General features: G+C 49.1%; 5 non-coding genes and 66 pseudogenes across 5 annotated transcripts; 43 read left to right on the top strand and 28 right to left on the bottom strand.

Annotated features, from left to right (window-relative positions):
- Window positions 1-28,886: 28,886 nt before the first annotated feature.
- Window positions 28,887-29,005, top strand: LOC143998505 (5S ribosomal RNA; annotated as a pseudogene).
- Window positions 29,006-29,533: 528 nt separating this feature from the next.
- Window positions 29,534-29,652, top strand: LOC143998922 (5S ribosomal RNA; annotated as a pseudogene).
- A 7,880-nt stretch (window positions 29,653-37,532) lies between these two features.
- On the top strand, window positions 37,533-37,651 carry LOC143999975 (5S ribosomal RNA; annotated as a pseudogene).
- A 109-nt stretch (window positions 37,652-37,760) lies between these two features.
- LOC143999908 (5S ribosomal RNA) lies at window positions 37,761-37,879 on the top strand (annotated as a pseudogene).
- A 107-nt stretch (window positions 37,880-37,986) lies between these two features.
- LOC143998495 (5S ribosomal RNA) lies at window positions 37,987-38,105 on the top strand (annotated as a pseudogene).
- Window positions 38,106-38,214: 109 nt separating this feature from the next.
- Window positions 38,215-38,333, top strand: LOC143999847 (5S ribosomal RNA; annotated as a pseudogene).
- A 110-nt stretch (window positions 38,334-38,443) lies between these two features.
- Window positions 38,444-38,562, top strand: LOC143999676 (5S ribosomal RNA; annotated as a pseudogene).
- Window positions 38,563-38,672: 110 nt separating this feature from the next.
- On the top strand, window positions 38,673-38,791 carry LOC144000100 (5S ribosomal RNA; annotated as a pseudogene).
- Window positions 38,792-38,899: 108 nt separating this feature from the next.
- Window positions 38,900-39,018, top strand: LOC144000084 (5S ribosomal RNA; annotated as a pseudogene).
- Window positions 39,019-39,121: 103 nt separating this feature from the next.
- On the top strand, window positions 39,122-39,240 carry LOC143999874 (5S ribosomal RNA; annotated as a pseudogene).
- A 110-nt stretch (window positions 39,241-39,350) lies between these two features.
- LOC143999704 (5S ribosomal RNA) lies at window positions 39,351-39,469 on the top strand (annotated as a pseudogene).
- Window positions 39,470-39,577: 108 nt separating this feature from the next.
- LOC143999677 (5S ribosomal RNA) lies at window positions 39,578-39,696 on the top strand (annotated as a pseudogene).
- A 331-nt stretch (window positions 39,697-40,027) lies between these two features.
- LOC143999985 (5S ribosomal RNA) lies at window positions 40,028-40,146 on the top strand (annotated as a pseudogene).
- A 6,624-nt stretch (window positions 40,147-46,770) lies between these two features.
- On the top strand, window positions 46,771-46,889 carry LOC143999940 (5S ribosomal RNA; annotated as a pseudogene).
- A 107-nt stretch (window positions 46,890-46,996) lies between these two features.
- Window positions 46,997-47,115, top strand: LOC143999893 (5S ribosomal RNA; annotated as a pseudogene).
- Window positions 47,116-47,222: 107 nt separating this feature from the next.
- Window positions 47,223-47,341, top strand: LOC143999690 (5S ribosomal RNA; annotated as a pseudogene).
- Window positions 47,342-47,448: 107 nt separating this feature from the next.
- Window positions 47,449-47,567, top strand: LOC143998468 (5S ribosomal RNA; annotated as a pseudogene).
- Window positions 47,568-47,672: 105 nt separating this feature from the next.
- LOC143998496 (5S ribosomal RNA) lies at window positions 47,673-47,791 on the top strand (annotated as a pseudogene).
- Window positions 47,792-48,459: 668 nt separating this feature from the next.
- LOC143999678 (5S ribosomal RNA) lies at window positions 48,460-48,578 on the top strand (annotated as a pseudogene).
- A 331-nt stretch (window positions 48,579-48,909) lies between these two features.
- LOC143999986 (5S ribosomal RNA) lies at window positions 48,910-49,028 on the top strand (annotated as a pseudogene).
- A 1,443-nt stretch (window positions 49,029-50,471) lies between these two features.
- On the top strand, window positions 50,472-50,590 carry LOC143999941 (5S ribosomal RNA; annotated as a pseudogene).
- Window positions 50,591-50,697: 107 nt separating this feature from the next.
- Window positions 50,698-50,816, top strand: LOC143999895 (5S ribosomal RNA; annotated as a pseudogene).
- A 107-nt stretch (window positions 50,817-50,923) lies between these two features.
- LOC143999691 (5S ribosomal RNA) lies at window positions 50,924-51,042 on the top strand (annotated as a pseudogene).
- A 107-nt stretch (window positions 51,043-51,149) lies between these two features.
- On the top strand, window positions 51,150-51,268 carry LOC143998469 (5S ribosomal RNA; annotated as a pseudogene).
- A 105-nt stretch (window positions 51,269-51,373) lies between these two features.
- LOC143998497 (5S ribosomal RNA) lies at window positions 51,374-51,492 on the top strand (annotated as a pseudogene).
- A 1,296-nt stretch (window positions 51,493-52,788) lies between these two features.
- On the bottom strand, window positions 52,789-52,907 carry LOC143999703 (5S ribosomal RNA; annotated as a pseudogene).
- A 107-nt stretch (window positions 52,908-53,014) lies between these two features.
- Window positions 53,015-53,133, bottom strand: LOC143999890 (5S ribosomal RNA; annotated as a pseudogene).
- A 107-nt stretch (window positions 53,134-53,240) lies between these two features.
- Window positions 53,241-53,359, bottom strand: LOC143999243 (5S ribosomal RNA; annotated as a pseudogene).
- Window positions 53,360-53,419: 60 nt separating this feature from the next.
- Window positions 53,420-53,538, bottom strand: LOC143998660 (5S ribosomal RNA; annotated as a pseudogene).
- Window positions 53,539-53,646: 108 nt separating this feature from the next.
- Window positions 53,647-53,765, bottom strand: LOC143999692 (5S ribosomal RNA; annotated as a pseudogene).
- Window positions 53,766-62,484: 8,719 nt separating this feature from the next.
- LOC144000092 (5S ribosomal RNA) lies at window positions 62,485-62,603 on the top strand (annotated as a pseudogene).
- A 719-nt stretch (window positions 62,604-63,322) lies between these two features.
- Window positions 63,323-63,441, bottom strand: LOC144000054 (5S ribosomal RNA; annotated as a pseudogene).
- A 314-nt stretch (window positions 63,442-63,755) lies between these two features.
- On the bottom strand, window positions 63,756-63,874 carry LOC143999884 (5S ribosomal RNA; annotated as a pseudogene).
- Window positions 63,875-63,982: 108 nt separating this feature from the next.
- Window positions 63,983-64,101, bottom strand: LOC143998663 (5S ribosomal RNA; annotated as a pseudogene).
- Window positions 64,102-76,001: 11,900 nt separating this feature from the next.
- Window positions 76,002-76,120, bottom strand: LOC143999899 (5S ribosomal RNA; annotated as a pseudogene).
- A 334-nt stretch (window positions 76,121-76,454) lies between these two features.
- Window positions 76,455-76,573, bottom strand: LOC143999903 (5S ribosomal RNA; annotated as a pseudogene).
- A 226-nt stretch (window positions 76,574-76,799) lies between these two features.
- On the bottom strand, window positions 76,800-76,918 carry LOC143999500 (5S ribosomal RNA; annotated as a pseudogene).
- Window positions 76,919-77,025: 107 nt separating this feature from the next.
- On the bottom strand, window positions 77,026-77,144 carry LOC143998507 (5S ribosomal RNA; annotated as a pseudogene).
- A 319-nt stretch (window positions 77,145-77,463) lies between these two features.
- On the bottom strand, window positions 77,464-77,582 carry LOC143999889 (5S ribosomal RNA; annotated as a pseudogene).
- A 108-nt stretch (window positions 77,583-77,690) lies between these two features.
- Window positions 77,691-77,809, bottom strand: LOC143999911 (5S ribosomal RNA; annotated as a pseudogene).
- A 108-nt stretch (window positions 77,810-77,917) lies between these two features.
- LOC143999926 (5S ribosomal RNA) lies at window positions 77,918-78,036 on the bottom strand (annotated as a pseudogene).
- Window positions 78,037-78,144: 108 nt separating this feature from the next.
- LOC143998624 (5S ribosomal RNA) lies at window positions 78,145-78,264 on the bottom strand (annotated as a pseudogene).
- Window positions 78,265-79,044: 780 nt separating this feature from the next.
- Window positions 79,045-79,163, bottom strand: LOC144000062 (5S ribosomal RNA; annotated as a pseudogene).
- A 107-nt stretch (window positions 79,164-79,270) lies between these two features.
- Window positions 79,271-79,389, bottom strand: LOC143999712 (5S ribosomal RNA; annotated as a pseudogene).
- An 883-nt stretch (window positions 79,390-80,272) lies between these two features.
- LOC144000116 (5S ribosomal RNA) lies at window positions 80,273-80,391 on the top strand (annotated as a pseudogene).
- Window positions 80,392-84,008: 3,617 nt separating this feature from the next.
- On the bottom strand, window positions 84,009-84,127 carry LOC144000110 (5S ribosomal RNA; annotated as a pseudogene).
- Window positions 84,128-84,464: 337 nt separating this feature from the next.
- Window positions 84,465-84,583, bottom strand: LOC143999701 (5S ribosomal RNA; annotated as a pseudogene).
- Window positions 84,584-90,420: 5,837 nt separating this feature from the next.
- On the top strand, window positions 90,421-90,539 carry LOC143998603 (5S ribosomal RNA; annotated as a pseudogene).
- Window positions 90,540-90,645: 106 nt separating this feature from the next.
- Window positions 90,646-90,764, top strand: LOC143999660 (5S ribosomal RNA). Its single transcript, XR_013278121.1, has one exon. It is a non-coding gene; the product is annotated as a 5S ribosomal RNA (ribosomal RNA).
- A 108-nt stretch (window positions 90,765-90,872) lies between these two features.
- LOC144000113 (5S ribosomal RNA) lies at window positions 90,873-90,991 on the top strand (annotated as a pseudogene).
- Window positions 90,992-91,540: 549 nt separating this feature from the next.
- Window positions 91,541-91,659, top strand: LOC143998688 (5S ribosomal RNA; annotated as a pseudogene).
- Window positions 91,660-91,768: 109 nt separating this feature from the next.
- LOC143999666 (5S ribosomal RNA) lies at window positions 91,769-91,887 on the top strand (annotated as a pseudogene).
- Window positions 91,888-91,995: 108 nt separating this feature from the next.
- Window positions 91,996-92,114, top strand: LOC144000042 (5S ribosomal RNA; annotated as a pseudogene).
- A 3,564-nt stretch (window positions 92,115-95,678) lies between these two features.
- Window positions 95,679-95,797, top strand: LOC143999552 (5S ribosomal RNA; annotated as a pseudogene).
- Window positions 95,798-96,128: 331 nt separating this feature from the next.
- Window positions 96,129-96,237, top strand: LOC143998881 (5S ribosomal RNA; annotated as a pseudogene).
- Window positions 96,238-96,344: 107 nt separating this feature from the next.
- LOC143998661 (5S ribosomal RNA) lies at window positions 96,345-96,463 on the top strand (annotated as a pseudogene).
- Window positions 96,464-96,800: 337 nt separating this feature from the next.
- On the top strand, window positions 96,801-96,919 carry LOC144000117 (5S ribosomal RNA; annotated as a pseudogene).
- A 108-nt stretch (window positions 96,920-97,027) lies between these two features.
- Window positions 97,028-97,146, top strand: LOC143999658 (5S ribosomal RNA). Its single transcript, XR_013278119.1, has one exon. It is a non-coding gene; the product is annotated as a 5S ribosomal RNA (ribosomal RNA).
- Window positions 97,147-97,252: 106 nt separating this feature from the next.
- On the top strand, window positions 97,253-97,371 carry LOC143998504 (5S ribosomal RNA; annotated as a pseudogene).
- Window positions 97,372-97,480: 109 nt separating this feature from the next.
- LOC144000096 (5S ribosomal RNA) lies at window positions 97,481-97,599 on the top strand (annotated as a pseudogene).
- Window positions 97,600-97,706: 107 nt separating this feature from the next.
- Window positions 97,707-97,825, top strand: LOC143999977 (5S ribosomal RNA; annotated as a pseudogene).
- A 108-nt stretch (window positions 97,826-97,933) lies between these two features.
- On the top strand, window positions 97,934-98,052 carry LOC144000059 (5S ribosomal RNA; annotated as a pseudogene).
- A 291-nt stretch (window positions 98,053-98,343) lies between these two features.
- On the top strand, window positions 98,344-98,462 carry LOC144000088 (5S ribosomal RNA; annotated as a pseudogene).
- Window positions 98,463-100,579: 2,117 nt separating this feature from the next.
- LOC143999875 (5S ribosomal RNA) lies at window positions 100,580-100,698 on the bottom strand (annotated as a pseudogene).
- A 106-nt stretch (window positions 100,699-100,804) lies between these two features.
- LOC143999652 (5S ribosomal RNA) lies at window positions 100,805-100,923 on the bottom strand. The gene has a single exon (XR_013278113.1). It is a non-coding gene; the product is annotated as a 5S ribosomal RNA (ribosomal RNA).
- A 109-nt stretch (window positions 100,924-101,032) lies between these two features.
- Window positions 101,033-101,151, bottom strand: LOC143998689 (5S ribosomal RNA; annotated as a pseudogene).
- A 108-nt stretch (window positions 101,152-101,259) lies between these two features.
- On the bottom strand, window positions 101,260-101,377 carry LOC143999071 (5S ribosomal RNA; annotated as a pseudogene).
- Window positions 101,378-101,713: 336 nt separating this feature from the next.
- Window positions 101,714-101,832, bottom strand: LOC143999654 (5S ribosomal RNA). Its single transcript, XR_013278115.1, has one exon. It is a non-coding gene; the product is annotated as a 5S ribosomal RNA (ribosomal RNA).
- A 306-nt stretch (window positions 101,833-102,138) lies between these two features.
- Window positions 102,139-102,256, bottom strand: LOC143999072 (5S ribosomal RNA; annotated as a pseudogene).
- Window positions 102,257-102,592: 336 nt separating this feature from the next.
- Window positions 102,593-102,711, bottom strand: LOC143999655 (5S ribosomal RNA). Its single transcript, XR_013278116.1, has one exon. It is a non-coding gene; the product is annotated as a 5S ribosomal RNA (ribosomal RNA).
- Window positions 102,712-103,017: 306 nt separating this feature from the next.
- Window positions 103,018-103,136, bottom strand: LOC144000114 (5S ribosomal RNA; annotated as a pseudogene).
- Window positions 103,137-139,730: the final 36,594 nt, after the last annotated feature.

The raw sequence follows: 139,730 nt of genomic DNA on the forward strand, positions 1-139,730 counted from the left end.
CCCAGCATTTTCTGTCACAGCGTTCGGTCCAGCATTTTCTGTCACAACGTTCTATCTAGCTTTCCTGTCATAGCGTTCTGTCCAGATTTCGGTCATAGCATTTAGTCCAGCTTTCTGTCATAGCGTTCGGTTCAGTATTTCCGTCATAGCGTTCGGTCCAGTATTTCCGTCATAGCGTTCGGTCCAGTATTTCCGTCATAGTGTTTTGCCCCTGGGTTCCTGTCATAGCATTCTGCCCGGCATGTCTGTCATAGCGTTTCTGCCCCAGGTTATCTGTCAGAGCGTTTCCGCCCCAGGTTATCTGTCATAGCGTTTCCGCCCCAGGTTATCTGTCATAGCGTTCCCGGCCCAGGTTATCTGTCATAGCGTTCCCGGCCCAGGTTATCTGTCATAGCGTTCCCGGCCCAGGTTATCTGTCATAGCGTTCCCGGCCCAGGTTATCTGTCATAGCGTTCCCGGCCCAGGTTATCTGTCATAGCGTTCCCGGCCCAGGTTATCTGTCATAGCGTTCCCGGCCCAGGTTATCTGCCATAGCGTTCCCGCTTCAGGTATTCTGTCAGTGTTCTGCCCCTGGATTTCTGTCTTTGTGTTCTGCCAGCATGTCACTCATCGTTCTACCCAGGTTAACTTTCAGCATTCCTGTCATGGCATTGTCGTGACATTTTTTCTGTCAGTATTTCTGTCATAGCGTTTCTGCCCAGCGTTTCTGTCATGGTGTTCCAACCTCTGTGTTTGGCCTCAGAGTTCTCAGAAGGGCGTTGTTCACTTATGACATACTCTGGTAGGTTTTTCTGCATTGATTGTCATGTCTCATCGCATCTGTGTTCATGTTTGTACCGGGGTCAGTTAGCTAGGGCTCGCACATCGTGATCTGTCACGTCTACAGATCCATACGGGCTGAGGTTTCGTTTGTTAATTGATTATTGTCCACAGTCTTCTCGCCCGTATACCATACGTCATACGATGCATGTTTCATTCACCACATCTTTACGACTACCCACCACGGCCTGTGGGTACACTAGCCCTTAGTTTCCAGTCAATTACCTGTATCTGCGCTGCAGGTTACTCGGGCTCACTTGCCACTCACACAAGGGGGGGGGGGGGGGGGAGAGGGGGTTCTGTCGTCAGGTTCATGTACGCGCAGTGGTCTGGACATTTCTGCTCATGTTTCATAGGTAGACAGAGGGGCGTTGTTGTTCTCATGTCTGATTGTCTGTCATTTGTCTAGTTTGTGTTTTAGGTTGGGCATCCATACCAATATCGACCGTGCTTGCACTCACTTCCTTCAGTTCGGCCATGGTTGGGGGGGTGCTAGCGGATTGGTGCCGATATCGTTTCGCCATTGGGTTCACCCTTGGGTCAGAAGCAGTCGTCTATTTTCTTCAGTTGATGTCCTGTTGAGGCCCTGGTTACCGCCCAGGGATGTGTAGTCAGGGTGTGTCTTAGCCACGGTCCTTGGGTGGTGGGTTTTATATTTTTGGGCGACGTCATCATGATTCTGGATTCCACTCACAGCTCCGAGCTTGTGTTTAGGAGGTTGCCTGGAGTACTGCTCAGGGACATCGGTCCAGTCATCTTGCTGATCCCCGGTCTGTTCCAGGGGGGGGCTTCAGTCACGTGGGCATGGCTGTAACATGCCATGGGACTTATTTCTCTGGGTTGGAGTCTGACTCTCCTTCCTCGGTTAAGGATTTGGTCTTGGTTGTTAGGTCTCAGGCTGAAGCATGACCTGTTTGCATCCGGTGGGACCAGTCTGTCTTGGTGTCTCCATGTTGATGATGCTCATTGCCATGGCACCTACTCCATCACATCCATCGGGCAGCCAGGTTTCCTCTCATATCACTGGTATTTTTGGCACTCACCCTCTCACTTCCTCTTATCAGGTATGGGAAGGGGTGTTTCACGGTGCTTCTTCTGGTGTCTGTTGTAGGGGTTCTTCGGGTCAGCCCTTGCTCTCTTTTCCCCACGTATCCTCTCATTCATAGCAGTTCATTCTCATGTCCGGGTTACCTTGGGCATCAGGCTCATCCTATCCTTCACGGGACGTTCAATTGGGTTTGCGTAGCTTGCAGGCTCTAAGGAGGTTCCTTCTCATCTCCAGGTCAGGAGTCGGTGGGTTCTACTCTCACAGCGGATACTTACCAGTTACTTACAGTTGGCGTTTGGGCATACGTCATTTATGGATGGGATCTTTACCTTCCCTCTCGTACCTAAACTTGTGTCTTTTTGCCCTCTTTTCAGGCATACTGACCATCCAGGCCATGGCACACCTCAGGCCTTGTTTCTTAAGTAATATTACATTTCCCACTTGAAGACTCCGATTACAAATGTGTGGGGGGACAAAGGGGAACATATGTGGGGACACAGAGGAACATATATGTGGGAGGGGAACATATGTGTGGGAGGGGGACAGAGGGGAACATATGTGTGGGAGGGGGACAGAGGGGAACATATATGTGTGTGGGAGGGGGACAGAGGGGAACATATATGTGTGTGGGAGGGGGACAGAGGGGAACATATATGTGTGTGGGAGGGGGACAGAGGGGAACATATATGTGTGTGGGAGGGGGACAGAGGGGTACATATATGTGTGTGGGAGGGGGACAGAGGGGTACATATATGTGTGTGGGAGGGGGACAGAGGGGAACATATATGTGTGTGGGAGGGGGACAGAGGGGAGCATATGTGTGGGGGGACAGAGGGAACATATGTGTGTGGGAGGGGGACAGAGGGGAACATATGTGTGTGGGAGGGGGACAGAGGGGAGCATATATGTGTGTGGGAGGGGGACAGAGGGGAACATATGTGGGGACAGAGGGGAGCATATATATGTGTGTGGGAGGGGGACAGAGGGGAACATATGTGTGGGAGGGGAAAAGAGGGGACCCCCATTATGAGGGGTTGCCAACAAACCTGACCCAACTTCCCTGATCTGTACACCCACTGATCCCATTATGAGGGGTTCCCAAAATCCCTGTGCTAAGATCCCAGGTCTGTACACAACCCTCTGCCCATTATGAGGGGGTTCCCATGAGCCCTGTGCTGAGATTCCCAGGTCTGTAAACCAGCTGGGCCCATTATGAGGGGTTCTCCCCAAACACATTCTGAGTTCCCGGGTCTGTAAACCCACTCATCCCATTATGAAGTGTTCCCACCAACCATGTGCTGAGTTCCCAGGTCTGCACACCTGCAGGGCATATTATGAGGCATTCCAACAATCCCTGTGCTGAGTTCCCAGGTCTGCACACCCACTCTGCCCATTATGAGGGGTTCTCAACAAACCTGACCCAAATTCCCTGATCTGTACACCCAATGATCCCATTATGAGGGGTTCCCAAAATTTCTGAGCCGAGTTCACGGATCTGTACACCACCTTTGCCCATTATGAGGGGTTCCCACCAGCCCTGTGTTGAGATTCCCAGGTCTGTAAACCTGTTGGGCCCATTATGAGGCATTCCAACAATCCCTGTGCTGAGTTCCCAGGTCTGTACACCCACTCTGTCCATTATGAGGGGTTCCCACTAAACCTGACCCAAGTTCCCAGGTCTATACACACACTGATCCCATTATGAGGGGTTCCCAAAATCCCTGTGCCGAGATTACAGGTATGTACACCACCTATGCCCATTAGGAGGGGTTACCATGAGCCCTGTGCTGAGATTCCCAGGTCTGTACACCTGCTGGGCCCATTATGAGGCATTCAAACAATCCCTGTGCTGAGTTCCCAGGTCTGTACACCCACTCTGCCCATTATGAGGGATTCCCACCAAACCTGACCCAAGATCCCCGATCTGTACACCCACTGATCTCATTATGAGGGGTTCCCAAAATCCCTGTGCAGAGTTCACGCCTCTGTACACCACCTTTGCCCATTATGAGGGGGTTCCCATGAGCCCTGTGTTGAGATTCCCAGGTCTGTACACCTGATGGGCCCATTATGAGGGGTTCCCCCCAAACATGTGCTGAGTTCCCGGGTCTGTAAACTCACTCATCCCATTATGATGCGTTCCCACCAACCATGTGCTGAGGTCCCAGATCTGTACACCTGCTGGGCCCATTATGAGGCATTCCAACAATCCCTGTGCCGAGTTCCCAGGTCTGTACACCCACTCTGCCCATTATGAGGGTTTACCAAACCTGTCCCAAGTTCCCTGGTCTGTACACCCACTGATCCCATTATGAGTGGTTCCCAAAAACCCTGAGCCGAGTTCATGGGTCTGTACACCACCTCTGCCCATTATGAGGGGGTTTCCATGAGCCCTGTGCTGAGATTCCCAGGACTGAAAACCTGCTGGGCCCATTATGAGGCATTCCAACAATACCTGTGCTGAGTTCCCAGGTCTGTACACCCACTCTGTCTATTATGATGGGTTCCCACCAAACCTGTCCCAAGTTCCCTGGTCTGTAAACCCACTGATCCCATAATGAGGGGTTCCCAAAATCCCTGTGCTGAGTTCATGGGTCTGTACACCACCTATACCCATTATGAGGGGGTTCCCACCAGCCCTGTGCTGAAGTTCCCAGGTCTGTAAACCTGTTGGGCCCATTATGAGGCATTCCAACAATCCCTGTGTTGAGTTCCAAGGTTTGTACACCCACTCTGTCCATTATGAGGGGTTCCAACTAAACCTGACCCAAGTTCCCAGGTCTTTACACCCACTGATCCCATTATGAGGGGTTTCCAAAATCCCTGTGCCGAGTTCACGGATCTGTACACCACCTCTACCCATTATAAGGGGTTCCCATGAGCCCTGTGCTGAGATTACCAGGTCTGTAAATTGTGTGGGCCCATTACGAGGCATTCCAACAATCCCTGTGCTGAGTTCCCAGGTCTGCACACCCACTCTGTCCATTATGAGGGGTTCCCACCAAACCTGTCCCAAGTTCCCTGGTCTGTACACTCATTGATCTCATTATGAGGGGTTCCCAAAATCCCTGTGCCGAGTTCACGGATCTGTACACCACCTCTACCCATTATGAGGGGTTCCCATGAGCCCTGTGCTGAGATTACCCAGGACTGTAAACCTGCTGGGCTCAATATGAGGCATTCCAACAATCCCTGTGCTGAGTTACCAGGTCTGTACACCCACTCTGCCCATTATGAGGGGTTCCCACCAAATCTATGTCAAGTTTCCAGGTCTGTACACCAGCTCTGCCCATTAGGAGGGGTTCCCATGAGCCCTGTGCTGAGATTCCCAGGTCTGTAAACCTGCTGGGCCCATTATGAGGCATTCCAACAGTCCCTGTGCTGAGTTCCCAGGTCTGTACACCCACTCTGCCCATTACGAGGGGGTTTCCATGAGCCCTATGCTGAGATTCCCAAGTCTGTACACCTGCTGGGCCCATTATGAGGGGTTCCCCCCAAACACGTGCTGAGTTCCCGGGTCTGTAAACCCACTCATCCTATTATGAGACGTTCCCACCAACCATGTGCTGAGTTCCCAGGTCTGTACACCCACTCTGCCAATTATGATGGGATCCCACCAAACCTGTCCCAAGTTCCCTGGTCTGTAAACCCACTAATCCCATTATGAGGGATTCCCAAAATACCTGAGCCGAGTTCACGGATCTGTACACCGCCTCAGCCCATTATGAGGCGTTCCCACAAACCATGTGCTGAGGTCCCAGATCTGTACACCTGCTGGGCTCATTATGAGGCATTCCAACAATCCCTAGGCCGAGTCCCCAGTTCTGTACACCCATTCTTCCTATTATGAGGGGTTCCCACCAAATCTATGCCAAATTTCCAGGTATATACACCAGCTCTGCCCATTAAAAGGGATTCCCAGAAGCCCTGTGCTGAGTTCCCAGTTTTCTACACTGACAGATCCCATTAGGAGTGGTTCCTATCATTCCTCTGCCAAGTTTCTGGATCTGTCCACCCACTCATCCCATTGTGACGGGTTCCCACCAGCCCTGTGCCGAGTTCCCAGGTCTGTACACCTGCTGGGCCCATTATGAGGCATTCCAGCAATTCTTGTGCTGAGTTCCCAGGTCTGCACACCCACTCTGTCCATTTTGAGGGGTTTCCACCAAACCTGTCCCAAGTCCCCTGGTCTGTACACTCACTGATCCCATTATGAAGGGTTCCCAAAATCCCTGTGCCGAGTTTACGGGTCTGTACACCACCTTTGCCCATTATGAGGGGGTTCCCACCGGCCCTGGGCTGAGTTTCCCAGGTCTGTAAACCTGCTCGGCTCAATATGAGGCATTCCAACAATCCCTGTGCTGAGTTCCCAGGTCTGTACACCCTCTCTGCCCACCCTCTCTGCCCTTTATGAGGGGGTTCCCATGAGCCCTATGCTGAGATTCCCAGGTCTGTACACCTGCTGGGCCCATTATAAGGCATTCCAACAATCCCTGTGCTAAGTTCCCAGGTCTGCACACCCACTCTGTCCATTATGAGGGGTTCCCAACAAACCTGACCCAACTTCTCTGATCTGTACACCCACTGATGAGGGGTTCCCAAAATCCCTGGGCCGAGTCCACCGGTCTGTACACCATGTTTGCCCATTATGAGGGGGTTCCCAGGAGCCATGTGCTGATATTCCCATGTCTGTAAACCTGCTGGGCTCAATATGAAGCATTCCAACAATACCTGTGCTGAGTTCCCGGGTCTGTACACCACCTCTGCCCATTATGAGGGGATTTCCATGAGCCCTGTGCTGAGATTCCCAGGTCTGTAAACCTGCTGAGGCATTCCAACAATCCCTTTGCTGAGATCCCAGGTCTTTACACCCACCCTATCCATTATGAGGGGTTAATTTTGTTTATTGAAAATCTTACAAACAACAACTTATATACAATAAAACCATAATAAATAAATAAAACATATTTACAAAATAATTAAATATAATTATACCAACCAGAAAGAACAAGAACAAAATAAACGGTGCAAAACAAATTGCGCATTACATAATCCCTATGGGAGAGCCAGACTAAGGAACATCCCCGTCACCATGCATGTAGCCTTTTATCAAAATTGTATTGGATCTGAAAATCTAGGGGAGTGAAAGAAGAATACAAAGAAAGCCGCACACCCCGAGATCAACAGGCAGCAGCTACAGAGCCCTGATTTTCCTCCATGCCTTTATCCAGGCCTCCTGCTGCCACCTGTCTTTCTCAAGACCCCGAATCTTCCCAACCTCACCCAGAATGTTCTGCATCACCACTTCCACAGGGAGGATTTTACTCTGTAAGGATACCTGACACTGTGCACTCCACGTGAAATAACGGACTACTAAACTAACTAAAAAAAGTGTTTCCAAATCATAATCCCGACGAGTCTGAAAAGCCCCATACACCCACTCTGCATAACTCATATGGGGGAGAAAGGGTATACTCAGAGCCCTCCCCACCCTCTTGTACACCTCTATATTAAAAGGGCACTGAAGTAGAAAGTCATCCATGGACTCCACCACTCCTCTCGGGCAGCCCCGATCACTCATGGAAAGAAACTTCAAGTTGCCCTTCACATATAGATTTCTATGAAAGGCAAGCCAAGCCTGATCCCTAAACTTCATTGGGATTCTCTCCAAATTATTCAACCACAAACCCACCCCCAAAACCAGGCTTGGGCAATCCCTCAAGGCCAGTGGCTCGCAAAAAACAGAGCTCATGATCCGCTTTTCAAGAAGTTTCCTTGGAAGAGATCTGACTTCTCCTGCTGTTACTTGCCACTGCCGAAGTATTTTCAAACACGGGCAACATAAGCCGTGAGCTTATCATGCTTGACCCTCAGGCTTTTCACTGACCCACCATTTTCCCAGTCTCGCAGAAAGGGCCTAAACCAGGACTGGAAAATACCAACCCACCCAGGCGGTCTCTCTGCCAACATGTTACCAAGATTGTACTTCACAAACATCAGAGAGAAAAATACTACAGGGTTGATCATCCCTAGACCACCCTCCCGCCTAGAAAGGTAAGTCACATTCCTTTTGACAAGGTTTATTCTGTTCCCCCATAACAGCTGGAAGAAACAAGTATAGACCCTGGTATAGAGAGAAGCTGGCAAAACGCAAACAAAACTGACATAGAAAAATCGGAATCAGGTAAGTCTTGATCAGATCAACCTTTTCCCTCAAGGAAAGCTGCCAACCTTTCCAGCTTGCCACCTTGGCATCGGCATTCTCCAGCCTGTTCACCCAATTTGCATGACCATAGTAACCTGGGCCAAATTCAATGCCTAGAACTCAAATTTTTTGTTGGGGCTCCGGGAAGTCATCCGGGAGAACAAAGCTCTCACCTTCCACGCCCATCCAGAAAGCTTCACACTTGTCCTGGTTGACCTTTGAACCTGATGCCTCTGAATACTGCGTTATCACTGAGACCACCTCCTGCGCCTCCCCAGTCCCAGAGACAAAAACAGAAACATCATCAGCATAGGCCACAACTTTCAAAGGAGGCTCACCAGCGATGCCCATAGGTACCCCACACAATGGCCCATTCTCTAGCTTTCTAATGAAGGGGTCAATTGCAAATGCATATAACAGAGGACTCAATGGGTACCCCTGATGCACACCCGAGCCGACCACAAAGGGTTGCCCGACCCAACCATTAACCAGAGGAAAGCTTTAAGCCCCTTTGTACAAAATCTTGAGCCAATCAATGAAACCCCCCTCCAGGCCATATCTGCCAAGAAGGAGCCATAAGTACTCATGATTAAACCTATCAAAGGCCTTAGCCTGATCCAATGTCAGCAAAAATTTACCCCAACCAGCAGCCCTACAACGCTCCAAGGCCTCCCGGACAGCTAACACTGCTGAGAAAGTGCTTCTACCTTGGACCGAACAGTGCTGGTGGTGGGATAACAAACTGCCTGTCACTGGTGATAATCGCCAGAAAAAAATCTTTGCCAGTATCTTTCTATCGACATTAAGAAGGCTAATGGGGCGCCAATTCTCAATCATCGAAGGATATTTACCCTTTGACAGAAGGATCACTGCAGATTGCCTCATGGAGGGAGGGAGAGAACCCTCATACAAACAGCTATTAAAAACCTCCGCAAGGTAGGGAGCCAGGATCGTCTTAAAACATTTATAAAATTCAGCTGTCAACCCATCTGGCCCTGGCGTTTTCTTGATGGCCAGTTTATCAATAGCCTAGACTACCTCATCTGCAGTGATTTCATCTGTCAAATTCATCAAAGGAACATTACTTTCCAGTCCTGGTGTAGAGTCCAAAAAACCCAACATCCTTGTCCGATCAAGGTTCCTTCCTCCCAGGAGATCGGCATAGTATGACCTGACCACCTCCAGGATCCCTGACCTAGACTTTGTCAGAGAGCCCGTACTGTCCTTCAGGCCATTGACCGTCTTAACTGCTACGCTCTGTTTACAGTTCTGGTAAGGGTCAGGCGAATGGTATTTCCCGTAATCCCTCTCCTGAACCAAAGAGGCGTGCCGGTCATATTCATGTCTCCTAAGGAGGAGCTTCACCTCAGAGATCGTCCCAGAATCTCCTCCATTCGAAACAAGGCGGACAAGTTTCCTCCGCACACACTGGTAGGTGATATACTTATCTTGCTGCTTCTTTCTTCCTATGGCCTTGAAAAGCCTAAAGCCGCGTACACACGGGCGGACTGTCTGGCCAACTTAGGCCGCGTACACACGGGCAGACTGTTCGCCCAACCTTGTCCGCTGAACAGTGTTTGGGCGGACAGTCCGCTCGTGTGTGGGCTTTCAGCGGACAGTTTCAGCGGACAGTTGGACGGACAAAGTCTTTCGGAAATTCCGAAAAACTGTCCGCTGAAACTGTGTTTGAGCGAACAGTCCGCCCGTGTGTGGGCCTGTCCGCTGTACTTTCGAAATGAGCGGACTGTTCCCGCTCGGAAAGTCCGCCCATTTCGAGCGCGTGTACAGGTAGGCGGGGCCCGCGAAGGAGACGTCGCGGGCTCCGCCGCCTGGAATGGGCTTAAAGGGGAACCCCAACGCCGAAAAAAATCGGCGTGGGGGTTTCCCCAAAGTCCACAGCAGACCCTTGTCCGAGCACGCTACCCGGCCGGCCAGGAAAGGGGGGCGAGCGAGCGCGCCCCCCCTCCTGAGCCGTACCAGGCCGCGTGCCCTCAACATGGGGGGTGCCTTGGGGAAGGGGGGGGGCCGCGCGACAGAAGACCGGGCCACCGCCTGTAAAAGAGCTACAAGAAGGCGCGGTGGCCCGGCAGAAGAACCGAAGGCGGCGACAGAAGAACGGAAGACGGCGACAGAAGACCGGGCCACCGGACCAGGCGCGGTGGCCCGGCAGAAGAACCGAAGTCGGGAGAAGAGGCCGGCGGCGGGGAGGAAGAAAGCCGGACTCCTCCGCTAGTAAAAGAGCTACACACACATAGCGGAGGAGTCCGGCGAGAAGACCCCCGAAGACGGAAGACCCCCGGAGCTGTGCAATAAAATATTTTTTCCCTGTGTTGTGTTTTTTTTTGTACTTTATTTCACAGGTGAATGGGTAGGGGTACATTGTACCCCATACTCATTCACATAGGGTGGGGGGCCGGTATCCGGGGGCCCCCTTCTTAAAGGGGGCTCCCGGATTCCCATAAGCCCCCCGCCCGCAGACCCCGACAACCAACGGCCAGGGTTGTCGGGAAGAGGCCCTTGTCCTCATCAACATGGGGACAAGGTGCCTTGGGGTGGGGGGGCCGCGCGGCCCCCCCTTCCCCAAGGCACCCCCCCATGTTGAGGGCACGCGGCCTGGTACGGCTCAGGAGGGGGGGCGCGCTCGCTCGCCCCCCTTTCCTGGCCGGCCGGGTAGCGTGCTCGGACAAGGGTCTGGTGTGGACTTTGGGGGAACCCCCACGCCGATTTTTTTCGGCGTTGGGGTTCCCCTTTAAGCCCATTCCAGGCGGCGGAGCCCGCGAAGTATCCTTCGCGGGCCCCGCCTACCTGTACACACGCTCGAAATGGGCGGATTTGCCTCCTCCTTACGTGGGCGAGTCCGTTCATTTCAAAAGTTGAGCGAACTGTTTGCCCAACCTTGTTCGTCAAACAGTCCGCTCGTGTGTGGGCAAGTCCGCTCATGCAAAGTTTGCCGAAACTGTTTGACGAACAAGGTTGGGCAAACAGTCCGCGCGTGTGTACGCGGCCTTAGTCCGTCGAAACACATTTCAGCGGACAGTCCGCTCGTGTGTGGGCTTCAGCAGACTTTTTCAGCGTGCAGTCTGACGGACTAAGTATTTCGGAATTTCTGTAATATTGTCCGTCGTACTTTGGTTTCAGCGGACAATCCGCTTGTGAGTAGGCTAGTTCGACGGACTAAGTATGGCGCATGCTCAGAAAGGATTTACACGGCGAAAGGTTGCATTGCTGTGTATTGGACTTCCTATTTCTAGTCCCGTCGTACGTGCTGTACACGTCATCGCGCAAGCTTTCGACGGACTGTTTGTGCATCCGTGTGTGGTCAAGTCCGTTCTTTCGAAAGTAGGACGGACTGTCCGTCGGATTGTCTGACGGACTAAGTTGGCCATACAGTCCGCCCGTGTGTACGCGGCTTAACAGTCCGCTGTTTTACAAGCTCCCACCATTCTGACTTGCTGTTGCAAAAGTCTAGGATCGTTACCTGTGCTTGAAAAAAATCCTCAAAGGAGTGTCTTACTCTCTTGTCTTCCAGGAGGGCTGAATTCAATCTCCAGATACCCCTCCCACTAGGTGGCATGTCTGAGGCATTCGGAGTCACAGATAAAATACAGTGGTCAGAAAACTCCACTGCCCGACACACAGGTGCCGAAAAAGCAGAGTCTCCCTTTAAAAAAACCCATCTATCCTACTCTGACTACTACCTCTCTGAAAAGTGAACCCCGTGCTGTCTGGGCAACGCTTAATGTGCACATCTACCAGACCTGCTTCCCTAACTATGGCATTGAGAAAAAGGGTGTCATAGCCCAGCTTATCTCTGAAACCTCTCCTGTCTTTAGACCTAGTAATGGTGTTAAAATCACCTCCAAAGATAACCTGCTGGGCCGTAAAAAGAAAAGGGTTAATCTTTGTAAAGAGGCATTTCCTGTCCCACTTTGTCTGGGGACCATAGATGTTAATCAGGCGCAAGTCCTGCCCCCCTACAGAGACGTCCAAGACCATGCATCTCCCAATCTCTACCTCAATTACCCGCCGGCATGCTACCATACCAGAAAAAAGGACTGCAACCCCGCTGTAAGGCTCGGCCGCAAGAGACCAAAATGAGGGACCACGTCTCCACTCCTTCTTTGCCAGATGTATATCGGCCAGACTACTCAGATGGGTCTCTTGTAAAAACAAAATGTCAGCATCAAACTCGCTGAGCAAAAATAGGCCATATGACGAGCGCTTACTGATCTTAAGCTGGCAACATTAATGGTTGCCACTTTTATCGGAGTGGGAACTGCCATTAGGGTAATTGAGGCAGACGTTTCTTAGCCTGACTACTCCCTCTCCCTGGAGAACCAGCACGCTTTGTTGCGCCCTGGCACTCATCATCCATGGAGGACGCTGAACTGAACGAGTCCCAATCATCATCATCATCGTCGTCCGACAGGACCTTAAACTTATTTTCCAAAGGCAAAACTTTAGGATTGAAGGGAACTGAACCCCTTTTTTTCCTTCTTTTGCCCCTCCTCCTCCTATCCTCCAACCACTCCATATCATCCTTGGATAAACCACAACCAGCCTCCCCACACCTATCCTCCCCTTTAACCCCCTCCCCCCCACTCTCCCTTCCCTTATCTACCACCAGGCCAACCTCCCCACTATTTTCCCCACTTTTCTGCACCACACGGTCTGCAATAGAAACCCTGCAGCGTCGGGGGAGGGGGACTGCCACCACACCTGACGCACCAGCCTCAGCACCTCCCATTATGAGGCATTCCAACGATCCCTGTGTGGAGTTCCCAGGTCTGTACACCCACTCTGCCCATTATGAGGGGTTCCCACAAAATCTATGCCAAATTTCCAGGTCTGTACACCAGCTCTGCCCATTAGGAGGGGTTCCCAGGAGCCCTGTGCTGAGATTCCCAGGTCTGTAAACCCTGCTGGGCCCGTTATGAGGCATTCCAACAATCCCGTTGCTGAGATCCCAGGTCTGTACACCCACTCTATCCATTATGAGGGGTTCCCACCAAAACTGTCCCAAGTTCCCTGGTCTGTAAACCCACTGATCCCATTATGAGGGGTTCCCAAAATCCCAGTGCCAAGTTCACGGGTCTGTAAACCACCTCTGCCCATTATGAGGCGTTACCACAAACCATGTGCTGAGGTCCCAGGTCTGTACACCTGCTGGGCCCATTATGAGGCATTCCAACAATCCCTATGCGGAATTCCCAGGTCTGCCCATTATGAGGGGTTTCTAACAAACCTGACCCAACTTCCCTGATCTGTACACCCACTGATTCCATTATGAGGGGTTCCCAAAATCCCTGTGCCAAGTTCCCGGGTCTGTACACCACCCTCTGCCCATTATGAGGGGGTTCCCATGAGCCCTGTGCTGAGATTCCCGGGTCTGTAAACCTGCTGGGCCCATTATGAGGGGTTCTCCCCAAAACACATGCTGAGTTCCCGGGTCTGTAAACCCACTCAACCCATTATGAAGCGTTCCCACCAACCATGTGCTGAGTTCCCAGGTCTGTACACCTGCTGGGCCCATTATGAGGCATTCCAACAATCCTTGTGGTGAGTTCCCAGGTCTGTACACCCACTCTGCCCATTATGAGGGGATCCCACCAAACCTGTCCCAAGTTCCCTGGTCTGTAAACCCACTGATCCCATTATAAAGGGTTCCCAAAATCCCTGTGCCGAGTTCACGGGTCTGTACACCACCTCTGCCCATTATGAGGGGATTTCCATGATCCCTGTGCTGAGATTCCCAGGTCTGTAACCTGCTGGGCCCATTATGAGGCATTCCAACAATCCCTTTGCTGAGTTCCCAGGTCTGTACACCCACCCTGCCCATTAGGAGGGGGTTCCCATGAGCCCTATGCTGAGAATCCCAGGTCTGTAAACCTGCTGGGCCCATTATGAGGCATTCCAACAATCCCTGTGCTCAGTTCCCGGGTCTGTACACCCACTCTGTCTATTATGAGGGGTTCCCACCAAACCTGTCCCAAGTTCCCTGGTCTGTAAACCCACTGATCCCATAATGAGGGGTTCCTAAATGCCTGTGCTGAGTTCACGGGTCCTTACACCACCTCTGCCCATTATGAGGGGTTCCCACCAGCCCTGTGCTGAGATTCCCAGGTCTGTACACCTGCTGGGCCCATTATGTGGGGTTCCCCCCAAACACGTGCTGTGTTCCCGGGTCTGTAAACCCACTTATCCCATTATGAGGCGTTCCCACCAGCCCTTTGCATAGTTCCCAGGTCTGTACATCTGCTGGGCCCATTATGAGGCATTCCAGCAATCCCTGCGCCGAGTTCCCAGGTCTGTACACCCACTCTGCCCATTATGAGGGGTTCCCAGGAGCCCTGTGCTGAGTTCCATGTTTTCTACACTGACAGATCCCATTATGAGTGGTTCCCATCATTCCTGTGCCGAGTTTCTGGGTTTGTCCACCCACTCATCCCATTATGACGGGTTCCCACCAGCCCTGTGCCGAGTTCCCAGGTCTGTACATCTGCTGGGCCCATTATGAGGCATTCCAACAGTCCATGCGCCTAGTTCCCAGGTCTGTACACCCACTCTGCCCATTAGGAGGGGTTCCCAGGAGCCCTGTGCTAAGTTCCCAGATTTCTACACTGACAGATCCCATTATTCCTGTGTCGAGTTTCTGGGTTTGTCCACCCACTCATCCCATTATGACGGGTTCCCACCAGCCCTGTGCCGAGTTCCCAGGTCTGTAAAACTGCTGATACCATTATGAGGGGTTCCCCAAAATCCCTGTGCCAAGTTCACGGGTCTGTACACCACCTCTGCCCATTATGAGGGGTTCCCATGAGCCATGTGCTGATATTCCCAGGTCTGTACACCTGCTGGGCTCATTATGAGGGGTTCCCCCCAAACACCTGCTGAGTTCCCAGGGTCTGGAAACACACTCATCCCATTATGAGGCGTTCCCACAAACCATGTGCTGAGGTCCCAGGTTTGTACACCTGCTGGGCCCATTATGAGGCATTCCAACAATCCCTATGCTGAGTTCCCAGTTCTGTACACCCACTCTGCCCATTATGAGGGGTTCCCACCTAACCTGTGCCGAGTTCCCATGTCTATACACCAGCTCTGCCTATTATGAGGGGTTCCCACCAAATCTATGCCAAGTTTCCAGGTATATACACCAGCTCTGCCCATTAGGAGGGGTTCCCAAAATCCCTTTGCCGAGTTCACAGGTCTGTACACCACCTCTGCCCATTATGAGGGAGTTCCCATGAGCCCTGTGCTGAGATTCCCAGGTCTGTAAACCTGCTGGGCCCATTATGAGGCATCCCAACAATCCCTGTGCTGAGTTCCTGGGTCTGTACACCCACTTTGTCTATTATGATGGGCTCCTACCAAACCTGTCCCAAGTTCTCTGGTCTATAAACCCACTGACCCCATTATGAGGGGTTCCCAAAATACCTGAGCCGAGTTCATGGATCTGTACACCACCTCTGCCCATTATGAGGGGTTCCCATGAACCCTGTGCTGAGATTCCCAGGACTGTAAACCTGCTGGGCCCATTATGAGGCATTCCAGCAATCTCTGTGCCGAGTTCCCAGGTCTGTACACCCACCCTGCCCATTATGAGGGGGTTCCACCTAACCTGTGCCGAGTTCCGATGTCTGAACACCAGCTCTGTCCATTATGAGGCGTTCCCACCAAACCTGACCCAAGTTCCCTGATCTGTACACCCACTGATCCCATTATGAGGGGATCCCAAAATCCCTTTGCCGAGTTCATGGCTCTGTACACCACCTCTGCCCATTATGAGGGGTTCCCATGAGCCCTGTGCTGAGATTCCCAGGACTGTAAACCTGCTGGGCCCATTATGAGGCATTCCAACAATCCCTGTGCTGAGTTCTCAGGTCTGTAAACCCACTCTGCCCATTATGATGGGCTCCTACCAAACCTGTCCCAAGTTCTCTGGTCTATAAACCCACTGACCCCATTATGAGGGGTTCCCAAAATACCTGAGCCGAGTTCATGGATCTGTACACCACCTCTGCCCATTATGAGGGGTTCCCATGAACCCTGTGCTGAGATTCCCAGGACTGTAAACCTGCTGGGCCCATTATGAGGCATTCCAGCAATCTCTGTGCCGAGTTCCCAGGTCTGTACACCCACCCTGCCCATTATGAGGGGGTTCCACCTAACCTGTGCCGAGTTCCGATGTCTGAACACCAGCTCTGTCCATTATGAGGCGTTCCCACCAAACCTGACCCAAGTTCCCTGATCTGTACACCCACTGATCCCATTATGAGGGGATCCCAAAATCCCTTTGCCGAGTTCATGGCTCTGTACACCACCTCTGCCCATTATGAGGGGTTCCCATGAGCCCTGTGCTGAGATTCCCAGGACTGTAAACCTGCTGGGCCCATTATGAGGCATTCCAACAATCCCTGTGCTGAGTTCTCAGGTCTGTAAACCCACTCTGCCCATTATGATGGGTTCCCACCAAACATGTCCCAAGTTCCCTGGTCTATAAACCCACTGATCCCATTATGAGGGGTTCCCAAAATCCCTGTGCCGAGTAGGGATGGCCGAACGGTTCACCCGGCGGTCGGTTCGCGGCGAATTTCGGCTGTTCGCGATTCACCCGATCGGTGGACTATTGTCGCTGTTCGCCCGGCGGACTTACATGTTTACTGTGTAAAAGAACTTTGACCTATGATGACACATCCATCATGGGGTACAGGACAGCCAATTGAGACATTACAGCACATGGACAATTGGACATTCCCCCTAACTTATAAATAGACCCGATCCGGTGGCCATTTTACATTCTTTCTACTGTCACTATAGGGAGAGGTTGCTGTGTGGAGCAGGGAGACACTGCAGTGACCCAAATCACTAGCTATTAGGACTAGTGATGGACGAACTTCCGACGGGACATTTTGTGAACGCGGACCGCGAACACGGCCGATAGTTCGCAAACCGTGACTTCAATGGGAGGCGAACTTTGCAAACCTACAGGTCAAATTTTCAGCCACAAAATAATTAATAGATGTGCAAACATAGTCCCACCACATGGCCAATGACATAATACATGTATGAGGTGAATCTGGGATCGACAACTACAAGCATTCTTTTTTTATATGGGAAATTGTTGTGACAATTCAGGACCGTGGAGCGCATGAAGGCAATGGAGGAGAGGGAAGGTCAGGGTAGGCAAAGAAGAGGGTGCAGGAGATGATCACCAGCAGCGTGACATACAGCAATGACACCTGCACCATGATAGAGTCATCTGACACCAGCACCGTGATAGAGAGCACTGACATCAGCAGCGTGACATACAGCAATGACACCTGCACCGTGACATAAAGCACTAACACCAGCACCGTGATATACAGCACTGACAGCAGCACCGTGATAGAGAGCACTGACATCAGCAGCGTGACATACAGCAATGACACCTGCACCGTGATAGAGTGATCTGACAACAGCACAGTGATAGTGCTTTATGTCACGCTGCTGATGTCAGTGCTCTCTAACACCAGCACCGTGATATACAGCACTGACATCAGCACCGTGATATACAGCACTGACACCTGCACCGTAAGCAGCCCCAGGAGGAAGTCAGTATAGCACAGGGATGGTGGGAGCCCCTCATAATGAGCATAGCACAGGGATGGTGGGAGCCCCTCATAATGAGCATAGCACAGGGATGGTGGGAGCCCCTTATAATATGCACAGCAGAGTTACAGCCCCAGGAGGAAGTCAGCCCCGGTAGAAATATGACACCGCTCAACCTCTTCAAAGAGGATGGTACAGGCATATAGTACGGTGTGCTTTTTTTGGACAAGGAAGTGAGCCAAATGAAGAAAGAAGGTCTGTGTGCTCGATTAAAAAAATTGTTTATAGACATATACATGGTCTACTGGTCACATGTGTTGAATTCCTCCGAGATCCATGCCTCATTCATTTTTAGAAATGTGAGGTAGTTAACACTGTCGTGAGCTAGGCGAGTACGCTTATCGGTCACGATCCCCCCTGCTGAGCTGAACGTCCTTTCGGAAAGGACACTGGACGAGGGGCAAGCCATTGAAGCCAACAGTTCGATTGCAAATTGGGCAAGCTCTGGCCAGAGGTCAAGCCCGCCCACCCAGTAGTCCAGGGGTTCATCACTCCTCAGAGCGTCCACATCGGCCATTAACCCGATGTAGTCGGACACCTGACGGTCTAGGCGTTCCCTGATGCTTGATCCGGATGACACCTGTCGATGGGTCGGCTGAAAGAATGACCTCATATCCGAAGTCACCAACACATCTTCAAACCGGCCTCTTCTTGCAGGCGCTGTTGGATTGGTATACGCAACTCCTTCTCTGGGAGTGGGAATTGCTCCTCTGCCAGCGCACGCAAAAGCAGAATGCAGCATTTCTCGAAGCAAGGCCTGGAAGCGCTCCATTCTGCCAGCCGTCTGTGACGGCGGTAACATTTCCGCCATTTTGTGTTTGTACCGGGGGTCTAAGTACGTTGCCACCCAGTACTGGTCCTTGGCCCTTATGCTTTTTATACGGGGGTCCCTATTAAAACACTGGAGCATGAAGGCCCCCATTTGCACTAAACTGGAAGCAGTGTGGTGGCCTGGCTCCTGCTCATCATCCAGGATAATGTAGTCCTCTTCATTCTCCTCTCCCCATCCACGCACAACAACAGGGATCCCAGAAAGGTTTAAAGCATGCTCTTTTTGCTCCTCCTCATCCGCCCCGGCACCATCCTCCTCTGACTCCTTTTCAGACTCCTGTTGTTCACTTGTCTCAGATAGAGTAGCCCCCACTGGGAATTCATCCAGCATTGCGACTTCCTCATCTTCCCGCTCCTGCTCCTCCACAGCTTGATCAATGACACGATGCAATGCACGCTCCATAAAGAAGGCATAAGGTACCATGTCACTGATGGCGCCATGGCTGCGACTGACCAGTTTGGTGATCTCCTCAAATGGCTGCAGAAGTCTGCATGCGTCGCGCATGAGCAGCCACTGGCGCGGTGAAAAAACTAAGCTCCCGGAACCTGTTCTGCCGCAGAGTTCATACATGTAGACGTTAACTGCACGTTTCTGCTGGAGCAGCCTATCAAGCATATAGAAGGTTGAGTTCCATCGCGTCGGGCAATCGCAAATAAGACGTCTGACCGGCAGATTGTGTCGCCGCTGAATGTCAGCAAGGCGAGCCATGGCCGTGTAAGATCTTCTGAAATGGGCCGAGATTTTCCTTGACTGCCGCAAGATGTCCTGGACCCCAGGGTATTTGACAAGGAATCGCTGCACGACCAAGTTTAAGACGTGTGCCATGCATGGCACGTTTGTGATTTTGCCCTGATTCAATGCGCTAAGCAGATTGGCACCGTTGTCTCACACCACTTTGCCAACTGTCAAATTGAGCGGTGTTAGCCACTGATCTGCCTGTGAACGCAAAGCTGAAAGGAGTGCCGGGCCAGTGTGGCTCTTGGCTTCCAAGCACAACAGACGCAGCACGGCATGGCAACGTCTCACCTGGCATGTCGAATAGGTTCTGGGGAGCTTGGGTGGCGCAGCGGAAGAGACGCTAGCAGCGGAAAAGGAGGAGTCAGCCGAGGAGGAGAGGGAGGAGGATGGAGTAGGAGGAGGAGGAGAAGGGCAAGGCCTGCATGCAATCCGTGGCGGTAAAACCAAATCTACACGGGTGCCATGGGTTACATGCTTGACGGCCGTCAGAAGGTTCACCCAGTGGGCAGTAAAAGTGATATACCTTCCCTGCCCGTGTTTGCTAGACCACGTGTCTGTGGTCAGATGTATCTTGGCACCGACACTGTGTGCCAGAGATACATTCACTTGCTGCTGAACATGGCCATATAGCTCTGGGATGCCATCCTGAGAAATACTTCCTTCCTGGGACCTTCCATTATGGTGTTCCAATGGCCACAAATTTGTGAAAGGCCTCCGAGTCCACCAGTTTATATGGCAGTAGTTGGCGGGCTATGAGTTCTGACAAGCCAGCCGTCAACCGTTGGGCAAGGGGGTTATCCGGCGTCATAATTTTTTTACGCTCGAACATTAGGCCCACGGAAGCCTGCCTTTTTGCAGAAAAACGTGAGCTTGGCGTGATGGAAGGTGGAGTGGAGGACAATTGTGAGGGGAGAGGAGAAGAAGAAGTAGAAGACGAGGTTGGACGGTGAGAGCCTGGAGTGTGGCTTTGTGTGTTCCGTTGCTCCCACTGGGCTCGGTGATGGCTGCTCATGTGCCTTCTTAAGGCGGTCGTCCCTAGGTGAGTGTTGGGCTTACCGCGACTAATGCGTTGACTGCAAAGATTGCAGATGGCAACGCTATTGTCAGCAGCGGACACGTTAAAAAAAAACCACACTGCGGAGCCATGTACCGGTGTCCTGGGAGCGCCAGATGTGACCGTACATGGTCGATGACTCGCTCCTGATACATTTGCAGTCTGCTTTGTCCCTCCTGTGCAATGTAAGTTATTCCTGCTTCTCCTCCCTATCTGCTGGTCCATATCTCCCTCTGAACTCCCCACTTCCTCTCTTGTGGGCACCCACGTGACATCACTAGACACGTCATCACTGACGTCACCTTCCCCACCGCTATAAGTAGAGATCTTGGAGTAGGCAGCAACACTTTAGACCAACCTCCTCCTTGGGCTGATCTGGGTACTGTCGTCAGACTGCTGAGTAGCAGTTGTTGCTACCTCCTCTTCCTGATCCAATACCAAGAGTGGCTGCGCATCAGAAATGTCTTGATATGGATCAGAAAATAATTCCTGTCACTCAAGCGGAAGGTATGTGGTGGTGGTGGTGGTGTTGGTGGTAGTGTCTTTGGGGGTGCACATAGCAGAGAGTGAAGAAGAGGGTGCAGATCGAGAGGATGAGGAGGGTTCAGAAGAGTAAGGCTGAGTGAGCCACTCAACCAAGTCTGGTACGTCCTTTAAAGTAATTGAACGCACCTTCTGCAACTTCCCACTCTGGCTCAAGCCTGTTGCTCCTGCCCTACCCCTACCACCCCTGCGCGGAAGGGCCTGCCTCTTCCTCTGCCTGTCATTTTTTAAATGACCCTGTGACAAAACTCTCAGTCCCTATACTGATAAAGGACTGCTGCAGTATAGGGCAGCGGTCAGCAGTAGTGCACCTCAACCCTATGTATTGTGGACCTATACCAGTCCTTACGGAATAGCAGACTGTACCTCACTCAACCCTATGTACTGTAGCACCCTAGACCAAGTTACCAGTCCTTATAAGGACCTTTGTGGAACAAGTAGGTTGTGTGTGACTGATTAGCAGACTGTACGTCAGTCCCTATACTGATGAAGGACTTCTGCAGTATAGGGCAGCAGTCAGCAGTAGTGCACCTCAACCCTATGTATTGTGGACCTATACCAGTCCTTACGGAATAGCAGACTGTACCTCACTCAACCCTATGTACTGTAGCACCCTAGACCAAGTTACCAGTCCTTATAAGGATTTTTGTGGAACAAGTAGGTTGTGACTGATTAGCAGACTGTACGTCAGTCCCTATGCTGATGAAGGACTGCTGCAGTATAGGGCAGCGGTCAGCAGTAGTGCACCTCAACCCTATGTATTGTGGACCTATACCAGTCCTTACGAAATAGCAGACTGTACTTCACTCAATCCTATGTACTGTAGCACCCTAGACCAAGTTACCAGTCCTTATAAGGACCTTTGTGGAACAAGTAGGTTGTGACTGATTAGCAGACTGTACGTCAGTCCCTATACTGATGAAGGACTGCTGCAGTATAGGGCAGCGGTCAGCAGTAGTGCACCTCAACCCTATGTATTGTGGACCTATACCAGTCCTTACAGAATAGCAGACTGTACCTCACTCAACCCTATGTACTGTAGCACCCTAGACCAAGTTACCAGTCCTTATAAGGACCTTTGTGGAACAAGTAGGTTGTGACTGATTAGCAGACTGTACGTCAGTCCCTATACTGATGAAGGACTGCTGCAGTATAGGGCAGCGGTCAGCAGTAGTGCACCTCAACCCTATGTATTGTGGACCTATACCAGTCCTTACGAAATAGCAGACTGTACCTCACTCAACCCTATGTACTGTAGCACCCTAGACCAAGTTACCAGTCCTTATAAGGACCTTTGTGGAACAAGTAGGTTGTGACTGATTAGCAGACTGTACGTCAGTCCCTATACTGATGAAGGACTGCTGCAATATAGGACAGCGGTCAGCAGTAGTGCACCTAAACCCTATGTATTGTGGACCTATACCAGTCCTTACGGAATAGCAGACTGTACCTCACTCAACCCTATGTACTGTAGCACCCTAGACCAAGTTACCAGTCCTTATAAGGACCTTTGTGGAACAAGTAGGTTGTGACTGATTAGCAGACTATACGTCAGTCCCTATACTGATGAAGGACTGCTGCAGTATAGGGCAGCGGTCAGCAGTAGTGCACCTCAACCCTATGTATTGTGGACCTATACCAGTCCTTATGGAATAGCAGACTGTACCTCACTCAACCCTATGTACTGTAGCACCCTAGACCAAGTTACCAGTCCTTATAAGGACCTTTGTGGAACAAGTAGGTTGTGACTAATTAGCAGACTGTACGTCAGTCCCTATACTGATGAAGGACTGCTGCAGTATAGGGCAGCGGTCAGCAGTAGTGCACCTCAACCCTATGTATTGTGGACCTATACCAGTCCTTATGGAATAGCAGACTGTACCTCATTCAACCCTATGTACTGTAGCACCCTAGACCAAGTTACCAGTCCTTATAAGGACCTTTGTGGAACAAGTAGGTTGTGAATGATTAGCAGACTGTACGTCAGTCCCTATACTGATGAAGGACTGCTGCAGTATAGGGCAGCGGTCAGCAGTAGTGCACCTCAACCCTATGTATTGTGGACCTATACCAGTCCTTACGGAATAGCAGACTGTACCTCACTCAACCCTATGTACTGCAGCACCCTAGACCAAGTTACCAGTCCTTATAAGGACCTTTGTGGAACAAGTAGGTTGTGAATGATTAGCAGATTGCAGCAGAAGGGCAGCAGTCAAGTATAATATTCTTTCTATATTTGGAAGAAAGAATATTATACGTGTACAAGCCTATTACCATACCAGTCCTGAAAAGAACCTTTGTGGACGTAATAGTAACAGCTACTGATTAAACTGACCCTCCCTGCCTCACACACAGCTTCCTGCCTGTCCCTATATAAACTGACAAAACAGAGGCTGCTGGAACAATAACTTGAATAGCACTTTTGTGGACCTAATAGTAACAGCTAATGATTAAACTGACTGTCCCTGCTGCACACAGCGTCCTGTCCCTTTCTCTACACTGACAAAAGACACTCAGGCTGCTGCAACAATCACTAGCACAGCACTGCCTCAAACCTATATCCTGAACTACACCTAACACCTATACCAGTCCTGAAAAGAACTTTTGTGTACCAAATAGCTAGCGATTTGGGTCACTGCAATCTCTCTCTGCTCCACACAGCAATCTCTCCCTATAGTGACAGAAGAAAGAATGTAAAATGGCCGCCGGATCGGGTCTATTTATAAGTTAGGGGGAATGTCCAAGTGTCCATGTGCTGTAATGTCTCAATTGGCTGTCCTGTACCCCAAGATGGATGTGTCATCATAGGTCAAAGTTCTTTTACACAGTAAACACGAAAGTCCGCTGGGCGAACGGCGGCAATAGTCCGCCGATCGGGTGGACCGCGAACAGCCGAAATTCGCCGCGAAAAATTACCGCCGGGCCAACCATTCGGTCATCACTAATTTTGATCACAAAAGTCCTTTTAAGGACTGGTATGGTATAGGTGTAGTTCAGGATATAGGTTTGAGGCACTGCTAATCAAGTCATTGTTGCAGCAGATTGTCTTTTGTCAGTGCAGATAGGGACAGACAGGACGCTGTGTGTAGCAGAGAGGGACAGTCAGTTTAATCATTAGCTGTCACTATTAGGTCCACAAAAGTCCTTTTCAGGACTGGTATGGTGTAGTACAGGATATAGCTTTGAGTGCACTGCTATTCAAGTGATTGTTGCAGCAGCCTGTGTTTTGTCAGTGTACAGAGGGACAGACAGGACGCTGTGTGTAGCAGTAAGGGACAGTCAGTTTAATCATTAGCTGTTACTATTAGGTCCACAAAGGTCCTTTTCAGGACTGGTATGGTAATAGGGTTGTACACGTCTAATATTCTTTCTTCCAAATATAGAAAGAATATTATACTTGACTGCTGCCCTTATGCTGCAGCAGTCTTTTATCAGTATAGGGAATGAGGTACAGTCTGCTAATTACAACCTACTAGTTCCACAAAGGTCCTTATAAGGACTGGTAAGGTATAGCGTACTACAGTATATAGGGTTGAGTGAGGTACAGTCTGCTAAACCTTAAGGACTGGTATAGGTCCACAATATATAGGGTTGAGGTGCACTACTGCTGACTGCTGCCCTATTCTGCAGCAGTCCTTTATGAGTATAGGGACTGAGGTACAGTCTGCTAATCACAACCTACTAGTTCCACAAAGGTCCTTATAAGGACTGGTAAGGTATAGCGTGCTATAGTATATAGGGTTGAGTGAGGTATAGTCTGCTAATCCTTAAGGACTGGTATAGGTCCACAATATATAGGGTTGAGGTGCACTACTGCTGACTGCTGCCCTATTCTGCAGCAGTCCTTTATCTATTTATAGGCAATTGCTTTGGGCACCCTCAACTCTCTTGACAAACACCAGGATCGTCACCTTGGGAAACAAGGGGAAAAAAAAGTCAACGGCAAAAAAAAAAATATTTACGGCACCTGGTAATCCCAGGCGGTCTCCCATCCAGGTACGAATCAGGCCCAATGCTGCTTAGCCTCCGAGATAAGATGAGATTTGTTGCTTTCAGGGTGATGTTGCTGTAGGCAATCTCTTTGCGCACGCTCAACCCTCTTGACAATTGCCAAAATGGTCACCTTGGGAAACAAGGGAAAAAACAAGTCAACGCCAAAAAAAAGAAAAAAAAAGAAGCCTGTAGCACTGGGTATTCCCAGGCTGTCTCCCATTCAGGTAGTAAACAGACTCGACCCTGCTTAGCCTCCGAGATTAGACGCTTTCAGGGTGATGTGGAAATAGGCAATCACTTTGGCAACCCTCTTGACAAACGCCAAGATGGTCACCTTGGGAAAAAAGGGAAAAAAATTGGTCAATGCCCAAAAAAAAAAGAAGCCAATGGTGTCCCATCTAGGTACTAACCAGGCCCGACCCTGCTTAGGCTCGGAGATCAGACGAGATCGGTTGCTTTCAGGGTGATGTGGCCATAGGCAATCTCTTTGGGCACCCTCAACCCTCTTGACAAAAGCCAAGATGGTCACTTTGGGAAACAAGAGAAAAAAAAAAAAACAAGTCAACGCTAAAAAAAACCCCCAAAAAAACAAAAAAGAAGCAGCCTGTGGCACTGGGTATTCCCAGGTGGTCTCCCACCCAGGTACTAACCAGGCCCGACCCTGCCTAGCCTTTGAGATGAGGCGCTTTCAGGGTTATGTGCCCATAGGCAATCTTTTTGGGCAGCCTCAGCCCTCTTGACAAAAGCCAAGATGGTCACCTTGGAAAACAAGGGAAACCTTGGCACCCCAGATTTTTGGAACTATATTTCCATTTGAGCATGATGCTCAACTACACTGCAGAGTGCATGAGCATCACAGGAAATGTAATTCCAAAACATCTGGGTTGCCAATGTTCACCATCACTGTCCTAGGGCAAGGATAGATGAAGATTCGCACTATGCGGTCTTCCAGAGAGGCCTGCGGCTCTTACCTTGTCCATCCCTGCACCACGCTGATCTACTCACTGTCTGTCCTTGCTCCTTCCCTCTGCGTCTCCGGCATGGATGCTTTCACTGCCTTCTGAGTCAGAATCCTTCCAAGCCAGCTTTCCTGAGCCCCTGGCCTGAGCTACCACCCCTTCCCAGCAGGGGTTTCCTCAAGGGCCACCAACAGCCTCTCCTCAGCACTGCCTCTCCATCTTCCACCCAACTCCCCTGCTGGTATGGCCCATGTCTATTTATGGGGTTGTCTCAGTCCTTTGCCAACCCACTTCTGGGGACCCCATAAACATTCATGTCAGCCCTTCCTAACCCCTACCTTCTAGTTCTAGAAGATTCTTCAACCTTCTAGACACCATGGGGAGGCACCAGAGAGCTGCCAAGAGGAGTCATCCAGCCCTGGCCTCTAGTAACCCAGACCCAATTTAATGATTCAGGTTATTCCTGGCCAGAAATATGCTTTTTTTCTACTCTCACACTAGAGGGTGCTATACTCTCCTCCCTCTTAAAAGTAGCCGTGTCCCCATCGTCTAGAAAAACAAAAACTTGGTCCGGCACCCAGGAGCAAGGGCATCCCATAAGCAAAAATGGGAAGGGGAAAAAGGGAATACAGCTGGAAAAGGGCTTTGTACAAATAAATATGTGGTATCAAAACAAGATGATTTATATATTTTCTTTCACAAACAGAAACCATATACATAATGTGTACATCCTGACTACAGGTCCCTGTAGCTAGAAAGATCTGTCAATGTCAACATATGTACATTAGGGATGAGCTTGGTGTGTATTTGACTCGAACACCGGCTGTTCGCCCGTTTGGTGAAGCCAGAACTCTGTGGGTCGTCCGTGCCAAATTCGTGTGGCGCTCACGGCACACAATGCACTGCGCCATCGCAGTGCATTGCTGGCTCATGATTGGCCAAGCATGCACTGTGACCCCACATGCTTGGCCAATCACAGCGCCAGCAACGAGGAGAGCCATGATTGGCCACAGGCAAGATGCATGTGGCCAATCATAGCTCAGGCTGTGTAGTACACGCCCCACACTATATAAGGCTGCCAGCGCGGCGGCCTTGTGTAGTGTGTTGGTGTCTGCAGGAGTTAGTGGGTGTTCTCTGTGTACCTTCAAATGCAGTATACACCGTCCATTATCCACCTATTTAGCATTATTGCTCTTCTGTAATTGAGCTATCAGCCATCTGCAGGAGTTTCTGGGTGTTGTCTGTGTGCCCTGAGTGCATTATACACCATTATCCACCTATATAGCTATATTGCTCTTCTGTAATTAGGCTATCAGCCATCTGCAGGAGTTTCTCTGTGTTGTCTGTGTGCCCTGAGCGCAGTATACACCTTTATCCACCTATTTTGCTCTTCTCTAATTGAGCCATCTGCCATCTGCAGGAGTTAGTTGGTGTTGTGTGCCTCCAGCACAGCACAGTATACACCGGTATCTACCCTTTAATTCCTGTTGTTCTATAATAAAGGCATATGCAGGAGTTAGTGGGTGTTGTGTGCCTCCAGCACAATATACCCTACCCAATTGCTGGTTTTCCCATCTCCCTTCAGGCCATTACCATGTCTGGAAGGCCAAAAAGGAGAGGCAGACAGGCACGAGCCGATAAAAGAGGGCAAGCAGGCTCTGTGTCTAGAGACAACAGTGCTGGTCGTGGATGCGGTGCATCGTCATCAGCATGTGGCCATGGGACACGCTTGTCCTTATTTTTGGCAGCTGGATGTGTTGAGCCGCATCATGACGAAGACTTGGTAGAGTGGATGACCAAGTCCTCTTCATCCTCCCCATCCTCTCTCACCCAGGCTCAGGGTACTAGCAAAGCAGCTGCCAACACATCCTCTTCCCTCGTCTCAATGTCATCATCAGTGACTCCTTCCCTAGACCCACCATGTCCTCCTGAGGAGTCCCCGGAACTCTTTGAGCACAGTGCTGGGTACATGCTTCAGGAGGATGCCCAGGCTCTGATGATGATACTCAGCTAGAGGAAGGCAGTAGCGTGAGCGCAGAGAGAGGGGATGCTCAAGAAGGACAGCAATCTAGCAGTCATGTTCCACAAGCTGCAGCATACTGCCAGGTTTGCTCCAGCGATGAAGAGGTAGGGGATGATGAGGGCACTGACTCCACGTGGGTGCCTGGTAGGAGAGAGGAGGAGGAAGAGGAGGAGGATGCACATCTTCAATGAGGCAGGATGTCCTCTGGGGGCCAGCTTAGGGGCAGCACACCGCCTGTGCAGGGCGCTGCCTCTGCGCGTTATTCTAAAAGTTCTTTGGTGTGGGCCTTTTTTGAGACAAGTGCATCAGATCACACTGCTGCTATTTGCAACATATGTCTCAAGCGTATCTCGAGTGGCCAAAACATCAGCTGCTTGGGCACCACATTCTCGACCAGACATATGTTGACCTGCCATGTAGCTTGTTGGCAAGCGTATCTCAAAGACCCACACCAAAGAACAAAGCGGACCTCTCCTTGCTCCTCCTCAGCTGGGATCTCCAACCCCACTAGACCTTCAGTCCTCTCTGAAGCCTGCGCTGAGAGGAATGAAGGTCTAGAATTAGGTGTGTCACAGCCAAGTGCTTGCAGGCACTCTGCTAACAGTACAGCCATGTCCGATTGTAGCAGGCAAATTTCCCTGCCCCAGCTGCTGGATCGTAGAGTACAGCAGTCAGGAATACCAGGTGCCGTAGGCTTTTTTTTAATATGTTGTTGGCGTCGACGACCTGTTTTATTTTTCTGCTTGTTTGCCAAGGTGACCATCTCGGCTTTTGTCAAGAGGGTTGAGTGTGGCAATCAAGATCGCCTATGGCCACATCACCTTGAATGCGCCTGATTTCGGATGCTAAGCAGGGTCAGGCCTGGTTAGTACCTGTATTGGGGACCGCCTGGGAATACCAGGTGCTGTAGGCTTTTTTTTAATATGTTGTTGGCGTCAACGACCTGTTTTATTTTTCTGCTTGTTTACCGAGCTGACCATCTTGCCGTTTGTCAAGAGGGTTGAGAGTGGCCAGAAAGATTGCTTACAGCCACATCACCCTGAATGCACCCAATCTCGTCTGATCTTGGATACTAAGCACGGTCGGGCCTTGTTAGTACCTAGATAGGAGACCGCTTGGGAATACCAGGTGCCGTAGGCTTTTTTTTAATATGTTGTTGGCGTCGACGACCTGTTTTATTTTTCTGCTTGTTTGCCGAGGTGACCATCTTGGCATTTGTCAAGAGGGTTGAGAGTGACCAGCAAGATCGCTTATGACCACATCAACCTCAGTGCGCCCGATCTTGTCTGATCTCGGTTTCTAAGCAGGGTCGGGCCTGGTTAGTACCTGGATTGGAGACCGCCTGGGAATATCAGGTGCCGTAGGCTTTTATGTTTCTGCTTGTTTGCCGAGGTGACCATCTTGGCGTTTGTCAAGAGGGTTGAGAGTGGCTGGCAAGATCACCTACGGCCACATAACCCTGCATGTGCTAGATCTCGTCTGATCTCGGATGCTAAGCAGGGTCAGGCCTTGTTCCTACCTGGATGGGAGACTGCCTGGGAATACCAGGTGCCATAGGCCTTTTTTTAATTTGTTGTTGGCTTCGACGACCTGTTTTATTTTTCTGCTTGTTTGCCAAGGTGACCATCTTGGCATTTGTCAAGCGGGTTGAGAGTAACCAGCAAGATCGCCTATGGCCACATCAACCTTAGTGCGCCCGATCTTGTCTGATCTCGGATTCTAAGCAGGGTCGGGCCTGGTTATTACCTGGATGGGACACCGCCTGGGAATACCAGGTGCCGCAGGCTTCCTTTTAATATGTTGTTGGCGTCGACAACCTGTTTTATTTTTCTGCTTGTTTGCTGAGGTGACCATCTTGGCGTTTGTCAAGAGGGTTGAGCGTGGCCAGCAAGAGTGCTTATGGCCAGATCACCCTGAATGCACCCGATCTTGTCTGATCTTTTTTTTTTTTTTTTTGCCATCTCAGTGAAACCAGTAATAACCGAAGGATGCAAAATCCTCACATCAGCTTATCGCTCAGGATCCCTCTCATATCTTCACATCATTGTGGCAGTTTTTTTTTTTTAAGTTACCTTCCACATACAGTTACCTTGTGCTAACATATCACATCTATTCTGGTAACTTAACGTATTTCCACCTCACCCAGCCCTACACCCCCTGACCCGGTTATCACCCCTCCCCCACCCTACCCAGTAGACCACCTGTTAGAACAATCAGTTAACCACATTTATACCCGTTTGGGGTTTATGCCTTTAACCCTTCTGTGACGCTCCATCTCTTTTTAAATTCTTGCCAGCTTTTCCATTTCTCAAGCATGTGTTTGTTGCTCCTCCCCTCCAAACTGTCACCTAAACTTTCCATCTTGTAAATCTCTTCTACAGCGTCCACCCACTCCCATATTGAAGGCGCCTCCAACTCCTGCCATTTTTTTGGGATTAATTTTTTCCCCGCATTTAATAAATGTGGGGTTAAGGACTCCTTATACTGTTTTACCCCACCCCCTATACCATGAAACAGAACTAACCAAGGGTCCGCAATCACCACAGATTTAGTTATATCTTTAATGTAAGATAAGATCTGGTTCCAATAGATCTTAATTTTCGGGCAACCCCACCATAAGTGTGCCATAGTGCCTACCTCCCCACATCCACGCCAGTATTCCCCGGACACATCGGGTTGGAATTTGCTATTCTTATCTGGGGTATAGTACCATCTCGTCAGACATTTATAGCGCATCTCTGCAGTTTAAGAATCCATGGCTGAGCTATGGACCAATTTAAATATTTTACCTAATGTTACGTTATCTTTTTGTGTGCCTAATTCCCTTTCCCATCTTTTTATGAATGGAGGCACTCCCGACTCCCCCATCGACAACAAAAACTTATACCACCTTGAGACGATCCCCTTGGGGTTCTTTGTTATGCATAGTTGTTCCAGTGGAGTCAATTCTTCAGCCGCTCGAATCGGCTGCGGCAGTTTTTTTACAAACTGGGAGAGCTGGGCGTATCTCCATTCATCAATCACCATTATACCTGTTTTTTGTTTTATTTCGTGAAAAGGTACTATACCTCCATCCCTAATTACATCTTTAAGCTGTGCTTTCTCCTTCACCCAGTTGCCTCCTATCTCTTTACAACCTAATAAAAAGTATTCGTTTTCCTTTAGTGCTATAAGGGGTGAATTATATTTCACATTAATGTGCCTATATACCTTGTCCCATATTCGAAAAGTGTTACGTGTTATATTATTTCCTGCCAGAGGCGCTAACCTCTTATGTGGGGGGTTCCATATTTGTTTTCCTAATTGTGCTCCACAACTTTCGTGTTCAAGATTTACCCACCTCTTTTCCTTATTATCCCTTTTGGTCCATTCGCTCACCCTAGACAAAACCACTGCATTGTAGTAGGTCTAAATATCTGGAATCGCCAACCCGCCCCTATTTCTTGGTTGTCGCAAACTGGCGAGGGCTAGTCTTGGTTTTTTATACTTCCACATAAATTTCATTAGCACCGATTTTAATTTACCCAAATAAACATTAGGCAGTGCTATCGGTAGCATCTGAAATCTATACAGGATTTTTGGAAATATTGTCATCTTCACTGTATTTATACGCTCTAACCACAATAATGATCTGTTACAACATCTTTTACACTCCGCCTGGATTTCATTCAGTAACGGTATGTAATTAACGCAGTACAGTCTCTTCTCGGATTTAGCCAGTTTTATTCCCAGATATTTAAGATCCTTCCGCCACGGAAAACTCAATTTCTGCTGGAGTGTCTGCGCCTCGACTTTGTTGATATTAATATTCAGAATTTCAGATTTGAGACGATTTATTTTAAAATTAGATACTTCCCCATACTGTTCCAGCACCCTTATTAAATTTGGCATAGACGTCTTAGGGTTGCTTATGTAAAATAGTATGTCATTCGCAAAAGCAGATAACTTATGTTCTTCTTTCCCAATTTTTACACCCGATATGTCCGGACTATCACGGATCGATGCAAGGAGGGGTTCCAATGACAATACGAACAAGAGGGGCGACAATGGGCATCCCTGTCTTGTACCCCTTTTCAATTAGAATTGGGCAGAGTCCTGTCCATTGACTTTTACCGGTGCCATAGGCTGATTGTATAGGACTCTCACCATCTGCATCATTTTCGGACCTATTCCCATCTCTTCCATTGTCAGGAACATAAACCCCTCTGTCAAAGGCTTTCTTCGCGTCCGTTGACAAGAGCAGACTGGGGGTCTCCCTCCATCGCATTTGTTGGAGCAGAAGAAGTGTTCTTAAACCATTATCTCTTCCTTCCCATCCTGGTACAAACCCCACCTGATCTGGGTGAACTAGTGTCTTCATTAGGTCCCTCATCTGTTCTGCTAAGACCTTTGCGTATAGTTTTGTATCCGTATTAAGCAACGAGATTGGCCTATAGCTGGTACATTGTGTTGGGTCTTTCCCCTCTTTCTGGATTAACGTGATTGTGGCCAATAGGCCTTCGCTACTCTTATTATAGGCCTCTCCGAACCCATTCATATATCGACATATTTTTGGTGTAAGGATTTCTCTGTATGTTTTATAATAAAGCGTTGTAAATCCATCAGGTCCAGGGGATTTTCCCGGGGCTGATTTTGTCAGTGCCCTATTTATTTCTTCTACCGATATTGGCCTCTCGAGTGTCTCCCTGTCTAAGGTGCTTATTTTAGGTAGTCTAGCTTTTTTTAGGAAGGCCGCGATGTTCTTGTCTCGTGCCTCGCCCTGTGCCCTCTGATGTCTATCTGAATAGATCTCCTCGTAGTATTTCCTAAAAGTTTCCGCAATTTCTTTAGTTCTAAATACCATACTACCATTTTTATTTAGCATTTTTCCAATAAAGTTTTTTTTTTTTGTAATATCCTAGCAAGGTATTTGCCCGGCTTATCCCCCAATAAATAGCGTTCACGGGCCAAGCCGTTAAGAACCCTCTTGGTTTCTTGTTCCAACAGGCCCTTCAGTTCTTCTCTAGTGTTTACTAATTTTTTATATAGCTTTTCCTTTTGATTCTGGCCTCTTTTGTGCTCTTGTTCCAAATTATGTATCTCTTCCGTTAATGCTTTAATCTTCTCGGCCCTAATTATTTTTTTTTTACCCTATTGAAATCAGTATTCCTCTGATATAGGCTTTATGTGCCTCCCATAGTATATGGCCTGCTATTTCCGGTGTATCGTTTATTGCGAAGTAATGTTCAATTTCTCTGCCAATCCTGGCCCTGTCTTCTTCATCACATAGCAGATCTTCATTGATCCGCCATGTTGGGGCTCTTGTCTCACTCCTTAAGATATTCATTCTTAACTTTACTGGGGCATGATCCGAGAGGGTGATTGCTTCTATGCTGGCTTCTGCCACATAGTCTAACAGACCATGGTCTATAAATATGTAATCAATGCGGGAGTATGTCGCATGGACCGGAGAGTAAAACGAGTAGTCTCGGCACTTTGGATTCATGACTCTCCATGCATCTACCAATTGACTAGAGTATAATTTTTGCTGAATATTTTTTAGCTGGTCATTTCTCGTCCTCTGTGCCCCAGACGTACTGTCCACTCCTGGATTTAAGCAAAAATTTATATCTCCTAGCATGATCACATATCCCTTCTTGAATTCGATTTATTTAGTTAATATCGTCTTTAAGAAACTGATAGGGTTGCTATTGGGGGCGTAAATATTAACTAATGTACATTCCATCTCATCTAGTGTACCCTTCAGGAACAAATACCTCCCTTCCGCATCACTCATTCTATCCACTAATTGAAACTTTGTTTTTTTCGAGAACCCTATAGCGACCCCTCTGCTTCTTGTAGATATTGTGTCACTGTAGTACCAAGTGGGGAAGTTCTTCGAATATAATCTAATATCTGATGCCAGGAAATTATGTGTCTCCTGAAGAGCAACCACATCTGCCTCATAGCGTTTTAACTCCGCCAGAATCTTGTATCTCTTTGTCGGGGTATTCATTCCCTTCACATTGTATGACAAGAAATTTGTGCCACTCAGTTTTACCATTTGCTTTCTATTAACCTGGAACATCTCTTCCCCTGCCCAGGTACTTTGCTATATTTCTCAGGTGGTCTACTCCCCCCCCCTCTCCCACCCACCAACCCATCCCCCCACTCTCCACCCACCCTCCTACCCATCCTCCACCCCATCCTCCACCCCTCCTCTCCCAATTCCTCCATGTCCCACCGCCCCCACCCCCCACCCCCCTGCAGCCAAATCTCGGCCCTTGTTTGGTTGATGGTTGTGTAAGCCCATACCATCTCCCAAACGGCTTATTTAGAGGGCCTGGGGCTCCTTAACCTGCGCCTCCTCCCTCCTCCCTTATTTAGAGAGGAAGAAAGGGTACATAACCTGCATCCCCTATGATCTTTCCGCCTCACCCCCCGCCGCCTTCCCCCCCACCACCACTCCCCCACTACCGAGTTCTAACTAACGAAGGGATCCCCCAAGTTGTGGTAATCCCCACACTTCTCCCGTCCAACCTGGGAGATCCGGGATACACAAGTCTAACCTATTACAAAAATCTGTAAATTCTTCCGGGAATCTCAGCTTCGCTGTTTGACCATCTTTGAACCCCATTAAACATGCCAGGAAACCCCAGCTATATTTCATGTTTCGCGCGCCCATCTCCGCCAGCAGCAGTTTCAGGAGCCGTCTTCTCGCTAGAGTCACAGATGATAAATCTGAAAAAATTTGTAAGTCCCGACCCTTATACTGTAGCCCGCCTACAGTATAAGGGTCGGGACATACAAATTTTTTCAGATTTATCATCTGCGACTCTAGCGAGAAGACGGCTCCTGAAACTGCTTCCTCTTAACTTTCTCCAGAGTGTTGCTTTTTCTTCAAAAAAGGTAAATCTTACGATAATATCTCGAGGTCTTTCTGTGTCTGGGTACCTTATTTTACCTATCCTGTGAATCCTATCAATTTTTGGGGGACCTCCCATCCCGTCTCCCCAACAGGGGGAAAATATGCTTTCAAACATTCTCCTCAGATCTTCTCCTTTTTCCTCCGGGACCGATCGGATCCGTAAGTTTTTCCTTCTGCTCAGGTTCTCCTGGTCTTCCAACTTGTACATGATCTCCCTCTGTACTCGTTGTATTATTTCTACTTGCTCCTTAACTTTACTTATTTCCTGGAATTGTTGATCCATACGGTTCTCCGTGGCCTCTACTTTCTCTAGCAGGCTTCCAAGATCCTCCCCATGCCCCAGGATATCTGCTTTAATTGCATTTTCGAGTTTCAGCAGCATCTCCAACATTTCACCTTTTGTAGGGGGAAGATCTACTACCCTTGACTCCTCAGCTTTGCTGTTGTCCATATCACTATCTGTCGCTATATCATCTCTCGAATGGTGGGCAGTTCCCTCTTTGTATTTTCCTGATCCTTTCCTCTGATCTTGGACAGGCTGCTGTTTCTTGCTTTTTCCTGAGTTTTTAGGGCTTACACCTTGAGTCAAATATTGTTGAATAGTAGTATCCAGACCTTTCTCCTTTGAGGTCCGCAAAGCCCCGCTTTTAGAGGCTTTATTAGCCGACTTACTCATGGTGTCCTGCTCGGGTAATTTTTTCTTTTTTTTTCCCCTTTTTGTTTTTGGCTCCCCTCTTTTAGTCCTACTTGTATATCTGTTGGTCCTACTGCATTCTCCGGGTCACATGTCCCACTTCTTCCGAGTCTATGCTACAAATTAATAGACGTTTGGAAAGGAAAAATGATCTCACCTGGACAGAAAAAATGGGCCAAATCATAATATATGCGTCCATATGGGGGCACCTGTCCGGGGTACACTGTGTCCCCCTTTTTATATTTTTCTTTATTTTATTTTTTCCCAGAGAGTCCCTCTAGGCTTACACACTGTCCACTTAACTTCCTTTACCAGCGGGTTCCCCTGCAGTTATATATCACTGATCTAAGCCTATAGCGAAGTGGTGTTCTCCCTATCTGTTTCTCAATATAGTATACTCATACATTCCCAGCTTCCCGAGCATAGATCGTATAATTGAAAGCTTAGATGTTGAAGTCTATATATATATATATATATATATATATATATATATATATATATATATATGGATATGAGGCAATAGGACTGGTATATTGATATAGGTCCAACTACAGCTCCACCCATCTGCTCTTTCCTCGTAATCTCTCGCGGACTGAATTCCTATACATGGAGGCACCTTCCTGCCATGCTTTCCCCTTTTCCCCACGAGTAGCAGTCTGGGGTAGCTTATATATAACCGCAGTAGTCCTTATAAGGGGGCTCTGTGTACCTCTATGTAATGCACTTCTGATTAAATTAACCCTTTGTATGTTACTATCGATATTCGCTTTTCGTATTACAGGATATGGGTGTCATACATACTTTCAAATAAAAATAAAAAGTCCATGTGCGTTTTTGTTAAAACCTATAGGGGTAATATCCAGTGTGACCCGTCCGTGTCATTGCTGGGCTCCTCGTTCTATGTAGGGAGATCGCTATATATATATATATATATATATAGAGAGAGGTATGACAGATAGGCCCGTATAGCTTATCCTATCCGCGTTATTCACCACTAGCACTTATGCAGGGTTATTGCACTAGATCACTTCATACATGTGTACATGGAAACAAACTTGTAAAACGCCGTTATCGGAGTGAGAATTTCACCGCGTGTTGCCTCTAGGACCCTGAAGATAGTAAACCAGTATTGCATCTCTAACAGTGTGAGGCTTATCTCAGATGGAAGTGACCTTTCACCAATGCATTACGTCTGCAGGATCAGCTGTCTCCACACATAGTTTTAGGACAGTCTGGCAATTACATTCAACCACTCTAACAGGTAACTATAACGTCCTTTTGTCAGCTCAGGAATCCAGCTGCACTTGGGTCTTGTGTAGGCTCGCAGGGGGTCCCGTCCAGTCTCTCTACCGATGGAGGGGGAGGGTATAGGTGGAGGGCTGGGAGTCAGCCGGCCGATGACACTCTCCTCCGCTCAGTCCATTGCCGGGGGTAGCGCGGGGACGCAGATCCACTTAGCGCCGTACTGTAGCAGGGGGGAGCCCACGTCTGCTCTGGTCGGAGCCTCTCACTTCCCCTGGCCAGGCCACGTCCTCCATCCCCTGCCTCTCACCCGCTGCTGTAAGCGCTGGCTAGCCCCTCCCCTCAGGCAGACGCTGCGTCCTCACGTCCTACACCCGCCCATCGCCGATTCGAGATGGACCTGATCTTGTCTGATCTTGAATGCTAAGCAGGGTCAGGCCTGGTTAGCACCTGGATGGGAGACCACCTGGGAATACCAGGTGCCGTAGGCTTTTTTTTAATATGTTGTTGGCGTCGACGACCTGTTTTATTTTTCTGCTTGTTTGCTGAGGTGACCATCTTGGCGTTTGTCAAGAGGATTGAGAGTGGCCAGTAAGATCGCCTACAGCCACATCACTCTAAATGTGCGAAATCTTGTCTGATTTCAGATGCAAAGCAGGGGCGGGCCTGGTTAGTACCAGGATAGGACACCACCTGGGAATACCAGGTGCCATAGGCTTTTTTTTAATATGTTGGTGGAGTCGACAACCTGTTTATTTTTTGCTTGTTTGTCGAGGTGACCATCTGGGCATTTGTCAAGAGGGTTGAGAGTGGCCAGCAAGATCCCCTACAGCCACATCACCCTGAATGCGCCCGATACCATCTGATCTCGGATGCTAAGCAAGGTCGGGCCTGGTTAGTACCAAGATGGGAGACCGCCTGGTAATACCAGGTGCCGTAGGCTTTTTTTTTAATATGTTGTTGGCGTCGACGACCTGTTTTAATTTTCAGCTTGTTTGCTGAGATGACCATCTTGGCGTATGTCAAGAGGGTTTGGAGTGACCAGCAAGTTGGCCTACGGCTAAATCACTCTGAATGCGCCCAATCTCTTCTGATCTCGGATGCTAAGCAGGGTCGGGACTGGTTAGTACCTGGATGGGAGACTGCCTGGGAATACCTGGTGCCGTAGGCTTTTTTTAATATGTTTTTGGCGTCGACGACCTGTTTTATTTTTTTGCTTGTTTGCCTAGGTGACCATCTTGGCATTTTTCAAGAGGGTTGAGAGTGGCCAGCAAGATCCCCTACGACCCCATCACCCAGAATATGCCTGATCTCGTCTGATCTCGGATGCTAAGCAGGGTCGGGCCTGGTTAGTACCTGGATGGGACACCACCTGGGAATACCAGGTGCCATAGGCTATTTTTTTAATATGTTGTTGACGTCGACGACCTGTTTTATTTTTTTGCTTGATTGCAGAGGTGACCATCTTGGCGTTTGTCAAGAGGCTTGAGAGGGGCCAGCAAGATTGCCTACGGCCACATCACCCTAAAAGCACCCGATCTGGTCCGATCTCGGATGCTAAGCAGGGTTGGGCCTGGTTAGTGCCTTCATAGGTGACCACTCGGGAATACCAGGTGCCGTAGGCTTTTTTTTAAATATGTTGTTTTCGTCAACGACCTGTTTTATTTTTTTGCTTGTTTGCCGTGGTGACCATCTTGGCGTTTTTTCAAGAGGGTTGAGAGTGGCCATCAAGACTGCCTATGGCCACATCACCCTAAAAGCGCCCGATCTCATCTGATCTTGGATGCTAAGCAGGGTTGGGCCTGGTTAGTACCTTGTTGGGAGACCGCTTGGGAATACCCGGTGCCGCAGGCTTTTTTTTAAATATGTTGTTGGCGTCAACGACCTGTTTTATTTTTTCTGCTTGTTTACCGAGGTGACCATCTTGGCTTTTGTCAAGAGGGTTTAGAGTGGCCAGCAAATCTGCCTAAGGCCACATCACCCTGAATGCGCCCGATCTCGTCTGATCTCAAATGCTAAGCAGGGTCAGGCCTTGTTAGTACCTGAATGGGTGACCGCCTGGGAATACCAGGTGCTGTAGGCTTTTTTTTAATATGTTGTTGGCGTAGATGACCTGTTTTATATTTCTGCTTGTTTGCCGAGCTGACCATCTTGGGGTTTGTCAAGAGGGTTTGGAGTGACCAGCAAGTTGGCCTACGGCTAAATCACTCTGAATGCGCCCAATCTTTTCTGATCTCGGATGCTAAGCAGGGTCGGGACTGGTTAGTACCTGGATGGGAGACTGCCTGGGAATACCTGGTGCCGTAGGCTTTTTTTTAATATGTTATTGGCGTCGATGACCTGTTTTATTTTTCTGCTTGTTTGCCGAGGTGACCATCTTGGCATTTGTCAAGAGGGTTTGGCCAGCAAGTTCACCTATGGCCACAACACCCTGAATGCGCCCGATCTCATCTGATCTTGGATGCTAAACAGGGTAGGGCCTGGTTAGTACCTGAATGGGACACCGCCTGGGAATACCAGGTGCCGTAGACTTTTTTTAAAATATGTTGTTGACGTTGACGACCTGTTTTATTTTTTTGCTTGTTTGCCGAGGTGACCGTCTTGGCGTTTTTTCAAGAGGGTTGAGAGTGGCCAGCAAGACTGCCTATGGCCACATCACCCTAAAAGCACCCGATCTCGTCCAATCTTGAATGCTAAGCAGGGTTGGGCCTGGTTAGTACCTTGTTGGGAGACCGCTTGGGAATACCAGGTGCCGTAGGCTTTTTTTTAATATGTTGTTGGCGTCAACGACCTGTTTTATTTTTCTGCTTGTTTACCGAGGTGACCATCTTGGCATTTGTCAAGAGGGTTTAGAGTGGCCAGCAAATTTGCCTAAGGCCACATCACCCTGAATGCATCCGATCTCGTCTGATCTCAGATGCTAAGCAGGGTTGGGCCTGGTTAGTACCTTGTTGGGAGACCGCTTGGGAATACCAGGTGCCGTAGGCTTTTTTTTAATATGTTGTTGGCGTCAACGACCTGTTTTATATTTCTGCTTGTTTGCCGAGGTGACCATCTTGGCGTTTGTCAAGAGGGTTAAGAGTGGCCAGCAAGATCGCCTACGGCCACATCACCCTAAATGTACGAAATCTTGTCTGATTTCAGATGCTAAGCAGGGTCTGGCCTGGATAGTACCTGGATAGGACACCACCTGGGAATACCAGGTGCCGTAGGCTTTTTTAATATGTTGGTGGCATCGACGACCTGTTTCTTTTTTGCTTGTTTGCCGAGGTAACCATCTTAGCATTTCTCAAGAGGGTTGAGAGTGACCAGCAAGATCCCCTAAGGCCACGTCACCCTAAATGCACCCGATCTCCTCTGATCTCGGATGCTAAGCAGGGTCGGGCCTGGTTAGTACATGGATGGGACACCGCCTGGGAATACCAGGTGCCATAGGCTTTTTTTAATATGTTGTTGGCGTCGACTACATGTTTTGTTTTCCCTAATCGTCTTTCAGGACAGCCACTATGAGAGATAGACTCCTCCTCTTCCTCTGGAAACACTGCGCCAGCCCATAAATTCTTACTTCCCCTGCCGGACCTCAGTTATTAGTGTTTCCTCCGGCGGGGAGACACTGTGCAAAGGAACCAGGCCGATCAGTCGGGGAGGCTGTGGCCATTTTTTCGTTAAAGAACCCGGTTGAAAGAAGCAGGAGCTTCATTTGGAGAAAGCTGGGTTCAAACCGTTCGGATGTTCGGTTTACTTACCTCACCAGGTACTGCCACCCCTTCCTAGTCGAGCGCGGCTTCAGGTCGTGGGGGACTCCTATCGCGTCTACAGGGACGCAGCTGGCAAGCCGTTCGAAAGATTTCCCTGTACAAGGGTACAGTCCGCCCCTTTTTTCCTTTGACCCGAGCGGGCCGAACGACGGGCGACGTCGTATCTGGCGGAAGCGAAGGCTTGACCTCGAATACGATCGACTTCCGGTTCCGGGTCGTGGAGCTGATAGGAGGGCCGGGCACAAGCTGGAGATGAGTTCGGAACGCGCACAGGCAGCGTGGAACTCTGTAGTAAGCAGCCACCTGCAGTCATGTCGGAAGCTGAGGCTCAACCAACAGACAATATCTCCAGCATTCCTAAGGTAAGAGCACCCTGGGGAGGGGTACTCTCTATCTAGGATCCCCCCACCCCAATGTATGGTTCTATCATAGGGGGGGCAGACCCCCTGGGTGGCCAGGGGGGAGGGGAGGCTCAGATCCCTTCTTTTAAAAAAAGGGTCTAGTGCACTCCCAGGGTTGTATCCCGAGCTTTGTATTGACTTTGTCTCTTTTCTGCTTTTTTCCTTTTTTACTTATTTCAGAAAGCTACGGAAAAAACTAGGTCTACGCATAGCTCTAAAAAGAAGTGTGCCTCCTGTAGGGACATTTTAGGGGAATCTTGGACCAAAGTGTTGTGCAAGGGCTGTATTGACTCCCTCGTTAGGGAAAGTTAATCTGAACAGGAGTCAGGACTAGCAGCTTCAGTCAAAGAGCTCTCGTCCACTTTCTCTTCTTTTAGATCCCTTTTTGAAAAATTTCAGCTTCCCACGGGTCCATCTCCCCAGGATACAACCCCACCTCTAGCACAGAGTTCTGCTCCGGTCCAACCTGCTAATACAGGGGGGACAGAGGTTGCAGGCCCTTCAGGGACAGGAAGGGAACTTCCAGACAGTTCCTCTTCCGATTCCCAGGAGGGTTCAGAGGGGGAGGACCAGGATGGGGGGTCCAGGAAAGCCTCCAGATATAAATTATCCCTTGATGAGGTAGAGGACCTCTTAAAAGCAATTTATACAACCCTTGTTATCCAGACGGATAAGAAGCCCCTAACCCTTCATGACCAAATGTATTCAGGTTTAGGGGAACCAAAAAGAAGGGTGTTTCCAGTGCACAAAGTTTTAATGGAAACAGTTAAAAAGGAGTGGCAGGATCCGGAGAGAAAGCCCTTTTTATCTAGATCCCTCAAAAGAAGATTCCCATTTTCAGAGGACCCGGCATGCCTTTGGAATAAAAATCCCAAATTAGATGCCGCTTTCTCCCAGGTCTCCAGACACACAGATTTGGCATTTGAAGACACGGGGGCCTTGGCAGATGTCATGAACAAAAGGATTGACTCTCTGCTTAAGAAAACGTGGGACTCGGCTATCGGCAATCTAAAGCCTGAAATGGCAATTACAGTTGTGGCTCGCAATTTAGAGCACTGGCTCTCACAGATCCAACAACATATTGAGGCAGGCACAGATAAGGAAACCATTCTGTCGTCCTTCCCTACTATGCTGCGAGGGATCGCTTACATAGCAGATGCCTCTGCTGAGTCCGTCCACATGTCGGGCAGAACGGCGGCTCTAGCCAATTGGGCCAGAAGGGCCCTCTGGCTAAAAACGTGGCCAGGGGATAATGCCTCCGAAATAAAACTATGTGGGATACCCCTGACGGGGGACCTCCTTTTTGGCCCAGGGCTAGAGACTCTTCTAGACCGGACAGCGGACAGGAAAAAATCCTTTCCTCTTAAACGGAAAACCCCTGTACAAACAAAAAAGGGGTTTCGTCCGCAAGGGCATAGGGAAACCCCTAAACCAGAGGGGAAAAAGAAAACCTGGCCCCAAAAAGGCAGGGGCAGAGGAGGGGCGATTTTTCGTCCTCCTGTCCAGCCCCGTAAAACCCAGTGACATTCCAGCTACAGTGGGAGGAAGACTGGGGGCCTTTCTACCACAGTGGGAGACAATAACCCCCAATCAATTTATTTTAGGGGTAATAAGAAGGGGGTACCTCTTGGAATTCTTAAGACCACCCCCTCAAAGGCTCCTTGTCACGCATCTACCCAGGTGCATGGTAAAGGCCGAGGCCTTGCTAGAAGCTCTGAGGGAATTGGAGAATCAGGATGTTATTCTCAGGGTCCCAAAAGCAGAAGAGGGAAGGGGGTTTTATTCTCACATCTTCGTAGTAAAAAAACCCTCAGGAAAGTTCAGATTGATTCTGAACTTAAAGCCCCTGAACGCTTCAGTGACATACAAAAGATTCCACATGGAGTCAATCTTTTCAGTAAGGGCTCTTCTGCCCCACAACTGTTTCATGGTATCTCTGGACCTAAGGGACGCGTATTTACACATCCCTATAGCGGAGGCCTCGCAGAAGTTTCTACGCCTTGCCATAGATTTAGGGGGAGAAACAGTACATTTTCAGTTTCAGGCCCTGCCATTCGGGCTATCCTCTGCACCCCGCATTTTTACCAAGGTCCTGGCAGAAGCCATGGCCTTTCTTCGGCTCCAAGGGATATGTATAATAGCCTACCTGGACGACCTGCTTTTATTTGCAGCGTCCCCAACACATTTGGTCAAGGATCTCGATCTAACCAAAGGGGTCCTTACAGACCTGGGGTGGCTTCTGAACTTGGAAAAGTCCAGCCTGATCCCCTCACAACAGATCTCCTATCTAGGTTTCTTGTTGGACTCAACACTGTTGAGAGTTTTTCTACCAAGAGAGAAGGTACAAAAGCTGGACAGAGCGGTGGCCTCTCTTCAGAGCAACCAGTTGATTTCCATAAGGGTTCTGATGTCAGTATTGGGTCTCCTTACATCTACCCTCCCAGCAGTGCAGTGGGCAGGGCTACATTTTTGTCCCCTACAGACCTTCATCCTAGGGGTGTGGGACCACAGTCAGGAGGCTCTAGACACCCTAGTACATATTCCACACCAAGTAAAGAGATCCCTCTGGTGGTGGAGGAAAGTGACGAATTTGTCGCAAGGGCAACTGTGGCTCATCCCGGTTTCTCGGGTAGTGACCACAGATGAAAGTGGAAAAGGCTGGGGGGCACATTTGGGTTCCCTTCTAGCCCAGGGCACTTGGGAGGACGGTGAGTTGACTCGATCGTTCAATTGGAAAGAATTAAGGGCAGTGGGACTAGCCCTCAGATTCTTCAAAAAAGAGCTCCGGGGTCACCACATTCAGGTGCGGTCGGACAACTCCTACATAGTGGCCTATTTAAACAAGCAGGGTGGCACGAGAAGCGGAGCCCTGTTGTCTTTAGCGACAGAGATCCTAAGCTGGGCCGAGACCTACACCCTTTCGCTCTCAGCAGTTTTCCTGAGGGGAGAGAAAAACGTGGTAGCAGACTTTCTCAGCTTAAAGAGGCTGAGGGAGGGCGATTGGGTTCTCAACCAGGAGGTTTTCAATCTCATAATAAAGAGATGGGGGTCTCCAGAGGTGGACCCTTTCGCGTCCAGAAACAACGCAAAAACCCCCTGTTTTTTCTCCCTAAGAAGGGGAGAGGGAGCCTTAGGTGTGGACGCCTTGAACCAGAATTGGCACTTCAGAACTTGCTATGCCTTCCCACCTCCAGCGTTGTTGCCAGCAGTTCTGAGAAAGTTTCAAATGGAAAACACATCTCTGATTCTGGTGGCACCGCATTGGCCCAAGAGAGCATGGTTCTCAATGCTAAAGCAGTTGGCGGTAGAACCTCCCCTACTCTTGCCTTCTCGGGACGATCTCCTCTCTCAGGGGCCAGTCCTCTGCCCACGAGTACGCCAGTGGAAGTTAACGGCCTGGCTACTGAGGAGGGTTTATTAAAATCTAAAGGATTTTCAGAGAGACTAGTTTCTACCCTCCTGGACAGTAGGAAAAAGGAAACTCGCCAGATCTATGAAAAGGTCTGGTTACGTTTCAACAAGTGGTGCGCAGAGAGCTCTTTCCCAGTATGGAGCTCCTCCGCAGTTTTGGAATTTTTACAATGTGGGGCAGATAAAGGCTTATCCATTAGTACCCTTAGGGGTCAAGTATCAGCCCTCAGTGTTTATTTGGAAGATCATTTGGCTGCCAACCCAGGGGTAGTCAGGTTCTTTAGGGCCCTGTCCAGACAGAGACCGGTCCAAGGTCTGTCCTTTCCCAGATGGGATTTATCTTTAGTTTTACAGAGCTTAACTGGACCCCCCTTTGAGCCTTTAAAAGAGTGTTTTCTGAGAGAACTTACTCTGAAGACAGTGTTTCTGGTAGCAGTAACAACTGCCAGGAGGCTCTTGCCTCCATCGTCCCGAAGAGGCAAGAGTAGGGGAGGTTCTACCGCCAACTGCTTTAGCATTGAGAACCATGCTCTCTTGGGCCAATGCGGTGCCACCAGAATCAGAGATGTGTTTTTCCATTTGAAACTCCATCGTCCCAAGGAGGCAAGAGTAGGGGAGGTTCTACCGCCAACTGCTTTAGCATTGAGAACCATGCTCTCTTGGGCCAATGCGGTGCCACCAGAATCAGAGATGTGTTTTCCATTTGAAACCATTTTTCTCAGAACTGCTGGCAACAACGCTGGAGGTGGGAAGGCATAGCAAGTTCTGAAGTGCCAATTCTGGTTCAAGGCGTCCACACCTAAGGCTCCCTCTCCCCTTCTTAGGGAGAAAAAACAAGGGGTTTTTGCGTTGTTTCTGCTGGCAACAACGCTGGACATGGGAAGGCATAGCAAGTTCTGAAGTGCCAATTCTGGTTCAAGGCGTCCACACCTAAGGCTCCCTCTCCCCTTCTTAGGGAGAAAAAACAGGGGGTTTTTGCGTTGTTTCTGGATGCGAAAGGGTCCACCTCTGGAGACCCCCATCTCTTTATTATGAGATTGAAAACCTCCTGGTTGAGAACCCAATCGCCCTCCCTCAGCCTCTTTCAGCTGAGAAAGTCTGCTACCACGTTTTTCTCTCCCCTCAGGAAAACTGCTGAGAGCGAAAGGGTGTAGGTCTCGGCCCAGCTCAGGATCTCTGTCGCTAAAGACAACAGGGCTCCACTTCTCGTGCCACCCTGCCACCCTGCTTGTTTAAATAGGCCACTACGGAGGAGCTGTCCGACTGCACCTGAATGTGGTGACCCCGGAGCTCTTTTTTGAAGAATCTGAGGGCTAGTCCCACTGCCCTTAATTCTTTCCAATTGGACGATCGAGTCAACTCGCCATCCTCCCAAGTGCCCTGGGCTAGAAGGGAACCCAAATGTGCCCCCCAGCCTTTTCCACTTGCATCTGTGGTCACTACCCGAGAAACCGGGATGAGCCACAGACGCCCTTGCGACAGATTCGTCACTTTCCTCCACCACCAGAGGGATCTCTTTACTTGGGCTCCCTTTTGCCTTATTTTTCTGGACCGGATAGTTTTAAAGACCGATCCGGCCTTTTTGCCGAAAGTGGCATCCAGCTTTCATAGAAGCCAGGAAATAGTTTTGCCCTCTTTTTGTCCCAATCCCTCCGGCGAGAAGGAACTAAAATTTCATTATTTGGATGTTAGGAGATGTATCCTACACTATTTAGAACTGACCAAGACATTCAGAAGGTCAGACTCCTTATTTGTTTTGTTTTCCAGGGCCAGAAAAGGTTGTAAAGCGTCCCGACGCACTATTGCTAGATGTAGAGTAGCCATCGAGCAGGCTTATTCAGTTGCAGGGAAAGAAATCCCAGTGGGTATTAAAGCACACTCTACTAGAGCTATGGCAGCCTCCCAGGCAGAAAGAGCGGGAGAAACGCCAGAGCAGATTTGCAGAGTCCAGCTACTCCACTTTCGTAAAACACTACAGAGTGGATCTGGTGTTGGCAGGTGAGCAGACCTTTGGGCGAAAGGTTTTGCAAGCTGTAGTCCCACCCTAACTGGTAAGTGCTCGTTTATCCTCTCATAGTGGCTGTCCTGAAAGACGATTAGGGAAAATTAGAGTTACGCTTACCGGTAACGTCTTTTCCAGTAGTCTTTCAGGACAGCCCTAGTTCCCACCCGAAAATTGGGGGGAGTCTTACAAAAGACCAGAGCGCAGCAAGATAATGGTATTTGATAAATATGTTATTAATGTGTTCTTGTGTCTCCCCAGCTGGCCGGAGGTAATCTCGATATAAACTGAGGTCCGGCAGGGGAAGTAAGAATTTATGGGCTGGCGCAGTGTTTCCAAAGGAAGAGGAGGAGTCTATCTCTCATAGTGGCTGTCCTGAAAGACTACTGGAAAAGACGTTACCGGTAAGCGTAACTCTAATTTTTCTGCTTGTTTGCAGAGGTGACCATCTTGGCGTTTGTCAAGAGGGTTGAGAGTGCCCAGCAAGATCCCCTACGGCCACATCACCCTGAATGTTCCCAATCTCATCTGATCTGGGATAGTAAGCAGGGTCGGGCCTGGTTAGTACCTGGATGGGAGACCGCCTTGGAATAGCAGGTGCTGTAGGCTTTTTTTAATATGTTTTTGGCGTCGATGACCTGTTAAATTTTTTTGCTTGTTTGCCTAGGTGACCATCTTGGCGTTTGTCAAGAGGGTTGAGAGTGGCCAGCAAGATTGCCTACGACCACATCACCCTGATTGCGCCTGATCTCGTCTGATCTCGGATGCTAAGCAGGGTTGGGCTTGGTTAGTACACGGATAGGAGGCCTCCTGGGAATACCAGGTGCCGTAGGCTTTTTGTTATATGTTGTTGGCATTGACGACCTGTTTTATTTTTCTGCTTGTTTGCCGAGGTGACCATCTTGGCGTTTTTCAAAAGGGTTGAGAGTGGCCAGCAAGATCCCCTATGGCCACATCACCCTGAATGCCCCCGATACCATCTGCTCTCGGATGCTAAGCAGGGTCGGGCCTGGTTAGTACCTGGATGGGAGACCGCTTGGGAATACCAGGTGCCGTAGGCTTTTTTTAATATGTTGTTGACGTCCACCACTTGTTTTATTTTCCTGCTTGTTTGCCGAGGTGATCATCTTGGCGTTTGTCAAGAGGGTTGAGAGAGGCCAGCAAGGTTGCTTACGGCGACATCACCCTGAATGCACTTGATCTTGTCAGAATTTTAATGCTAAGCAGGGTTGGGCTTGGTTAGTACACGGATAGGAGACCTCCTGGGAATACCAGGTGCCGTAGGCTTTTTGTTATATGTTGGTGGCGTCGACGACCTGTTTCTTTTTTGCTTGTTTGCCGAGGGGACCATCTTGGCATTTGTCAAGAGGGTTGAGAGTGGCCAGCAAGATCCCCTACGGCCACATCACCCTGAATGCGCCCGATACCATCTGATTTCGGATGCTAAGCAGGGTCGGGCCTGGTTAGTACCTGGATAGGACACCACCTGGGAATACAAGGTGCCGTATGCTTTTTTTTAATATGTTGTTGGCATCGACGACTTGTTTTATTTTTCTGCTTGTTTGCCAAGGTGGCCATCTTGGCATTTGTCAAGAGGGTTTAGAGTGACCAGCAAGATGGCCTACAGCTACATCACCCTGAATGTGCCCTATCGCGCACCTATCTCGTCTGATCTCGGATGCTAAGCAGGGACGGGCCTGGTTAGTACCTGGATGGGAGACTGCCGGAGAAAACCACGTGCCGTGGGATTTTTTTAATATGTTGTTGGCATCGACGACCTGTTTTATTTTTCTGCTTCTGTTTTGTTTATTGCTTGCTCTTAATCCCTGTATTCTATACACCATTAAAGTTCGTGTGTGTTCATGTGTAAATTCAGGTGTCCCAATACTTTTGACAATATAGTGTATGTATAAGGGGGCACTCTGCCACACTCTGATCATTAATCAATTAGTTAGGTAGCCTGATAATTTTTTATTACATTTAGAGGTTTGTAAGATGCAACAGATTGGGTCCGGCACAGATATCAGGTTTTTTAGGATCAATTCTAGTTGGTGCCCGGTCATGGTTTTTGATCTGTTGTTGCTCCAGTTAGTTAGTTAGTTAGTTTTATTTTTCTGCTTGTTTACCGAGGTGACCATCTTGGCATTTGTCAAGAGGGTTTAGAGTGGCCAGCAAATTTGCCTAAGGCCACATCACCCTGAATGCATCCGATCTCGTCTGATCTCAGATGCTAAGCAGGGTTGGGCCTGGTTAGTACCTTGTTGGGAGACCGCTTGGGAATACCAGGTGCCGTAGGCTTTTTTTTAATATGTTGTTGGCGTCAACGACCTGTTTTATATTTCTGCTTGTTTGCCGAGGTGACCATCTTGGCGTTTGTCAAGAGGGTTAAGAGTGGCCAGCAAGATCGCCTACGGCCACATCACCCTAAATGTACGAAATCTTGTCTGATTTCAGATGCTAAGCAGGGTCTGGCCTGGATAGTACCTGGATAGGACACCACCTGGGAATACCAGGTGCCGTAGGCTTTTTTAATATGTTGGTGGCATCGACGACCTGTTTCTTTTTTGCTTGTTTGCCGAGGTAACCATCTTAGCATTTCTCAAGAGGGTTGAGAGTGACCAGCAAGATCCCCTAAGGCCACGTCACCCTAAATGCACCCGATCTCCTCTGATCTCGGATGCTAAGCAGGGTCGGGCCTGGTTAGTACATGGATGGGACACCGCCTGGGAATACCAGGTGCCATAGGCTTTTTTTAATATGTTGTTGGCGTCGACTACATGTTTTGTTTTCCCTAATCGTCTTTCAGGACAGCCACTATGAGAGATAGACTCCTCCTCTTCCTCTGGAAACACTGCGCCAGCCCATAAATTCTTACTTCCCCTGCCGGACCTCAGTTATTAGTGTTTCCTCCGGCGGGGAGACACTGTGCAAAGGAACCAGGAACTACGGAGGAGCTGTCCGACTGCACCTGAATGTGGTGACCCCGGAGCTCTTTTTTGAAGAATCTGAGGGCTAGTCCCACTGCCCTTAATTCTTTCCAATTGGACGATCGAGTCAACTCGCCATCCTCCCAAGTGCCCTGGGCTAGAAGGGAACCCAAATGTGCCCCCCAGCCTTTTCCACTTGCATCTGTGGTCACTACCCGAGAAACCGGGATGAGCCACAGACGCCCTTGCGACAGATTCGTCACTTTCCTCCACCACCAGAGGGATCTCTTTACTTGGGCTCCCTTTTGCGTTATTTTTCCGGACCGGATAGTTTTAAAGACCGATCCGGCCTTTTTGCCGAAAGTGGCATCCAGCTTTCATAGAAGCCAGGAAATAGTTTTGCCCTCTTTTTGTCCCAATCCCTCCGGCGAGAAGGAACTAAAATTTCATTATTTGGATGTTAGGAGATGTATCCTACACTATTTAGAACTGACCAAGACATTCAGAAGGTCAGACTCCTTATTTGTTTTGTTTTCCAGGGCCAGAAAAGGTTGTAAAGCGTCCCGACGCACTATTGCTAGATGTAGAGTAGCCATCGAGCAGGCTTATTCAGTTGCAGGGAAAGAAATCCCAGTGGGTATTAAAGCACACTCTACTAGAGCTATGGCAGCCTCCCAGGCAGAAAGAGCGGGAGCAACGCCAGAGCAGATTTGCAGAGTCCAGCTACTCCACTTTCGTAAAACACTACAGAGTGGATCTGGTGTTGGCAGGTGAGCAGACCTTTGGGCGAAAGGTTTTGCAAGCTGTAGTCCCACCCTAACTGGTAAGTGCTCGTTTATCCTCTCATAGTGGCTGTCCTGAAAGACGATTAGGGAAAATTAGAGTTACGCTTACCGGTAACGTCTTTTCCAGTAGTCTTTCAGGACAGCCCTAGTTCCCACCCGAAAATTGGGGGGAGTCTTACAAAAGACCAGAGCGCAGCAAGATAATGGTATTTGATAAATATGTTATTAATGTGTTCTTGTGTCTCCCCAGCTGGCCGGAGGTAATCTCGATATAAACTGAGGTCCGGCAGGGGAAGTAAGAATTTATGGGCTGGCGCAGTGTTTCCAAAGGAAGAGGAGGAGTCTATCTCTCATAGTGGCTGTCCTGAAAGACTACTGCAAAAGACGTTACCGGTAAGCGTAACTCTAATTTTTCTGCTTGTTTGCAGAGGTGACCATCTTGGCGTTTGTCAAGAGGGTTGAGAGTGCCCAGCAAGATCCCCTACGGCCACATCACCCTGAATGTTCCCAATCTCATCTGATCTGGGATAGTAAGCAGGGTCGGGCCTGGTTAGTACCTGGATGGGAGACCGCCTTGGAATAGCAGGTGCTGTAGGCTTTTTTTAATATGTTTTTGGCGTCGATGACCTGTTAAATTTTTTTGCTTGTTTGCCTAGGTGACCATCTTGGCGTTTGTCAAGAGGGTTGAGAGTGGCCAGCAAGATTGCCTACGACCACATCACCCTGATTGCGCCTGATCTCGTCTGATCTCGGATGCTAAGCAGGGTTGGGCTTGGTTAGTACACGGATAGGAGGCCTCCTGGGAATACCAGGTGCCGTAGGCTTTTTGTTATATGTTGTTGGCATTGACGACCTGTTTTATTTTTCTGCTTGTTAGCCGAGGTGACCATCTTGGCGTTTTTCAAAAGGGTTGAGAGTGGCCAGCAAGATCCCCTATGGCCACATCACCCTGAATGCCCCCGATACCATCTGCTCTCGGATGCTAAGCAGGGTCGGGCCTGGTTAGTACCTGGATGGGAGACCGCTTGGGAATACCAGGTGCCGTAGGCTTTTTTTTATATGTTGTTGACGTCCACCACTTGTTTTATTTTCCTGCTTGTTTGCCGAGGTGATCATCTTGGCGTTTGTCAAGAGGGTTGAGAGAGGCCAGCAAGGTTGCTTACGGCGACATCACCCTGAATGCACTTGATCTTGTCAGAATTTTAATGCTAAGCAGGGTTGGGCTTGGTTAGTACACGGATAGGAGACCTCCTGGGAATACCAGGTGCCGTAGGCTTTTTGTTATATGTTGGTGGCGTCGACGACCTGTTTCTTTTTTGCTTGTTTGCCGAGGGGACCATCTTGGCATTTGTCAAGAGGGTTGAGAGTGGCCAGCAAGATCCCCTACGGCCACATCACCCTGAATGCGCCCGATACCATCTGATTTCGGATGCTAAGCAGGGTCGGGCCTGGTTAGTACCTGGATAGGACACCACCTGGGAATACAAGGTGCCGTATGCTTTTTTTTAATATGTTGTTGGCATCGACGACTTGTTTTATTTTTCTGCTTGTTTGCCAAGGTGGCCATCTTGGCATTTGTCAAGAGGGTTTAGAGTGACCAGCAAGATGGCCTACAGCTACATCACCCTGAATGTGCCCTATCGCGCACCTATCTCGTCTGATCTCGGATGCTAAGCAGGGACGGGCCTGGTTAGTACCTGGATGGGAGACTGCCGGAGAAAACCAGGTGCCGTGGGATTTTTTTAATATGTTGTTGGCATCGACGACCTGTTTTATTTTTCTGCTTCTGTTTTGTTTATTGCTTGCTCTTAATCCCTGTATTCTATACACCATTAAAGTTCGTGTGTGTTCATGTGTAAATTCAGGTGTCCCAATACTTTTGACAATATAGTGTATGTATAAGGGGGCACTCTGCCACACTCTGATCATTAATCAATTAGTTAGGTAGCCTGATAATTTTTTATTACATTTAGAGGTTTGCAAGATGCAACAGATTGGGTCCGGCACAGATATCAGGTTTTTTAGGATCAATTCTAGTTGGTGCCCGGTCATGGTTTTTGATCTGTTGTTGCTCCAGTTGGCAGGACAACCCAGGGATGGTCCTCTTTTGCCCTTTAACGGGGCCCCGCTCACATCATCACTTTTCATCAAATACTGCCGCACACTTTTGGGGAATTTGGGGCTCAACCCCAAGTCCTACTCGGGTCACTCCTTTAGGATCGGGGCAGCCTCTGCAGCTTCACGTCAGGGGGTCCCCGTGCATATCAATAAGAGATTGGGTAGGTAGAGGTCTTAATGCTATGCCAGGTACATCCCGGAGCCGGTAACAGTCATTCGAATGATTGATTGGTTCAGGTTGAATAAACTTTGTATTTTCATCTCTCTGTCTGTTGTACTTTTTGCCCCCTTTTAGGCATACTGACCATGTGACCACAGCACACCTTCAGGTCACTTTCTTTCAGTAGCTGTCATTCCCATTTCATCATTGTTATAAGAGTCTCTGAGGACAAGTGGGGAGGCGGAACGTAGGCCCGCCGTCATTTGTGGGAGGAGCCTCATCGTTATAAGACGGCCTCGGTTCCTCCCTGCCCTGTCGGATTTTTCCGGAGGTTGTCCCACCCTCCCGTTCCCCCTTTTTCTTTTTATCCCCTTTTCTTTTTTAGTACTACTTGGGAATGCCCCCTTTTAGGCATACTTACCACGTGACCACGGCACAACTTCAGGTCACTTTCTTTCAGTATCTGTCATTCCCATTTCATCATTGTTATAAGAGTCTCCGAGCACAAATAAAAAAAAAGCCTACGGCACCTGGTATTCCCAGGCAGTCTCCCATCCAGGTACTAACCAGGCCTGATCCTGCTTAGCATCCAAGATCAGACGAGATTGGGTGCATTCAGGGTGATGTAGCCATAGGCCATCTTGCTGGCCACTCTCAACCCTCTTGACAAACGCCAAGATGGTCACCTCTGCAAACAAGCAAAAAAAAAAAAACAAGTCATCGACATCAACATATTAAAAAAGAAGCCTACGGCACCTAGTTTTCCCAGGCGGTCTCCCATCCAGGTACTAACCAGGCCCGACCCTGCTTAGCATCCGAGATCAGACGAGATTGGGAGCATTCAGGGTGATGAGGTCGTATGCGAACTTGTTGGCCACTCTAAACCCTCTTGACAAACGCCAAGATGGTCACCTCAGAAAACAAGCAGAAAAATAAAACAGGTCGCCGTTTCCAACAACATATTAAAAAATGCCTATGGCACCTGGTATTCCCAGTCGGTCTCCCATTCAGGTACTAACATGGCCTGACCCTGCTTAGCATTCAAGATCAGACAAAATCGGGTGCTTTCAGGATGATGTAGCCGTAGGCAATCTTGTCGGCCACACTTAAATAAAACAGGTCGTCGAAGTCAACAACATATTATAAAAAAGCCTACGGCACCTGCTATTCCCAGGCGGTCTCCTATCCAGGTACAAAGCATGCCCAACCCTGCTTAGCATCCGAGATCAGACGAGATTAGGCATATTCCGGGTGATGGGGCCGTAGGCGATCTTGCTGGCCACTCTCAACCCTCTTGACAAACGCCAATATGGTCACCTCGGCAAACAAGCAGAAAAATAAAACAGGTCGTCAACGCCAATAACATATTAAAAAAAAGCCTACGGCACCTGGTATTCCCAGGCGGTCTCCCATTCAGGTACTAACCAAGCCCGACTCTGCTTAGCATCTGAGATCAGATGAGATCGTGTGCATTCAGGGTGATGTGACCGTAGGCAATCTTGCTGGACATTCTCAACGCTCTTGAAAAACGGCAAGATGGTCACGTCTGCAAACAAGCAGAAAAATAAAAAAGGTCGTCGACGCCAAAAACATATTAAAAAAAAAAGCCTACGGCACCTGGGGTTCCCCCGCCACCCACCGACGAGCCCGACTTCGGCCCCGCTACCTCACAGAGCACGCAGGGACCGCTAGACCTGTCGCCTCATGAGAGCTCCGGGACACCCATGCGACGGTGGATTAGCCTACATGCTTCATACCCTGCCTAGTGCCGCTCTCCTTTCCTCTGCCGTGCATATGGACCATTCCCTTACTCACCTGCCTTGAAAGACTACAGACACTTACACTAGCTTCAATATCCCCGACTCCCGTTACCACCATGATTTCTACCTGGAGCAGTCCTGGGCCTCCAACCCGTCAGACGAGAGAGCATTCAATGCATGCACTCGACTAGACACCATTCCTGCTCGGATCCCATATAGTTGTAGCCTTTTACTCTCTAACTGAACATTACCACGGCCGAATGAGCGACCAGAAGGACCCGAGACACCTATCGGTAAAGTATACATCGAACGGAGCACTTGGTATATTTTAGTGACTGATCCGATCTTGTGCCCTGCAGCGACATTTATATTGGCACTTACCTCTATGCCTTATATGAACTATTCTTCATAATGCAGACCTCATATCATCATAGAGGAGCTAGTAATTCTATATACTTTACTAAACATCATACTACCCTGAAAGCAGGGGCCCGTTCACTACCTTACAATATTGCAGGCATTGGGTGGTCAATTTATCAAGTGATACCCCCCTTACTAGCCTTATCCCTGATCCAGGATATACAGGAGCCATGATTTATATGATTTTTAGGCCCACCCAAACCTACCCCCCAAACCGCCTTACAAACTTACAAACCGCCTGGGAATACCAGGTGCCATAGGGTATTTTTTTAATATGTTGTTGACGTCGATGACCTGTTTTATTTTTTTGCTTGATTGCAGAGGTGACCATCTTGGCGTTTGTCAAGAGGGTTGAGAGTGGCCAGCAAGATTGCCTACGGCCACATCACCCTAAAAGCGCCCGATCTTGTCCGATCTCGGATGCTAAGCAGGGTTGGGCCTGGTTAGTAGTGATGGACGAACTTCCGACGGGACGTTTTCGCGAACGCGGACCGCGACCGATAGTCGCGAACCGTAACGTTCACGGCGTGCCCCATTGACTTCAATGGGAGGCGAACTTTGCAAACCTACAGGTCAAATTTGCAGCCACAAAATAATTACTAGCTGTGCAAACATAGTCCCACCACATGGCCAATGACATAACACATGTATGAGGTGAATCTGGGATCGACAACTACAAGCATTCTTTTTTTATGTGAAATTGTGACAATTCAGGACTGTGGAGCGCATGAAGGCAATGGAGGAGAGGGAAGGTCAGGGTAGGCAAAGAAGAGGGTGCAGGAGATGATCACCAGCAGTGTGACATACAGCAATGACACCTGCACCGTGAAAGAGTCATCTGACACCAGCACCGTGATAGAGAGCACTGACATCGGCAGCGTGACATAAAGCAATGACACCTGCACCGTGATAGAGTCATCTGACACCAGCACCATGATAGAGAGCACTGACTTCAGCAGCGTGACATACAGCAATGACACCTGCACCGTGATAGAGAGCACTGACATCAGCAGCGTGACATAAAGCACTGACACCAGCACTGTGATATACAGCACTGACACCAGCATTGTGATATACAGCACTGACACCAGCACCGTGATATACAGCACTGACACCTGCACCGTAAGCAGCCCCAGGAGTAAATCAGCATAGCACAGGGATGGTGGGAGCCCCTCATAATGAGCATAGCACAGGGATGGTGGGAGCCCCTCATAATGAGCATAGCACAGGGATGGTGGGAGCCCCTCATAATATGCACAGCAGAGGTACAGCCCCAGGAGTAAGTCAGCACAGCACAGGGATGGTGGGAGCCCCTCATAATAAGCAGCCCCAGGAGGAAGTCAGCACAGCACAGGGATGGTGGGAGCCCCTCATAATGAGCATAGCACAGGGATGGTTGGAGCCCCTCATAATATGCACAGAAGAGGTACAGCCCCAGGAGGAAGTCAGCATAGCACAGGGATGGTGGGAGCCCCTCATAATAAGCAGCCCCAGGAGGAAGTCAGCACAGCACAGGGATTGTGGGAGCCCCTCATAATGAGCAGCCCCAGGAGGAAGTCAGCATAGCACAGGGATGGTGGGAGCCCTCATAATGTGCATAGCACAGGGATGGTGGGAGCCCCTCATAATATGCACAGCAGAGGTACAGCCCCAGGAGTAAGTCAGCATAGCACAGGGATGGTGGGAATCCCTCATAATAAGCAGCCCCAGGAGGAAGTCAGCACAGCACAGGGAAGTTGGGAGCCCCTCATAATATGCACAGCAGAGGTACAGCCCCAGGAGTAAGTCAGCATAGCACAGGGATGGTGGGAGCCCCTCATAATAAGCAGCCCCAGGAGGAAGTCAGCACAGCACAGGGAAGTTGGGAGCCCCTCATAATGAGCATAGCACAGGGATGGTGGGAGCTCCTCATAATATGCATAGCAGAGGTACAGCCCCAGGAGGAAGTCAGCATAGCACAGGGATGGTGGGGGCCCCTCATAATAAGCAGCCCCAAGAGGAAGTCAGCATAGCACAGGGATGGTGGGAGCCCTCATAATGTGCATAGCACAGGGAGGGTGGGAGCCCCTCATAATGAGCATAGCACAGGGATGGTGGGAGCCCCTCATAATATGCACAGCAGAGGTAAAGCCCCAGGAGGAAGTCAGCACAGGGATGGTGAACTTTACAAACCTACAGGTCATATTTGCAGCCACAAAATAATTACTAGCTGTGCACACATAGTCCCACCACATGGCCAATGACATAACACATGTATGAGGTGAATCTGGGATCGACAACTACAAGCATTCTTTTTTTATATGTGAAATTCTGACAATTCAGGACTCTTGAGACACTAGAGGCGAGGGAAGGTCAGGGTAGGCAAAGAAGAGGGTGCAGGAGATGATCACCAGCACCAGCACCGTGATATAGAGCACTGACACCTGCACCGTGATAGAGTGATCTGACACCAGCACCGTGACATAACACATGTATGAGGTGAATCTGGGATCGACAACTACAAGCAGTCTTTTTTTTATATGTGAAATTCTGACAATTCAGGACTCTTGAGGCAATGGAGGCGAGGGAAGGTCAGGGTAGGCAAAGAGGAGGGTGCAGGAGATGAGCACCAGCACCGTGATATACAGCACTGACACCTGCACCGTGATAGAGTGCACTGACACCAGCACCGAGATAGAGAGCACTAACAGCAGCACTGATACCAGCAACTTGCTGCTGGGCCCCAAAAATATGACACCGCTCAACCTCTTCAAACAGGAGGGTACGGGCATATAGTACGGTGTGCTTTTTAGGTTGTGATTAGTAGACTGTACCTCACCCAACCCTATATACTGTAGTACGCTATACCTTACCAGCCCTTATAAGGACCTTTGTGGAACTAGTAGGTTGTAATTAGCAGACTGTACCTCAGTCCCTATACTGATAAAGGACTGCTGCAGAATTGGGCAGCAGTCAGCAGTAGTGCACCTCAACCCTATATATTGTGGACCTATACCAGTACTTAAGGATTAGCAGACTGTACCTCACTCAACCCTATATACTGTAGTACGCTATACCTTACCAGTCCTTAGAAGGACCTTTGTGGAACAAGTAGGTTGTGATTAGCAGACTGTACCTCAGTCCCTATACTCATAAAGGACTGATGCAGAATAGGGCAGCAGTCAGCATACCTCAACCCTATATATTGTGGACCTATACCAGTTCTGAAGGATTAGCAGACTGTACCTCACTCAACCCTATATTTTTTTTTTTTCCTTTAAGTATTCTTTATTCATTTTCTTCATAAATACAATCTTTATATCATATTATATCAAAATTTTAAACATATATAAAAAAAAGAAACCATTAGATCGTCAAGGGTACAGTCAATCCTTCATAATTTTAACGATTATCTGACTTCACAGCATTATTTCCCTTCAGGCAAAAACAAAAAACAAAACAAAACAAGACAAAAAAAAAAAAAACACAAACGAAATGTTCCCTCCCTCCGTCCCCCTCTCTCTCCACCTCCCTCCCCCTACATTGAATATCCTATCCTGTCCATCCAAGGCTTCCATATTTTTTCAAATTCCTTCAGGTTTCCTCTTTTTATATACACTGTCCTCTCCTTCCATATTGTTTCTGTTATTAACCTCGTCCAATCTCTTGCCGAGGGGGGGCTCTCTGCCTGCCACCTCTGTGCTATAAGCTTTCTTGCCTGAAACATACACCTCAGTATTGCTTTAGTTGTACAGGATGAGCCCCCTATTCCCTCAGCCAATCCCAGCACACATAGTCTGGGATCTCTCCCTACTCCCACTCCAAACGTTTCTTTCAGAGTGTGGATAATTTCTGACCAGTATCGAAATAGTCTGGGACATCTCCAGAACATGTGCGCTAGGTCCCCAGTATCTTGACATCTTGGACACTTATCATCCTCTCTTTTCCCGAAGCCAAACAGTCTCTTGGGGGTATAGTATGATCTATGCAACAGCATCAAGTGAGAAACCTTCTGTGCAGGCAAGATTGAGATAGAATGTCCTGCCTCTAATAACTTCCTCCATTGCTCATCTGAAAATACCCCAAATTGCTCCTCCCATTTCCCTCTACACTTAAGTTTCTCTGGGTTTTCTATATTCCCTTCAGTTATGTATGGGTATATTTCTGCTATGGTTCCCCCTGCCTTTTCTTGCGCGTTCAATCTGTCATAAAAAGGGGAGTTATTCCACACTGGGCCTTGTTTATTAAATTGTTTATCCAGCGCATGTCGGATCTGCAAATATTTATAGAATGAATGCTTTTTGTATGTCAAACTCCACCCTCAGTGCATTAAATGTTTTCAATATACTTCCTTCGTATAATTGGGCCAGTTTATCAATCCCCTTTATCTCCCATGGTCTATATCTACCAATCAATTCCATTTCTGGCAAGTTTAAATTGTTCCATAATGGGGTATGTTTAGTCAGGCCTCCCAGGCCTTTTATTGCCTTTACTGCCTTCCAGACTTTTAAAACCATTTTTATCGTCGGTATCCTATATTGAAATGAGTTTGCCTCCAGAGCTTCCACAATTGTATTGTGAGGGGACTCTGCTATCATCAATGCCTTATTTGTTCCTCCGATCCTACCTTTACTTATCCCCAGATGCTGTAATTGAGCTGCTAAAAAATAGCTCCGTGGATGAGGTACTGCCATTCCTCCTTTCCTAGTTGGTAGTTGTAAGGTCTGGAGGCTAATCCTTGACACTCGACCTTTCCATATGAGTTCTCTAAATAATTCTTCTATTTTCTTAAACCACTTTTTATCAACCCATACCGGGGAGTTATGCAGTAAGTACAGCATCTGGGGCAGCCACACCATTTTGATCAGGTTACATCTTCCCGCAACTGATAGTGGGAGCTTCTTCCATATTTCAATCTTAGTTCTAAATTTAGTTATTAGTGGGAGTATATTATCACCAATATATTTTTCAGGGTCTCTTTTAATAAGTATCCCTAAGTATTTTATTTGATCGACCACTTCTAGCTGCGGGGCTGCCAGCATGTTTCAATTCACTATTGAATCTACTGGCATTAGGGCTGACTTTTCCCAATTTATAACCAATCCAGTAAGATTACCAAAATCGGCAAGTATAGTCATCCCCTGTCTAAGGGTCTGCTCCGTGTCCCCCAAGAAGAGGAGGATATCGCCTGCGTACAGAGCTATTTTCTCCTCCCCCCTCTTTCTCTGGAAGCCTACCATATTTATATTTGATCGTATTGCGATGGCTAATGGCTCCATAGCAAGAGCGAAAATCAGGGGTGACAGTGGGCACCCCTGTCTTGTTCCCCTCTCCAGAGAAAACCTATCTGAGTACTCATCATTAATCCTTATTCGCGCACTAGGACCATTATATAGGGTTTGTACCCAAGCAATAAACTTGGGGCCAAACCCAAATGTGCCCAGTGTTCGCCATATATATCCCCATTCTAGGCTATCGAAGGCTTTACCCACATCTAGCGCCATAATTGCTCTTTTACCCTCGTTTTCCGTTGGCAACTGTAGATTTAGGTAAAGCCTCCTAACATTCATGCTAGTGGACCTACCGGGGATAAATCCCATTTGATCGGGATGCACGAGTCTCGAAATAATTTTATTCAGTCTGAGTGCCAACACTTTAGCTAATATTTTAGCGTCAGAACAAAGGAGGGATATAGGTCGATAAGATTTCGTATCCAATGGGTCTTTCCCCTCCTTATGCAAAACAACTATCGTTGCTTCGGTCATTGATTTTGGAAGCTTCCCTTCTTCTTTTGCCCAGTTTAAAACTTTAAGAAGCTCTGGAAGCATTATTTTCCCATAATGTTTGTATATTTCTACTGGTAAACCGTCTGGACCTGGGGATTTCTGGTTAGCCATTTCTGCCACCGCTGATTGAATTTCCTCTAATGTTAATTGGGCTTCCATTACCCCCCTCTCCTCCTCAGTGAGGGACGGAGTTTTAATACTATCAAAAAATATATCCATTTCCCTGTCCTTCGCCGCCCCCCGAGACCTGTACAGTTTCTCATAGTATGTTCTGAAAGTATCTATGATCTCTACGCCCTGTGTTATAATTTCTCCTTCTTCTGTCCTGATCGCAGGGACAGAGGAGGACAGGGAATTGGAATTGGAACCCTATATACTGTAGTATGCTATACCTTACCAGTCCTTAGAAGGACATTTGTGCAAATAGTAGGTTGTGATTAGCAGACTGTACCTCAGTACCTATACTGATAAAGGACTGCTGCAGAATTGGGCAGCAGTGAGCAGTAGTACACCTCAACCCTATATATTGTGGACCTATACCAGTCCTTAAGGATTAGCAGACTGTACCTCACTCAACCCTATATAATGTAGTACGCTATACCTTACCAGTCCTTAGAAGGACCTTTGTGGAACTAGTAGGTTGTGATTAGCAGACTGTACTTCAGTCCCTATACTCATAAAGGACTGCTGCAGAATAGGGCAGCAGTCAGCAGTAGTGCACCTCAACCCTATATATTGTGGACCTATACCAGTCCTTAAGGATTAGCAGGCTGTACCTCATTCAACCCTATATACTGTAGTACGCTATACCTTACCAGTCCTTAGAAGGACCTTTGTGCAAATAGTAGGTTGTGATTAGCAGACTGTACCTCAGTCCCTATACTCATAAAGGACTACTGCAGCAGAAGGGCAGCAGTCAAGTATAATATTCTTTCTATATTTGGAAGAAAGAATATTATACTTATACAAGCCTATTACCATACCAGTCCTGAAAAGAACCTTTGTGGACCTAATAGTAACAGCTACTGATTAAACTGACTGTCCCTCACTGCCACACACAGCTTCCTGCCTGTCCCTGTTTAAACTGACAAAACACAGGCTCCTGCAACAATAACATGAATAGCACTCAAAACTATATCCTGTACTACTTTACCATACCAGTCCTCAAAAGGACTTTTGTGGACCTAATAGTAACAGCTAATGATAAAACTGACTGTCCCTGCTGCACACAGCGTCCTGTCCCTCTCTCAGCCCTGACAAAAACAATCTGCAGCAACAATGACTTGAATAGCAGTGCCTCATATCTATATCCTGAACTACACCTATACCATACCAGTCCTTAAAAGAACTTTTGTTTAGCTAGCGATTTGGGTCACTGTAGTCTCTCCCTGCTCCACACAGCAACCTCTCCCTATAGTGACAGAAGAAAGAATGTAAAATGGCCGCCGGATCGGGTCTATTTATAAGTTAGGGGGAATGTCCAAGTGTCCATGTGCTGTAATGTCTCAATTGGCTGTCCTGTACCCCATGATGGATGTGTCATCATAGGTCAAAGTTCTTTTACACAGTAAACACGGAAGTCCGCCGGGCGAACAGCGGCAATAGTCTGCCGAACGGGCGGACTGCGAACAGCTGAAATTCGCCGCAAAACGAGCGCCGGGCGAACAGTTCGCCCATCCCTACTGGTTAGTACCTTGATGGGAGACTGCTTGGGAATACCAGGTGCCGTAGGCTTTTTGTGTAATATGTTGTTGGCGTCAACGACCTGTTCTATTTTTCTGCTTGTTTACCGAGGTGACCATCTTGCCGTTTGTCAAGAGGGTTTAGAGTGGCCAGCAAGTTTGCCTAAGGCCACATCACCCTGAATGCGCCCAATCACGTCTGATCTCGGATGCTACGCAGGGTCGGGCCTTGTTTTTACCTGAACGGGTGCCCGTCTGGGAATACCAGGTGCCGTAGGCTTTTTTTTAATATGTTGTTGACGTCGACAACCTGTTTTATTTTTCTGCTTGTTTGCCGAGGTGACCATCTTGGCGTTTGTCAAGAGGGTTGAGAGTTGCCAGCAAGATGGCCTACGGCTACATCACTCTGAATGCGCCCGATCTCGTCTGGTTAGTACCTGGATGGGACACCGCCTGGGAATACCAGGTGCCGTAGGCTTTTTTTAAAATATGTTGTTGACGTCGACGACCTGTTTTATTTTGTTGCTTGTTTGCAGAGGTGACCATCTTGCCGTTTGTCAAGAGGGTTGAGAGTGGCCCACATGATTGCCTACGACCACATCACCCTAAAAGCGCCCAATCTCGTCCGATCTCGGATGCTAAGCAGTGCTGTGCCTGGTTAGTACCTTGATGGGAGACCACTTGGCAATACCAGGTGCCGTAGGCTTTTTTTTTTTTAATATGTTGTTGGCGTCAACGACCTGTTTTATTTTTCTGCTTGTTTACCAAGGTGACCATCTTGGCGTTTGTCAAGAGGGTTTAGAATGGCAAGCAAGTTTGCTTAAGGCCACATCACCCTGAATGCGCCCAATCTCGTCTGATCTCGGATGCTAAGCAGGGGCAGGCCTTGTTAGTACCTGAATGGGTGACCGCCTGGATTACCAGGTGCCGTAGGCTTTTTTAAATATGTTGTTGACGTCGACAACCTGTTTTATTTTTCTGCTTGTTTGCCGAGGTGACCATCTTGGCGTTTGTCAAGAGGGTTGAGAGTTGCCAGCAAGATGGCCTACGCCTACAATCGTTCTGAATGCGCCCGATCTCGTCTGATCTCGGATGCTAAGCAGGCATCGACGACCTGTTTTATTTTTCTGCTTGTTTGCCGAGGTGACCATCTTGGCGTTTGTCAAGAGGGTTGAGAGTGGCCAGCAAGATCCCCTATGGCCCCATCACCCTGAATGAGCCCGATTCCATCTGATCTCGGATGCTAAGCAGGGTTGGGCCTGGTTAGTACCTAGATGGGAGACCGCCTCCCAATACTAGGTTCCATAGATTTTTTTTTAATATGTTCTTGGCGTCGACGACATGTCGCCAACGCCAAGATGATCACCTTGGCAAACAAGCAGCAAAATAAAACAGATCTTCGACGTCAATGACATATTAAAAAAAAGCCTACGGCACCTGGTATTCCCAGGCAGTCTCCCATCCAGGTACTAACCAGGCCCAACCCTGCTTAGCATCCGAGATCAGACGATATCAGGCTCAATCAAGGTGATGTGGCTGTAGGCAATCTTGCTGGCCACTCTCAACCCTCTTGACAAATGCCAAGATGGTCACCTAGGCAAACAAGCAAATAAATAAAACAGGTCGTCGACGCCAAAAAAAATATTAAAAACAAAGCCTACGGCACCAGGTATTCTTAGGCGGTCTCCCATCTAGGTACTAACCAGGACCGACCCTGCTTATCATTCGAGATCAGACAAGATCGGGCACATTCAGGGTGACCAATCTCAACCCTCTTGAGAAACGCCAAGATAGTCACCTCGGCAAAACAAGCAGAAAAATAAAACAGATCGTCGATGCCAACAACATATTAAAAAATAGCCTACAGCACCTGGTATTCCCAGGCGGTCTTCCATCCAGGTACTAACCAGGCCCGACATTGCTTAGCATCTGAGATCAGACGAGATCGGGCACATTCAGGGTGATGTGGCCGTAGGCAATCTTGCTGGCCACTCTTAACCCTCTTGACAAACGCCAAGATGATCACCTTGGCAAACAAGCAGCAAAATAAAACAGGTCGTCGACGTCAACGACATATTAAAAAAAAGGCTATGGCACCTGGTATTTCCAGGCGGCCTCCTATCCAGGTACTAACCAGGTCCGACCATGCTTAGCATCTGAGATCAGACGAGATCTGGCGCTTTCAGGGTGATGTGGCCGTAGGCAATCTTGCTGGCCACTCTCAACCCTCTTGACAAATGCCAAGATGGTCACCTCTGCAAACAAGCAGAAAAACAAAACATGTCATCGACGCCAACATATTAAAAAAAAGCCTACGGCACCTGGTATTCAGCTTGCTCCATGATGGTGGCTTGCATGTGGATTTTGTGAACATAAGTGGATTTTTTAACTAAAGTGGAGAGTTAATAACCAGGAGTTGAAAACAGGAGTTAAGACAGGAGTCTCTAACCTCTATCCTACCTCCATTTTAAAGATCCCACTTCAAGGGGCAACCAGACAGCTCTCCAGAAACGTCAGGCTGACAGCAAGCCAGATTCACTGGAAACCAGAGTGTTTAACGGGGACCACCGCAGCCAGGTAAGTTCGCACCTCCACTCCCCCCCCCCCCCCAGTGATTGTTCCAGTGACCCCGTCCGACCGCCTACGGGGGTCAGGAAGGAATTTTTGCCCCACTGGCACATTTGGCTGCTACTGCCAAGGTTTTTTTTCGCCTTCCTCTGGAACAATCAGGAACAACCGTAGGTTAGCATACCCCTACCGCCGGCCTCCATTCCATTTTTCATGCTATCCTAGGACGACTACTCCAGATCACAGCCAGACTTCTTTTCTGAGCGGAGACCTTCACCTCAAGTAAAGGTAGCCAGAATAGCCAGCAACCCAATACAACAACTCCTTCAGCATCCATATAGGTATCCCCTGATCAACTTGCGCGCTAATAGCCTCAAGCATGGCGGCAAGTCTGATACCTAGCCCCTCCTCAGGATCAATACCCTCATCAGGATCATGATCTTAGTACCATCAACTGCATCCACAAACCATGTGCCACTTCAAATACTCAGCTGAAGTTCTGCACAGACAGGAACATCAACACCACATTGCCACCTTCCATACAAAAAATACTTCAAAGAGAACAACTATTAAAAACTGGACGACAAGCAGCTCCCAACCACAGGAAGACATCTACTCGACCACTACAATTAGATTAACGCCAGGTCTGCAGTCAAACATAGACATCATCGAGAGCAATGTAGACTGCCTCTTCATCACCGAAAGCCGGTTAACCTCTGACTGCAACACCATCCTCACCGAATTGGTGCCGGAAAACTACAGGATCTTAACCGAACACCGGATAGGGAAAAAAGGAGGAGGCCTAGCAGTGATCTTTAAAGGTCACCTGGATCTCACTAAACCATCATCTCAGAACCCAGTGCCTTTTATGGAAACCCTGATGCTACATCTTCAACCAACACCCCATGACACATGACACCACTCATATTCTACTGTGCTACAGACCACAGGGACCAAAGTCCAATCTTCTTTCACCCCTCACGGAATCCTTCGCAATGCACACCCTAAATTTCAAAAATTTCCTGGCACTCTGAGATTTCAACCTTTGGGCAAACGAGCCCAAAGACCCCATCCCGACTGCCTGCATCAATCAACTAGAAGAACTGGGTCTTCAGCAACTGATAAAGACTCCCACACATGGGTCAGGACACACCCTGGACCTCAATTTCAAACAGAACATTGACATCAACATACTCGACAACATAACATTGCCATGGACGGATCACCACGCCATTAAATTCAAAATCGCTACCAACATCACCAACGAAAAATGGAATCCTGTAACAACAACGCACTGGACCAGATCGCATAAAAAACTGTACTCCGAATCCTTCAAATCCACTCTGTCCAACAAGATAACTACAATAACCTTAAACCACTCTACGGAGGAAACACTCAACTCCCTGAACAGGGCATTGCTGCAATCAGCAGACTCGGTAGCACCAAAACGCAGGGCTCTCATCAGGAAGAAAAACTCTGGATGGTGTAATAGCTCCCTCGCCGTACTAAAGCAAGAACGCAGAAGAGCGGAAAGAACATGGAGAAGAAATACCACTGAGGAAAACCACTTTAACTACAAAGGTCTCACAGAGAATTATCGGAAAGCAATCTTCAAAGCCAAAAAGGACCACTTCTCATATACAATCTCAACGGCCGCAAACCAACCACGGGAACTGTTTAAATTGGTTAATCAATCAATGAATCCAGTGTGCCTAGAACCCCCAGAAAGTGAATCCCAGGATTACTGTGACAAACTTTCGGATTTTTTCATTGATAGTGAAGTCAAAACCATCTGAGAAACAATCTGTCAGAAGAAAACATCCGACCTCAGCCAGCAAATACATAAAGAGGATGTCTGCACCAACATACCACAACCGCCAAAATTTTTCACTATCCCCAATTACCGTAGACACCGCAAAAACATCATTAATAAACTGCGTGACAGTACCTCACCTATTGACATCATCCCCACAAAACTACTGAAAGAATGCTCCGACATCGTGGCTCCAACCATAACCCACCTTATAAACCGATCATTCCACAAAGGGATTGTTCCCAGCATCCTCAAACAAGGCATTGTCAAACCTCTACTCAAGAAACCAAACCTGGACCCTCAGGATCCAAACAACCGTAGGCCAATTACAAGCCTCAACATCATTTCTAAGATCATGGAGAAAGCTGTAGTACATCAGCTACAACTCCACCTGGATACTCACAAACCCCTGGACCCGCTGCAATCAGGCTTCCGTCCGGGTCATGGAACAGAAACAGCTCTCCTCAAGATTTCGCCCTCGAAGCAGCAGATGATGGAGAGCCGTGTCTCCTCGTACTGCTAGACCTAAGTGCAGCGTTTGATACAGTAGATCACAATACTCTACTCGTCCGCCTCACAGAAGTAGCCGGAGTCCAAGACATAGATCTCCAATGGTTTGCGTCCTTCCTAGGAAATCGGTCACAGACAGTGAAACTAGGAAAATTCCTCTCCAAAACTCGGGCAGTCATCTGCGGAGTCCCTCAAGGCTCTCTTCAACATTTACAATCGCCCACTCCTTCAAATCATCAGATGCTCAGATCTCTGCTTCCACTCTTACGCTGACGACACGCAACTTTATTTCCGGATCAATGGAAAAAAAGATCACCAACAACAACTTGAAAACTGCCTCAAATCAATAGAGGAATGGATGACCACTAACTCCCTCCAGCTGAACTAATCAAAGACAGAGCTTCTTATCTTACACCCAAATCATAAGCCCGCAACCAAAACCTCCTGGTCTCCGCCAACCGTCTTTGGGCAGACTATCTCCCCAAAGACCAAAGCAAAGAGTCTCGGGGTTATTTTAGATGCACAAATGTCAATGGATGTGCAAATAGGAGCAGTAGTCAGTGGTCAACTCACCATCTGCTGCGCATGCTTCGGAGACTCATCCCTTTTATCCCAAAGAATGACAAAGCAGTGGTAGTTGGAACAATCATTAATTCACGACTGGACTACGCAAATTAGCTTTACATGGGGCGTGGCCTGGACATGGAGGGATAGAGACGTGCACTGCTCGAGCTCCCGGCCGTCTCTCACCTTTTCGGATGGAATAAACAGTTAGACCGCACTATGCCCACCTCAAAAAAGAAGACCACGCAGAGGCAACGTAAATCTACCCGACCACCGACTCCTGCCTCGCATTCCGCTGATATCGGGAGGCTTTTTCAGGTCTCTCGGCACCGCTCACCGGGCCCCAATATGGCGGCAGCACGAGACCACGCGGACACTGACCGGGCCGTCTGCTCTTCGCCAGACATTGATCAGGAAACTTCACAGGCCTCCTTGTCTGCTCCGTACCTGGGAACACCCCTGGTGACCCACAGTGCTGCCCTGACCGGTATGGAGACCCCCCGGCAAGCGATGCAGGTGGATGCGGAACTCCACCAGCTGTTACGAGCGCTCCCTACGAAAACCGACATCACCGCCCTAATAGACAAGGTGGAAGAGACTCATCGTAGGGAGATGGCTCTCATCAGGGAGGAGGTGAAGGACCTGGCAACTAGGGTCTCTGGTGGTGAGCACTCCCTGACGGCCTTGGAGCAGCGTGTGGCAGCAATGGAGACCTCACAAGCGACCTATGTGGAGATGCTACGCTCCCAACAATTGCGCTTAGAGGAGATGGAGGACCGCAGCCGTAGAAATAATCTGCGGCTGCGGGGGTTGCCGGAAGCCACAGGCGCTGAGGATCTGGCGGCCACTGTCGACGCGATATTCCGCCGTATTCCGGGGGTAGAGCTACCGTCCCGCCTGGAGTTCGACAGGGTGCACCGTGCTCTGGGCCCCAAATCCGCGGATTTAGCTAGACCGCGGGACGTTGTCTGTCGGCTTCATCATTATGGCCACAAGGAGGAGGTTTTGCGGAAGGCCTGGGAGGCCTCCACCATGGACTTTGATGGCGCGGACGTTCGGATCCTCCCGGACATCTCCCGTGCCACTCTCCAGCGGCGTGCTTTGTTGAAACCTTTGCTAGACCTTGCACGCCGTGCTGGTGCTACCTACCGATGGGGCTATCCATTGTCTGTGACATTTCGGAAAGACCAGAGATTCTTCACCCTTCGGGACATGGACTCCCTACCAGCACTTTTCATCTTTCTGGAAGTGGCACCTGTTACAGTCCCGGACTGGCTAGCACCTCTGCCCCGCCCGCAGGGACGGGAACCGGGCCGTGGGCGACGTGAAGACCTGCCGCCTAGGCAACAGAGAAACCGCCGCAGACCCGGAGCGCCCTCGGGAGAGGAACCCCGCGAGCTGTAAGGTATTTTTCTGAGTCTTCGCTCCCTTGCCTCCTGCTCCCCCCCCCCTCCCCCCCCCTCTTGCCACTGCAGTTACCTTCACCGTCCCTGCCACCCTCCTTGGTGTCCTCCCGCCGACCCCGGTTAGGGCCCGCGCGGATGCCGTCCCTTTCGGTGCCTTCCTGCTGATGTCCTGCCTCTACTCCTAGTCATGGGGACGTTTTATGGAGCCGTTATAGGGTCTGCCTATGCGATGGATTGCGCTCCGTGTGTTGGCTTCTCTTCCTATACCGGGACATGTACTGGGACGCGAGCCGCTGCTTTTGTGCAAACGGCTTCATGATCTCCTCGGACGATTCACCGCGGTATACGCGCTGGGTTTTGTAGTCCCGGTTTGCCACCGCCTGCACTGCTACAGGCCCCTCTACAGGAGACGTTGACTTTTGCTGTTCTGAGGAACACTGCCGGGGGAGGCACCCTGCAGAGCCGTAGTTGCTGTGACAATGTTTTCTACCGAGCGGACTGACCCCCCACTATTCGGCCGACCATCTCTTTCTCAACCTGTGGCGAAAACGTCTGGATGCTGTGGGGGAACGCCGCAGAGATGATGCACCGGCCGGACTGTGATTGTGTCCGGCTCTGGAGAGGTTTGTTTGCACGACCGGCACTCATCACCCCGGAGTTTGCACGTGTACCAGCTTTTGAGTGGGATGGGCTGCTCCGGGTCCTGGATAAACTGGTTTCTGTGCAGAGAGTGGTGGGATGCCTCTCACTTTATCCTATACTATTTTACCGTGCTTTAGTTTTATGTTTTATAATTGGTACACTTGGAGGGGCACATCTGGCCATGTGTTTTGCCGGGTGGCGCCTGCTGTTTACGGGTGGTGGGGGGTGTTCGGGGGGTGGGGGGGTTGTGGGGCTCGGGGGTGCTGTTAGCTGTATCTGGGCGGGGCGGGCTCTGCCTGTCCATCCCGGATGCGGTATGATCTACTGACTGTATAATTTGGGTTGATGCTCATTACAGTTCCTCTCTGCTCTTTATACATGATCTTCTTGTACTGTTCTTGTTTTTGTTATTTATTTTATATGTTTATGTTTAATATTGATGAGGTGATGTTTATGGTGCATCTGTGACCTATAAGAGGTGGGAGACGGGCCCGTGGAGTTGGTTACCTGGTTTCCTGTCTATCCCACCCCCACCAATAGGCTGGCATATTTCTCCGGGAGGGTGCGGTTTGCTCCCCCTGGGGCATTATATGCTCTTATTTGTTTTATAGGGAGCCAAGGGCAGTAGGCCCACTCCCGTGTTACGGTTTCTTGTTTCTATTCCCCCCCTCTCTTTTGCCCCCCTTTTTTCTTCTCTCTCCTCTCCTTCTCCGTTTGCACCGGCCTTCGGGTTTACTGTCTCCGTCTCTTATTTCTCTCTTTTCCCTCCTTTTGCTACGCCCTTCTTCTGGATCTTTCCCCCCCCCACCCCCACCCCCACTTCTTTTCAACCCCTCCTGAACCCTCCTTCCCTCTTAACCGACCCCGTCTGCCCACCCCTGTGTTCCCCCCCGCCCTCCCCCTCTTTGGGGTTTGGTGGTCTTTCCGATCTGACTATGTCTGTATCTCATGTGAACATATTGTCACTTAACGCGAAGGGCCTTAATACACCTGAAAAGCGTCGCATCCTTCTAGCTGATCTAAAAAGATTACGTGCCGATATTGCCTTTATACAGGAGACTCATTTCAAACCAACTGCATTACCATACCTGCGCAATAGACACTATCCATGGACTTATCATTCGACCAACCCGCTAGCTAAATCCAAAGGGGTCTCCATACTCCTCTCTGGCAAACTCCCGTGGCGATGCCAGGGATCCCTGTTGGATCCTTCGGGTCGGTATGTTTTCCTTAAGGGGCTTCTTGGCCACATACAAGTGACCTTGGCAGCTATATATGCCCCTAACGAACTTCAAGCCACTTTTCTGGAGAGGACCATGGAAAAACTACAGGAATTTAAAATTGGGCAATTATTGCTCGGGGGAGACTTTAACATCCCGCTGATCCCCTCTGTAGACACCTCGACTGGTACGACTTCCATGCCGATCGCTCAGCTTAAACGCATCGCGAAGACCCTGCACGCCTCACAACTTATAGATGTTTGGAGGCTCCAACATTCTGGTGAACGAGACTACACATTTTACTCCCCCATGCACAAACTGTATACCAGAATTGATTACTTTTTGATCCCCCACTCCCAACTACATGCGGTTGAATGCTCTTCCATTGGGGACAGGACATGGTCGGACCATGCGCCGATATTCCTCACTTACAGACTGTCTGACGCATCCTCCCTGACGCATAGATTTTGGCGGCTAAACGAAAGTCTCTTACAAACTCCGGAAGTTCTGGAGGATGTCACCAAGACATTGCGTTGCTATTTTCGGGAAAACGACCTCCCGGACTGTACTCCGGGTGTACTGTGGGAAGCTCAAAAGGCAGTAATCCGGGGGGTTCTTATTAAGCATGGGGCGAGGATCAAACGAGAACGCACCAAACAGCTCGACCAGCTCCTGACACAGCTGCATGCACTAGAGGCCAGACACAAACGCGCACCCACACAATCATCTGAAAACGACCTACTGACCCTCAGGACACAAATCACAGATATACTCTATTATAGAGCTAAAGCTGCCATTCAATCTTGCCGCAAGATGACTTACGAGTCGGGTGACAAATGCGGGAAACTCTTGGCGAGACTGGTCCGGGAACGTAGACCTCTGACATATATCCCCCATGTCGTGGCGCCAGGGGGACGGAAAATCCACTTGCCCATGCACATTACGCGGGAGTTCAGGAATTTCTATTCGGAACTGTACGGTCTCCGGACGCACCCCCCATCTCAAACGACGTTGTCCGACTACATTGAGAAATCCCAAATGCCCTCCCTATCACCGGCGGTGAGAGAGGAGCTGGAGTCCCCCATTACTCTGACGGAAATTCATGGAGCTATAGGGACGATGAAGCCGGGGAAAGCGCCGGGACCGGACGGTCTTACGCTGCAATACTATAAGAGGCTGATAGACCTTTTGGGACGGCCCATGCTTACATTATTCAATGCAATAGGGTCGGGCGGGGAGTTCGCTAGAGATTCTTTGGCCGCTCACATCTCGGTGATTCATAAAGAGGGGAAAGACCCGGCATCCTGCGGTAGCTACCGACCGATCTCTCTCCTGAATATAGACCTCAAAATTTACACCAAGATCTTAGCTACCAGGTTAGCAGGCCATCTCCAGCAGCTGATCCATTTGGATCAGGTTGGATTTATTCCCTCCCGTGAAGCCCGAGATAGTACCACGAAGGTGCTTAATCTGATTCATGTGGTGAGAAAAGCGGGTACTCCATGTGTCCTGTTAAACACCGACGCCGAAAAAGCTTTCGACCGTGTGAACTGGCCGTTTATGTTTGCAGTGCTCAGACACGTGGGATTGGGAGACCGGATGATTGCTCGTATATCGGGGATATATTCCAAGCCGACAGCCCAAGTTAAGGTCAATGGGACACTTTCGACTCCCTTCCCGATAACCAACGGGACGCGACAGGGTTGCCCACTGTCCCCTCTCCTGTTTGCGTTATCTCTAGAACCATTCTTAGCCACGATTAGACTGAACCCAGACATACAGGGTGTGACCGTGGGGGGCTCGCAACACAAACTTTCGGCATATGCTGACGATATGCTCTTTACGTTGACTAACCCCAGCATCTCATTACCTAACCTGCTCCGAGAGTTTGAGACATACGGGAAGTTATCTAACTTAAAGATCAACTTCGCCAAATCAGAAGCCATGGGGATACTGATACCGCCACGATTGCTCCCCAGTCTGCAGTCCAACTTCCACTTTAAATGGACGACGACCGCTCTGTCCTACCTAGGTACTAACGTCCCTCCAGACCTGTCGGACTTATATACATGCAATTTCCCCCCCTTGCTCACTAAGACGCGGCTGCTTTTGGACTCATGGCACAAGGGGACGCATTCCTGGTTCGGTAGATGTAATTTATTGAAAATGTGCATCCTACCCAAATTTTTGTATCTCTTTCAGGCTCTACCGATTAAAATCCCACCTGTATATTTTAAGCAGGTCCAGGCACTGTTTACCCGTTTTGTTTGGGCACAGAAGCAGCCTCGACTACCACGCTCCCAACTATCCCTACCGAAACAGTACGGGGGTGTGGCGTTACCGGATATTAAACAGTATTACCGCGCCTCTCATTTGAGTAGGATAGTTGATTGGGGTCGCAACCTAACCACCAAATTATGGGCCCAAATTGAGCAACACCAGAGTTCAGTCCCATTGAGGTCTGCCCTATGGTGCAGGGAAGCATTACCAAAAGAAGTGAAAACTCACCCGCTTATAGGCAACACCCTCTACCAGGGTGAGAAGGCGGCATTACAACATTCGCTGACGACCGCGACGTCACCGCTGACACCGATCCTTGGTAACCCGAGATTTCTGCCGGGTCTTCCAACTATGCAGTTCAGACAATTGCGAGACTCCAACCTTACTAGGGCCTCTCAGTTTGTAGCAGGGGACAGCTGGGTTTCTATTTGTGACCTTATGGACCCCATGGGTCCCTATGGTCTAGACTTTTGGAACGCCGCGCGTCTACATCACTTTCTTCAGTCCATCCCGAACCCCTCGGATTGCTCCAGACCGCTGACCGTGTTTGAGGAATACTTCTCGGACACGGAACCCGTCCCCCGACTTCTTTCTAAAATGTATGTACTACTGAATACCCCGCCACAGCCGCACCGTATCTCGAGTCTCGCAAAATGGGAGGAGGATCTGGGTTGCACCTTCACACCTACACAGATTGCTCAGATTCTGCGATTTGCCCTGAAATCCTCCCTATGCACCAAAACGCAGGAGATGAATTATAAAATTCTCACGAGGTGGTATCTAACACCTAGCCGCCTTCACCTTATCTTCCCAGACACACCTGCACATTGCTGGCGTTGTGGAGAGGATAGAGGTACGATTCTACATATTTTTTGGTCCTGCCCCAAGCTCACGGACTTTTGGACGGCAGTCCGGAACATTTCCCAAAAGTTCACGGAGTGGCAAATCCCGAATGACCCGGCGTTCTTCCTATTACATATGTCAAAGCTGCCCTCTAGGCGATATGCGCGGTCGCTATTGCGCCATCTCACTAATGCAGCCAAATCCTGTATCCCTCTGCTCTGGAAGCAACGAGCTCCGCCTACCGTGGCGATGTGGTTGCGGCGGGTGGAGGATATTAACAAAATGGAGGACTTGATCATGACTGCCCAGGATTGACAGGAAAACTACCGAAAAACCTGGTCCCTCTGGAATGAGTTTGTGTACTCGACGGAGGGCAGGACCCTTCTTGGGAGATGAGTGGGGATGAGTCAGCAAACGGAGTTCGTACAGGGAACACCGAATCACCACCACTCCCCTCCCCTTCCCCATTCTCCGTCCCTCCTTCCCTCACCCATCTCTTCCCTATACTCCCCTCCTCTCTCCTCTCTGCCTCTCTATTCTATCCCCCTCCCTCTCCTGCGCCTTTCCTCCCCCCCCCCTCTTTCTTTCTCTTGCCTGTGCATTCACTTCCTACCTCTTCTTGTAATTACGACCCTTGGCCTGCTCATAACGACTGTGACCTGTGATCGCTGGCCCAGACCTTTTGGATGTTAACTGGACTTGGTGTGTTCCTGACCCTCTTGCCGGCTCCGGACGAGAGGGTACTATTGGTGGGGTCAACTTTCTATTCAAAATGAGATACACAGCTTATGGTCGTACTACCTGTTACTGTAATGCACATTCAGGAGGCTGCGACCTTCACTGTTTATGTTGTATTTCTTTTGGCTTGGGGGTTCTATCCTGTCTGTGTGAAAAAAAATTTCTTGAATAAAACTTATATTTGCAAAAAAAAATTAGCTTTACATAGGATTACCACAATATCAACTTGCGCGATTACAACTGATCCAAAACACGGTGGCAAGGCTGATAACAGGAAAAAAAAACTGGGAATCCATCTCTCCTTCGGTGAGAAGCTTACATTGGCTAACCGTAAAAAATCGGATCACGTTCAAGACCCTTTGCCTCACCCACAAATGCGTGCATAGAGAAGCTCCACAATACCTAATGGGGAAAATAAATCATTACACACCAAACCGCAGTCTTAAATCCAAGGGGGATCGGAGATTCGCTGTCCAAGGGCCTCGGCTATGGAATGCTCTACCAATCAACATCCGCCTGGAAGAAAATCACCTGGCTTTTAGGAAAAAACTCAAGACCTTCCTCTTTTAGCACATAATCAAAGCTCGCCAGAGCGCCTAGAGGCAATTCAGTTCGCATTGTGTACTATACAAGTATTTCATTCATTCATTCATTCATTCATTCCCAGGTGGTCTCCCATCCAAGTACTAACCAGGCTTCACTGTGCTTAGCAATCAAGATCAGACAAGATCGGGTGCATTCAGGGTGATGTGACCATAGGCAATGTTGCTGGTCACTCTCAACCCTCTTGACAAATGCCAAGATGGTCATCTCGGCAAATAGAAAAATAAAACAAGTCATTGACGCGAACAACATAATAAAAAAAAGCCTACGGCACCTGGTATTCCCAAGCGGTCTCCCATCAAGGTACTAACCAGGCAGGACCTTGCTTAGCATCCGAGATCAGGCATATTCCAGGTGATGGGGCTGTAAGTTATCTTGTTGGCGCCTCTCAACCCTCTTGACAAATACCAAGATGGTCACCTCGGCAAACAAGCAGTAAAATAAAACAGATCGTTGATGCCAACAACATATAAAAAAAAGCCCACGGCACCAGGTATTCCCAGGCGGTCTCCCATCCATGTACTAACCAGTCCAGACCCTGCTTGGCAATCAATATTAGATGAGATCGGCGCATTCAGGGTGATGTGGCCATAGGGGTTCTTGCTGGCCACTCTCAACCCTCTTGACAAACACCAAGATGGTCACCTCGGCAAACAAGCAGAAAAATAAACAGGTCGTCGATGCCAACATATTAAAAAAAAGCCTACGGCACCAGGTATTCCCAGGCGGTCTCCCATCCATGTACTAACCAGTCCAGACCCTGCTTAGCATCCGAGATTGGGCGCATTCAGAGTGATTTAGCCGTAGGCCATCTTGCTGGCCACTCCGAACCCTGTTGACAAACGCCAAGATGGTCAACTCAGCAAACAAGCTGAAAATTAAAACAGGTCGTCGACGCCAACAACATATTAAAAATTAGCCTACGGCACCTGGTATTACCAGGCGGTCTCCCATCCTGGTACTAACCAGGCCCAACCCTGCTTTGCAACCGAGATCAGATGGTATCGGGTGCATTCAGGGTGATGTGGCAGTAGGGGATCTTGCTGGCCACTCTCAACCCTCTTGACAAATGCCAAGATGGTCACCTCGGCAAACAATCAAAAAAGAAACAGGTCGTCGACGCCACCAACATATTAAAAAAAAGGCCAACGGTACCTTGTATTCTTAGGTGGTCTCCCATCCAGGTACTAACCAGGCCCGACCCTGCTTAGCATCTGAGATCAGACAAGCTTGGGCACATTCAGGGTAATGTGGCCATGATGATCTTCCTAGCCACTCTCAACCCTCTTGACAAACACAAAGATGGTCACCTCGGCAAACAAGCAAAAAAATAAAATAGGTCGTTGATGTTAACGACATATTTAAAAAAAAGCCTACGGCACCTGGGATTCCCAGGCGGTCTCCCATCCGGGTACTAACCAAGCCTGACACTGCTTAGCATCTGAGATCAGATGAGATCGGGCGCATTCAGGGTGATGTTGCCATAGGCAATTTTGCTGTCCACTCTCAACCCTCTTGACAAACGCCAAGATGTTCACCTCAGCAAACAAGCAGAAAAATAGAAGAGGTCGTTAACACAAACAACATGTGTTTATAACATGTGGCTACATACAACATGTGGCTATAGAGGATCTTGCTTGCCACTCTCAACCCTCTTGAAAAATGCTAAGCAGCAAAATAAAATAGGTCATTGACGTCAACAACATATTAAAAAAAGCCTACGGCACCTGGTATTCCCAGGCAGTCTCCCATCCAGGTACCAACCAGTCCTGACACTGCTTAGCATCCGAGATCAGACGAGATCGGGAAGATTCATGGTGATGTGGCCGTAGAGGATCTTGCTGGCCACTCTCATCCCTCTTGACAAACACAAAGGTGGTCACCTCAGCAAATAAGCAGAAAAATTAAATAGGTTGTTGATGTTAACAACATATTAAAATAAGCCTACGGCATCTGGTATCCCCAGGCGGTCTCCCATCCAGGTACTTACCAAGCCGGACCCTGCTTAGCATCCGAGATCAGATGAGATCGTGCGCATTCAGGGTGATGTTGCCATAGGCTACCTAACTGTCCACTCTCAGTCCTCTTGACAAACGGCAAGATGTTCACCTCAGCAAACAAGCAGAAAAATAAAACAGGTCGTTGATGCCAACAACATATTAAAAAATAGCCTACGGCACCTGGTATTCCCAGGCGGTCTTCCAGGCCTGATCCTGCTTAGCATCCGAGATCATACGAGATCGGGCGCATTCTGGGTGATGTGGCCGTAGATGATCTCTCTGGCCACTCTCAACCCTCTTGACAAACGCCAAGATGGTCACCTCGGCAAACAAGCAGAAAAATAAAACAAGTCGTCGACGCCAACAACATATTAAAAAAAGCCTACGGCACCTGGTATTCCCAGGAAGTCTCCCATCCAGGTACTAACCAGGCTTGACCCTGCTTAGCATCCAAGATCAGATGAGATTGGCCACATTCTGAGTGATGTGGCCGTAGGCTATCTTGTTGGCGACTCTCAACCCTCTTGACAAAAGTCAAGATGGTCACCTCAGCAAACAAGCAGAAAAATAAAACAAGTTGTTGACGCCAACAACATATTAAAAAAATGCCTACGGCACCTGGTATTGCCAGGCGGTCTCCCATCCAGTTGCTTACCAGGCCCGACCATGCTTAGCATCCGAGATCAGATGAGATCGGGCGCATTCAGGGTGATGTTGCCATAGGCAATCTTACTGTCCACTCTCAGTCATCTTGACAAACGGCAAGATGTTCACCTCAGCAAACAAGCAAAAAAATAGAACAGGTCGTTGACGCCGACAACATATTAAAAAAAAGCCAACGGCACCTGGTATTCCCAGGCAGTGTCCCATCCAGGTACTAACCAGGCACGACGCTGCTTAGCATCCGAGATCAGACGAGATCGGGCGCATTCAGGGTGATGTGGCCTTAGGCAATCTTGCTGGCAATTCTCAACCCTCTTGACAAACACCAAGATGGTCACCTCGGCAAACAAGCAGAAAAATAAAACCGGTCGTCGACGCCACCAACATATTAAAAAAAAGCCTACGGTACCTGGTATTCTTAGACGGTCTCCCATCCAGGTACTAACCAGGCCACGACCCTGTTTAGCATCCGAGATCAGACAAAATCGGGTGCATTCAGGGTGATATAGCTATAGGCCGTCTAGCTGGCCACTTTAAACCCTCTTGTCAAACGCCAAGATGGTCTCCTCGTCAAACAAACAGAAAAATAAAACAGGTCGTCAACGCCAACAACATATTAAAAAATAGCCTACGGCACCTGGAGTTCATAGGCACTCTCCCATTCAGGTACTAACCAGGCTCAACACTGCTTAGCATCCGAGATCAGAAGAGATTGAGCTCATTCTGGGTGATGTGGCCATAGGCGATCTTGCTGGCCACTCTCAACCCTCTTGACAAACACAAAGATGGTCACCTCAGCAAACAAGCAGAAAAATAAAATAGGTCGTTGATGTTAACAACATATTAAAAAAAAGCCTACGGCACCTGGTATTCCCAGGCGGTCTCCCATCTAGGTACTAACCAAGCCTGACCCTGCTGATCAGATGAAATCGGGCGCATTCAGGGTGATGTTGCCGTAGGCAATCTTGCTTTCCACTCTCAACCCTCTTAACAAACGCCAAGATGTACACCTCAGCAAACAAGCAGAAAAATAGAAGAGATCGTTGACGCCAACAACATATTAAAAAAAAAGCCAACAGCACCTCGTATTCCCAGGCGGGCTCCCGTCCAGGTACTAACCAGGCACGACCCTGCTTAGCATCTGAGATTAGACGAGATTGGGAACATTCATGGGGATGTGGCCGTAGGGAATCTTACTCTGCACTCTCAACCCTCTTGACAAACGCCAATATGGTCACCTCCGCAAACAAGCAGAAAAATAAAACAGGTCGTTGATGCCAACAACATATTAAAAAATTGCCTACGGCACCTGGTATTCTTAGGCGGTCTCCCATTCCGGTGCTAACCAGGCCCAACCCTGCTTAGCATCAGAGATCAGATGAGATTGGGCGCATTCAGGGTGATGTGGCCGTAGACGACCTTGCTGGCCACTCTCAACCCTCTTGACAAAAGCCAAGAGGGTCACGTTGGCAAACAAGCAGAAAAATAAAACAGGTTGTCGACGCCAACAACATATTAAAAAAAGCCTACAGCACCTAGTATTCCCAGGCGGTCTCCCATCCAGGTATGAACCCGGCCCAATCCTGCTTAGCATCCGAGATCAGATGAGATTGGGTGCATTCAGGGTGATATTGCTGTAGGCGATCTTGTTGTCCACTCTCAATACTCTTGACAAACGCCAGAATGGTCACCTCGGCAAACAAGCAGAAAAATAAAACAGGTCGTCGATGCCAACAACATATTAAAAAATTGCCAGGCGGTCTCCCATCCAGGTACTAACCAGGCCCAACCCTGCTTAAAAATGTATTTGGCGTTGACTTTTTTTTCCCCTGGTTTCCCAAGGTGACCATCTTGGTGCTTGTCAAGAGGTTTGAGGGTGCCCAAAGAGATTGCCTATGGCCACGACACCCTGAAATCAACCAATCTCGTTTGATCCCAGAGGCTAAGCAGGGTCGGGCCTGGTTAGAACCTGGATGGGAGACCCCCGGGAATACCAAGTGCCGTAAGTTTCTTTTTTTTTTGCCATCGACTTGTTTTTTTTCCCTTGTTTCCCAAGGTGACCATCGTAGCGTTTGTCAAGAGGGCTGAGGCTGCCCAAAGAGATTGCCTATGGGCACATGACCCTGAAAGCACCTGGTCTCAAAGGCTAAGCAGGGTTGGGCCTGGTTAGTACCTGGTTGGGAGACTGCCTGGGAATACCCGGTGCCACAGGCTTCTTTTTTTTAATTTTTTTTGGCGTTTACTTGTTTTTTCCCTTGTTTCCCAAGGTGACCATCTTGCCATTTTGTCAAGAGGGTTGAGCGTGCGCAAAGAGGTTGCCTATGTCCACATCACCCTGAAAGCAACAAATATCGTCTTATCTCGGAGGCTAAGCAGCATCGGGCCTGATTCTTACCTGGATGGGAGACCACCTGGGAATATCAGGTGCCGTAAATGTTTTTTGGTGTTGACTTGTTTTTTTCCCTTGTTTCCCAAGGTGACAATCTTGGTGTTTGTCAAGAGAGTTGAGGGTGCCAAAAGCAATTGCCTTCGGGCACGTCACCCTGAAAGCACCCCATCTCGTCTGATCTTGGAGGTTATGCAGGGTCGGGTCTGGTTAGTACCTGGGTGGGAGACCGCCTGGGAATACCAGGTGCCGTAGGTTTATTTTGTTTATTTTTTTGCCGTTGACTTGTTTTTTTCCCTTGTTTCCCAAGGTGACAATCTTGGCATTTGTCAAGAGGGTTGAGGGTGCCCAAAGAGATTGTCTACGGCCACATCACCCTAAAAGCACCCCATCTCATCGCATCTCTGAGGAGAAGTAGGCGTGGGCCTGGTTAGTACGTAGATGGGAGACCTGGGAATACTAGGTGCTGTAGGTTTCTTTTGTTTTTTCTCTTTTTACCCATGGATACCATCTTGGCATTTGTCAAGAGGATTGAAGGTGCACAAAGAGATTGCCTACGGCCACATCACCCTGAAAGCGCACCATCTCATCTGATCTCAGAGACTAAGTAGTGGTGGGCCTGGTTAGTACTTGGATGGGAGACCGCCTGGGAATAGCAGGTGCTCTAGGCGTCTTTTTTTTTTTTTGCCATTGACTTGTTTTTTTTTGTTTTCCATGGTGACAATCTTGGCGTTTGTGAAGAGGGTTGAGGGTGCACAAAGAGATTGTCTATGGACTCATCACCCTGAAAGCGTCTGATCTCAGAGGCTAAGCAGGTTCAGGCCTTGTTAGTACCTGGATGGCAGACCGCCTAGGAATACCAGGTGCCATAGGCTTCTTTTTTTTTTGGCGTTGGCTTGTTTTTTTCCCTTGTTTCTCAAGGTGACCATATTGCCGTTTGTCAAAGAGGGTTGAGGATGTCCAAGAGATTGCTTACGGGCCATATCACCATAAAAGCGCCCAATCTCATCTGATCTCGGAGGCTAAGCAGGGTCGGGCCTAGTGACCATCTTTGCGTTTGTCAAGAGGGATGAGGGTGCCCAAAGAGATTGCCTATGAGTAGGGTCGGGCCTGGTAAGTACCTGGATGGGAGACCGCCTGGGAATACAAGGTGCTGTAGGTTTCCTTCTTTTTTTTTGGGGGGGGCGTTGATTTATTTTTCCCTTGTTTCCCAAGGTGAATCTTGGTGTTTGTCAAGGGGGTTGAGGATGTCCAAAAAGTTTGGCTATGGCCACATCACCTTGAAAGATCCCAATCTTGTCTCACCTCGGGGGCTAATTAGGGGCTAAGCCTGGTTAATACCTAGATGGCAGACCGCCTGGGAATACCAGGCCTCTGGGCTTCTTTTCTTTTTTTGCATTTACTTTTTTTTTTTGGCGTTTGTCAAGATGGTTCAAGGTGTCCAAAGAAATTGCCTATGGCCACATCACCCTGAAAGCGACCAATCTCGTCTAATCTCTTTTTTTCTTTTTTTTGGCGTTGACTTATTTTCCCTTGTTTACCAAGGTGACAATCTTGCCGTTTTTCAAGAGTGTTCAGGGTGCCCAAAGCGATTGCCTAAGGCCACATCTCCCTGAAAGCAACCAATCTCATCTGATCTCAGAGGCTTTGCAGGGTCGGGCCTGGTTAGAACCTGGGTGGGAGACCCCCTGGGAATACCTAGTGCCGTAGGTTTCTTTTTTTTTTGGCGTTGACTTGTTTTTTGTCTTTTCTTCCCAAGGTGACCATCTTGGTGTTTGTCAAGAGGGTTGAGGGTGCTGAAAGAGATTTCCTACGGCCACATCACCCTGAAAGTGCTCGTTCTTGTCTGATCTCGGAGGCTGAGCAGCGTCTGACCTGGTTAGTAACAAATGGGAGACCTCCTGGGCAGTGGCGGCTGGTGAAGTTTTAGGATGGGGGGGCGCAAGACCACACCCCCTCAGATTTGTCCCCCCACTTATCACAAGCCACACCCCTTATTGAATCAACATCATATACCAGGCTGCACATTATACACTGGGCTCTACTAAAGCAGATGAATCATGCCTATCTTGTGTATAACCACATCAGGCACCTTTTCTACAACCTGTAAATCGCCCATATTTGCATTCTGCAACCTCTAAATCACACATATCTGCCTTCTGCAACCTGTAAATCACACATATCTGCATTCTGTAAATCGCACATAACTGCATTCTGCAACCTGTAAATTGCACATATCTGCATTCTGTAAATCGCACATAACTTCGTTCTGCAACCTGTAAATTGCCCATATCTGCATTCTGCAACATGTAAATCGCACATATCTGCATTCTGTAAATCGCATTCTGTAAATCACACATATCTGCATTCTGTAAATCTCACATCTGCATTCTGTAAATTGCACATATCTACAACCTGCAAATCGCACATATCTACAACCTGTAAATTGCACATATCTACAACCTGTAAATAGCACATACCTGCATTCTGTAAATCACATTCTGTAAATCACACATATCTGCATTCTCTAAATCGTACATATCTGCAGCCTGTAAATAGCACATATCTACAACCTGTAAATCACACATATCTGCATTCTGCAACCTGTAAATCACACATATCTACCTTCTGCAACCTGTAAATCACACATATCTGCATTCTGTAAATCGCACATAACTGCATTCTGCAACCTGTAAATTGCAAATATCTGCATTCTATAAATTGCACATAACTGCATTCTGCAACCTGTAAATTTCACATATCTGCATACTGCAACCTATAAATTTCCCATATCTGCATTCTGCAACATGTAAATCGCACATATCTGCATTCTGTAAATCGCATTCTGTAAATCGCACATATCTGCATTCTGTAAATCACACATCTGCATTCTGTAAATCGCACATATCTGCATGCTGTAAATCGCACATCTGCATTCTGTAAATCGCATTCTGTAAATGGCACATATATGCATTCTGTAAATCGCACATATCTGCAACCTGTAAATAGCACATATCTACAACCTGTAAATCGCACATATCTGCATTCTGCAACCTGTAAATTGCCCATATCTGCATTCTGCAACATGTAAATCGCACATATCTACATTTTGTAACTCGCATTCTGTAAATCGCACATATCTGCATTCTGTAAATCACATATCTGCATTCTGTAAATTGCACATATCTACAACTTGTAAATTGCACATATCTACAACATGCAAATTGCACATATCTACACCCTGTAAATTGCACATATCTACAACCTGTAAATAGCACATATCTACAACCTGTAAATCGCATTCTGTAAATCGCACATATCTACAACCTGCAAATCGCATATATCTACAACCTGTAAATTGCACATATCTACGACATGAAAATCGCACATATCTACAACCTGTAAATCTTGTTTGGGGGGAGTATGCTGCCGACCACCGATAATAACCCTTCTTTTTTTTTATCTTGTTTGGGGGGGTATGCTGCCAAACATCGATAATAAGTTATTATTGGGGGTCGGCAGCATACCCCCCAACAAGATTTAAAAAAAGAGTTATAATCGGTGGTCTGCAGCATTAACCCCCATACGTGCCCCCCCAAACAAGATTTAAAAAAAAGGGTTAATATCGGTGGTCGGCAGTTTTTACCCCCCACACCCCCACGCAAAACAAGATTTTAAAAATAAGGGTTATTATTGGTGGTTGGCAGCATACCCCCCCTTTTTTTAAAAAGGGTTATTATTAATAATTAATTAATTTAAAGCTTTTTGGGGGGTGGGGGGTGTATGCTGCCGGCCACTGATAATAACACTTTTTCTTTAAATCCCCAAGCAGAAAAATAAAACAGGTCGTCGACGCCAACAACATATTAAAAAAAAGCTTATGGCACATAGTATTCCCAGGCGGTTTCCCATCCAGGTACTAACCAGGCCCAACGCTGCTTAGCATCCAAGATCAGACGAGATCAGGCGCATTCAGGGTGATGTGGCCATAGGCAAATTTTCTGGCCACTCTAAATCCTCTTGACAAACGCCAAGATGGTCACCTCGGTAAACAAGCAGAAAAATAAAACAGGTCGTTGACGCCAACAACATATTAAAAAAAAAAGCCTACCGCACCTGGTGTTCACAAGCAGTCTCCCATCAAGGTACTAACCAGGCCCGACCCTGCTTAGCATCTGAGATCAGACGAGATCAGGCATATTCCGGGTGTTGGGGGCCTTAGGCAATATTGCTGGCCACTCTCAACCCTCTTGACAAACGCCAAGATGGTCACCTTGGCAAACAAGCAGAAAAATAAAACAGGTCGTCGACATCAACAACGTATTAAAAAAAGCCTACGGCACCTGGTATTCCCAGGCGGTCTCCCATCCAGGTACTAACCAGGCCCGACTCTGCTTAGCATCTGAGATCAGATGAGATCGGGCGCATTCAGGGTGATGTGGGCGAAGGCAAACTTTCTGGCCACTCTAAACCCTCTTGACAAACGCCAAGATGATCACTGTTATCTGGGGACTGCTTACCTATGGCTTTCTTGCGGAACCAGGCCCGTCCACCTGACAGGCTTCTATATACATGTGCCCAGAGATCAAGCTCATCTACGAGATAATACCGCCCAGCTGAATTCTGGACGGCTGTTTTTTCTTTTCTTTTCTTTTTTATTTTTTGGTTATAGTTATGGTTCTAAAAGTTACTATGATGCATCTGTTAATTGTTTTTTGATTCACATGTTTCAACCAACTGACATTGGCCCTTTCTCGGTACGCGCAAACCAACATCCCTCCACATCATTCACTCTGTCAAATAACATTTTATTTGTATAATATCAAGCAGTACATGTCATACACTTCAATGCAACAATGGTAAAGCCAGAAACAGAAAATTAGCAAACATTAAGTGCACACCGGCCTGTGGGGTATAGCCACTTAGAGTAGGTACGAACTAGGCCAGGGAGTGCTGTCCGCAGGCATTAGGATTATTCTTAAACGTAAATAAAAAGTTAAAGATCAATCGACACAAGACTAATCCTCAAATCTCTTTGTCTAGTGACGAATAACAGTAGGTGCCATCTTAAAGTGCTGTATACTAGTATATAACATTATTAAACATATGTTCCTGGGAGAGTTTGGAAGAAAAAGAGAGAAGTGAGAGAAGAGCCAGAAGCTGGGAAAAGAGAGGGGTACTAAAAGTGTTAAAGAAAAGAGAAGAGGGGGAAGAAAGAGGTAGGAGGGGTAGTCACCGTAAACGTTCCGCATGTCTGTCAGGTCTGGCCCTCCCTGAGGTTCCAGAGACTCCAAACCACATCACGCGCCTCCAGCCAGTTCTGTATCCTGGCGGTCATCTTTTCCATTAGTTCCACGTCCCTGATTCTGGCATGTAGCGTGTCCAGGGTAGGGGGCTGTGTCTTTTTCCAGTGCAGGGCCACCAGACACCGCGCTGCCGTCAGGATGTGTCGAGTTAGTTTTTGCAAGGACTTTGACAGTTTGGGGACGGGGACACCAAGCAAAAAAGTTTTAGGAGTCAAGTCCAGCGGACGGTCCAGAATGCTGGTCAGGAGATGTAGGACCTCCGTCCAAAAAGGGACTATACGGGGGCACTGCCAATAAATGTGTAGGAGGGTGCCCTTGTGCTCTCGGCAGCGCCAGCACCTGTCTGTTGCAGAGGGGTATATGGCATGAAGAACGTCCGGGGTCATGTACCAGAAGAATACAATTTTGTATGCGTTTTCCCGATATAGTGTAAACATGGAGCTTTTGGATGCTTGTGACCATATCGTCCGCCATTGCTCCCCCATAAGCACTTCACCCAGTGCCCCCTCCCATTTAAGCATGTATGCATGTTTGCCTTTGGAGCCCATAGGAAATGCATTAAGTATTTTGTAGATGTCTGAGATCATCCCTCTCTGGGCTGTGCCCGCTAGAATAACATTTTCAAATGAGGTAGGCGGAGAGAAGCGGAGGTCGGAGGATATGTCTGGGCAAAGTGACGGATTTGCAGATAGCTATAGAATCCCTAATGGGGGAGGCCGTGTTTGGCTTGGAGGTCCTCATAAGACAGAAGTCTCCGCGACCTGGGGTCCACGAGGGCCCCCAGGTGGAAGAGGTTCCGGGAAGACCAGGGGTGTGACATCTGGTGGGATAGGCTATCTGGCACCTGGGGGTTGCCTAAAAAGGAAGTCAGGAGCGATTTGTCCGAGGCCAGGCCAAAGTCTTTAGAAAGCTTACGCCAGAGGCGTTGCAGGTGGGACATAGATCCCAACAGTCGGGACTGGGGGACCGATGTCGCCGCACTCCAGAGCATGCTATTAGGGTGTGTCGGGGCCAACCATAGTTTTTCGACTTCCGACCAGCGGTTGTGAGGTCTTTGGGTATACCAGGAAGCGACCGCGCAGAGTTGGGCCGCCTGGTGGTATTTAACCAGGTCAGGGAACGCTAAATCCCCATCAGACCGGGAGGCAGTCATGACGATCTAGGGACTCTGTGCCGCTTGTAATTCCACGTAAATTGGAGTAGGTCTCCTTGTATTTTTTTCAGGTGTGATGAGGGTACGGGGATGGGGAGAGTATGGAAAAGGTAGAGGAGCTTCGGGAGAATTGTCATTTTCACAGAGGCTATTCTACCAAGGAGAGAGATTTGGTGTTTCCGTCATTGTAAGAGTAGTTGCCTAATATCTCCATAAAGGGGTGGGTAGTTCGCTTGGTATAGGGAGGCGAAGGTTGGGGTAATGTTTATCCCCAGGTATCTTAGGGATGTGAGTTGTAGGGAAAGTTGGACCGTAGATGGTCCACCTCTGTTGGTGGGATGTTAATTGGGAGGGCCTCCGACTTCGAGGCGTTAATTTTGTAGCCCGATAGTGCACTATAGCGGTCTAGCTCCATATGTAAGTTGGGTAGGGATATCCTGGGCTAGGTCAGGGTGAGGATGACGTCGCCTGCAAATAATGAAATCTTAAATTCCCTGCCCCTAACCGGAATACCCCTAATAGCTTGATTCCGTCGAATGGACGCCGCCAGGGGTTCTATACAGAGGGCAAACAGTAAGGGTGACAGAGGGCATCCCTGACGTGTACCATTGGAGATAGAAAAGGTCAAGGAGGTGGCGAAGGGGGTCCTCACCTGAGATGATGGGTTAGAGTAGAGATGGCGTATGGCCTGCAAGAAAGGTCCCTCTATCCCAAGGTTTGTCAGCGTGGCGAACAGTAAGGGCCACCCCAATCTATCAAAGGCCTTTTCCGCGTCCAAGCTCAGCAGCAAGGACGACACCCCCTCCCTGTTCGCCACGTCAACCAGGTCTATTACCCTCCTAGTATTATCCCCCGCCTGACGGAGAGGGACAAAGCCCACCTGATCCCTGTGTATCAGGGAGGGTAGGACTCTGCGTTCAAGAGTGCTATGGGCCTGTAATTGGCGCAGAGGCTGGGGTCCTTATCTGGTTTAGGGATCAAGGTAAGGAAGGAGTGTTGCATGTCCGATGGGACAGGAGTATTTAGTAGGAAAGCATTAAAAAGTCTGCTCATATGCGGAAGTAGGAGGGGTAGGAAGGCTTTATAATATTCGTAAGGCAGGCCATCCGGACCCGGGGATTTGTGCGCAGGAAGGGATTTAATAGTCAGTTCCACCTCCTCTTCTGTAATGGGTACATTCAAAGAGGCCAGGTCTGACTCTCGGATACGGGGGATATCACTATCGGACAGATACACATCATTCACTCTAACATGCAGACACACAAACTATTTAAGGAAAAGGTCATCGGTTTCCACACGCTCTGGGATAAACATCCCACTCCGTCACAAGCCTTAGAACACTCTTTATTTCCCATCCCATACTGTTTCCTGATTCTAAGGCTATTAGAGCCACATCCTCGCCTATATACGGAAACATTTTGTTTGGGCTGAGGGTGGGACGGACAGAATCTACATATTTGGTAGTTAACGAATATCTATCTTCTCAATAGACCGGTCACCTCCCACACAGTGGTCGTAACCACACTTTCATTAACACGATTACATAGAATACCACTGACTTTCATCGGTATAACCCACGCGGTATCTCCCTCCTATCAAGGGGTGAGAGACACCACCGATACATGAGACACTCCCCTTATCCCACCTCGTTCCCCCATCCCCATACCTGTGACTTTTTACTAGAACCCCCTCCAATAGGCTCTTGAGAGCCTTTTAGCATTACCTCCAAAACCACAATTCTACTCCTGAGTCAGACTCCCCTATTTGACACCTATCCTACTTAAGTAAATCTAGCTACTTGTATCAGCCATGCCACTCAAGCGTAATAGTGCCACCAAGCTGGCCACCAGTCTAACTGCAAAAATTATATCACTGAATGTCAAAAGCTTGAATACCCCGGAAAAACGCTCCCAAACCCTCCTTGAGATGCAGAAACACAAAGCCGATATTGTATTCCTTCAAGAAACTCACTTCCGCTCTAATGCCATTCCTAAACTATTTAGTCGCCATTTCCCTATAGTATACCATGCTACGAACCCATTAGCCAAAACAAAGGGTGTGGCCATTCTGATACACAAAAATTGGCCATTCCAGTACACCGACATGCAATCCGATAAAGAAGGCAGGTTCCTCTTTCTAAAAGGCTCCTACGCAGGCCGAACCATTACCCTTGCAAACATATACGCCCCAAACACTAGGCAGGTGCCTTTTTTTATTCAAACGCTCAACCAACTGTCCACCTTCCAGGAAAGTACGATCATTTTCGGGGGAGATTTTAATGTCCCCTGAAATCCCTGCCAAGATACATCGAACGGCTCTTCATCCCTCCCGTACAAAGCCCATTCGAGTGGTGTCCTACTTCTAGTATGGTCTAGCAGGGATTAACTTTAGCATGATGGAGAGACGTAGTACTCTGATCATGTCTGGTTAGTGTTTGAGATTAACCACTATATTACAATATCCTTATTATATCATATTGTCGTTCCCCAAAGTAAGTTGGGGGTCTGTATTCTATAATCTCGGATGCTAAGCAGGGTCAGGACTGGTTAGTACCTGGATGGGAGACTGCCTGGGAACACCTGGTGCCGTAGGCTTTTTTTTAATATGTTTTTGGCGTTGACGACCTGTTTTATTTTTTTGCTTGTTTGCCTAGGTGACCATCTTGGCGTTTTTCAAGAGGGTTGAGAGTGGCCAGCAAGATCCCCTACGACCCCATCACCCGGAATATGCCTGATCTCGTCTAAGAGTGGCCAGCAAGATCTCCTACTGTACATCACCCTGAATGCGCCCAATCTCGTCTGATTTCGGATGCTAAACGGGGTCGGGCCTGGTTAGTACCTGGATGGGAGATAGATATTTCAGCGTGATCGCCGAAAGATCCTGATATATCTGGATCGAATGGCCTTCATATGTCAGGTTCGGTTCGCTCCTAGTTTTTTTAAGAACCTCTTCTTTGAGGGTATAGTCGTTAACATAACAGATGACATCCTGTGGGGGATCAGAATCTTTGCCCTTGGGCCTAAGGGCTCTATGTATCCGCTCCATAGCTATAGGTGTACCGGAGGGTCGTACTAGCAGCTGGTTGAATAGGGATGTGACCGCTGGGAGGATTTGCTTGGGCTCGATCAACTCCGGGAGGCCTCTAATCCTCAGATTGTGTCTTCGTCCCCTATTGTCGATATCTTCGACATGGCACTGGAGGTTTCTGAGCTGCCAGGTGTGTGTGTCGACTTTGCCTTGAGCCATGTGCAATTCATGCTGTTGTTGCGCCACCATTAGCTCCATGGAGTTTACTCTCCCTGTGATTGCTTGTATCTCGTGGCGGAGGTCCGAGATGGCCACGGTCAGAGTGCTCTTTATATCGGCCACGACAGTCCTCAGGTCGTGGATATTTAGTTGTGTTGGTGATGGGGAGATGGACTGTCTGCCATGGTGTGCTGTGGATCAGTCGGCGTCAGGGTAATCCCGATGTGGTTAGTGGTGGGAGAACGGGCCGCCATGTTGGCCCCCTGGTTCCTGAAGAGTCTGGGTATTACGGGATCCCAGGTCCCTTGGTGAGTGGGATCTAGATGCAGAGGGTCCACGTGAGGAGGTCCCCATGATGTGACAGTGTTTTTCAGGTAAAATCCTCGGTGACTGATCTTTTTTAGGCTGAGGTAAGATGGAGCAAAAAGCTTAAGCAGCCATCCTTTCTCTAGGCAAGCCACGCCCTCCCGGCTTTTTTTTAAATATGTTGTTGGCGTCGACGACCTGTTTTATTTTCCTGCTTGTTTGCCGAGGTGACCATCTTGGCGTTTTTCAAGAGGGTTGTGAGTGGCCAGCAAGATCGCCTATGGCCACATCCCCCTGAATGCGCCCGATCTCATCTGATCTTGAATGCTAAGCAGAGTTGGGCTTGGTTAGTACCTGTATGGGAGACCAACTGGCAATACCAGGTGCCTTAGGCTTTTTTAATATGTTGTTGGTATCGACGACCTGTTATATTTTTCTGCTTGTTTGCTGAGGTGACCATCTTGGCGTTTGTCAAGAGGGTTGAGAGTGGCCAGCAAGATTGCCTATGGCCACATCACCCTGAATGCACCAGATTTCGTCCGATCTCGGATGCTAAGCAGGGTCGGGCCTGGTTAGTGCCTGGATGGGAGACCGCCTGGGAATACCAGGTGCCGTAGGCTTTTTTTTTATATGTTGTTGGCGTTGACGACCTGTTTTATTTTTCTGCTTGTTTGCCAAGGTGACCATCTTGGCATTTGTCAAGAGGGTTGAGAGTGGTCAGCAAGAACGCCTAAGGCCACATCACCCTGAATGCACCCAATCTCATCTGATTTCAGATGCTAAGCAGGGTCGGACCTGGTTAGTACCTGAATGAGAGACCGCCTGGGAATACCAGGTGCCATAGGCTTTTTTTATATATTGTTGCCGTCGACTGCCTGTTTTAATTTTCTGATTGTTTGCCGAGGTGACCATCTTGGAGTTTTCTCAAGAGAGTTGAGAGTGGCCAGCAAGATTGCCTACTGTACAGCACCCTGAATGTGCCCGATCTCGCCTGATCTCCGATGCTAAGCAGGGTCGGGCTTGGTTAGTACCTGGATGGCATTCCGCCTAGGAATACCAGGTGCCGTAGGCTTTTTTTTATATGTTGTGGCGTCGACGACCTGTTTTATTTTTCTGCTTGTTTGCTGAGGTGAATATGTTGGCGTTTGTCAAGAGGGTTGAGAGAGGACAGCACGATCACCTACTGCCACATCACCCTGAATGCGCCTGATCTTGGATGCTAAGCAGGTTCGAGCCTGGTTAGTACCTGGATGGGAGACTGCCTGGGAATACCAGGTGCCGTAGGCATTTTTTTTTATATGCTTTTGGCGTCGACGACCTGTTTTATTTTCCTGCTTGTTTGCCGAGGTGACCATCTTGGCGTTTTTCAAGAGGGTTGTGAGTGGCCGGCAAGATCGCCTACGGCCACATCACCCTGAATGCGCCCGATCTCGTCTGACCTTGGATGCTATGCAGGGTCGGGCCTGGTTAATACCTGGATGGGAGACAGTCTGGGAATATCAGGTGCCGTAAGTTTTTTTTTTAATATGTTGTTGGCGTCGACGACCTGTTTGATTTTTCTGCTTGTTTGCAGAGGTGACCATCTTGGCATTTGTCAAGAGGGTTGAGACTGGCCAGCAAGATCGCCTATGGCTATATCACCCTGTATGCACCAGATCTCGTCCGATCTCGGATGCTAAGCAGGGTCGGGCCTAGTTAGTGCCTGGATGGGGGACCACCTGGGAATACCAGGTGCCGTAGGCTTTTTTTTAATATGTTGTTGGCATTGACGACCTGTTTTATTTTTCTGCTTGTTTGCCGAGGTGACCATCTTGCCATTTGTCAAGAGAGTTGAGAGTGGTCAGCAAGAGCGCCTACAGCCACATCACCTTGAATGCACATGTTCTCGTCTGATCTCGGATGCTAAGCAGGGTCGGACCTGGTTAGTACCTGGATGGGAGACCGCCTGGGAATACCAGGTGCCATAGGCTTTTTTAAATGTTGTTGCTGTCGATGGCCTGTTTTAATTTTCTGATTGTTTGCTGAGGTTACATAGTTACATAGTTAGTCAGGTTGAAAAAAGACACAAGTCCATCCAGGTCAACCTTAAAAACAAATAAATAAAATAAAAAATAATCGTACAATCCAAATACCCAATTTTATGCCCACAATTGGTCCAGAGGAGGGCGAAAAAAAACCCCAGCAGAGCATGCTCCAATTTGCTACAGCAGGGGAAAAAAATTCCTTCCTGATCCCCCAAGAGGCGATCGGATTTTCCCTGGATCAACTTTACCTATGTTAGTACCCAGTTATATTATGTACATTCAGGAAAGTATCCAGGCCTTTCTTAAAGCAATCTACTGAGCTGGCCAGAACAACCTCTGGCGGGAGTCTATTCCACATTTTCACAGCTCTAACTGTGAAGAAACCTTTCCGTACTTGAAGATGAAATCTCTTTTCCTCTAGACGTAAAGAGTGCTCCCTTGTCCTCTGGGTTGACCGTACAGAGAACAACTCAACACCAAGTTCACTATATGGACCCCTAATATATTTGAACATGTTGATCATATCCCCCCTTATTCTCCTCTTCTCAAGAGTGAATAAATTCAGTTCCTCTAATCTTTCCTCATAGCTGAGTTCCTTCATGCCTCTTATCAGTTTGGTTGCCCTTCTCTGCACTTTCTCCAGTTCCCCGATATCCTTTTTGAGAACTGGTGCCCAAAACTGAACTGCATATTCCAGGTGAGGTCTTACTAATGATTTGAACAGGGGCAAAATGATATCTCTCTCTCTGGAGTCCATACCTCTCTTAATACAAGAAAGGACTTTGGAAACAGCAGCTTGGCATTGCATGCTATTATTGAGCTTATGATCTACCAAAACCCCCAGATCCTTCTCCACTATGGATCCCCCCAGTTGTACTCCCCCTAGCATGTATGATGCATGCATATTCTTAGCCCCCAAGTGCATAACTTTACATTTATCAACATTAAACCTCATCTGCCACATAGTCGCCCAATTAGACAGTGTATTGAGGTCGGCTTGTAAATTGGAGACATCCTGTAAGGACGTTATTCCACTGCATATCTTGGTGTCATCTGCAAAGACAGAAATGTTACTTTTGATCCCAGACCCAATATCATTTATAAAGATGTTAAAAAGTAAGGGTCCCAGCACTGAACCTTGGGGTACACCACTGATAACCTTAGACCATTCAGAGTAAGAATCATTAATCACTACTCTCTGAATTCTGTCTTTTAGCCAATTTTCTATCCATTTACAAACTGATATTTCCAAACCTTTAGACTTTACCTTACACATGAGCCGTGTGTGGGGAACTGTATCGAACGCTTTTGCAAAATCCAAGTATACCACGTCCACCGCCACCCCTCTGTCCAAGGTTTTACTTACCTCCTCATAAAAAGAAATCAGATTTGTCTGACAACTTCTGTCTTTCATGAATCCATGTTGTCTGTTGCTTAAAGTGTTTTTGTTCAGCAAGAACTCGTCGATGTGGTCTTTTATTAAATGCTCCAGTATCTTCCCAGCTATAGAAGTTAAAGCGGAGGTCCACCCTAAAATGGACCTCCGCTCATCGGAATCCCCCCCCTCCGGCGCCACAATTGGCACCTTTCAGGGGGGAGGGGGGTGCAGTTACCTGGATAATCCAGGTAACTGCACCCACTTCCGGGATAGCTGTCTGCGGAAAGGGGCGTAGATTACGCCCTTTTCCGCAACCGCCCGCCCCTTTGCGCAAGTGCCCCGCTGCCTGCTGGGAAACACACAGTTCCCAGAGGCAGCGGGGACCATCCGGATTGCGCCGCGCGGCTCGCGCATGCGCAGTAGGGAACCGGGAAATGAAGCCGAAAGGCTCCATTTCCTGATTCCCATACCCAAGATGGCGGCGGCAGCACCCGAGTGTCGATCTAGAGATCGGCTTCGGGTGCCGACATCGCGGGCGCGCTGGACAGGTAAGTGTCACCATTTTAAAAGTCAGCAGCTGCAGTATTTGTAGCTGCTGACTTAAAAAAAAAAAAAAAAACGCGGAGTCCCGGCGGACTCCCGCTTTAAGCTAACAGGTCTATAGTTACTTGGTAAAGACTTTGATCCCTTTTTAAATATAGGCACCACGTTCGCCCTGCGCCAATCCAGTGGGACTATTCCCATCATTAATGAGTCCCTAAAAATTAGATACAATGGCTCTAAAATTACAGAGCTCAATTCTTTTAGGATCCGTGGGTGGATGCCATCAGGGCCAGGTGCTTTATCCACCTTTATTCTGTCTAAATATTTCTGGACCATATCACTTTTGAGCCATTGTGGATCATTTGGGGCTGTGTCACTATCACCCCCATTATGGACATGCGCTCCCCCATGCTCTTTTGTGTACACAGAGCTGAAGAAAGTATTTAATAAATTAGCCTTCTCTTTGTCCCCAGTCACCCACTCTAGATTATTTTGTAAAGGGCCTACATGCTCAGACTTGACCTTTTTACTATTAATATATTTGAAGAATTTTTTGGGGTTTGTCCTACTATCTTTTTCAATCTGTCGTTCGTTTTGAATTTTTGCATCCTTGATTTCCTTTTTACATATTCTGTTAAATTCTTTGTAACATTTAAATGTCACTAGTGATCCTTCATTTTTATATTTTTTAAAAGCTCTTCTCTTATAGTTTATAGCTTTTTTAACTTTGGCTGTGAGCCACATAGGTTTTGTTTTTAGCCTTTTAAACTTATTGCCCATGGGAATATACTTTGCAGTGAGGTCCCAAACAGTCTTTTTGAAGAATTCCCATTTCTGTTTTGTGCCCATTGAAGCAAATATTCTCTCCCAGTCTAAGTCCTGGAGAGCAGCCCTCATCCTTGGAAAATTTGCTCTCTTGAAGTTAAGTGTTTTTATCTTACCCGTATGTATTTCTTGTTTAGCTCTAACATCAAAGGAAATCATGTTATGATCACTGCTACCCAGGTGTTCCTTTATCTGGACATTAGTAATAAGCTCTGCATGGTTTGAGATTACCAGGTCCAACAGAGCTTCATTCCTAGTTGGGGCCTCAATAAACTGGACCATAAAATTGTCATGTAATAGGTTTATCATTTTTTGCCCTTTAACTGTCCCAGCAGTGCCATTACTCCAGTCAATTTCTGGGTAGTTAAAATCCCCCATTATTATCACTGTCCCAGCCCTTGCAGCCCTTTCCATCTGTGCAAGGAGCTGAGTCTCCACCTCCTCATTAACATTGGGTGGTCTATAACAAACTCCAACGATTAACTTTGAACTACACCCATCTAAATGCCGTTCCACCCATAATGCTTCAGACTCATCACACTCTCCATCCACCAGGTCCTCTTTCACACTTGCTTTGAGATCACTTCTCACATAGAGACAGACCCCGCCACCTTTCCTTTTTACCCTGTCTCTCCGAAAGAGTGCATAGCCAGGAATATTAATAGCCCAGTCATGTGAGGATTGAAGCCAAGTTTCAGCAATACCGATTACATCGGTGACCATCTTGGCGTTTGTCAAGAGGGTTGAGAGTGGCCCGCAAGATCTTCTTCAGCCACATCACCCTGAATGCGCCCGATCTCGTCTGATCTCGGATGCTTTGCAGGGTCTGGCCTGGTTAATACCTGGATGGGAGACCGCCTGGGAATACCAGGTGCCATAGGCTTTTTTTTATATATTGTTGCCGTCGATTGCCTGTTTTAATTTTCTGATTGTTTGCAGAGGTGACCATCTTGGAGTTTGTCAAGAGAGTTGAGAGTAGCCAGCAAGATCGCCTACTGTACATCACCCTGAATGCGCCCGATCTCGTCTGATCTCCGATGCTAAGCAGGGTCGGGCTTGGTTAGTACCTGGATTGGATTCCGCCTAGGAATACCAGGTGCCGTAGGCTTTTTTTTTTATGTTGTGGCGTCGACGACCTGTTTTATTTTTCTGCTTGTTTGCTGAGGTGAATATGTTGGCGTTTGTCAAGAGGGTTGAGAGAGGACAGCACGATCACCTACTGCCACATCAACCTGAATGCGCCTGATCTTGGATGCTAAGCAGGTTCGGGCCTGGTTAGTACCTGGATGGGAGACCGCCTGGGAATACCAGGTGCCGTAGGCTTTTTTTTATATGCTTTTGGCGTCGACGACCTGTTTTATTTTCCTGCTTGTTTGCCGAGGTGACCATCTTGGTGTTTTTCAAGAGGGTTGTGAGTGGCCAGCAAGATCGCCTATGGCCACATCACCCTGAATGTGCCCGAACTCATCTGATCTTGAATGCTAAGCAGAGTTGGGCTTGGTTAGTACCTGGATGGGAGGCCGACTGGCAATACCAGGTGCCGTAGGCTTTTTTTAATATGTTGTTGGCATCGACGACCTGTTATATTTTTCTGCTTGTTTGCTGAGGTGACCATCTTGGCGTTTGTCAAGAGGGCTGAGAGTGGCCCACAAGATCGTCTTCAGCCACATCACCCTGAATGTGCCCGATCTTGTCTGATCTTGAATGCTATGCAGGGTCTGGCCTGGTTAATACCTGGATGGGAGACCGTCTGGGAATATCAGGTGCCGTAAGGTTTTTTTTTTAAATATGTTGTTGGCATCGACGACCTGTTTGATTTTTCTGCTTGTTTGCAGAGGTGACCATCTTGGCATTTGTCAAGAGGGTTGAGACTGGCCAGCAAGATCGCCTATGGCTATATCAGCCTGTATGCACCAGATCTCGTCCGATCTCGGATGCTAAGCAGAGTCGGGTCTAGTTAGTGCCTGGATGGGAGACCGCCTGGGAATACCAGGTGCTGTAGGCTTTTTTTTAATATGTTGTTGGCGTCGACGACCTATTTTATTTTTCTGCTTGTTTGCTGAGGTGACCATCTTGGCATTTGTCAAGAGGGTTGAGAGTGGTCAGCAAGAACGCCTACGGCCACATCACCCTGAATGCACGCGATTTCGTCTGATCTTGGATGCTAAGCAGGGTCGGACCTGGTTAGTACCTGGATGGGAGACCGCCTGGGAATACCAGGTGCCGTAGGCTTTTTTAAAATGTTGTTGCCGTCGATGGCCTGTTTTAATTTTCTGATTGTTTGCTGAGGTGACCATCTTGGCATTTGTCAAGAGGGTTGAGAGTGGCCCACAAGGTCGTCTTCAGCCACATCACCCTGAATGCGCCCGATCTCGTCTGATCTCGGATGCTATGCAGGGTCGGGCCTGGTTAATACCTGGATGGGAGACCGTCTGGGAATATCAGGTGCCGTATGTTTTTTTTTTAATATGTTGTTGGCGTCGACGACCTGTTTGATTTTTCTGCTTGTTTGCCGAGGTGACCATCTTGGCGTTTGTCAAGAGGGTTGAGAGTGGCTAACAAGATCGCCTACGGCCACATCAGCCTGAATGCGCCCGATCTCATCTGATCTTGGATGATAAGCAGGGTCGGGCCTTTTTAGTACCTGGATGAGAGACCGTCTGGGAATACCGGGTGCCGTAGGCTTTTTTTAATATGTTGTTGGCGTTGACGACCTGTTTTATTTTTCTGCTTGTTTGCCAAGGTGACCATCTTGGCTTTTTTCAAGAGGGTTGAGAGTGGCCAGCAAGAGTGCCTACGGTCAGATCACCCTGAATGCACTCGATCTTGTCTGATCTTGAATGCTAAGCAGGGTCAGGCCTGGTTAGCACCTGGATGGGAGACCGCCTGGGAATGCCAGGTGCTGTAGGCTTTTTTTTAATATGTTGTTGGAGTCGACGACATGTTTTATTTTTCTGCTTGTTTGCCAAGCTGACCATCTTGCCGTTTGTCAAGAGGGTTGAGAGTGGCCAGCAAGATCTCTTACAGCCACATCACCCTGAATGCACCCAATCTCGTCTGATCTCGGATATTAAGCAGGGTTGGGCCTGGTTAGTACCTGGATTGGAGACCGCCTGGGAATATCAGGTGCTATAGGCTTTTATTTTTCTGCTTGCTTGCCGAGGTGACCATCTTGGCGTTTGTGAAGAGGGTTGAGAGTGGCCAGCAAGATCGCGTACAGCCACATCATCCTGAATGCGCCAAATCTCGGATGCTAAGCAGGGTCGGGCCTGGTTATTACCTGGATGGGAGACCGCCTGGGAATACCAGGTGCCGTAGGATTCTTTTTAATATGTTGTTGGCGTCGACAAACTGTTTTATTTTTCTGCTTGTTTGCCGAGGTGACCATCTTGGCGTTTGTCAAGAGGGTTGAGAGTGGCCAGCAAGAGTGCCAACGGTCAGATCACCCTGAATGCTCTCAATCTTGTCTGATCTTGAATGCTAAGCAGGGTCAGGCCTGGTTAGCACCTGGATGGGAGACCGCCTGGGAATGCCAGGTGCCGTAGGCTTTTTTTAAATATGTTGTTGGCGTCAACAACCTGGTCTATTTTTCTGCTTGTTTGCACTGGTCCTATATGCAGCTAAAGCATTTCTTAGATGATCCGGGGAGGAGACCGGGGTACCTGACAAAGCCCACTGTGTTTGAAGCCCTGTGTTCAAGCACGACTCCCCGGAACCATGTGAACTCAACTCTGTATGCATCCATGTTTGAGATGCAGCATTCTGGTAGGTGCTCAGATCAGGCTTTCTGGGGGTCCGTGCTGGACCGGGAGGTAACGGATGAAGAGTGGGATTGCATACACTTATACATCCACAAAGGGTCCCGTAACGTAAGCACGCAAGAAAATGGATATAAACTAAAAATGAGATGGTACAAAACCCCGGACTTGCTCCATAGAATCTTTCCGACAGTTTCTGATCAATGTTGGCGATGTGGTCAGGAGCCCGGCCCCTCCTCCATATATGGTGGGGATGCTCTTTAATTCAGCCTTACTGGAGGCAAGTCCACGAGGTGACTACAGACATTTCGTCCCTAGCTTTGGAGTTCTCCCCTGCACAAAATCTACTGCATCTATCTAAAGTTCCCCAAAATAAGTTTTTTAAGTCCCTGGCGATGCATATGATCAATGCCGCAAGGCTCTGTATTCCGGTACATTGGAGATCTATGTCCCCCCTCAATTAAAAGCTGGATTCACCACATTAACTGTATAGAGGCAATGGAGGAGTTGATTCACACGGCACATGACAGAATAGCCAGCTTCTCAGCAGTCTGGGAAGCGTGGCGGACTTTCAAATCGTCTCAAAGATACCTTACTTTAATGCAGAATTAAGAGAAAATAGAACCCTGAAAGAGGGATTTTTCCTGACTGCCATTCCCCCAGTGGGTAGTGCCTATGGTACTGCCTATCTGGACATAGCTGATGCTCTGGAGTGTACAGTTACTTCCCCCTTGGCTGCTTCATTGAGACGGAGAGGGTAGCTGGTGGGCGACCCCACCCCCACCCCGTCCGAGGGCTTGTCCAAGCCTCTCCCCCTTACCCCCCAGCTCATTGTCTTCCCCCTCTAAGTCCCAGCTGGCCCCCTCTTCCTCTTCCCACCTCCACCCCCCCGCCCTCTTTTTTTCCCCCTCCTTCCCCTCCCTTTTCTCCTGTCCAATTCATATACTGCACCAACCGCATCCTATGGTCATCTAGGCATCCTTAATAGCGATTGCAGCGAGGTGGGTGGGGTTGGAGAGCCATGTCAGCAGGCATCACTCACCCTTGGGAGTCTTAGGGACAAACAACCAAATGTTATTGGGGCTCCCAGGCCCCCTCGCTGTCTGGTAGGAGTTGCTAGCAACCATATGCGCAATTGACATCATGGGTGCAACGGATCGGAGCGCAAATAGGGTGCGGTACTCACTTAGGCAAGCTGGAATGAAGGCGAGTACCCAGGTGATACAATATTTACAGTTACCTAATTGGAAACTTATTGTTTGGAATTTACTGTATATGATTACTACAACATTGGCTTGTTACTGAGAAAATGTAAGGTCATGTTGACGATTAAATTTGCCCTGAACGGATTGATGTTTTAACATTGTCTTGTATTTGCTTGCTGTTACTTTTAAAAATAATAAAAAAAAATTTGTGGAAAAAAATAAAACAGGTCGTCGACGCCAACAACACATTAAAAACAAGCCTACGGCACCTAGTATTCCCAGGCAGTCTCACATCCAGATACTGACCAGGCCCGACCCTGCTTAGCATCTGAGATCAGACGAAATTGGGCGAATTCAGGGTGATGTGGTTGTAGGCGATTTTGCTAGCCACTCTTAACCCTCTTGACAAATGCTAAGATGGTCACCTCAGCAAACAAGCAGAAAAACATAGGTCGTTGATGCCAACAACATATTAAAAAAAAGCTAACGCCGCCTGGTATTCCCAGGCGGTCTCCCATCCAGATACTAACCAGACCCAATCCTGCTTAGCATCCGAGATCAGATGAAATCGGGAACATTCATGTGGCTGTAAGGGATCTTGGTGGCTACTCTCAACCCTCTTGACAAATGCTAAGATGGTCACCTCGGTAAACACGCAGAAAAATCAAACAGGTCATCGACGCCAACAACATATTAAAAAAATGCCTACAGCACCTGGTATTCCCAGGCGGAATCCCATCCAGGTACTAACCAGGCTCGACCCTGCTCAGCATCCGAGATCAGACAAGATCAGGAGCATTCAGGGTGATTTGGCCATAGGCGATCTTGCTGGCCAGTCTCAACCCTCTTGACAAATGCCAAGATGGTCACCTCGGCAAACAAGCAGAAAAATAAAACAGGTCATCGACGCCAACAACATATAAAAAAAGCCTATGGCACCTGGTATTCCCAGGCGGTCTCTCATCCAGGTACTAACCAGGCCCAACCCTGCTTAGCATCCAAGATCAAACGAGATCGGGCGCATTCAGGGTGATGTGGCCATAGGCAGTCTTGCTGGCCACTCTCAACCCTCTTGACAAACGCCAAGATGGTCACCTCGGCAAACACGCAGAGAAATCAAACCAGTTCGTCGATGCCAACAACATATTAAAAAAATGCCTATGACACCTGGTATTCCCAGGTGGTCTCCTATCCAGGAACTAACCAGGCCTGACCCTGCTTAGCATCCGAGATCAGACGAGATTGGTCGCATTCAGGGTGATGTGGCCGTAGGCAGTCTTGCTTGCCACTCTCAACCATCTTGACAAACGCCAAGATGGTCACCTCGGCAAACACGCAGAAAAATCAAACAGGTCGTCGACGCCAACAACATATTAAAAAAATGCCTATGACACCTGGTATTCCCAGGTGGTCTCCCATCCAGGAACTAACCAGGCCCGACCCTGCTTAGCATCTGAGATCAGATGAGATTGGGCGCATTCAGGGTGATATACAGTAGGCAATCTTGCTGGCCACTCTTAAACCTCTTGACAAACGCCAAGATGGTCACCTTGGAAAACAACCAGAAAAATAAAACAGGTCGTCGACACCAGCAACATATTAAAAAAATAACGTACGGCACCTGGTATTCCCAGGCGGTCTCCCATCCTGGAAGAAACCAGGCCCGACCCTGCTTATTAACCAAGATCATACAAGATCAGGCGCATTCAGGGTGATGTGGCCATAGGCAATCCTGCTAGCCACTCTCAACCCTCTTGAAAAACAGCAAGATGGTCACCTCGGCAAACAAGCAGAAAAATAAAATAGGTCGCCGATGCCAACAACATATTAGAAAAAAGCCTACGGTACCTGGTATTCCCAGGCGGTCTCCCATCCAGGTACTAACCAGGCCCGACCCTGCTTAGCATCTGAGATCAGATGAGATCGGGCGCATTCAGGGTGATGTGGCCATAGGTGATCTTGCTGGCCACTCTCAACCCTCTTGACAAACGCCAAGATTGTCACCTCAGCAAACAACTTAAAACGTTACCAACATATTAAAAAAATCCTATGGCACCTGGTATTCCCAGGCGGTCTCCCATCCAGATACTAACCAGGTCTGACCCTGCTTAACATCCGAAATCAGGCTCATTCGGGGTGATGTGGCCATAGACAATCTTGCTGGCCACTCTCAACCATCTTGACAAACGCCAAGATGGTCACCTCGGCAAACACGCAGAAAAATCAAACAGGTCGTCGACGCCAACAACATATTAAAAAAATGCCTATGACACCTGGTATTCCCAGGTGGTCTCCCATCCAGGAACTAACCAGGCCCGACCCTGCTTAGCATCTGAGATCAGATGAGATTGGGCGCATTCAGGGTGATATACAGTAGGCAATCTTGCTGGCCACTCTTAAACCTCTTGACAAACGCCAAGATGGTCACCTTGGAAAACAAGCAGAAAAATAAAACAGGTCGTCGACACCAGCAACATATTAAAAAAATAACGTACGGCACCTGGTATTCCCAGGCGGTCTCCCATCCTGGAAGAAACCAGGCCCGACCCTGCTTATTAACCAAGATCATACAAGATCAGGCGCATTCAGGGTGATGTGGCCATAGGCAATCCTGCTAGCCACTCTCAACCCTCTTGAAAAACGGCAAGATGGTCACCTCGGCAAACAAGCAGAAAAATAAAATAGGTCGCCGATGCCAACAACATATTAGAAAAAAGCCTACGGTACCTGGTATTCCCAGGCGGTCTCCCATCCAGGTACTAACCAGGCCCGACCCTGCTTAGCATCTGAGATCAGATGAGATCGGGCGCATTCAGGGTGATGTGGCCATAGGTGATCTTGCTGGCCACTCTCAACCCTCTTGACAAACGCCAAGATTGTCACCTCAGCAAACAACTTAAAACGTTACCAACATATTAAAAAAATCCTATGGCACCTGGTATTCCCAGGCGGTCTCCCATCCAGATACTAACCAGGTCTGACCCTGCTTAACATCCGAAATCAGGCTCATTCGGGGTGATGTGGCCATAGACAATCTTGCTGGCCACTCTCAACCCTCTTGACAAACGCCAAGATGGTCACCTCGGCAAACAAGCAGAAAAATAAAACAGGTCATTGACGCCAACAACATAATAAAAAAAAGCCTACGCCACCTGGTATTCCCAGGCAGCCTACCATCTATGTACTAACCAGGCCCGACCCTGCTTAGCAACCGAGGTCAGACGAGATCGAGCGCATTCAGTGTGATATGGCCGTAGGCAATCTTGCTAGGTATGTAATCAGGGCACTGATAATCAGTGCCCAATTACAATTGAGTGCCCACCAGTGCCAGCAATCAGTGGCCAATAGTGATGCCAGTCAGTGCTGGCTATCAGTGCTGCCCAACAATGCTCATCACTGCTGCCCATCAATGCCGCCCATTAATGCCCTTCAGCGCAAATAGTGATGCAAGTCAGTGCTGGCTATCAGTGCTGCCCATAAATGCCCATCACTGCTGCCCATCAGTGCTGCCAATCAGTGCCCACCAGTGCCACCCATCAGTACTCATCAGTGCCACATATCAATGCCATCTATCAGTGTCCATAAGTGTGGCATATTCGTGCCTCCTCATCAGTGCAGCCTCATCAGCACCCATCAGTGAAGGAGAAAAATTACTTATTTACAAAATTTACTGACAGAAACTAAAAAAAACTTTTTTTTTTCAAAATTTTTTGCCAAAATGGTCTGGGCAGGAAGGGGGGTGAAAGTGCCCGGTATTGAAGTGGTTATGGACCCTGCTTTGTGCACTGGTCCAAATCATTTGGTGGAGGGGGGATTATGGTTTGGGGTAGTTTTTCAGGGGTTGGGCTTGGCCCCTTAGTTCCAGTGAAGGGAACTCTTTAGGTGTCAGCATACCAAGGCATTTTGGACAATTTCATACCCCCAACTTTATAGGAACAATTTAGGGGTGGCGCCTTCCTGTTCCAACATGACTGTGTACGAGATATACAGCGGCAAAGCGGCTCCTCTGCACAGAATCACGTACCTGTAGGTGCCCTCAACAACCCCATTTCCGCTGTAATTGGATACAGAGGGAGGCAATCAGTGGGTCCAGCAGATGAGATCCGATTGTTCCCAAGAGAGACAGAAAGGTGATCTACCTATGTAAACCAGGCAGAGCGCCATTCTGTGAGGAGGGGAGATAGTGATCCTGTGTTTCTCAAAACAGGAACATGGATCTCTGCCTTCCCACAGTACAAGTACCTCCCCCCCACAGTAAGCACTCCCTAGACCAGTGATGGCAAACCTTGGCACCCCAGATGTTTTGGAACTACATTTCCCATGATGCTCATGTACTCTACAGTGTAGTTGAGCATCATGGGGAAATGTACTTCCAAAACATCTGGAGTGCCAAGGTTCGACATCACTGCCCTAGGAACACATTTAACCCTTTAATCGCCCCTTGATGTTAACCCCTTCCCAGTCAGTGTCATTAGTACAGTTACAGTGCATATTTTTAGCACTGATCACCATTGACCACTTCAGCCCCGCAAGGTTCACTTTCGTTTTCTTTTAGTGGTATTTGATCACCTCTGCGGTTTTTATTTTTTGCGCTATAAACAAGGAAAGACCGACAATTTTGAAAAAAAAAAGAAAAAAAAATTTTTTTTTACTTTCTGCTATAAAACATATCCAAAAAAAATGTAAGAAATCAAATTTCTTCATCATAGGCCAATATGTCTTCTACATATTTTTGGTAAAAAAAAATCCCAATAAACGTTTATTGATTGGTTTGAGCAAAAGTTATAGCTTCTACAAACTAAGGGATATTTTTATGGAATTTTTATAGATTTTTTTTAACTAGTAATGGTGGCGATCTGTGATTTTTAGCGGGACTGCGACATTGTGGCAGACAGATCAGACACTTTTGACATTTTTTGGAGACCAGTGACACCAGTCCAGTGATCAGTGCTAAAAAGATGCACTGTCACTATACTAGTGACAGTGGAGGGGAAGGGGTTAACATCAGGGGCGATAAAAGGGTTAAACTTGTTCCCTAAGGGGTGCTTTCCAACTGGGGGGGTTGCTGTGACTGGGGAAAGAAAGAGATCAGAAACACAAGAATGCTATCTTTCCCTCACAGATTGGCAATCTGCCTTGTTTACATAGGTAGACTGCCGTTCTGCCATTCCTGTGAACAACCAGCTGGTCCCGGTGGACATAGCGTCCCGTTGGACCCGGTGATTGGCTCCCACTGTGTCCAATCACAGTGCGAGCGAGTCACGCGTGCCCCCCAACCCTTGTGCACTAAATCACGTACGGGAACGTGATTTCGCACAGCCGGGCCGGCCTGCCACAGTATATATGCGTGGAGCGGTCTGGAAGCGGTTAATTTCACTGGTCCCCAAAAAAAGTGTCAAAAGTGGCACTTAGTGTCCGATTTATCCACCATTTACTTATTTATTTTTTTACTAAAAATATGTAGCAGAATACATATTTGCCTAAATTACTGAAGAAAATTTATTTATTTTTTCCATTTTTTTATTGAATATGTTTTATAGCAGAAAATTCGATTTTTTTCCCCAAAATTTTCAGTCTATTTTTCGTTTATATTGCAAAAAAAAAAATGAATTAAGAAAACAAAAACGCAGAGGTGATCAATTACCACCACGAGAAAGTTTTATTTGTGGGAAAAAAAACGGAGTTAGACTTACCGGTAACTCTTTCTCTAGGAGTCTTCCAGGACAGCCTCTGAGATATAGGGCTCCTCCCTCCGGGACAGGAAACACGTCAACCCAATCAAATAAAAGGTGTGGTCCTCCAGGCCCTCCTCAGTTTTACTCCAAGAAACGCCGGAAGGCTCTGAAAGACATAACACACTAACAATCACGTTAGTACACATCCTCACCACTTAGTCCAACTTAAACAACTTTGGGTGGGACACCAGGCTGTCCTGGAAGACTCCTAGAAAAAGAGTTACCGGTAAGTCTAACTCCGGTTTTCTCATATCGTCTTCCAGGACAGCCTCTGAGATGATAAGCAAGGAGCTCACCTTGTCAGGGCGGGACCACTGCCTGGAGGACCTTTCGTCCAAAAGTCTGCTCTTTATCAGACCATAAATCCAGACGGTAATGTCTTGCAAACGTAGAGTAGATGGACCACGTTGCTGCCTTGCAGATCTCCTCTGGAGAGGCTCCAGTCCTCTCTGCCCAGGTTGCAGAAACCGCCCTGGTAGAGTGTGCCTTAACTAAGGGAGCCTGCTTCCCCTCTAATTCATAGGATTTAACTATCGCCATTCGTATCCACCTGGCGATAGATGATTTGGACGCCTTGCAGCCCTTGCGGGCACCCGAAAAACTAACAAAAAGTGAGTCTGACTTCCTGAAGACCCTAGTGGCTTCTAAAAAAATTAATATACTTCTTCTGACGTCTAACAAACTTAAAGATCTCGCCTCATCTCCATCTGAGGCTGAGAAAAATGTTGGTAAAATAATATCCTGTGTCCTATGAAAAGTGGACACAACCTTAGGGAGAAAACTAGGGTCTGTCTTAAGCACTACCCTGTCCTCTAAAATTAACAAAAATGGCTCTCTGACCGAGAGCGCCTGCAGATCACTGACCCTTCTAGCTGATGTGATCGCTATCAAAAAACTGTTTTCAGTACCATCCACTTAAGTGATGCTTTCTCTAAGGGCTCAAATGGATCTTGGGTCAAAGCCCTAAGGACCAAGGACAAATCCCAAGTAGGACAGGTCTTCATCTTCACAGGCCTGGATCTAGCCAAAGCCTTGAAGAAGTTCTTGACAAAAGGATTCTGCTGGAGAGAGGACTGAAGGAAAACACTTAAGGCCGCCACTTGTACCTTTAGGGTGCTGATAGAGAGGCCCAGCTCTACCCCTGCTTGCAGAAAATCTAGGACTGCCGGGACCCCGGGACGTGCAATCCCCTGTTCTCGCAACCAGGAATTAAACCTTTTCCCTATCTTGGCGTAAATCGCTCTAGTTACTGGTTTACGGCATTCTAACAAGGTCTTAACCACTCTCTCTGAAAAACCCTGTGATCTTAAGATCTGTTCCTCAGATACCAGGCCCGCAAGCTTGAGTCTCTCTATCTGAGGATGCAGGATAGGCCCCTGGGAAAGCAAATCCTCCCTGACTGGCAGTAATATCGGAGGATGAACAGCCAACTTCTTTATGCTGGCAAACCAGGGTCTCCTTAGCCAAAAAGGAGCCACTAAAATGAGGTCCGTAGCTTCCAACCGGAACTTCTGCAGAACCCCCACCACCATCCTTACAGGAGGGAAGGCATAACACAGGCCGAACTGCCAAGGATTGGCAAGGGCGTCTATCCCCCTGGCCCGATCCTGTGGGTGAACCGAAAAAAATTGTGTCACCTTCCTGTTGCAAATAGGTCTATTTCTGGCCTTCCCCAGCATGACACAATCTCCTCAAACACTTCCTTGTTGAGGGACCACTCGTCCTGGCCTATCTTCTGCCGACTGAGAAAGTCGGCCAGCAAATTCTGAGTTCCCTTCAGATGAATGGCTGATATCGAGGACAAGTTCTTCTCGGCCCAGCAGAAGATTCTGTCCGCAGTAGCCTGCAGCGCGGGGCTTCTGGTTCCCCCTTGCTTGTTCAGATAAGCTACTGCTGCTACATTGTCTGACCGAACCTGCAGATCCCTGCCCTGTAACTGGGACTGGAAGGTTTCTATAGCATTCCAAACTGCCAGAAGCTCCTTCTGGTTTGAGGAACGACTTGGCTCTACATTCGACCAGGTTCCTTGGGCTAAGATTCCCTCTAGGTGGGCACCCCAACCCAGCGCACTGGCATCGGTTGTGACCACCACCGTAGCTTGTGGGGACCAGGGAAGACCCTTGTCCAGGTTGACCTGGGCCCGCCACCACCACAGAGACCTCCTTACGGCAGAAGATAAGGGCATAACCTGATCCAGGCTCTGCTCCCTGCCATCCCAATAACGGAGCATAAGTCTCTGCACAGGGCGCTGATGATGCCTTGCCCACGCCACCGCTGGAAAGCATGATGTCATCAATCCCAGGACTCTCATAACCTCCCTGATCTGGGCTTCCCGACCCGATTGAAGCTGGGCTACCACCTGCTCTAGCTTGTTGATCTTCTCCGCAGGAAGAAACACTCTCATCTCCACCGAAGAGATCCTCTATCCTAAATACAGGACTTCCTGTGAGGGGGTCAACTGGGATTTTTCCTGGTTTATCAGCCACCCCAGTGAGCGCAGGAAACCCAAGGCCTCCTGCACATCCTTCTGCAGCTGTTGGGCTGACTGAGCTATAAACAGTAGATCGTCCAGATATGGAATCACCGTTATAGCCTTGAACCTTAACGGGGCCAGCGCCTCTGCCAGAACCTTTGTAAAGATCCTTGGCGAGGCCGAAAGCCCGAAAGGGAGAGCTCGAAACTGGAAGTGTACCACTCCCATGTTCATCCTCATGGCCAACCTGAGAAACCACTGGGACTCCGGATGAATCGGGATATGCAAATATGCATCCCTGAGATCCACGGTGGCCATGTGACAACCCTGAAACAGGAACTTGGTTACCGAGAAGATTGACTCCATACGGAACCGCTTGTATTTTATGAACCTGTTCAGGGGGCGGAGATTCAGTATCAGCCTGAATTTCCCCGAAGGTTTCTTTACCACCAATACGTGGGAGTTAACCCCCAAGCCTCGCTCCTCCGGAGGCACCTGCACCAGTACTTCTTGGTCCACCAAATCCCCCAGAAGAAGACCCAGAGCCTTTGCCTTCTCTTGGTCCCTTGGTAACCTGGTTACCTGAAAATTCGGGAGGGGAACTGAACCAAACTCCAACCTGTAACCTTTCCTTATTACATCTCGTATGAACGGACTTTCGGTTGAAGTATCCCATCGTGGAAAGAACTTCCCCAGCCTTCCTCCCAACGGGACACCGGAGTCACTGGGTTTTAGGGGAGGATTGAGGAGGATTGAATAAGATTCCTCCTCTGCCCCTTCCCTTGTGACCCGACCAATGTTTTTTGGGGCGAACCTCCCTTTCCTGCAGGTTCTGCTGCCTAGAGCCTCGAAAAAAGCGCCTTCCTTCAGCTTTCTTTTTCTTTTCTGGGAAAGCTTTCTTCCTATCCTGCGTGCACTCTAATGCCTCTTGCAGGCCGGGCCCGAACAAATGGTCCCCTGAAAAAGGTAATCCACGTAGCTTGAATTTCAAAGCTGTGTCGCCTGTCCAGGTTTTAAGCCAAACGGCCCTTCTGGCAGCGTTCACTAATGCGGCAGATCTAGCAGCCAATTTGACTGATTCTGCAGAGGCATCGGCCAAAAACCCCACTGCCTTGAACAGTAGCGGAAAGGACTTCAACAGCTGTTGCCTGGAAGTGCCCGCTGAAATATGCGATTGTAACTGTGTAAGCCAACACTCTAAGTTTCTGGCCACACAGATAGCTGCTAAGGCTGGTTTAAGCCCAATGGAAGAGGCATCCCAGGCCCTCTTAAGCAGCACGTCTCTCCTCTTATCCATGGGATCCCTGAGAGAACCCATATCATCAAAGGCCAAATCTGTCTTTTTAGAGACTTTAGCCAAGGGAGCATCAAGTTTGGGAACTTTGTTCCAGGGATGCACCGCATCCGTCTCAAAAGAGAACCTCCTTTTAAGGCTACCTGAAAAAATTGCCTTTTTTCCGGTTGTTCCCACTCCAGCAGAATCGCCTCAATCAGCGATTTATGGATGGGGAATACCCTGTCTTTCAGTACACTCGACCCCTGATACATCATGTCGTGTTTTGAAAGCTGGACCTGTTCTTCCCTGATCTCCAAAGTGTCATATAGGTCACCCACATCGTCCAAAGACAGCTTGTATCTGGATGATCTAATGGATTCTTCCTCCCCCTCTGACTCAGAAGTAGACTCTGTCCTAGAGGAGGCTAATGACCTTGGTAACCTCTCCTTATCCACCTCCTCCTCCTGACTTGGTTCAGACAAGGAGGGTATACTCACGGCCCTGGGTAAAGAGACAGAAGGACACTGCATCCTATCCATCATGCTCTTGAATGACTGGAAGGTGGATGCTATTTCATCCTTTACGGATGTCAAAACTTTGTGGCAAGCTGCCACTGAGTCCTCTTTCACCAGACTACTGACACAATCTGGGCAAAGCGGCTTCTCCCAACCGGTGCCTAACTTAGCCCCACACACGGCACATTTCCTTCTGGGCAAAGGTATCTGGGCTCTGTCTTGTTTGACCTAAAAACAAAGAAAAACAGGGTCCCATTAAAATACCACCCCTGACCACACCACTGTGCTTCTAGGGTCTGCCTAGGAAGTGCCCCCCTCACCAGCAGGTTCCCCACCCCGGGAGGGTACTAAGGTCAGAGTGACCCCTCCACCCCCCAGTGTAAGTCCTAGTCTGCCCTCACCAAGCTTACCTGAGAGGTGCTGGAGCCTGTCGAACCGGAGTCCACCTGCACAACTGCGCCCTCCATGGTTCCAGTGTCTTACTCAGTCTCCCTGAGCCTTCACACCGCTCCAGGCAACCCTGTAGCCACACCGCTGCGCCCAAAGGACTGGAACAGGTCCTGCGGTGCCCCCTGATGACGCGAATCCGGCCGAAGTGCGTCTCTCCCACTTCCGGATGCCGGAACGCAAAAACTCCACCCACTCACGCCGTGCGTTCCTTACGAACTCACCGCTTACAGTACTCGAACGCCAGCCAGTGGATCAGAATGTCTCTCGCCCGCCATCCGACCGACCAGGTACGAGCGGTTAGCGCTATAGAGGGGGAGATTGCTGCCCATCGGGGTCCCATTCTCTCCGAACGTTTTTAATGGCAGCGGGGACTGATAGCTACCCTCTCCTCCCTCCAAATGGACCGAGGGGTGCTAAGGGCCAGGTCCACCAGGTGCTCCCCCCAGGACAACCCCTGAGAAGAAGGAGCTCCCCTACTAGTTCCGACGTGCTCCTTCCCATCCGGCAGGAAACACAGAAACTGAGGAGGGCCTGGAGGACCACACCTTTTATTTGATTGGGTTGACGTGTTTCCTGTCCCGGAGGGAGGAGCCCTATTTCTCAGAGGCTGTCCTGGAAGACGATATGAGAAAAAAGGAAAAGGACAATATTTGGACATGACAACACTCTTACTGTATGTAAATTTGCGTTCGTGGCTTGAAGGGGTTACTTTTTTTTTTAGAACGGGCGTTTGGCTTTTTAGTGATAACAACCAAAGGCTCTAAAAGCCGTTCGAGAGGGGGCGTCCAAACCCTCCTCCCGCTGCTCTTACTGTCCCACTGGTAGACCTGAGCCACCAGTCGGCACATCCGCCGCCTAGGCTGAGACCTGAACAAAGCCAGATTTGGTTTGGATCGGGTCTCCCATGTAAAATCCCAACGGCACTGATTTATAAAAAAAAATAACAGTATTCAGAATCACAGATTTTTGTGTTCTGAATACTTGTAAGTGCAAAAGGAGGGTCTTTTAGACCCCTGATCCCTCCATAAAGAGTACCGGTCAAATGCCCATTACTGTCACAAGGGATTTTTACATTCCTTGTGACAGCAATAAAAGTGATCAGATTTTTTATTTATTTTTTTAAAAGGGACAATGCAAAAAAAGAAAAAAGAAAAAAAAAAGAAGATTTTTTTTTTTAAAGCACCCCCCTCCCATCTTTGCATGCTTGCGCAGCAAAGAAAACGCATACATAAGTCACGCCGCATATATAAATGGTGTTCAAATCACACATGAGGTATTGCCACAATCGTCAGAGTAAGAGCAATAATACTAGCACTAGAGCTCCTCTGTAACTCTAACCTGGTATTTTTAAAAGCGCTGCCTATGGAGATTTATTAGATTGTCGCCATTCCAGTAATGTTCACAAGCATGACATGTTAGGTATCTATTTACTTGGCGTAACATCATCTTTCATATTATAGAAAAAAATTGGGCTAACTTTATGGGGGTTTTTTTTTCATAAAAGTGTATTTTTTTTCCCCCCAAAAAAATGTATTTGAAAGAGCACTGCGCAAATATCATGAGACAAAAAAAAATAAAAAAATTTCAACGATCACCAATTTATTCGCTAGGGTCTCTAGTAAAAAATAAAATAATATATATATATATATATATATATATATATATATATTAATGTTTGGGGGTACCACGTAATTTTCTAGCATTAAAAAAAAACTGATTTTAACATGGAAGCAACAAATGTCAGAAATAGGCTTTGGGATGAAAGGGTTAAAGTAATGCAGTGCCACATCGCAAAAAAATGGCCTGGTCATGAAGGGGGGGTAAACATCACATACAGGGGAGGGCTGACAGCCTTAGGCCTGGGGGGCAAGTCCAGTCACGTGGCCCACTTTAACCCCAAATAAGTTCACTATCTATGCCCACCTTGTATTACAAGGTTACCCATGGCTAGTGGCCAGCAGAGCCCTACAGGCCATGATAAGCTCCCAGCAGGACCTACAGGTGCATGGCCAGCTCCCAGCCTGTGGGTCCTGCTGGGCACTGGCCATAGCCAGCTCCCAGTAGGACCAACAGGCAGCGGTGGTGCGTCCATAAAGGCGCATGAGCGCTGCCCCCCTGTCACTCGCTCTCTCACATAGATAGATTGCATGAATCTATATATGGTTGCTGCTGCCGCCCCCTATTCATGTGCCTGGTCCTTTGTTGGGCGCCATGCATATGAATTACAGTGGTGGAGTTTCTTTGGAAATGCCTGATTAGAGCCATAGGCTCAAATAGGCTTCCTGATTAGAGCCATGGGCTCTAATAGGCTTCCAAAAGGTAAAACAGCGGGCACACTGCTGTGCGTTTGCCGATTACTTATTGGTGTGTTAGAGAACTGAAGACATTGCTTTCCTAACACTGACCTGGCTCACAGCCAATCAGGTTGCTCAGGTCATGTTACCTGTCACCTGATTGGCTGAAACAACAGGCGCCGCTATTGGACGCCTGATGGGAGGAGAGGACGGGAGGAAAAGAAGTGCAGGAGACGCATGAAGGACCCACTCGTTGTCACCTGCTGCCCCACAAGACAGGGCAAGTGCAGGGCAGAAGGCAAGCGGGTGGCACACTGTCACACTGGCAGCATTTGATTGGCACAGTGGCTGCGAATAATTTTTTTTTTTCAAATTTTTTTCAGTTTGCCCCCCCCCCCAAAATATTTTAGCACCAGCCGCCACTGCCAACAGGCCATGATTAGTTCCAGCAGGACCCACAGGGAATGGCCAGCTCCCAGCAGGACATCATGTACTGTACCATTCCCGAGTCTTTTCTGCAGGTGATCCCTCTATGTAACGCGGGGACAAGGTCATCCAGTGCCCAGGCAAAGATAGCAAACTGCGCCCCCCCCCCCAGGTGGAAGAGGGAATGGGGGTAATAGTGCCATAATGTTTGTGACATGCTGTGGGGTCACTGGAAGGAAAAAAAAAATGCTGCTGCATTTCTGTCAGTTTGAGAAGGACTGATTGATAACTATGTCAGTGCCATCCAGTGCACTGCGATAAAATGTAGAATTACTGTATATTATTGCAGCTTACTGCACCGCACCTCTGGACGGTACTGCAGTGTAAATGGGGCACATAGAGAACAGTTGTATTCTATGTGCTCTAGCAGTGACTGGTATTTTTTTCAGTGTGGAAAAATGCCAGTCACTGCACTAGTGTGAAAAAGCCCAAATTCTGTAGTATAAGTTAATGGAGAGTGAGGGGCTGCATGTGTTAGACTGAGGCATGATTCTGACAGAACTATTGTATTAGGCAAAAGTAAACTGGGATGGAAAGGGTATCAGCCCAAGTACATGTGTGGAATGCCCAGAGCTGAGAGGCTACAGTGATTTATATGAGGAGAGCAGAATTACAAAACAGGAGAGAAGATAAAATGAATGGGAAAAAGATAAGTGAATTGGTGCAAGGAGAGTGTGACTTACCTACAGCAAGATTGTACCGACCAGGAGAGATGAGTGCACAGAGGGAGGGGGAGGGGGATGAAGCATGAGTGAAATCAGCCTGGAATAAATGAAAGAATCTGAACAGAAACAAACGTGATGTGTCCTGAAAGGAGAGAGAGGTTATAGGAGAGCAGCCAGTAGGAGAATGATAGCTTGAAGTTGCTGGCTGACCGGCCCCCCTGTGAAGTGATGGGTCTCCCTGCCGGGAATAGAAGTTACCTGCTTCGGCTGCTCAGTTCCCTCCAGTCTCTACCCACCAGACTACAACTCCCAGAATGCAGCGCAGCAGCAACACAGCCAATCAGCGGCCGACTTCCTCAAAAAAAAAAAAAATGTCAGCAAACAGCCTGTTTTTATTAAAAGTTAGACGGTGTAGTGTCACAGTTTGATGCCTATCACAGGATGGTGCGGAAGTGACGTTGTTGCGTACTGCGCATGCGCGATGCGCTCCAAACGCTCGCGCCGTGCGTTCCAACATAGTTTCGCCAATACAGTTCAGCGAAACCATCACATAATGTTACGGAAGTGATGTTACACACAACACAAACACGGGCCACGTTGTTGCGTGATGCGCTCCAAACGCTCGCGCCGTGCGTTCCAACATAGTTTCGGCAATACAGTTCAGCGAAACCATCACATAATGTTACGGAAGTGAAGTTACACACAACACAAACACTGGGCCGTTCGTTACAACACTAAGGCCGCGTACACACGCGCGGACTGTTCGCCCAACCTTGTTCGGCAAACAGTTTGTCAAACAGTCCGCTCAAAATTTGCATGAGCGGACTTGCCCACACACGAGCGGACTGTTTGACGAACAAGGTTGGGCAAACAGTTCGCTCAACTTTTGAAATGAACGGACTCGCCCACGTAAGGAGGAGGCAAATCCGCCCATTTCGAGCGCGTGTACAGGTAGGCGGGGCCCGCGAAGGAGACGTTGCGGGCTCCGCCGCCTGGAATGGGCTTAAAGGGGAACCCCAACGCCGAAAAAAATCGGCGTGGGGGTTCCCCCCAAGTCCACACCAGACCCTTGTCCGAGCACGCTACCCGGCCGGCCAGGAAAGGGGGGCGAGCGAGCGCGCCCCCCCTCCTGAGCCGTACCAGGCCGCGTGCCCTCAACATGGGGGGTGCCTTGGGGAAGGGGGGGCCGCGCGGCCCCCCCACCCCAAAGCACCTTGTCCCCATGTTGATGAGGACAAGGGCCTCTTCCCGACAACCCTGGCCGTTGGTTGTCGGGGTCTGCGGGCGGGGGGCTTATCGGAATCCGGGAGCCCCCTTTAAGAAGGGGGCCCCCGGATACCGGCCCCCCACCCTATGTGAATGAGTATGGGGTACAATGTACCCCTACCCATTCACCTGTGAAATAAAGTACAAATAAAAACACAACACAGGGGGAAAAAATATTTTATTGCACAGCCGGGGGTCTTCCGTCTTCGGGGGTCTTCTCGCCGGACTCCTCCGCTATGTGTGTGTAGCTCTTTTACTAGCGGAGGAGTCCGGCTTTCTTCCTCCCCGCCGCCGGCCTCTTCTCCCGACTTCGGGGGTCTTGTCCCCCTCTTCGGTTCTTCTGCCGGGCCACCGCGCCTGGTCCGGTGGCCCGGTCTTCTGTCGCCGTCTTCCGTTCTTCTGTCGCCGCCTTCGGTTCTTCTGCCGGGCCACCGCGCCTTCTTGTAGCTCTTTTACAGGCGGTGGCCCGGTCTTCTGTCGCCGTCGCCGCCTTCCGTTCGTGTTCTTCTTCTTGTTCTTCTTGTTCTTCTCCTGGAGATGTTGACTCGACGAGCTCTCCGGCCGGAATGCCGGGGACGCGCTGTGCGGTCACTTATATAGTGACAATGGGGCGGGGTCACATGGTATATGTCACATGGGTTGGTCACATGGGTTGATGTCACATGGGGACTATGACATCGTAAGGGGGCGGGGTCACCATGTGACATCAACCCATGTGACATATACCATGTGACCCCGCCCCATTGTCACTATATAAGTCACAGCGCAGGGCGGCTCTGGCATTCCGGCCGGAGGGAGCGACGTGTCAACATCGCCTGGAGAAGAACAAGAAGAACAAGAAGAAGAACACGAACGGAAGGCGGCGACGGCGACAGAAGACCGGGCCACCGCCTGTAAAAGAGCTACAAGAAGGCGCGGTGGCCCGGCAGAAGAACCGAAGGCGGCGACAGAAGAACGGAAGACGGCGACAGAAGACCGGGCCACCGGACCAGGCGCGGTGGCCCGGCAGAAGAACCGAAGAGGGGGACAAGACCCCCGAAGTCGGGAGAAGAGGCCGGCGGCGGGGAGGAAGAAAGCCGGACTCCTCCGCTAGTAAAAGAGCTACACACACATAGCGGAGGAGTCCGGCGAGAAGACCCCCGAAGACGGAAGACCCCCGGCTGTGCAATAAAATATTTTTTCCCCCTGTGTTGTGTTTTTATTTGTACTTTATTTCACAGGTGAATGGGTAGGGGTACATTGTACCCCATACTCATTCACATAGGGTGGGGGGCCGGTATCCGGGGGCCCCCTTCTTAAAGGGGGCTCCCGGATTCCGATAAGCCCCCCGCCCGCAGACCCCGACAACCAACGGCCAGGGTTGTCGGGAAGAGGCCCTTGTCCTCATCAACATGGGGACAAGGTGCTTTGGGGTGGGGGGGCCGCGCGGCCCCCCCTTCCCCAAGGCACCCCCCATGTTGAGGGCACGCGGCCTGGTACGGCTCAGGAGGGGGGGCGCGCTCGCTCGCCCCCCTTTCCTGGCCGGCCGGGTAGCGTGCTCGGACAAGGGTCTGGTGTGGACTTGGGGGGAACCCCCACGCCGATTTTTTTCGGCGTTGGGGTTCCCCTTTAAGCCCATTCCAGGCGGCGGAGCCCGCGACGTCTCCTTCGCGGGCCCCGCCTACCTGTACACGCGCTCGAAATGGGCGGACTTTCCGAGCGGGAACAGTCCGCTCATTTCGAAAGTACAGCGGACAAGCCCACACACGGGCGGACTGTTCGCTCAAACACAGTTTCAGCGGACAGTTTTTCGGAATTTCCGAAAGACATTGTCCGTCCAACTGTCCGCTGAAACTGTCCGCTGAAAGCCCACACACGAGCGGACTGTCCGCCCAAACACTGTTCAGCGGACAAGGTTGGGCGAACAGTCCGCCCGTGTGTACGCGGCCTAATACTTCCCTTGTTACCTAGTAGGTTTTGCATTGCTGGGACTTGTAGTGCCTATCCTGAGCTACATGCTTCAATGTTCAGTGTCCTCATCCCTATCCCCATGCTTCAATGTTCAGTGTCCATCCTTATCCCCGTGCTTCAATGTTCAGTGTCCTCATCCTTATCCCCGAGCTTCAATGTTCAGTGTCCATCCTTATCCCCGTGCTTCAATGTTCAGTGTCCTCATCCCTATCCGCGAGCTTCAATGTTCAGTGTCCTCATCCTTATCCCTGTGCTTCAATGTTCAGTGTCCTCATCCCTATCCCCATGCTTCAATGTTCAGTGTCCTCATCCCTATCCGCGAGCTTCAATGTTCAGTGTCCTCATCCTTATCCCTGTGCTTCAATGTTCAGTGTCCTCATCCCTATCCCCATGCTTCAATGTTCAGTGTCCTCATCCCTATCCGCGAGCTTCAATGTTCAGTGTCCTCATCCTTATCCCTGTGCTTCAATGTTCAGTGTCCTCATCCCTATCCCCATGCTTCAATGTTCAGTGTCCTCATCCCGATCCGCAAGCTTCAATGTTCAGTGTCCTCATCCTTATCCCTGTGCTTCAATGTTCAGTGTCCTCATCCCTATCCGCAAGCTTTAAATGTTCAGTGTCCTCATCCTTATCCCTGTGCTTCAATGTTCAGTGTCCTCATCCTTATCCCTGAGCTTCAATGTTCAGTGTCCTCATCCCTATCCCCCTGCTTCAATGTTCAGTGTCCTCATCCCGATCCGCAAGCTTCAATGTTCAGTGTCCTCATCCTTATCCCTGTGCTTCAATGTTCAGTGTCCTCATCCCTATCCCCATGCTTCAATGTTCAGTGTCCTCATCCCTATCCGCGAGCTTCAATGTTCAGTGTCCTCATCCTTATCCCTGTGCTTCAATGTTCAGTGTCCTCATCCCTATCCCCATGCTTCAATGTTCAGTGTCCTCATCCCGATCCGCAAGCTTCAATGTTCAGTGTCCTCATCCTTATCCCTGTGCTTCAATGTTCAGTGTCCTCATCCCTATCCCCATGCTTCAATGTTCAGTGTCCTCATCCCTATCCGTGAGCTTCAATGTTCAGTGTCCTCATCCTTATCCCTGTGCTTCAATGTTCAGTGTCCTCATCCCTATCCCCATGCTTCAATGTTCAGTGTCCTCATCCCGATCCGCAAGCTTCAATGTTCAGTGTCCTCATCCTTATCCCTGTGCTTCAATGTTCAGTGTCCTCATCCCTATCCGCAAGCTTTAAATGTTCAGTGTCCTCATCCTTATCCCTGTGCTTCAATGTTCAGTGTCCTCATCCTTATCCCTGAGCTTCAATGTTCAGTGTCCTCATCCCTATCCCCCTGCTTCAATGTTCAGTGTCCTCATCCCGATCCGCAAGCTTCAATGTTCAGTGTCCTCATCCTTATCCCTGTGCTTCAATGTTCAGTGTCCTCATCCCTATCCCCATGCTTCAATGTTCAGTGTCCTCATCCCTATCCGCGAGCTTCAATGTTCAGTGTCCTCATCCTTATCCCTGTGCTTCAATGTTCAGTGTCCTCATCCCTATCCCCATGCTTCAATGTTCAGTGTCCTCATCCCGATCCGCAAGCTTCAATGTTCAGTGTCCTCATCCTTATCCCTGTGCTTCAATGTTCAGTGTCCTCATCCCTATCCGCAAGCTTTAAATGTTCAGTGTCCTCATCCTTATCCCTGTGCTTCAATGTTCAGTGTCCTCATCCTTATCCCTGAGCTTCAATGTTCAGTGTCCTCATCCCTATCCCCCTGCTTCAATGTTCAGTGTCCTCATCCCTATTCGCGAGCTTCAATGTTCAGTGTCCTCATCCTTATCCCCGAGCTTCAATGTTCAGTGTCCTCATCCTTATCCCCGAGCTTCAATGTTCAGTGTCCTCATCCCTATCCCCCTGCTTCAATGTTCAGTGTCCTCATCCTTATCCCCGAGCTTCAATGTTCAGTGTCCTCATCCCTATCCCCCTGCTTCAATGTTCAGTGTCCTCATCCCTATCCCCCTGCTTCAATGTTCAGTGTCCTCATCCCTATCCCCGAGCTTCAATGTTCAGTGTCCATCCTTATCCCTGTGCTTCAATGTTCAGTGTCCTCATCCCTATCCGCAAGCTTCAATGTTCAGTGTCCTCATCCTTATCCCCATGCTTCGATGTTCAGTGTCCTCATCGAAGCAGGGGGATAAGGATGAGGACACTGAACATTGAAGCAGGGGGATAGGGATGAGGACACTGAACATTGAAGCTCGGGGATAAGGATGAGGACACTGAACATTGAAGCTCGCGGATAGGGATGAGGACACTGAACATTGAAGCTCGCGGATAGGGATGAGGACACTGAACATTGAAGCAGGGGGATAGGGATGAGGACACTGAACATTGAAGCTCGGGGATAAGGATGAGGACCCTGAACATTGAAGCAGGGGGATAAGGATGAGGACACTGAACATTGAAGCTCGGGGATAAGGATGAGGACACTGAACATTGAAGCAGGGGGATAGGGATGAGGACACTGAACATTGAAGCAGGGGGATAGGGATGAGGACACTGAACATTGAAGCTCGGGGATAAGGATGAGGACACTGAACATTGAAGCTCGCGGATAGGGATGAGGACACTGAACATTGAAGCAGGGGGATAGGGATGAGGACACTGAACATTGAAGCTCAGGGATAAGGATGAGGACACTGAACATTGAAGCACAGGGATAAGGATGAGGACACTGAACATTTAAAGCTTGCGGATAGGGATGAGGACACTGAACATTGAAGCACAGGGATAAGGATGAGGACACTGAACATTGAAGCTTGCGGATCGGGATGAGGACACTGAACATTGAAGCATGGGGATAGGGATGAGGACACTGAACATTGAAGCACAGGGATAAGGATGAGGACACTGAACATTGAAGCTCGCGGATAGGGATGAGGACACTGAACATTTAAGCATGGGGATAGGGATGAGGACACTGAACATTGAAGCACAGGGATAAGGATGAGGACACTGAACATTGAAGCTCGCGGATAGGGATGAGGACACTGAACATTGAAGCATGGGGATAGGGATGAGGACACTGAACATTGAAGCACAGGGATAAGGATGAGGACACTGAACATTGAAGCTCGCGGATAGGGATGAGGACACTGAACATTGAAGCACGGGGATAAGGATGGACACTGAACATTGAAGCTCGGGGATAAGGATGAGGACACTGAACATTGAAGCACGGGGATAAGGATGGACACTGAACATTGAAGCATGGGGATAGGGATGAGGACACTGAACATTGAAGCATGTAGCTCAGGATAGGCACTACAAGTCCCAGCAATGCAAAACCTACTAGGTAACAAGGGAAGTATTAGTGTTGTAACGAACGGCCCAGTGTTTGTGTTGTGTGTAACTTCACTTCCGTAACATTATGTGATGGTTTCGCTGAACTGTATTGCCGAAACTATGTTGGAACGCACGGCGCAAGTGTTTGGAACGCATCGCGCATGCGCAGTAAGCAACAACGTGGCCCGTGTTTGTGTTGTGTGTAACATCACTTCCGTAACATTATGTGATGGTTTCGCTGAACTGTATTGCCGAAACTATGTTGGAACGCACGGCGCGAGCGTTTGGAGCGCATCGCGCATGCGCAGTACGCAACAACGTCACTTCCGCACCATCCTGTGATAGGCATCAAACTGTGACACTACAACGGCCTGGGGGGAGATTTCCACCCTGCCCCCCGGCCCAGCCCGCCCCTGATCACATACATTAACGTGTATATATAACACGTCCTAATACACAGGGGTCAAGGAGGCCTAAAGATAATTTAGTTACACACAGCATTTAGCAAAACTCTCCTCCAAAGTAAATTTACAAGCAGCACCGTAGTATTGTACATTAGACTGTAGCAATGTAGAAGTTTCATCATTAACTACTAGCCGACATACGTCGGCACAATGGCAGCAGTGGGCAAATGGGTGTACCTGTACATCCCCTTTAACTGTATGGGCTGGGCTAGTGCGCACAGCATGACCGCGCCCGTGGAAATGGCAAACTTGATGTCTGCCGGTCTCTTGGCGATCGTGTCACGGAGTGGCAGAATGGGGAAGTGCCTATGTAAACAAGGCATTTCTCTGTCATCGGGAGCAGTGATCGCTGTCATGTGAGTAGTAGCCCCCCCCACATTTAGAATCACTCCCAAGGACACACTTAACCCATTCATTGCCCCCTAGTGGTTAACCCCTTCCCTGCCAGTCTCATTTACACAGTAATCAGTGCATTTTTATAGCATTGATCACTGTATAAATGCCAGTGGTCCCAAAATTGTGTCAAAATTGTGTCACAGTCACAATAAAAATCTCCGATTTTATTGCTCTGGTCAGGAAGGGGGTAAAATCTTCCAGATCGGAAGCTCTGAATGCCACTTTGTGGCCATAAATTGCAAATGGGTACGCAATGTGGAGAGTAAGGATGAGCTCAGGCGTGTCCGCATGGTCCACGTGCAGAGCCTGCCAGGAAGTCAGCGCTGCACTAATCACAGGTAGTGAGACATTGCCCCGATGCACGGCTGCAGAGATCGGGCAATGTCTCACAGGCTGTGATTAGCACAGCGCTGCGCCGACTGCCTGACGGGCTCTGCACGTGGACCATGCGAACGTGCCTGAGCTCATCCCTAGTGGAGAGGGTGATGCAGGGACAAGGTTGCAAGCCAAAGCTTTCAACTTTTACTATATGCTGCAATGGTATAACTTGATATAATATACAAAGCTTGGTTTGGTTCCATAGTGGTGGCTGGATGGAGGGTAAGCAGACTTTATTGAAAGGCGTGAGCCATAGTACATGGAAATACAGTTTGTGATCCAAGGTAGCCATTGTACCCTTAGACAAACTGAATGTAAGGATCCACCTTCTCCAACACATCCCTGAACCAGTGAGTGAGTATCTGATTCATTACTGGTGTTGATGTTGCTAAGGTTAACCCTATAACCCAGCACAATGTTCTGCCAGATTTGTTTCTAGGTCTTATAATATAAATACTATATTATCAAAAGTATTGGAACACCTGCCTTTACACACACATGAACTTTAATGGCATCCCAGTCTTAGTCTGTAGGGTTCAATATTGAGTTGGTCCACCCTTTACAGCTATAAAACTGGGTTCACACTAGTGTGAACTGGAAATGGGTTTCCCCACTGACAATTTGCATATCAGGAGATTGTGACCGGCTCTCTATGGAGTAGGTTTGCCACCTCATCCCTTTAAAACTGAACACATATTAATTGCACAGTTTCTGTGGCTGATTAAGGTGATAATTAAACTCACTTGGTGCCTTATCTGCATGAAATTAGCCTCAGAACCTGTGTAATTCATATGTGTTCAGGTTTAAAGGGATGAGGTGGCAACTCTACTATGGAGCCTGTTCACGTATCTCCGGTGGCTGTGGAGGGGTGGCAGGGGTCCTGTGCGTCTTTGGCTCCATTTCAGGGCAGAATTCAGGTAAAAATTTGGCCTCACTGGACCTAGAGTTGCCACCTCATCCCTTTAAACCCAAACACATATGAATTACACAGGTTCTGAAACCAATTTAATGCAGATAAGGCACCAAGTGTCCGCATGGTCCACGTGCAGAGCCTGCCAGGAAGTCAGCGCTGCACTAATCACAGGTAGTGAGACATTGCCCCGATGCACGGCTGCAGAGATCGGGCAATGTCTCACAGGCTGTGATTAGCACAGCGCTGCGCCGACTGCCTGACGGGCTCTGCACGTGGACCATGCGAACGTGCCTGAGCTCATCCCTAGTGGAGAGGGTGATGCAGGGACAAGGTTGCAAGCCAAAGCTTTCAACTTTTACTATATGCTGCAATGGTATAACTTGATATAATATACAAAGCTTGGTTTGGTTCCATAGTGGTGGCTGGATGGAGGGTAAGCAGACTTTATTGAAAGGCGTGAGCCATAGTACATGGAAATACAGTTTGTGATCCAAGGTAGCCATTGTACCCTTAGACAAACTGAATGTAAGGATCCACCTTCTCCAACACATCCCTGAACCAGTGAGTGAGTATCTGATTCATTACTGGTGTTGATGTTGCTAAGGTTAACCCTATAACCCAGCACAATGTTCTGCCAGATTTGTTTCTAGGTCTTATAATATAAATACTATATTATCAAAAGTATTGGAACACCTGCCTTTACACACACATGAACTTTAATGGCATCCCAGTCTTAGTCTGTAGGGTTCAATATTGAGTTGGTCCACCCTTTACAGCTATAAAACTGGGTTCACACTAGTGTGAACTGGAAATGGGTTTCCCCACTGACAATTTGCATATCAGGAGATTGTGACCGGCTCTCTATGGAGTAGGTTTGCCACCTCATCCCTTTAAAACTGAACACATATTAATTGCACAGTTTCTGTGGCTGATTAAGGTGATAATTAAACTCACTTGGTGCCTTATCTGCATGAAATTAGCCTCAGAACCTGTGTAATTCATATGTGTTCAGGTTTAAAGGGATGAGGTGGCAACTCTACTATGGAGCCTGTTCACGTATCTCCGGTGGCTGTGGAGGGGTGGCAGGGGTCCTGTGCGTCTTTGGCTCCATTTCAGGGCAGAATTCAGGTAAAAATTTGGCCTCACTGGACCTAGAGTTGCCACCTCATCCCTTTAAACCCAAACACATATGAATTACACAGGTTCTGAAACCAATTTAATGCAGATAAGGCACCAAGTGAGTTTAATTACCACCTGAATCAGCCACAGAACCCATGAAATTCACAGGTGTTTGGTTTTAAAGGGATGAGAGGGCAACTCTAACTGGACCCCTGCTGCGAGCCACATCTGTCTGCCAAGCCTTAAGCCTCGTCCACATGATCGGATTGTTGGCCAACAAAACGTCAGACTTTTGTCCGAAAGGCGTGTGCCGTGAACTTGTCCTGCATACAAGATTGTACACAATTGTCGGCCAACAAACACGAACGCAGTGATGTACTACGTGGAATTTCAGCTCTTGAGCGCCACCCTTTGGGCACCTTCTGCTAATGTCGTGTTTGGTGAGCATTGATTCCGCTCATGCGTGTTTGTACTTTGGACTTTTGTGTGACGAGCTTGTGTACATACGATGCAAAAATCTGACAACAGACCATTGTCTGGCAAAAATTTACTAGCATGTCATCTAACATTTGTTGTGATTGGACACAGCTGATCACATGGTAAAGAACCTATGTCAGAGGCTCCTTAGCTCGATCGAAGATGCAGTATGTCAAACTGACACACCACCGATCGCTGCGTTGCACGCCCTCACGGACACACAATCGCGCCTTATCCTGTTGGACGCCATATGTCGCCCAGTCAGGATAATGAAACCACTTCTCAGATGTAATTTTGTTATATGGCGGGTGGGAAGTGGTTAACCACATGCTGACCGCGCAATAGCCAAAATATTAGTCTTGTGTTTGTGGACTTAGGAAGGACACACTACACTATAATCCCACTGTACTGACACAGTACACTATACTCACACCATACTGAAACCCTACACTGAAACTACACAATATTGACACACTATACTCAAACTATACTCACACTATACTAACACTTTCCACTGAGCCACAATAACACACTAAGGCCACGTACACACGGGCGGATTGTCTGGCCAACTAAGTTCGTCAGACAATCCGACAGACAGTCCGTCCAAACTTTTGAATGAACGGACTTGCCCACACACGGCACTTTTTGAGCGGACTAATACGGCGGACTAAGTCCGCCATACAATCCGCTCTACTTTTGAAATGAATGGACTCGCCCACACACACGGAGAAAAGTCCGCTCATTTCGAGCGCGTCTCCAGGTAGGCGGGGCCCGCGAAGGAGACGTCGCTGGCCCCGCCGCCTGGAATGAACTTAAAGGGGAACCCCAACGCCGAAAAAAATCGGCGTGGGGGTGCCCCCCAAGTCCACAACAGACCCTTGTCCGAGCACGCTACCCGGCCGGCCAGGAAAGGGGGGCGATGAGGACAAGGGCCTCTTCCCGACAACCCTGGCCGTTGGTTGTCGGGGTCTGCGGGGCGGGGGGCTTATCGGAATCCGGGAGCCCCCTTTAATAAGGGGGCCCCCGGATACCGGCCCCCCACCCTATGTGAATGAGTATGGGGTACAATGTACCCCTACCCATTCACCTGTAAAATAAAAGTACCAAAAAAAAAACACAACACACGAGATAAAATATTTTATTGCACAGCTCCGGGGGTCTTCCGTCTTCGGGGGTCTTCTCGCCGGACTCCTCCGCTATCTTCTTGTAGCTCTTTTGCTAGCGGAGGAGTCCGGCTTTCTTCCTCCCCGCCGCCGGCCTCTTCTCCCGACTTCGGGGGTCTTGTCCCCCTCTTCGGTTCTTCTGCCGGGCCACCGCGCCTTCTTATAGCTCTTTTACAGGCGGTGGCCCGGTCTTCTGTCACCGCTGTCGCCGCCGCCTTCCGTTCTTCTTCTTCTTCTTCTTCTTCTTCTCCAGGAGATGTTGCCTCGACGATCTCTCCGGCCAGAATGCCAGGGCCGCGCTGCGCGGCCACTTATATAGTGACAATGGGGCGGTGTCACATGGTATATGTCACATGGGTTGGTCACATGGGTTGATGTCACATGGGGACTATGACATCGTAAGGGGCGGGGTCACCATGTGACACCAACCCATGTGACATATTCTGTCGCCGCTGTCGCCACCGCGGCCGCCACCGCCGCCTTCCGTTCTTCTTCTTCTTATTCTTCTCCAGGAGATGTTGCCTCGACGATCTCTCCGGCCGGAATGCCAGAGCCGCGCTGCGTGGCCACTTATATAGTGACAATAGGGCGGTGTCACATGGTATATGTCACATGGGTTGGTGTCACATGGTGACCCCGCCCCCTTACGATGTCATAGTCCCCATGTGACATCAACCCATGTGACCAACCCATGTGACATATACCATGTGACACCGCCCCATTGTCACTATATAAGTGGCCGCGCAGCGCGGCCCTGGCATTCCGGCCGGAGAGATCGTCGAGGCAACATCTCCTGGAGAAGAAGAAGAAGAAGAATGGAAGGCGGCGGCGGCGGCAACAGCGGCGACAGAAGACCGGGCCACCGCCTGTAAAAGAGCTATAAGAAGGCGCGGTGGCCCGGCAGAAGAACCGAAGAGGGGGACAAGACCCCCGAAGTCGGGAGAAGATGCCGGCCGCGGGGAGGAAGAAAGCCGGACTCCTCCGCTAGCAAAAGAGCTACAAGAAGATAGCGGAGGAGTCCGGCGAGAAGACCCCCGAAGACGGAAGACCCCCGGAGCTGTGCAATAAAATATTTTATCTCGTGTGTTGTGTTTTTTTTTGGTACTTTTATTTTACAGGTGAATGGGTAGGGGTACATTGTACCCCATACTCATTCACATAGGGTGGGGGGCCGGTATCCGGGGGCCCCCTTATTAAAGGGGGCTCCCGGATTCCGATAAGCCCCCCGCCCCGCAGACCCCGACAACCAACGGCCAGGGTTGTCGGGAAGAGGCCCTTGTCCTCATCAACATGGGGACAAGGTGCTTTGGGGTGGGGGGGCCGCGCGGCCCCCCCTTCCCCAAGGCACCCCCCATGTTGAGGGCACGCGGCCTGGTACGGCTCAGGAGGGGGGGCGCTCGCTCGCCCCCCTTTCCTGGCCGGCCGGGTAGCGTGCTCGGACAAGGGTCTGTTGTGGACTTGGGGGGCACCCCCACACCGATTTTTTTCGGCGTTGGGGTTCCCCTTTAAGTTCATACCAGGCGGCGGGGCCAGCGACGTCTCCGTCGCGTGCTCCGCCTACCTGGATACCCGCTCGAAATGAGCAGACTTTTCTCCGGGCGGGAAAAGTCTGCTCATTTCGAAAGTACAGCGGACTGGCACACACACGGGCGGACTGTCCGCTCAAACTAAGTTTGGACGGACAATCTTACGGAAATTCCGTAAGACTTTGTTCGTCAGACTGTCCGCTGAAAAAGTCCGCTGAAGCCCACACACGAGCGGACTGTCCGCTCAAATGTGTTTCGGCGGACTAAGTTGGGCAGACAGTCCGCCCGTGTGTACGCGGCCTTACTCTCTAGTAGCAAACTGAGCCCTGCTCTATCTATCGCCACTCCAACAACACACTGGAAAAGCTTCCTGTGGGAAGGAACCTTTTATAGTGTGGGGTGGGACTATGATCACTGAGAAATCATTGAGCAAAGTCTTCATGACTTTGTCCAATCATGGCTCTGACAGAGTTCTGTGCACCGATTAGGTGAAGCTTTGCACCTGACCAGCGGTCAGAAGCATTGCTTCAGCCAATCTGGGCCCTACTATGCACTGTGCATTGTAGGGTGCTTGGTGGGCGAACATCCCACAGAGAGCCCCTAGGGTTGCCACCTGTCCGGTTTTGACCCGGACAGTCCGGGTTTTGACACATGTGCCCGGGTTTCCGCCTGCTGGAAACCCGGGCACACATTCCACGGACCTATGGCCGCCAGATCTCTGTCCCTGGCCGCAACATCTAGAGGGGCTGCGCGCATGATTCCGTGCCCGCTATCACTATGACACAGGTGCGCGGTGCTCTGAGCCAGCAGGAGCCCTGCGATTGGCCGAATGGGCCATGTGCGGGACGAGCCGGGCGGCAGACATGGGGGTGTGTGAATGGCCCTGCGGAGCTGGTGCTGGTCAGGTGTGGAGGCGGAGGCGGGGGCGGGGCTGCACTGTGGATTTGATCATCGCGCCTGCTTCCTCCCGGAGTCCTGCCTCACGATGTGTTTCCTGAGGTCTCATCTGCTCTGTCAGCTCCTCTGTGTGACCCCCCCATCTCCTCCTCTGTGTGCCCCCCATCTCCTCCTCTGTGTGCCCCCCATCTCCTCTGTGTGACCCCCATCTCCTCTGTGTGACCCCCCTCCTCCTCTGTGTGATCCCCCCATCTCCTCTGTGTGACCCTCCTCCTCCTCTGTGTGACCCCCCTCCTCCTCTGTGTGACCCCCCATCTCCTCTGTGTGACTACCCATCTCCTCTGTGTGCCCCCCATCTCCTCTGTGTGACCCCCTCCTCCTCTGTGTGACCCCCCTCCTCCTCTGTGTGACCCCCTCCTCCTTTGTGTGACCCCCATCTCCTCTGTGTGACCCCCTCCTCCTCTGTGTGACCCCCCATCTCCTCTGTGTGACCCCCATCTCCTCTGTGTCACCCCCATCTCCTCTGTGTCACCCCCCTCCTCGCTCTCGCTCACCCCCTCTCGCTCATCCCCCATCCCTCTCTCTCGCTCCCCACCCATCTCTCTCCCTCACCCCCATCTCTCTCTCGCTCACCCCCCCCTCTCTCTCACTCACCCCCCCTCTCTCTCACTCACCCCCCTCTCTCTCGCCCACCTCCTTCTCTCTCTCTCGCCCGTTGGTACGAACGGGCGCACGCGGGTGCGTGACGACACGAACGGGCGCACGCGGGTTCGCGCCGTTCAACCGTTTTTGGTGCCCAGAAGGCTACTTAAGGGAACCTGTTACTGTGCTTCCCTGCTGTCCAGTCTACAGCGTGTCCGGTGTTCCTGCTTTCTGCTACTCTGTTGTCCTTGATTCCTGTTTACCCGGCCTGTTCCTGACGACGTCTGTTTGCTGCCAGCCTCCCACCCTCAGCCTGTCTGACTACGCTTTTGCCTCTTCCTTGGAACTGTTTGCTGCCCGTCTGTTACCGACCCGGCTTGTACCTTGACTACCCCTGGCTTTCCGCTGTTCCTGCTTGACTGTTGTGTTCCTTCTGCTACCTTCTGCTCCAGCCTGCCTGCCGAGTGTACCAGCCTCCAGCTTCTTCTGTGCTTCAGGACACCTCCTCACTGTCAGCTGCTCCAGTGTCCCTGCCACGTTCCTGTGCATCTCCTGCTGCCTGCTGATCCAGCGCTCTGCCAAGTTCCTGTGCATCTCCTGCTGCCTGCTGATCCAGCGCTCCTGTTTTCTTACACCTTCCCTGAGGTCCGGACCAGTCCTACACCTGCTTGGCACTTGTGCCCTCTGAACTCTAGAGTCCCTGTCCCCACTTTCAGGGGTTCTCAAGCCATAGGCTTACGAGAGGCCCCTCCCTGCATTCTGGGCTCCTACACCAGGTACGTGACACCCCTTCTCTCTCTCTCGCCCACCCCTCTCTCTCGCCCACCTCCTCTCTCTCTCGCCCACCCCCTCTCTCTCTCTTTCGCCCACCCCCTTCTCTCTCTCACTCAACACCCTCTCTTTCTCTCTTGCTCAACACCCTCTCTCTCTCTCTCTCGCTCAACACCCTCTCTCTCTCTCACTCAACACCCTCTCTATCTCTCTCGCTCAACACCCTCTCTCTCTCTCTCGCTCAACACCCTCTCTCTCTCTCTCTCAACGCCCTCTCTCTCTCGCTCAACACCCTCTCTCTCTCTCGCTCAACACCCTCTCTCTCGCTCAACACCCTCTCTCTCTCTCTCGCTCAACACCCTCTCTCTCTCTCTCGCTCAACACCCCTCTCTCTCTCTCTCTCGCTCAACACCCTCTCTCTCTCGCTCAACACCCTCTCTCTCTCGCTCAACACCCTCTCTCTCTCGCTCAACACCCTCTCTCTCTCTCGCTCAACACCCTCTCGCTCTCTCGCTCAACACCCTCTCGCTCTCTCGCTCAACACCCTCTCGCTCTCTCGCTCAACACCCTCTCGCTCTCTCGCTCAACACCCTCTCTCTCTCTCTCGCTCAACACCCTCTCTCTCTCTCTCGCTCAACACCCTCTCCCTCTCTCGCTCAACACTCTCTCTCTCTCTCTCTCTCGCTCAACACCCCCTCTCTCTCTTTCTCTCTCTCTCTCTATCTCTCTCGCTCAACACCCTCTCTCTCTCGCTCAACACCCTCTCTCTCTCGATCAACACCCTCTCTCTCTCGCTCAACACCCTCTCTCTCTCTTGCTCAACACTAGGGATGAGCCGAACACCCCCCGGTTCGGTTCGCACCAGAACTTTCGAACGGACCACAAAGTCGTACGAACTTTAGAACCCCATTGAAGTCTATGGGACTCGAACATTAGAAATTAAAAGGGCTAATTTTAACGGCTAATATGCAAGATGCTGTCCTAAAAAGGGTTTGGGGACCTGGCTCCTGCCCCAGGGGACATGGGTCAATGCCTAAAATGTTTTTAAAAATGTCAGTTTTGGCGGGAGCACTGATTTTAATGACGATTAAAGTGAAAAAAAATGTGAAATATTCCTTTAAATATCATGCCTGGGGGGTGTCTGTAGTATGCCTGTGAAGTGCCACGTGTTTCCCATGTTTAGAACAGTCCCTGCGCAAAATGACATTTAACGGAAATAACATCATTTAAAACTGCTTGCGGTTTTAATGTTATATCTGGTTCCTGCAATATGGTTGAAAATCATTGAGAAAAATGGCATGGATAGCCTTCCCTGCCCATTACCAGCCCCTTTGGGTCTTGTACGCATATTAAGGGGAACCCCGTACCCATATTGAAAAAAGGAAATGCGTGTGGCCCCCAGGCCCTATATACTCAGAACAGCAGTATACAGGCGGTGCAAACAAGACAGGGACTGTGTAGGTTTCCTGTGTTAAGTTGAATCTGTTTGTAATTTTCAACTGGTACATTTTTAAAGTGTAGCTCCCGTCAAAAAAACTATTTTTAAGTGCTCATGCACACGGACGTTTTAAGAAAACTGGCTGCAAAGCTAGCTCCGACGCCTGGAAAAATCGGCATTATAAAACGCGATTTTTACCGCGTTTTGCATTGGCGTTTTTGCACGTTTTTTAGCATTAGCGTTAAGTAGCGTTTTTAAAGAAACACATCTCTTGGCTATAGCACTCAGAAAACAAATAAAATATGTTGCGCGTTTATGCGCGTTTTTGCGCGTTTTCCCGCGATTAGCGTTTTTACAGCTCTAGCTCCGTGCCACGGAACGCACTGGTCCTGGGTTTTTTTTACAGCTTAAAAACGCCTATGCCATTTGCAGCTCAAAAACGCCTAGGTGGGCATGAAGCCATAGACTAACATGGACAGGCCTTTTTAAGCTGCAAAAAACGCTCAAAAAAGCGGCTGTAAAAACGTCCGTGTGCATGAGGCCTAAGCTTTTTGGAAAACATAGGGAAGGGTTATCACCCCTGTATAATTTGTTTTGTCGTCCATCTTTTTTCATCTCACTTGCTGTTGTCTCCTTCCATTTGCAAGTAGGAGATGTTTGTAAGTTGGATGTTTGAAAGTAGGGGCCTGCCCTATATGCTCTGCAGAAATGGCGGAACAAGGTGTTGGTTTTGCCACAACATTGTAAGCCCTCAAAGTGACTCTTGGTGGGCGCTGAAGCGCCCTGCTGTGAACGATTATATCAAGAATTGTAATTACATGCCATTGTTGAACAGTGGTAGAAAAATTGACCTTTGGTGGTTGTGGTGCTGGTGCCACAACACTATAAGTCCTCACAGTTACTCTGGGTGGGCACAGGAACGGGCCCTCCTGTGAAATATTATATCAAGAATTGTAATTACATGTCCCTGTTAAACAAATTGTCCCTGTAAAACAGAAAAATTGGGCCTTAGGCACTGGTGCTGGTGCCATGACACTGCAACCTCTCCCATATACTCTAGTTTTAGTGCAGGAATTAGTCCTGCTTCAAAGCATTGCATCAAAAATTGTAATTAAACGCCCCTGTTAAACAGGGGCAGAAAAATTGGGCTGATGGCATTACCCAGAACCAGAAATGTTCTTCCAACATATCAGCGGAGGGGGAAGAGGATAGACAATCAACATAACAGGACAGTCACTCAGCATCAGCATAGGCAGTCTTGAAGGGATGTGATATTTCAAAAAAAATTATTCGGTTACATCAGCTTCAGGTGCTTGGTAGCTGTGGGTGATCCAAGACTGATTCATCTTGATGAAGGTCAGTCGATCAACTGATTCGGTGGACAGGCGCACCCTGTTATCGGTAACAAAGCCACCAGCAGCATTGAAGGTGCGTTCCGAAAAAAGAACGCTGGATGCAGGACAGGCCAGTAGCTCAATTGCATACTGTGCAAGCTCTGGCGCAGTGATCCATCCTCAAGACCCAGTAAGCCAAAGGATTTTCGGTGGGAAAGGTGTCCAAGTCTGACCTTGCCCCTAGGTATTCCTGCACCATGTAAATCAGACGCTGGCGATGGTTGCTGGAACCGATCATACCTTGGGGCTGCAGACTAAAAAATTGTCTGAAAGCATCAGTCAGACGGCCACCTTCTCCACTGCTCCTTCTGACCGATGCCTCAGCAACACATTGTCCTGGACCAGGAGTTTGTAACCTCCCAGTCTCTGGGAACGCGTTGCACAGACCTTTCTGCAAGGCCTCCCGGAGATGTCTCATCCTCTGCTCCCTCTGCGATGGCAAGATAAGGTTGGCAACCTTACCTTGGTACCGTGGATCAAGGAGAGTGGCCAGCCAGTAATGGTCCCTCTCCTTGATCCGAAGAATACGAGGATCCTTCCGCAGGCTTTGCAGGATCAGGGAGGCCATGCAGCGTAGGTTAGCTGAGGCATTCAGTCCGGAGTCCTCTGGGTCACTAAGGACAACATGATCCGCAGCTACCTCCTCCCAGCCACGTACAAGTCCACTGGTTTCTTGGGACTGTAAATCATCCCTACAAGACTGCTGCTGCTGCTGCTGATGCTGAGTGCCAGCCTCCACCTCCATGCTGACACAATCATCCTCCTCATCCTCTTCCTCCTCCTCATCCTCTTCCTGTGTGATGGGTGGCACAGCAGGAACACTGTCTGGATAAAGGGGGCCTTGAGAGGCAAGGAAGTCCTCCTCTTCCTGCCTCTGTTCTTCCTCAAGTGCCCTGTCCATTATTCCACGCAGCGTATGCTCCAAGAGGTGGACAAGAGGTACAGTGACACTGATGCATGCATTGTCACTGCTCCCCATCCTTGTGGCCTCCTCAAATGGTGACAGGACAGTGCATGCATCCCTGATCATGCCCCACTGGCGTGGTGAGAAAAAACCGAGCTCCCCTGACCCTGTCCTGGTGCCGTAGTCTCACAGGTACTCATTGATGGCCCTCTGCTGCGTGTGCAGCCGCTGCAGCATGGCCAACGTTGAGTTCCACCTGGTGGGCATGTCACATATAAGGCAGTTCTTGGGCAGGTTCAACTCCTTTTGGAGCTCAGCCAGCCGAGCACAGGCATTAAATGATCGGCCGAAATGCACACAGACTTTCCTGGCCTGCTTCAGGACATCCTGCCCAAGAACCGCTGCACCACCAGGTTAAGGACGTGAGCTACACAGGGCACATGGGTCAGTTGTCCCTGTCGGAGGGCGGAGAGGAGGTTGGTGCCATTGTCGCAAACCACCATTCCTGGCTTAAGCTGGTGTGGCGTCAACCACCTCTCGGCCTGCCCCTGCAGAGCTGACAAAACATCCGCCCCAGTGTGGCTCCTGTCCCCCAAACAAACCAGCGCAAGCACGGCATGGCATTGTTTTGCCTGCTTACTTGCGTAGCCCCTGGAACTCCGTAGGGAGCTCCGCTGGTTCTGAGGACAGAGCACTGGAAGAGGCCATGGAGGAAGAAGAAGAGGAGGGGGTGGAGGAGAGAGGTGTGTCACAACCAATAGTAGCATTTTGGAGGCGTGGTGGCGGAACAACCTCCAATACTACTGCACCTTGTCCTGCATCCTTCCCAGCTGCCAGAAGAGTGACCCAATGGGCCGTGAAAGACAGGTAATGTCCCTGTCCATGCCTGCTGGACCATGAGTCAGCGGTAATATGCACCTTACCGCTGACCGCCCTGTCCAGTGAGGCAAGGACATTGCCTTCCACATGCCCGGTAGAGAGACGGAATCGCCTTCTGTGAGAAAAAGTGGCGTTTGGGGGACTGCCACTGAGGAACTGCACATTGTACAAACTCACGGAAGGGGGCCGAGTCTACCAACTGAAAAGGCAGCAGTTGAAGTGCTAGCAATTTAGCCAAGCTAGCATTCAACCACTGGGCATGTGGATGGCTGGGAGTGAACTTCTTTCGCCGGTCCAGCAGCTGGGGCAGGGACATTTGCATGCTATAATCGGACGTGGGTGTACTGCTAGCAGAGTGCCCGGAAGCACTTGGCTGTGATATACCTAATTCTACACCTTCATTCCTCTCAGAGCAGGTTTCAGAGAGGACTGAAGGTCTAGTGGGGTTGGAGATGCCAGCTGATGAGGAGCAAGGAGAGGTCCGCTTTGTTCTTTGGTGTGGGTCTTTGAGGTACGCTTGCCAACGAGCTGCATGGCAGGTCAACATATGTCTGGTCAAGCATGTGGTGCCCAAGCGGCTGATGTTTTGGCCACGCGAGATATGCTTGAGACATATGTTACAAATAGCAGCGGTGCGATCTGATGCACTTGTCTCAAAAAAAGGCCCACACCAAAGAACTTTTAGAATAACGCGCAGAGGCAGCGCCCTGCACAGGCGGAGCTCTGCGGTGCGATTCAGTCGGTGTGCTGCCCCTAAGCTGGCCCCCGGAGGGCATCCTGCCTCGTTGGACATGTGCCTCCTCCTCCTCTCTCCCACCAGGACGTGGTGGGTCTAGGGAAGGAGTCACTGATGATGACATTGAGAGGAGGGAAGGCGATGCGTTGGCAGCTGCTTTGCTAGTACCCTGAGACTGGGTGAGAGAGTATGAGGAGGATGAAGAGGGCTTGGTCATCCACTCTACCAAGTTGTTGGCATGTTGTGGCTCAACATGTCCAGCTTCCGAAAAGAAGGACAAGCATGTCCCATGGCCACGTGCTGATTATGACGATGCACCGCGTCCACGACCAGCACTGTTGTCTCTAGACACAGAGCCTGCTTGCCCTCTTTTATCGGCTCGCGCCTGTCTGCCTCTCCTTGCTGGCCTTCCAGACATGGCAATGGCCTGAAGGGAGTTGGGAAAAACAGCAATTGGGTAGTGCATATTGTGCTGGAGGCACACACAACTTCCAATAACTCCTGCAGATGGCAGATGGCTCAAATAGAGAAGAGCTATGTAGGTGGATATAGCGGTGTATACTGGGTTCAGAGCACGCAGACAGCACGCACAAGCTCCTACCGCTGACTGCAAGCTCTATTTAAAACGAGCAAGATAGTTTGCTATATAGGTGGATATAGCGGTGTGTACTGGGTTCAGAGCACGCAGACAGCATGCACAAGCTCCTACCGCTGACTGCAAGCTCTATTTAAAACGAGCAAGATAGTTTGCTATATAGGTGGCTATAGCGGTGTGTACTGGGTTCAGAGCAAGCAGACAGCACGCACAATCTCCTACCACTGACTGCAAGCTCTATTTAAAACGAGCAAGATAGTTTGCTATATAGGTGGATATAGCGGTGTGTACTGGGTTCAGAGCACACAGACAGCACGCACAAGCTCCTACCGCTGACTGCAAGCTCTATTTAAAACGAGCAGGATAGTTTGCTATATAGGTGGATATAGCGGTGTATACTGGGTTCAGAGCACACAGACAGCACGCACAAGCTCCTACCGCTGACTGCAAGCTCTATTTAAAACGAGCAAGATAGTTTGCTATATAGGTGGATATAGCGGTGTGTAATGGGTTCAGAGCACACAGACAGCACGCACAAGCTCCTACCGCTGACTGCAAGCTCTATTTAAAACGAGCAAGATAGTTTGCTATATAGGTGGATATAGCGGTGTATACTGGGTTCAGAGCACACAGACAGCACGCACAAGCTCCTACCGCTGACTGCAAGCTCTATTTAAAACAAGCAAGATAGTTTGCTATATAGGTGGATATAGCGGTGTGTACTGGGTTCAGAGCACACAGACAGCACGCACAAGCTCCTACCGCTGACTGCAAGCTCTATTTAAAATGAGCAAGATAGTTTTCTATATAGGTGGATATAGCGGTGTATACTGGGTTCAGAGCACACAGACAGCACGCACAAGCTCCTACCGCTGACTACAAGCTCTATTTAAAACAAGCAAGATAGTTTGCTATATAGGTGGAGGTTTTTATTTAAAAAAAAACTGCTGCCAGTTGTATTTACAAAACAAAGACATAAATACTCATTCTTGAAAAGAAGAAAGGAAAACCAACTTAAACAGACTTAATAAAATAGAAAAGAAAACATGCTTTCTTCACCAGCTTAAAAGAAAAGTCACTCGGATTAGAACAGTTTATCTACAATAACAACCTATCTATATACACTACACACCCTTTATAGACAGGAACATAACGAAACCATCAGTGCCTACCATGCTTTTAAAATTAGATTGCCGAAACAACTAAACGTGAGGGACAGGACAGACAGACCCACCACCTAGGGAAAAAGAAGGGGGAGGATCATCAAGGTGGCCGGAAAGAAAAGCCTCTCCACAATCTGGCACACCTTTCCCTGCCCGTTCTTTCTCCCTCAAGATACCTCACCTTCACCAATTCCCGAAAGATATCACCCGCCACCTCATGCACGGGCAGGAACTTGCCCCTAGTGGACACTAAGCACCGCGCGTGCCAGGTGTAATAAAGGCAAACTGTACTAACTAAAAACAGTGACGATAACTCATGACCCCTCCAGACCCTGAAGTCGCCGTACACCCTCTCAGAATAGGTAAGGGCCCGGAGACTGGGATAGCCAATGGCATCCCCAACCTCCCCCAGAACCTCCAAGTTGAAAGGGCACTCAACCAAAAAGTGGTCCATGGTCTCCAGTGCCCCCCACACTCGGGACGAGGCCAGCCCCTGTCCTCAAGACTCCGGTACTTTAAGTTCGACCTCACATAGAGCCGTCCATGGAACGCCCTCCATGCAAGATCCCAGAACTTGGCCGGAATTCTCTTAGAATTCAGAAGGGCTAATCCCTCCCTGAGAACCCTGTCCGGACAATCCCTTAAGGCTAGTGGTCTCAAAAAGTCAGAGGTCATGACCTGCTGGTACAGCTCGCGCCGACCCAACAAGCCCACCTCCAGGGCCGTTATCCTCCACCGCCTCAGTACCCTTAGGGCAGTTGGAACATAGGTGGGGAGGTACCCATGGGATCTCCGTAGATCACCGGGGCGACCACCCCCCTCCCACCCACTCAGGAAAACCAGAAACCAGTTCTTACATGAGCGTTCCCACAGGGAGGGTTCGTCCTGAAAAATGGATTGTAGGTTGAACTTAAGAAACACCACGGTAAAGAAAACCGTGGGATTAATCATGTCCAACCCACCCTGCCTCCTCTGTCGGTACGTGACCTCCCTCTTTATCAGATTCAGCCTGTTTCCCCACAAAAGCAGAAAGAACAGACCGCAGATCCGCGCATAGAGCGATCTTGGCAGAAGACAAACGTAGCTGACAAAGAGGAATTCGGGAAGCAAATAGGTTTTGACCAGACTCACCCTTTCCCTCAGTGACAGCTTCCAGCCTTTCCAGGCATTAACCTTTTGGGTGGCACTCACCAGCCTGCGCTCCCAATTTAGTTTGGGATAGTCACCCTGGCCAAAAAGGATGCCCAGAATTCTAATTTCTGGCCGGGGCGTGGGGAACACGTCCGGGAGGGCAAACTGCTCACCCTCCCTCCCCAACCAGAGAACTTCACTCTTAGTCCAGTTGACCAGCGAACCAGACGCCTCGGAGTAATCTCCAATCTGTGTTTCCACAAACTGGGCCTCCTTTCGGCTAGCCACTACTACCGAGACGTCGTCCGCATAGGCCACCACCCTTACCGCCTTATCCGTGCCACTGCAGGGCTCCACCTGGACCCCCCTCAGATGTCCGCAGTCTAGCCTCCTTACGAAGGGGTCAACCGCAAAGACGTAGAGCAGGGGACTCAGCGGGCAGCCCTGCCTAACACCGGAGTCCACCGGAAAGGTAGGACCCACCCAAACATTGACAAGAGGGAAGCTTTCAGCCCCCCTGTACAAAACTCTGAGCCAATCGATGAATTGATCAGGCAGACCGTATCTCCCCAAGAGAAGCCAGAGATACTCATGGTTCACCCGGTCAAAAGCTTTCGCCTGGTCTAATGCCAACAGATACCGCCAGTCACCCGTTGCCCTGCACCTTTCCACAGCCTCCCGGACGTTGAGGACAGCACTAAAGGTGCTGCGGCCAGGAACCGTGCAGTGCTGGGAAACAGACAGTAGCTTGACCGCAACTGCAGACATACGCACAAACAGTATCTTCGCCAGGATCTTTCTATCCGGGGAGAGAAGGGCGATAGGGCACCAATTCTCCACCAGGGACGGATCTTTCCCCTTTGACAGAAGGATCAAGGCCGACCTTCTCATCGAGGGAGGAAGCAGGCCAGACGCCAAACACTCACTGAACACCTCCCTCAGACAAGGAGCCAAGAGGCCCTTAAAGGTCCTGTAGAACTCCGCCGTGAACCCATCGGGTCCCGGCGACTTCTTTAGAGACAAAGAGTCTATGACCTGTTCAACTTCAGCCACTGAGATCTCCTCTGTCAAAGAGCCAAGGGGGTCAGACCCCATCTCAAGTGGAGTCTCATCAAGAAATTTCTTGGCTTTTCCCAGGTCCAAAGGCTTCTTCTTCAAGAGGTCCGAAAAATGGGCTCTGACGATCCCCAGGATTCCCGGCCTGGACCTCGCCAAAGAACCCGAGGGATCCCTCAGTTCATGTATGACCTTCCCACTCACCGCGTCACCACAGCTCTTGTAGGGGTCCGGGTTGGTGAACTTCCCGTAATCCCTCTCAAGAACCAGGAAGGCGAGACGGTCATACTGACACTCCTTCATCTGAAGCTTCAGACATGAAATCTGGTCCGTCCTGAGGGCCACCATCAGAAACCAAGCGGTCAAGCCGCCTGCGCAACTTCTGGTAGGCCTGGTACCGGGAAGCTGCCCGACGACCAGAGACTTCACGGAAGAAGCCTTCCGACCTCTTCTTCACTACTTCCCACCATTCAAGGAGCGAAGCTTGTTCCATAAAGAAGTCTTCATAGGCCGACCTGACTTCAGGGTCCTCAAGTAGCGACCCATTTAGTCGCCACAGGCCCCTACCCTTCTCAGGGGTGTCCGCCACATTCAGAGTGACCGACACCATACAGTGATCGGAAAACTCGACCGCATGCAGCACAGGAGCCGCAAAGGACGAGTCCCCCTTCAAAAAAAACTATCTAGTCTACTCTTACTACTACCTCTGGAGTATGTGAAACCAGTGAGGTTGGGGAAGTGGTGAACGTGCACATCCACCAACCCGGCCTCCCTCACTATGCTATTCAAAAGAGATACTATCATATCCCAGAGGGCCTGAGGTGCCTGCCCGGTCCTTTGACCTGGGGACTAGGTTAAAGTCACCACCAAAGACTAACTGCTGGGATGTAAACAGGTATGATTTCAGCAGCGCAAGAAGGTCCTTCCTCCCTCTCCTTGACTGGGGACCATAGAAATTTATGAGGCGGAGAAATTCCCCTCTCACGACTGCATCCACAATCAAACACCTACCGATTTCTAATTCAATCACTCGTCGACAAGCCACCGAACTGGTCTTAAAAAGGACCGCAACACCACTGCAGGGCTCAGACGCAAGAGACCAGAGGGAGGGCCCATGTCTCCACTCCCTCTTTGCTAGGTGCATCTCTGCCACAGATGCCAGCTAGGTCTCTTGCAAAAACAAAATGTCGGCTTCAACGCGGCCGAGAAAATCAAAGGCTGAAAACCTAGCCGCCGCAGAACGCACACTTGCAACATTAATCGTCGCAAGGCGTATTGGAGCAGGTACCGTCATCCTTAGTGATTAAAGTTTACGTTCCTCTCTATATTACAAACCCAAGTTAATCCTCCTCGGAATCGGAGGATAGGACCC

This window comes from Lithobates pipiens, unplaced genomic scaffold (genome assembly GCF_037356315.1).
Source record: "Lithobates pipiens isolate NorthernLeopardFrog02 unplaced genomic scaffold, aLitPip1_a1.2 Scaffold_19, whole genome shotgun sequence".
NCBI lineage: Eukaryota > Metazoa > Chordata > Amphibia > Anura > Ranidae > Lithobates > Lithobates pipiens.